We start from the raw sequence: 104655 nt of genomic DNA on the forward strand, positions 1-104655 counted from the left end.
ACCTCTCCAACATTTGTTGCTATTAGTTTTAGATATTTTTGTCATTCTAACGGGTGTAAGGTGATATCTTAGTGTAGTTTTGATTTGCATTTCCCTGATGATCAGCGATGATGAGCATCTTTTCATGTGCCTATTGGCCATCAGTATATCTTTTTTGGAGAAATGTCTGTTCATGTCTCCAGCCCATTTTTTGATTGGGTTGTTTGATGTTTTGTTGTTGAGTTGCGAGAGTTCTTTATATATTATGGATATTAAGCCTTTGTCAGATATATGACATGCAAATATTTTTTCCCAGTTAGTGGGTTGTTTTTTTGTTTCAATCCTGTTTTCATTTGCCTTGAAGAAGCTCTTTAATCTGATGAAGTCCCATTTGTTTATTCTTTCTATTGTTTCCCTTCTCTGAGAAGGCATGGTGTCTGAAAAGATCCTTTTAATACTGATGTCAAAGAGTGTACTGCCTACGTTTTCTTCCAGAGGCCTTATGGTTTCAGGTCTCACCTTTAGGTCTTTGATCCATTTTGAGTTTATTTTGGTGAATGGTGAAAAAGAATGGTCAATTTTCATTCTTTTACGTGTGGCTTTCCAGTTTTCCCAGCACCATTGGTTGAAAAGACTTTCTTTTCTCCATTGTATGCCCTCAGCTCCTTTGTCAAAGATAAGCTGCCCATGGATGTGTGGTTTTATTTCTGGGCTTTCAATTCTGTTCCATTGATCTGTGCACCTGTTTTTGTACCAGTACCATGCTGTTTTGATTACTGTAGCTTTGTAGTATGTTTTGAAGTCAGGGATTGTGATGCCTCCCGTTTTGTTCTTTTTTCTCAGGATTGCTTTAGAAATTCGGGGTCTTTTGTTGCCCCATATGAATTTTAGGATTCTTTGTTCTAATTCTGTAAAGAATGTCATTGGGATTCTGATTGGGATGGCGTTGAATCTGTAGATTGCTTTAGGTAGAACGGACATTTTAACTATGTTTATTCTTCCAATCCATGTCCACAGAATGTCTTTCCATCTCCTTATGTCGTCATCCAATTCTCTCAGAAAGGCCTTGTAATTTTCATTATATAGGTCCTTCACTTCCTTAGTTAAATTTACCCCAAGATATTTTATTCTTTTTGTTGCGATTGTGAATGGTATTGTGTTCTTGAGTTCTTTTTCTGTTGGTTCATTACTGGAGTATAGAAATGCTACTGATTTATGCAAATTGATTTTATACCCGGCAACTTTGCTGTAGTTGTTGATTACTTCTAACAGTTTCCCAATGGGTTCTTTGGGGTTTTCTATATATAAGATCATGTCGTCTGCAAGCAGCGAGAGTTTCACTGCTTCCCTCCCTATTTGGATTCCTTTTATTCCTTTTTCTTGCCTGATTGCTCTGGCCAGGACCTCCAGTACTATGTTAAATAAGAGTGGTGATAGAGGGCATCCTTGTCTCGTTCCTGTTTTCAGGGGGATGGCGTTCAGTTTTTGCCCATTGAGTATGATGTTGGCTATGGGTTTGTCATATATGGCCTTTATTATGTTGAGGTAGTTTCCTTCTATGCCCTTTTTGTTCAGAGTTTTTATCATAAATTGCTGTTGGATCTTGTCAAATGCCTTCTCTGCATCTATTGAGATGATCATGTGGTTTTTATTCCTCAGTTTGTTGATGTGGTGTATCACGTTGATTGATTTGCAGATGTTGAACCATCCATGTGTCCCTGGTATGAATCCCACCTGATCCTGATGTATGATTCTTTTGATGAATTGCTGAATTCTGGTTGCCAAAATTTTGTTTAGAATTTTTGCATCTATGTTCATCAGTGATATTGGCCTGTAGTTCTCTTTTTTCGTGGTGTCCTTGTCAGGTTTTGGGATCAGCGTGATGTTGGCCTCATAGAATGTGTTAGGAAGTGTTCCATCTTCCCTAATTTTTTGGAATAGCTTGAAAAGGATAGGTATTAAATCCTCTCTGAAAGTCTGGTAGAATTCCCCAGGAAAGCCATCTGGTCCTGGGGTTTTATTCTTTGGGATGTTTTTGATTGCTGTTTCAATCTCTTTCCTTGTGATTGGTCTGTTCAAATTGTCTGCCTCTTCTTGAGTGAGCTTTGGGAGATTGTAGGAGTCCAAGAATTTATCCATTTCCTCTAGGTTATCCATTCTGTTGGCATATAGTTTTTTGTAGTATTCTCTTATAATCTGTTGTATTTCTGCAGAGTCTGTTGTTATTTCTCCTCTTTCATTTCTGATTTTGTTTATTTGAGCTTTCTCCCTGTTTTTCTTTGTAAGTCTGGCTAGTGGTTTGTCAATTTTATTTATCTTCTCAAAAAACCAGCTCTTTATGAATTGGTATGGCATGCTACCATTTTCATTTGTTTCCAGGTATTTTTTTATTTCTTCTTTAATTTCTTCAATGATCCATTGCTTGTTCAGTAGTGTGTTGTTTAGTCTCCACATCTTTGTGCCTTTCTCAGCTTTTTTCTTGTAATTAATTTCTAGCCTTATAGCACTATGATCTGAGAATATGCTTGTTATTTCAATTTTTTTAAATTTGTAGAGGCTTGCCTTGTTTCCCAACATATGGTCTATCCTAGAGAATGTTCCATGTGCACTTGAGAAGAATGTGTATTCAGCTCTTTCAGGGTGAAGTGATCTATATATGTCTATTAAGTCCAATTGTTTTAGTTTTTCATTTAGTTCCACTATTTCCTTGTTGATTTTCTGTCTGGATGATCTGTCGATTGATGTGAGTGGGGTGTTGAGGTCCCCTACTATTATTGTGTTGTTTTTAACATCTTCCTTTAGGTCTGTTAATAGTTGCTTTATGAATCTTGGTGCTCCTGTGTTGGGTGCATAGATATTTATAAGCGTTATTTCTTCTTGATGAAGTGTCCCTTTGATCATTATATATTGTCCCTCTGTGTCTCTCTTTACCTGTCTTATTTTGAAATCCACTTGGTCTGATATGAGAATTACAACACCTGCCTTTTTTTCCTTGCTATTAGCTTGAAGTATTGTCCTCCACCCCTTCACCCTGAGTCTGTGTTTGTCCTTGGGGCTGAGGTGTGTTTCCTGGAGGCAACAAATTGTTGGATCTTGTTCTTTAATCCATTTTGCCACTCTGTGTCTTTTTATTGGAGAGTTCAATCCGTTCACCTTGAGAGTGATTATTGATGCATGTGGACTTAATGCTGTTAATCTGTCGCTCATTATCTTGTTTTTTTGCGTTTCTTTTCCTGTTTGCTTTAGACTACACATTTAAGACTGCAATTTCTTATGCTGGGTTTCTTAGATTTTTCCTTATTCATGATTTGTGACTCTGTTCTGTACTTTATTTTAGTGTCTACCTTGAAGTTTGTATTTAGGATCTCGTGTATAATATAGTCTATTCTCTGGTGTTCTCTTACTTACTTGACCAATACTGATTTAGACCCTTTGCTCTTCCCCTCCTAAATAATTATTTTCATTTTTTTCTTCCAACTCGTCTTATTAATTGGTAGTTAGAGTGCTAAGATCGTCCTTGTTTTGGTAGTTTCCTTACCTTTACCCTAACGCTATAATTGAATATTTGCTATCCTGTTCTGGTTCTATCCATCAGTCTTCCTAGTCTGTGGATTGTGTCCCCTTTCTCCCTTTTTTCTTTTTTCAGGTATGAGAGCCTTCTTGAGGATTTCTTGTAATGGAGGGCTTTTAGTTACAAATTCCCTTAACTTTTGTTTGTCTGGAAAAGATTTAACTTCTCCCTCATATCTGAAGGAAACTGTTGCTGGATAGAGTATTCTTGGCTGAAGATTTTTATCCTTTAAAGCTTTGAATATGTCACTCCATTCTCTCCTAGCTTGTAGGGTTTCTGTAGAGAAATCCACTGACAGTCTGATAGGGGCTCCTTTATAGGTTATTCTCTTTTTTTTTCTTACTTCCCTGAGTATTCTTTCCTTATCTTTCCTTTTTGCCAACTTTACTACTATGTGCCATGGGGTAGCTCTTTTTACATTGACAAATCTAGGAGATCTAAAACCCTCCTCTACACACATTTCTCCGTTGATCCCTAGATTTGGGAAGTTCTCTTCAATAATTTCGTTAAGCACACTTTCTGCTCCATTTTCCTTTTCCATATTCTTGGGAATTCCTATGATCCTTATGTTCTTACTCCTCACTGAATCCATTATCTCTCGGAGATTTTCCTCATTTTTTCAAATTCTTAGTTCTCTTTCTTCCTCTGTCTGGTGCCATTCAGCCTGTCTATCTTCGATTATGCTAATTTGCTCCTCTATGTTGTCTACATGGGCATTCAGGGAATCCGTATTCTGTTTTATCTGGTCCATTGTGTTTTTCATCTCAAGTAATTCTGTTTGATTTTTATCCTTTCAATCTCTTTTGTGAAGTAACTCCAGAACTTGGCTTGTTTCTCTTTCTCTCTACCTCATTGAGTTTTTTGATTATAGCTGCTCTGAACTCATTATCACTTAGCTTACCTAATTCCAAGTCCTCAGGACTTAATTCTGTGTTTTTATTGTTTTCCTTCTGGTCTGGGGCTTTTATAAATTGCTGGATGGTAGAGGAGCGGTTTTTTCTCATGGTGGTAGAATTCAGTTGCAGTTACAGCCTGTCGCCACTAGATGGGGGTCGAGAGCGGCGTGTTAGCTCTCCGCCTTGGGGCAAGATGGCTGCGCCCACTGGCTTTGTTAGGGGGGAGGGGCTGTTACTCACATGCACCGGTCTGGGTTCAGATCAGTTCTGTTCTCTGGTCTCCCAAGGCCCTTGATTTATAGGGTCCCCGCGGATGGAAGCTTCCCTCCCCCGCCCCCCCCCCCCCCCCCCCCCCCCCCCGTCAGCGGGTCTCCACTGAATCAGCGGCAGGAGTCCTGGATGATTCCCCGGTCACGCGGCCCCTCCCCTGCTCCTTCCCGACCCATGCTGCAGCGATCGCAGACTCTAGGGGAGGGAGCGATGTTCTCCTACCGTTCCAGCGCCTCCGAGGCTGTAAGTAGGATTTATGATCTCCGCCTTCTTGGTATTGTAGGTCTCTAACGAGCTGGCATTATGTTTATTCTCTGAAATTCAGTTCTTCCAATCTTTTGTTGTATTTTGGAGGGGAGAGAATCCCGGGTCAGCTCACCCCACCATTTTGCTCTGCCCCTCTCAGCTGGTTGTGTTTTTAACCTTAAAAGTTCTTCATACTATATACTCACAAGGGCAAAGTGCAGAGCCCTTGTTTCACGGGAAACTAGGCAGTCATTTCTTCTCCAGGAAACCACTCCCCTAAGTCAGAACTTCTATGCGCCCAGGCATAAATGATAATACAGGCTGCATTCTACCTTCCAGTGGTACCAGATATAGTACCACTATTATCTGTGTACCAGCCTGTCCACGGTCAAAGTCCCAGTCTTTGAGGGCACGCTCATCTTCAAATACTCAGTGCCTTGACCAGTGCAAGAGTAAGTGCTCGATCTCAAATTTCCACTACCCATAAAAGTTCTTCATGGGCATTGATACGTCATTATTACTGCACATCACCACCAGTTTTATAAGTCCAGTGTCATCAAGGTATTGTAAAGCTTGGGTTTGATGATGTGAAGGATGAGAATTTGGATTTTTGCATAGTGCTAACGAGGAACAGGCTGTAGAATTCATTCTCTTCTAAACCGGCATCTAAGAGAAGGTCACATACACTGAGGGCCTAATTGAAACCATATGGAAGTATCATTATACACTGTTACCAACACACACATAGAAAATAGAGGCTATCCCAACAGGCATCACTTTTTTCGATATGGACACCACACATTGCTTAAGCATACAGCTCCAGTCAAACCAAACTACAGGACAGTCTATCTTTTCACCGCACCTCTTTTATATCACTTAAAAGCAATGTGGTTTTCAAACTATTCTTAAAGCCACAGCTTACTCAGGAGTACCTTCAATTAGAGCAACGCTTTCATCAATTGGGAGACTGCAGGTAATATATTGCTTAAAAATTTTTCTTGCTAAAAATAATTTTTAAAAGTTTGAAAACAAATAACAAAATCCAGTCTCATCATTTTGCACTTAAGCCGCTTAAAACAAAATAAATAAATACCCGGGTACTGTATGAGTTATATGAAAGAATCTTTCTCGTCAATAATTTCCTTCCACTCAGTAAATTAGGCATCTCTTGGTGGTTTTAAAGTTTATTTTATTCATTATCCTTGATATTTAAGGAAAACTACAGTGTAAATTAGAAAATAAATATTTATCTCTGTGCTACAGTATCAGGAAGCATTTTAATCCAAGCCCCACTAAAAATCGTAACAAGAAGAGACATTGCATGATCTTCAGAAAATGAAAAAGTGGAAGTTAATAGAGAGAAACATATCAAATTATGAATGTCAAATTATCCCCAAATCATAGTGAGGCTGCAGTGGCACTGATTCTTGACTTACATATGGAACTTACAACATGATTGGTAATACTCAACACTCAAGGAAGTATCTGATAGAATTACTTCTATATTGTAGGCTTCCGTAGGGCAAGGACTATTACTCATCTTTGAATACTCAGATTCTAACACGGTACTTGGAATAACATTAGATGCTCAGTAAGTATTTGTTGTGTTGACATTTTCCTTTTATAATTAATGTAGTGACCTCTTGGTAATTTGTCTATTTTATAGTATCTTGCAGTTTGGTTATTGTTCAAGAGCATAGTAGAAATTATCTAATTTCTAATTAGATATCTGATATTAGAAAAGGCTAGTTTAAAAAACACAAGGAATGGTTCTTTTCAGTTTTACTTTCCTATTTCATACAAAAGGACAGTGAGGACACATTGTTAGAGTAACACCAAGATAATCTACTAGTGTAGCCAAATTATACAGAATTAATGCTTATCTCTTCAAATGTCCAGGTTTTTATCCTAGTTAATTCTGGTGGTAATCTTTCCAAGTGTATTAAATACTTTCCTACTTTCTTAAATGTTGGACCCTGAATATAATTATACCTTTTCTTTATGATTTAAGCTCATCATTATAAGCATCCATTATTATACTAAATCAGTATTGGTTTGACTATTTCCTCTCTACCTAGATTGTGTCTGCCCTTACAGACCATTTGGCTCCTATCTCTCTGACCAGGTTTGGGTCTACCTATTATATGCTTTCAGAGCACCTTGGACTTATTCACAGTACTTATTACACTTGCAATTATACATTTATTTGTGAGATTTGATTCCTGTGTTTCCCCTACTACATTATAAGGACCATGAGGGTTTGTACCTAGTCCAGGTGTGCTCCCCACTGTATCTGCAGTGCCTAATACAGTGCTTGCTGTATAGCAGGCTCCCAGCAATACTATCTGAATGACTAAATAAATAATCACCTACCCAGTGCATACCCCTCTCTGCTATTTGCTGAGGGCAAGTCTGGGAAGTTAGGGAATCAGTGTTTCTAAACACTATGCTGAGAAAAAAGTCAGCCCCTACATGAGAATGGAAGTTTATAGACCCCAGCTTTAGGGTGCTGTGCTAACTATTTTGGCTGCTGGGCCTTTTCCCCCTTCTAGTGCTTAGAAAAAGGAAAGGTGGTATGCATAAGTGCCCCTTAGCCATGAGGTCTTGGGCACGAAACCTCAATTTCCTCTTCTCTAAAATGATGATGATAATAGTCCCTACCTCAATGGGTTACTGTGAGAATTCAATAAAATAAGAAAGTACTCATCACACCCCCTAAAATATAAGAAGTGTTGACATCAGTTGTGACTATTAGTTGCAAATCACATTAGTAATAATATGCTATATCACACGTGAAGATATTGTTATTGACCCGTCACCAAAGCGGATGTTCTCGGAATCATTTCTTCAGGAGTGGCTAAAGCATTTGCTCAGAACAATCAGTCCATCCAACCTCTCCTTCTTAAGACCAGTGGCTTTTATGAAAGCCTTATGTTTTAGCTTTAAAGTAAACTGCTTGGCTTCTATTCATAATCTGTTTCCACTAAAAACACACATTTCTCTATGGCTCTACTAATATTACAGTGAGTTTATGAGATGTTGGAGATCTGATATACCTCAGGAAGAGGTTATAGAAAATTCCAGAAAGACAGTCCCACTGTAAATTAAACCACACTTTTTCTTCATATATTAAAAAATTTCACTTTCCCTTTTACAATTTTAAAGTACATGTAAAATTCTTTTCCTTTTTTGGTAGCTAATTAATTTGAAGAGGGAAAACGAAATGCGTTACCATTACTACCAACTGTATTTTAAAGAAGAAACATTACTACCTTAAACTGTGGCTCATTTGAATGTGCACCCAGCACAGATTTTATAAATCCATACTGGGCCTTCAGCTTACCATGTTTATTATAACAGTCAAAGGATAGTTTTCTTTTAAAAATATACCACTTTCAAAATATTCCCAAAGTGCTGACTGTGCTTTCAGTTGAGGATACATAATTTTAAGTGACGCATATTGCAGCTGACTGTCTCTCTCTGCTGCAGGTTTAAAGACCGGTATAGACATCTCAAGAACAGCAAAGCAAATTAGATTTTGTTCCTCCTCATCTAACTTCCTAAGGATTCAAATTACACAGCTCACCGAGAAACCATCCACCTTAACCCAGCAGTTTGTAAGGATAAATAATAAGACAGAGAAGCTCTCAACCCGATATATGCTGGCACAGTTAAACGCCCTTCCCTTCCAGGGGAGCCTCAACTCCAGAATCAAAGCTTTAACTGCTGCTGGAGGCCGTGGATTGACAACGCGCTGCTCCGCAGTTTCTCGGTCACTGTGTCCTCTTTCACTGCGGTTTTGATGACTTCAGATACCCCGCCGGCTCCGAGAACGCAAGGCAAACTTAAAAACACTTCACTATTTATATCATAATAGCCCTGAAATGAAAACATAGGGTTTATAATAGAGCTGAATCACTGCAAAAAAATTAATATTATAAATATGGATACTTTCTTGCTTTTCTAGTCCTAGTACAAAGTGATATAAGTTGAACTTTAAAAAAAAAATTTGTTCATTTATTTTCTAAACTCAAATTATTGTTTCAGAAAATTTTCATGAGATGGGAGGACCTTGGTCAAAGACACTCACTTTGTGGGGAGGTAAGCTGGCCCCCTGCAATATGGGTAGCAGGTGAGGGGCTAAGAAAAAAGACTGTCAGAATAGATTCCCTAGGGAGGGGCATGACATGAGCTCTGGGCTCAAAAGCAGAAACTTGTTTTAAGTTTTCTTTTCCATGTTTTATTTCCCTCCTGGTTTTCCTAAGTTTTCAAGAAAATGTGGTTAAGCATTTGTGCCTCCTCTTAGTAGGGACTTTATGCCTGGGATAAAGTGGAAAGGACAGACTGAACTGCAGAAGCAGACTGATGGCCTCCTAAGACCAGCTGGCACGGCAGTCTGGGGCGACCTGGCTGGCTGAGGTGATAAATGACAACCAGAAGACTTTTATGGACTATATAAACGTTTCTTGGGAGTTCCCCAAAATCACACAGCAGCAAGGGGCAACCTAGTAGAAGCCCAGACTTCCCACAGCCAAGCAGGAAAGGGCTAAGACCAAACTGTCTCCTCGCACGTGTTACTCTAAAGCCCGGTGATATCGCAGACACCTGGGTTGCAGCATGAACAACACTTTTTCTGGTTTTATATTAGTAATATAAAAGTTTAAAAATATGATGAGAGAATGAGAATAGCAATTACCTGTGCTAAAATTGATACAGAATGCACTTTCTTTTTATTGTTCACAATACTGTCAACCAGGTCAGCTACTGATAGTCCGACAGACCAAGATCTTTGACCTTTTACCTGTAACAGTTCCATAGCTCTAGATTACAAAAAATAAAAAAAGTCATCTCAGAAAATGCACAAAATATGCACATTTAGTTTTACACCATGTTTAAGGTATTAATTAGATATTTTTATGACACAGAAGTAAGAGTTATACAGCAACTGTTAGGAAAGCCTACAGACAATCTAATGAAGCTTTTCTTGAATATCAGATAGGCAGTTCACATAGACAAGATACAAATGGCCTAATAACATAAAAAGATGCTCACCACCACTAAATTTAACTAAATATGAGTTAAAACAATAAATACACCAGTTTTGCCTATCAAAATTGGCAAAGTTTAAAGAGACTGATTACTTTTGGAGAAGCTACAGAGAAACAGGTGTTCCCATAACTGCTGATGCGAGTGTGAAGTTATACAGTCTTTTAAGAGGAAGATTTGGCAACATCTGATCTAGAAATGTCTCTTCTAGAAGTTTATCCTCCAGCAATCTGCTCAAGTGGGCAAAGATATACATAATAAGCATGTTTGCCTCGTTTGAGACAGCAAAAATTTCAGAAACAACTCATCAAAAGAGAAGTGGTTACATAAATCACTACCCAAATGTAGTGTCACGTAGCTCTTGAGGAGAATAAGGTAGATTTATATGTACAATATCAGAAAATGTCCAAGATTTATTATTAAGGAAACAAAGCAAGTTGCAAGATAATATGAATAGCATAAACCTATCATTATAAAAATAATAATGATAATGTTTGCAGAAACGTTGAAAAAAACGTTCGGACATGTGGACACTAAGCTGTTGACAATGGTGACAGTGGAGAATGGGATTACCCCCAGCTTTTCACTTTATAGATATCCGCAGTATTTCAAGTTTTATAATAGTATACATTCTTTTTGTAAATAATTTAAAAAGATATAAATTAGACAAACACGTTTGAATTTTTTTCCTTTTACAACTATAAATGCAGGGTTATGTAGAGAATCAGATTAGAATGCATTATACAACACACTACGCTTCTCAATAAGAGAATATTCTCCCTAGTTATATTCTGAAAACCATAAACTGAAGGTTTAGAAAGCTAAAAATCTCCACCACTCAGAGTGCAGGAAAGTATGTTATGTGATGGTGAAAGAAGACTTTGCACGAAAATATATAGTGTGTAGAGTGCAACTTAAGGGCACAGACCCTGGAAGGCCTCTGAATAAAGGCAAAGGATACAAGGATCTGTGCATTACATTTTGGTTTTGCCTGGATAATACTTGGATAATATGACTTATCCATTCATATTAGACTAACTTCCAAATGTATTTATGTGTGATTAATAAATACATATTAATTTTTAGGTGGTATGAACAAATTCTTTTCTACAGTAAGAAAATTCTTAATATCCTCAGATGTTTAGAAAGGAGCAGTAAATCACAAATAAGGAACCTGTTCTGCCCTTTAAGTGTCAACTCTGTATCTGCAATAGAGTTTGCAAAGCACTGGGATCTACTTTGAGATAAGAAATCAAAGACTAGAAAAGTGGTCCCTTGTGCTTATGGATTTGTCCATACTTGCTTGTTTTCTTTGCAGAAGCCTGGTGAGTCCATGCTGTGTGAATAGCTGTTATGTTAGCTATGAAGTACATGATTTTTGGTTGGATAAATGCAAATCTACACTCAGTGTTACCTGTTGGACAGCTGCATCTGAGAATTATGACTCATTACATCCTCTTGGCCACCCCATGTGGGCACTAAAAATTAAATGAAAAATTAATTATATTTTGTCAGTAACTCTCTTCGGATTAGGATGTGATGAATGATCATTTGCAGGCAAGGATATCTGTATTAAACTTGACATAAACATTTTCCCACCTGCTGGCAACAGTTACATTTTTCCACCAATGGCACCGAATGTGCTCTACTGACTGCCTGGGGTGAGAAAGACGGAGCTGCAGTCAGCCGGAAAACACGATCCCCAAAGTCTATCTGCAGCCTCCTTACCTGTGCTCTCTCGACAACAGCTCTACCGAGGCCACCTTACTGTGCAAGGAGAAAGCTTTCTTTCCTCGAGAGGCTGTGTGTAATAGGCTCCCAAGAGCAGCAAGCACTTGCTATTTGTTCCACTGGGAAACACACTGAGGTTAATTCCTCTCACTGGGTGAGGAATAATTTGGTCACCTATTTTGGGCTAGATTTCCATCGCCGTTAGAGAGGCAGGTTCCTGTTTTCTAAGGGGATCTTTTGGGTTACCATTTCCTCTCACTACACATTTATAAAAACAATTCAAAAATTCAAAGCTATGCACATGACTGGGATATTTATACCACACTTTAATATTAAATAGAGATTGCAGGACGCATTTTGAAATCTTTCTAATGTTCATCTGTTTGCCATCTGTGTGAAGACATTCTTTGATACAAATCTGTATTTGGGTAGGCAAAACAAAAATACATTCAGATATATAAGACTGTTTAAGATATGTCTTCTAAACTGCATTGAAAATTAGGCCATTTAGTGATGTGTCAGCAACAAAGGACACTCTCTGTATCCAGATGCCTCCCTCCCTCACACTGATCATAAGCTTCCAGGGGTCAGGGATCATGTGTTTGTGTCCTCTCCATATATTCTTTACCATGGTGAAGAATACACAGGAGATAAGTGACCTCACACACAATCCGTAATTATGTTTGGTAACAAAGAGAAAAACACACTTGTAACAGTTAAGCTGAAAAACATGGAAAAGTTTTTATGTTAAGTAAAAAAAAAGCAAAGCCAATAATTGTTATATGAAAATTATAAATACATGTGGACAGATTAAGGGATTATTTTTTTTGAGGAAGATTAGCCCTGAGCTAACATCTGCTGCCAATCCTTCTCTTTTTTGCTGAGGAAGACTGGCCCTGAGCTAACATCCATGCCCATCTTCCTCTCTTTTATGTGGGACGCCTGCCACAGCATGGCTTGACAAGCAGTGCGTAGGTCCGCACCCAGGATTCAAACCAGTGAACCCCGGGCCACCGAAGTGGAATGTGTGAACTTATCCACTGTGCCACTGGGCCGGCCCCCAGAGTAATGGATTTTTAAAAGATGTTTTACTTGGATAGACAGGTTACATATGAATTATTTTCTAAAAAAATTTTTGTACATTATTAGCATATTCAAAATAAAGGGAAAATTGGGGGGAAATGTCTGCTAAATGAAATACAGCATTTATAGACCTTAGAAAGATGAATAAAAGGGGCAAGGTAGGGGGGCTGGCCCAGTGGCATAGTGGTTGGGTTCAGGCACTCCACTTCCGTGGCCCAGGGTTCGCAGGTTTGGATCCTGGGTGTGGACCTACACACCACTCATCAGCCATGCTGTGGCAACGTCCCACATACAAAATAGAGGAAGACTGGCACAGGTGTTAGCTCAGTGGAATCTTCCTCAAGCAAAAAGAGGATGATTGGCAACAGATGTTAGCTCAGGGCCAATCTTCCTCACCAAAAAAAAGGGGGCAATGTAGGTATAAAAGACAAAAAACATCTGAAAATTATTCATAAGTGTGTGTATATATATATATATACACACACACACACACACACACACACACACAGAGTCACATTCTTTACTTTTCCTCTCTGAGTCCTGACTTCCAAGAGAAATGAGAAAAGAATGCTTGGCGAGAGAGAGAAAGCTTCACTATGTTCAAATTTGTTGTGATATGTCACGAAAATTTTCAATTAAGTTTAGATGGACTTAATTGTTTCATTGTTTATTCATTCACTGCCCAGCCCTTCAACTTCCTAAAAGTATGTCTACCCTAGTTTAAGTAGCCCTTTCAAATACTGTATCTAATCTATCCTAATCTTTCTGGTTCTATTCCTCAAGAGCAGTAATCCTCTGGCCCCAAAAATTTTACTGAGAAATGACCAGAGGATGGCTTTTTTCCATTACACACAACACCTACTCCTTAGGTAAGACTGATGCCCAAAGCAGATGGTCTAACACCCTATTCTGAGGTCCAGGCCTTGGATTTCTAAAACATCATTTGAAGGAGTTACCTGCAGTTTACATATGATTCCAATCTCACAGATGAAAATAGCAGCTCCAAAGCATATGTTCTGCTGACTATCTAATTTGGTGGGGCATCATATGAATGACCTTTGGTCACAACAAGACGGCATCAGGATCATTCATTCAGTTAAAACACATTTACTGAGGCCATTCCAAGCTCAAGGAGCTTATAGTCTGGTGGGTGAAAAGACAGGTAAATATGCAGTTGTAACACAGTGTGATAATGGTTATAATAGTGGTGTGAACTTACTTAACATGGAGAATTAGGGAAGGCTTCTTGGGAGAGGTGGCACTCAAGCCCAGTCTTGAAGGGGAAGCAGGAGTTAGCCAAGTGAATGTATGTTCAGGGAAAGGAAGCGTCAGGTACAAAGGTGGGGAGGCATGGAGTACATGAAGCATTCAGGAAGCTGCAAGTTGACCATCTGACTAGCACAGAAGGGCTGGCAGAATGGCAGAAGATGAAGCTGGGGAGGGAAGCAGGAAACAGATCCGAAAGGGTTTCGTATGTCATGTGATTCCTCCCCCAGGCTATGGCTGTCATTTGTCTCTGAAATACTTGAAGAGAATAATTTTACTTACACACCTGCTATTCTTATAACTCTGTTTCCAAATACTCATGTTGCTTTATTTCAAAGCGTAGTTTTACGTGTCCTTTTGCCAATTTTCTATTCATCACCATCTTTCCGATCCCTGTAGTAACAGCTACCATTCACTGCATGTTTACTCTGTGCCAGACACTGAACTAAATGCTTTAGATCAAGTATCTAATTAAGTCACAGCAAGAAAAAGCACAGCTTTGGAGTCAGACCAGGATTCAGATCTCAGTTCGGCCCTTACTAGATGTGTAACCTCAGGCAAAGTATTTAACCTCATTGAGTCTTAAGCTTCCTGGGAAACCCCCATCTCCTTCACAGTGTGTTTGTAAAATTTAAATGAGGTATGCAAAGCATTTAATATACTAGTAGGCACTCAATAAAAAATAATTATAATTGCTATTACTATGGTGGTGTCACTTATGCAAAAATACAACCAGTTGCTTTCTACACATAAAACCAGCAGAGGGAGCCTCTAATCCATTTCTGGCTTCAGAGCCAAGGTAAGCATACCTATCTGTGGCTATAACTCTGAAACAAAGCAGAAGACAGGATAAAAGGTGATGTGATAGTGGTGCTAGATGGGAGACAGGGAGCTGGGCTGGGGAGTACATAGGGAGCCTCAGTGGAATCAGGTGATCTTAATTGAAATGTGGATTCTTGGGTGTTTGTTCTATTATTATGCTTTAAAACATACATATAGTCTATATGTATTCCTTTGTATATGTCAAATATTACATAATACTATATTTAAGTGACCCCAATTCACATGTACCTACACCCCTCTATTTCTAGTTCCCGTTTGAGAGCTCAAGACAGAATTAACATATCCCTTTCTTGTGCCCGTGGACCTCTCTCACAGCAAGTTAATACTGCCTTTTATTATAGTCATTCCCTGTATTAGCCTCTAAGCTTCCTAAAGACAGGAACAGGTTCCTACACATTTATAAACCTCCAACAGCAGTCAGCACAATGCCTTCAGCTTATTTATCACGTCATGCCATCTTTTATTTTTTTTACAATTTGAGATATTAATACAACCATATTGTGAAATATTCTTCATTCAAAAACTGTAACTTAGGAGGGGGACTAGTTAAATAAATTTTGGTATATCCAGTAGTTAAAAACAATGAAGGAGATCTATATATGTAATTATGTAATTATGCAATCATTTCCAAGACATATTGGTGAGTAAGGGGGCAAGGTGGATAATGATGTATGATGTATATTTCATATATGTGCCTGTCTAGGCACATATATTCTGGAAGGTTACACAAAAAACTGGTGACTGTAACTGCTTCCGGGGAGAGGACTGGGTGTCTGGCGTTAAGGGAAACTTCTTTTTCACTGCCTATCTTTTTGTACTATTTAATTTTTTTGCAATGTGAATGTACAACTTTTTCAACTAAAAGTACAGCTTAATAATTTACACTTTCAATAAGAAGGTGCACACACAGAATTAAAATTGGATCAGAATAAACAGCGGTTTAACAAAAGAATAAACGTCATGAGACAATATATGGTTAATGACTATAGAGCTAGCAATAGCTTTTAGCTCAAAGGAGTGAAGAAATCACTGTGGAATGATGTGACCAGGAAAAGCTTCATAGCATTAGTAAGGAGGGCTTGACCTAGACCTTGAAGGCTGAGATTTGAATATGCTGAGAGAGAGGGAGAAGGGATTACGGGGGAGGTAACTGCAGTGGGCAAAGGTTCCTGTGGCTGAAGAAAGCTGTGGGGAGTGGCTGGGAGGCACAAGACCTGGGTTTCAGTCCTTCATTGACTTTAAAAGCTCTTAGGCAGGTCACTTTTACCATCCCTTCCTCCACTGCTGCTCCTTAACACAAAATGTAATCAAGGATCCCTTGTGTCCCTTCCAGCTCTCTAATAACATTACTGCTGCCACAAATAGAACTGGGCAGGAAGAGTAGAGCTATCTTTTGGGACTCCTTGAATGCTAAGCAAAGGAATTTAATAGTTCGGTCAGAGGAACCCAGTGAAAGTTTTTGAAAAGAGAAATATGACTGCGGAAGATTGAATTAATATGTGAAAGCATATATGTAAACACTATGTAAGTTTTGGCTAATATTATTATTAATTTGGCATCATTATAGGGAAGACTAGAGGGGGAAGAGCAAACTAGCTGGGAGATAAGCAAGTGGTCACCATGGACCAGAACTCAATGGCAGCAGAGAGTAACGTTCGGGGTCTTGGGTTTGTTTGAATCCTAGACATTCATTACTCTCATACATCTGCTCCAAGTTCTCGTTTGCTACCCTTTCCCAGGGTCCTACTGCAAGTGTTTAGTGTCAGGGAGCATTTTGAGTCTGAAAAATATTTCTGCTCAAATCACAGCATCAGGTTTTGTGAAGGTTTTTGTATAGTCTGACTCTAGCATTGAACTTCCTAGGTAGCTAGTGAAGATTTATAAAGATTTAAAATACTGCTATATTTTATTAAAATAACGTGACTAACAAAAATGTACAACTGAAATCTCACAAGGTTGTAATCTATCATAACATTAATAAAAAAAAAATTATACAAATACTACATATCCATAGTGACAAAAGTAGAAAACACAGAAAAGTACAAATTTTTAAAAGCTATCTTTAACCCAGATGTGACCACTGTTAATGTTTTGTGTTAATGGCATCAAAGCATAGAGGAAGCTTTAGATTCTAAGAAAACAGTTTTGAGCAGGTGATTTGCTTCGTGGCACTATGGCTGACTCCTTAACTTTTAATGTGTGTGGTCTTTCTCCAGTGAAACAATCACTTCCTCATGGGCAGAGAAGTTCTTTTCCACATCGTGCTCTGCCCTTCAGTACCTAATGCTGAATAAAGTTACAGTAATGGATTTCAAAGGAAGAAGCGATGATTAATTTCCCCCAAATTACCTTTTCATCATAGCATTGTCATGCTCAAATACCTTTAAGGGTTCCCCCTGCCTGAGAATCACTTTCCAACTCTCTCTCTTTTTTTTTTTTTTTTTGAGGAAGATTAGCCATGAGCTAACATCTCCTGCCAATTCTCCTCTTTTTGCTGAGGAAGACTGGCCCTGAGCTAACATACGTGCCCATCCTCCTCTACTTTATATGTGGGACGCCTGCCACAGCATGGCTTGCCAAGTGGTGCTACCTCCACACCTGGGATCCAAACCAGGGAACCCTGGGCTGCCGAAGCTGAACATGCGAACTTAACCGCTGCACCACCAGGCCAGCCCCTACTTTCCAACTCTTTGATCAGATATTCAAGGATCTCCAAAATGTGATTCCAACCAGGCTTATCTGGTTGAAACTTTCTGCAACGACTGGTCTAGATTTTTTATCCCATGAATATGTCATACTTAACTATGTGCCTTTGCCTCGTCTGATTTCCTTTTCCTAGAACGTCTTTCTCATTCTTTGCTATCTATTCAAATCCTATTCATTCTTCCAAAGTCCAGTTCAATGATGGCCTGTATATAATTTTCTCCAGTCATTTCAACTCATGTTAAATGCTCACTCATAAGTGTCTCAGCACCGTTAGTCTATTAATACTCATTTTGGCACTTAATCAGATAGTATCCTATACTTTTAGTGTTAGCTAAATCTTGTAAATATATGGATCATATGTAAACCCTTGTATATATTCTTGTAAATATTTTCTTGTAAATACTTTGTTTGTTGCTCTAAAATAATTTTTAAGTATGATGAAGGAAGAGACTATGTTCTATGCTTCTGTTATATCACACTAACGTTTACCATTTGCACAACATGGATTGACCATGAAGGCACTGTGCTGAGTGAAACAAATAAGACAGAGGAAGACAAATACCATATGATCTCACTTATATGCGCAATATAAAAAAGAAATCAAACTCATAGAAAAAGAGAGAGACCTACGGTTACCCGAGGCAGAGGGTGGGGGAAGGAGACTTGGAGGAAGGTGGTGAAAGGCGCAAACTTCCAGTCACAAGTTAAACAAAGCCAGGGATGTAACGTACAACGTGAGGACGAGGGTCAACACTGCTGTGCGATACACATCACCAGCAGAAAATCTTTTCCCTTTTTTCTTTTTTTTCTTTTTATTGTATTTATATGAGAAGATGGATGTTAGCTGAACCACTGTAGTAATCATTTCACAATGTATGTAAATCAAACCATCATGCTGTATGCCTTAAATTTATACAGTGATATTTGTCAATTATTTCTCAATAAAACTGGGGAAAAAAATGAACAAAATGAGGATAAACAGGACTTCTACCACCTGACCAACGTGACTTCCCAGCGTGAGGGAAACAAGAAAGGAGTAAAGGAAGAGATTCTCAAGTCAAGTAGGGAAAGCGTTCCTTTGGGATAGGAAAAGGGCTTTCCAGTCTGGGGAATGGATGCTTTCTGTGGGAGGGACAGAGCAAGCGGCTGTAAGAAAGGCCATAAGGATAAACAAAGGGTGAAAATTCTGTTTAAAAAGGTGAGAAACAGGGAGGAGGTATGTACCTAGGGAGAAAGTCTGAACTTAGGAAAGGTAAGCAAGGTTGAAGGGTGGGGAAAGTACAGGAAAGAGTGATGTATATGCTTTAGGGTTTATTGAAATGTTGCTCTCTAGAAAATTAAACTTTCAAATTAATCCTGGTCTCTCAAATTCAATTAAAAAAAATAAAACCTAATGGGTCTTGCCTAATCTTAAACTTAGAGAAAAGTAAATACAATGAGAATGACACATGTGAAAGTCTCTTCACAATATGGGGCCTGGTCCACAAAAAGCACTCAAATGTGGAACGAGATCCAGCTAAGCTCCACAATCCTGGAGTCTCCAGACACACCCGGAGAGCGTGGCCACTGGTGATTTCGGTTATCAATATAACGAATAGAAATGTATTTCTTACCTTTGTCTTCTCCCTGTTCACCAATAACCCATACTTCTTTTCCTGAAGTTTGTGCTCTCAAAACATTTGTAATAATATATTGTAATCTCTGTGAATCCAGATTGCATCCAATTCCAATCACTCGATTTGCAGGAAATGCGCTCAGTTTCCATGTCACATAGGTCATGATTTCCACTGAATATCACATACAAGGTGAAAATGTAAAGATTTTTAAAAATATACTTCTAGCCTACTTCATAAACAAAATATTTGTTATTTAATAAGTATATTAGAGCTCCTATACACTCTTCTTAGGTCCTAAATGTACGGTGAGGCATAATATATTTTTAATTTATATTAAAAACACTAACCAGGTATCAGCATGATTTTACATCCCTTTGTTGTTAAATATAAATTGTTAAGAGTGAAAACAGATAATTTCCTAGAATAGTTAAGCAAGAAGGATGAAAACTGGGTACAGAAAACTAGAGAGTCCTAAGTTTTTTTTTCATTGATCAAGTTCTTTTTTATATCTCTTAAGCTACATTTCTATCTTTAAATTAAAATAATGATTCATGTACCACCACTAAGGAGTACAGCATTAAGAACAAAAACACACCTACTTTTTTCTGCCATGCCAAAAGGATGTCAGGTTTAAAGAGACCAATGTCCCTCAACCAATTCCTGTAGGAAAACAAGTGAAATGCATACTACACCCTATACTGGGAACATTAAAAAATGCTGTTCACCAACCTGATTCCAGTACCACCTAATTCTTTGAAAACATTTCTTTTTTAACCAAAACAGTGGTGAAACAATTTAAAAAATACAAAATGTTGGGGCCGGCTCTGTGGCAGAGTGGTTAAGTTTGCACGCTCCACTGCAGGCAGCCCAGTGTTTCGTTGGTTCGAATCCTGGGCGCGGACATGGCACTGCTCATCAAGCCATGCTGAGGTGGCGTCCCACATGCCACAACTAGAAGGACCCACAACGAAGAATATACAACTATGTACTGGGAGGCTTTGGGGAGAAAAAGGAAAAAAATAAAAATCTTTAAAAAAAAAATACAAAATGTTAAAAATGCACAGTGGCATGCTCACTAACATTTTATGCCACTTCAGAGTTAACAAAATGTCCGCTATATAAGCCACTGCATTTTTCTCTTGAGTGTTTTACCATCTTCTCACTGAGGAAGACATGGCTAACAACCTGGAACATAATAATGGTAATATTACATAAAAATTGTAAGTTGTAAACTTTCCAGTTAATGCCAGTCATAAGAAGTACCTGGTTGATAGGATATGGAAATACCTATATTGTTCATTATAAGAGCAATTTAACTGAATAGTCTGTCCCTTTATAATCTAGTTTTATGACTTTTATCAGTAATGGCAATTCTATCGATGCACTGAGCCATCAGATTAATTTAAAATAAAACTTTTTACCTGGTTGTGATGCAACAAGCAGGACACCATGTTGACTATAATGTCCCAGAGTGGGGACAAGGGCTCTGAACATATCAACGTTGCCCTGCACCACGTCAAGGTAGGACTGAGAACTACCCAAAGAGTTAACCGTGAAGATCACCACCTTGGAATGAGCAGAGGCAGACAAATCTAGTGAATAAAAAGAAACAGTCTGAGCTCAAGATACAGGTTTTAATCAAGTTCTTGTTCTTGTTTTTCTTTTCTACAAGTAGAGAGCTTTTAGGCACACTTGCCCTCAGATCACTCCCGTCTCCACAGGGAGTCAAGGGGGGAAAGTTAGCAATAAAGACAAAGAAAATAAATTACAGGATCCAGAACCAACAAACAAGGACTTAGTTTTTCATGTAATTCACAATTTTCTTAAGGAAAATAAGTAATATGCCATAGGCAAAATGAACCTATAATCAATCACATCACTGATTTTTGAAGGGTGAGTGTAGAGTCCTAGAGTTCCTTGAAAGTGACTCAGAGGCCATCTGGGAGGAGTGGGAATAAGTGGAAAGAAGGTTGGTAGGCACAGCTCCAAGCTGTTTACTTTGACCTCTGCTTGCATCTGTTTCATTTATTAAGGATTCTACTCCAAAGAGGAAAAAAATGGTCTGAAAATCTTTAAATCAAGATAAAATGTCTTGGGTCATTTTTTATCGACTTTTTCTTATACTGAAACGCAGTGTCCTTGGTTTTAGGTGTTTTCAGTGGGACCTACAGGTAAGCAACTGTTAGGACTTAGGAAAAGCCATTCCTAGCTCCACTCCTCTGATCCTGAAGCACACATGTGCTTTCACATTACTCTCTATTACACAATGTGTTTTATAGTAAGTGCATGCCAAAACAGTGGCCAGACATTATTAGCATCAGAAACAACAGAAAAATAATGAAGTAACTAGAATGGCATCAGTCCAGTCAACACTCCTAAATGAATATTAGCATTCCAGGGAGACAATGAGTAGATTCCAGGCTTTATATCTTAACTAAGCCTCTAAGGCCATCTTTCTAAAGTTTCAGAAGGAAACATTTGTGCAATGTGTCCATTGAGAAGTGCATTATCCAAGTTTAGTTCATATTCTGACACAGTCGTGGGGAGGGAAGATCCAAAAACAGAGTCCTGGAGTTTAATTATGGTTCTTAATGAGTCCTCAAGTAATTCCTGTGTTCTAGTGTTCACAGTAGATACCTGGTGATGAGTCAAAACCTCAAGAATTGGAAGACACTGGAACTGGAAAGTATATAGTTAACATTTCCATACCACTTCTATGTGCCAGGTATTGTTCTAAGAGCTTTCTATATATTTACTCAATCAATCTAATCTACAACACACTAGGGGGTAACATCATCCCCACTTTACAGATGAGGAATCTGAGGCACAGAGAAGTTAAGTAACTTGCTCAAAGTCACAGAGGTAGTAAGTAGAACTAGAATTCAAGCCCAGGCAGTCTGGCTTCAGAGTGCTATTAAGCACTATTCTATATTTAGAAACTTAGTCCTCCATCCTCATAAACATGAGTAAATTGATATCTGGAGAGAGTAGGTGGCTTGTCCATTACTATTAAATATCAGTAAACAGTTCAATTTACGACCGTACAATTTCGCCCTGACCTATCTTGCCAGGATCATTTTTCTTTTCCCCCTTTAGCTTCCTCTACTTTGAATAATAGAAATGCCCTCACCCTCAAGGTTGACCTATGAGTAAACAGAGTGGTAGCTGTCTAATATGCTTCCAAAAGAACAAGAAAGGCTTCCTACTCTGTAAGATTTCCCATCAAGCTCCCAAGCCTTTTACTCTCTTCTTTAGAGCCTGGAAGCTAGTATTTCTTATATCCCCCTAGGTAAACCTTGGGCTCAAGTTGAATTGGTCTATGTTCTTCCTCAGAAAATTTCTCTCACTTTCCTGATATTGGCTTTTGCTCAAATTCTTTCATCTGGAATGTTTCTCACTGCACTCACCATGTGTTTAATAACTGTCTGTTTAATTGTTTACTACATTAAACATATTCTAAGTCCTATGAGAGCAGCGATTGTTTATCTTACTCATCCTTCCATCTCCAAGATCCAGTCACTTAGCAACTGGTACATTTCCCACCATCTCTGCCAATCCACATCACCCCAGTCCTGGAAGACCCAGCACTTCTCAGTCCGACTTAGCTGAAAGTAATATCTCCCTCCAGTCAACTCCAGGAGTCTTCCCTGTCTTTCCAGTCTCTTGGCAACCAATCATAAATCACCTCATTACTCCCTTCTTGTCATGAATCACTGTTTACATCTTGCCTGTGTGTCTCTCCATCTAAACTTTAACCTGCTTCCGGCCAAGTAGAGAGCCTTCCATTTCTATCAATCCCCTGAAGCAGTTCTTAAATGCTAGGCTGGGTGCTTAAGAATAACTTGGGAAACATAATAAAGTTACAGATTATCCCATGTTCTGAAGATTTTATTTAAATAGGTAAGGGGAAATATTTCTCAGGAATGCAATTCCCCATGTAATTCTGATGCACAACTAGGTTTGGTAAATACTGCCCCACAGGCAACTAAATTCTTTTCACCTAGTAGGCACTCAGAAAATTTTTATTTGACTCTTCCTGCTCATGTCTTCCCTTAGAAGCTGGTGATTTAATGAGGGGGAAAAGATTATACAGTTATAAAGAGAATTAGGAAGAACCTTAAGCATGATTATGGAAAGCTATGCTATAAATTACAATAAGGATTATAATAGAAGTTTATTTAACAATAACACAGTAGGGTGCAAGGATTAGAACTGAGGGCTTCAGAATGAGACTGCCTGGTTCAAATCCTAACTTTACCACTTACGTATTTGCATAGCGAAAAGTTTCCTCCTGTGTCAGGGGTCAGTTAGCATCTGTACTTCCAGGACACAAGACTCTCACCTCTATCTCATCTCCATAGGTAGCCCAGAAAAACTATATCCTTCCTGATAAGCCACTGCTTCCTAACCATAGGCCCTAGACCAGTGGCTGGTCATAGCTATACTAAGGGATACCAATCCAATACCAAACATGTCAGAAGATCCACTAAATAATCTCATGCTCTGATATACTACTGTTCTCAGATTTCGAGGATGATGTTGTGATAAATGAAATACACATTCATTTTAAATCATTACTGAATTATTTTATTCAAAACCATGGAAAACAAGGCAATCAAAGAATGACATCTAAATGCTGTGGAGATCTCACTGAAGTATTCTAGCCAGTGCATCACTCTGAATAATGGAGACAGTACAAGTATTTCTGGTTCCCTGATATATTGCTAAACCCTTCTTCTTATAATAGAAAATTACTGAATATCGTCTTTTCAAGTTATTTTTCACTATGACTCAAAATTTTAGAAATGCGTTTGCTCTTCTGATGATGATGATAACCCTTAATTTAGAAATTGTGTTAAGATGAGAGCTATTAAAAATCTTCCTATGTTGGGAGAGGGTATCCCCAAAGAATGATTTCACAGTAGCTTTGGGCAATCTTGCAGTCAATGACTAGAAAGGGTATTTTTTCCTGGTGAAATGGATAGTTTATGTTAAACAAGAGTGCCCATATTAAAAAAGAAGGTAGGGAATTACTGCTCAGTTCAAGTTAGTGCCTTTAATGATTACTGCCACAGTGAGCTGGGTTTTGGAGTTGTATAAAGAATGCCGACACTTTCCAAGATTCATCATATGTGGCAAACTAAGGCCATGAATTCAGTAGTTATGCCATATCTCTACCTTTAGAGAGGATTGTCTGAAAAATAAAATGTATGTCTATTGATAAAATTTCCCAGTAGGAGGAAAAAATGATACAAAAATTCCAGACACCAATACTAAAAGCATGAAGAGTAATGAGTGATCAGCAAAAGGGTTGCTCTGGAAGGTCTCCTAAAGAGAAAGTGACAAGTTGTTTCATGTGAAGGCCATGTTGAGGCTAATGAGAGTCCTCACCTAGAGTAAGTGGAAAGGGAGAAAGCAGGTAATGAAAGGCTTAAATCAATGATTCTCAATTTCAATACAGTAAATTTCAAACTTTTTTGATTGCGACCCATGCTAGGAGAAATACATTTTATATCACAACCCAGAGACAATGTATGCATATATGTATACATATAAAACAAAAACATTACAGAAAATATCCTTACTATATGTGCTTTGATATTTTCTATTATTCTAGTTCATTTTTATAAAATGCTGGTCATCATCCACTATGGTGATTCCACAATCTGCAACTGTGTCACTACTCACAATGTGAAAAATATTGCTTTTAATGAGTCTAAGAAGTACCTGAGCTACTTATCTAAAATGTACATTCCCAGGCTCCACCCCTAGAAATTCACAGTCCATAGTCCTGGGGTGGATGCCAGGCAGCTGTAATTTTAAAAAGCACCTCAAGTGATTCTGATACAAATGATCAATCCATAAACCATATTTTAAGAACCACTGGCTATTGAGCAAGTTTTGCTTTACTCTATATGTGAACAACAACTTATTTTTTCATTTACAACTGTTGAACACCTTTTTCTCCATGTACATACATGCATATACCCATAGACACAAACATTTATGCTTGTATATGCACAGACTATTTCTGGAGTGAATCGTGAAATTGGTAACAAACTTACATTTGAAACCCTAGCTTAGCCTCTTACTAACTGCATATCCTAAGCCACAATCTCTCTGAGTCATCTATAAAATAAAGAGAAGTAACAGGGTATGAATATATGTAAAGTATCTAACACATATACTGATTCGTTAAAAAATGGCAACTATTGGGGCCGGCCCCAAGGCCGAGTGGTTAAGTTCGCACACTCTGCTGCAGGCAGCCCAGTGTTTCGTTGGTTCAAATCCTGGGCGCGGACATGGCACTGCTCATCAAACCATGCTGAGGCAGCGTCCCACATGCCACAACTAGAAGGATCCACAAGGAAGAATATACAACTATGTACTGGGGGGCTTTGGGGAGAAAAAGGAAAAAAATAAAATCTTTAAAAAAAAAGGCAACTATTACTATTATTAAGGGAAAACAGATTAACATAGTAGTGTCTTTAGTGAAGAAACGACATGATCAAAATAATATCATAGGACAATTATTGCATTAGTTATGTTTAATATAGAATAAAAGTAATCGAGAGAAAGGAAACAGGAACCCTCATATACTGTTGGTGACAGTATAAATTGATACTTCTTTGGGGACAATTTAATAATATAAATTCTAAAAACACATACCTTTTGCAACCTACACAGAATTCGAAATATATTATGATGTACATCCAAAAGCTATATAATGTTATAACCCAATGTTACTGCAATTAAAAATAAATAAACAAAAAAAAACACATACCTTTTGACCCAGTAATTCTACTTTATCCCACTAGTTAGAGAAGTACACAAAAATTTTCATATTACAATGTTCTCTGAACTATTATTTGTAATAAAAAAAACCAAAACAACTTAAATGTCTACCAACAGGAGACAGACATCCATCTGAGCTGTTCAAAGCAATAGATCTATATATGCTATTATATAGATCTTCAAAAGCACACTATTAATTCATCAATAATTTAAACACAGAATTGCCAAATGATCCAGCAATTACACCTGTGGGTATAAACCAAAAAGAATTGAAAACAGGTGTTCAAACAAAAACTTGTACATGAATATTCATAGCAGCACTATCTACAATAGGAAAAAGATGCAACTCAAACGTCCATCAACTGATAAATGAATGAATAAAATGTGTATATCATAACATGGAATAGTATTCAGCCATAAAAAGGAATGAGGTACTGATACATGCTACAATATAGATGAACTTTGAAAACATTATGCTAAGTGAAAGAAGCCAGACACAAAAGGCCACATATTGTATGATTCCATCTATATGAAATAGCCAGAAGGGGCAAATCCATGGAGCAGATTAGTGGTTGCCAGGGCTGGGGGAGAAGGGAAATGGGTACAAGGTTTTATTTTGGGGTGATGAGAATGTTCTGGAACTAGATACTGGTGACAGTTGCACAACATTGTGAATGCACTGTCACCAGCAGTGAATTTTGTCATATGTATTTTAGCACAATAAAAAAATAAAGGGATAAACATATTAAGTGCAAAAACAAGTGCAGAACCAGTTTCCCCAGTCTGACTCCTGAAGCAACTACTCTTAATTCCTTCGTATTTCTCCAGACTTAGTCTATGCATACACAAGCATAACTTTGTGTATGTATGTATATGTATTTGTATGCTCATCTGTAAATATGTACATTCCTCCCCAAACTGTTTTAATAGCTCTTTAAAAAAAAACCCAAATGGAGCAAAAGCACAACTTTAGGATGATCAGTCAATTGCAGTCATCAATGCCTGTCACTGATGACTTCCAAATTTATTTCCAAATTTCCAAAACTACTGAGCTTAATTTTGCAAAATTAATGCTTCTCCATATCATATATTTATGAGATGCTAGTTAACATTATATTTAAGATTCTTCATAAAACAGTAATTAAATTAAGTGCTATCAGGAATGTACAACCAAAGTTAACAAGGGGAAAAGGAAAGGTGCCCCAAGATGGTGTGGACTCATTCAACATTCCCTGCTCGGTGGCAAGCACCATGCACTATACATGTACTCCAAGGATTCTATTCTTTCAATTATCTGAAACAATAGTTACTGATGGTTAATGAGACACATAGGAAGAAATAATTTCTTCAGGTCCTACAAGGCCTCACAGCCTCTAGGGTCCATGTACTAAAGAATTTCCTAAAGTGTTCTGGAAGAGTTAAGAGGTCCCTTAAGAACTTTAGTGCCTGGAAATGACAGGCACAAGAGAACACCTAGCTCCCCAAGGGATCCTCTATACAAGGTCTACAAAAGGATCATTAAAGCAACTACTCGTCTCTCTCAGAGCAGGAAACTGAATTCATTGTATCCTGCAGGGATCCAGAGGCTTCCCAGAACTGTTACACCCAGTTTTCATAACCTATATGTATAATTTCAACTTTTCTCACCCACTGTTGTGCTTAGTACATTCAGGCTTGTGAAACCATGTCTTGATATTTTATTTGGAAAACATGGTCAAGGAATACAGGAGACCTCATGGAAAGGCAAAGGAAAGCCAAACAACTATAACATATTACAACCTGACTTGAGCTATAAGCTGGTTTTGGAAGATCATTAAATAAGAATAAACTCCAGCATTACTCTAGTTCAATGGTCTTCCAATTCTTTTTGATGACACATCTTTGGTAATAAAATATTTTTAAGCCCACATTCCAAAATATTGTATTTACCTATATATATGTGTCTGTACTAATATATTATGTACATTATAAAATATATGCAAAATTTTTAATCAAAAATATAAGGTAAGGGGCCAACCCTGGTGGCCTAGTGGTTAAGTTTGGCATGTTCCACTTCAGTGGCCTAGGTTTGGTTCTCAGGTGTGGACCTATGTCACTCATCTGTCAGTGGCCAAGCTGTGGTGGCGGCTCACATACAAAAAGAGGAAGAGTGGCAGCAGATGTTAGCTTAGGGCAAATCTTCCTCAGCAAAAAGAAAAAAAAAAAAGATAAGATGAGAATTACTTTTTTAATATTTTAAATTTTATTTATTAATGATATAAAAATTCTTTTTATTCTTTTATTTTTAAAGATTTCTTTTTCCTTTTTCTCCCCAAAGTCCCCCAGTACATAGTTGTATATTTTTAGTTGTGGGTCCTTCTAGTTGTGGCATGTGGGATGCTGCCTCAGCATGGCCTGACAAGTGGTGCCAAGTCTGTGCCCAGGATCCAAACCGGTGAAATCCTGGGCCAGCGAAGCGGAGCACATGAACCCAACCACTCAGCCACGGGGCTGGCCCAACCCTTTTTATTCTTATTAAAATTTATTTTAACAGTATATTTTTAGTGAAAGCAATGTGATTTTTTTTTTTAAATCTTGGTTTAGCACTTGCAATATATCAAGATGTAGGTTTTAGTGCCACTTTACAGGTGATAAAACTGAACTTTGAGAGATTATATAATCTGACAAGTGTCAGAGCTATAATGTGGCAGAGGTAGGATGCAAACCCCCATCTGTCAAACTCTAAAACCAGTGCTCTTAACCAACATATCATGAGAAAGGAAGCAATCAGAGAAAACAAATTTATACTAAAGTGCACATCAGAAACAGAGAATAAATCCTCTGACCAATCTGAATGGTATTTGCTTGCCTGACTCTTGTTAAGATAATCAGTTACAATCTCTCTATGACTTTGGGTAAGTCACTTATCTGATCTGAATCTTAGTCTGCCAACATGTAAAATGAGGGACTTGGACTAGGTAATCTTTGATGTGCTTTCATCATTAAAATTCCAGGACGCTAGGATTTTCAGGGCTGTGAAACTACTCCATAGGACACTATAAGGGTGGATGCACATCATTATAGATATGTCCTCACCCACAGAATGGACACCAACAAGAGCGAACCCTAATAGTGTAAACTATGGACTGTAGATGATAATGTTGTAGCAAGGTAGTTTTATCAATTGTACCACTCTGGAGGGGGATGTTGACAATGGAGGAGGCTAGGCATGTGTGGGGATGGGGGTATATGGGAAATCTCTGTACCTTCTGCTCAATATTGCTATGAACCTAAAAGTGCTCTAAAAAATAAAGTATATTTAAAAAATTCTAGGACTCAAATACAAGAGAAAATAAGGCAAACATCTTTTAAGCAAAATAATCAGACCTTTGCTGATCTCGACATTAGGCAGATTAAAGATGTCAAGGTCCATCGTCCCTCCTTTAGTCCCTTCTGAGAGGTCTAAGAGGACCAGTCTGTCTGCAATGCCCTGTACAGTACAACAAGAAAAAGAACAGCATTACACTGGACATGGCCACTTACTCAATTTAAATTCATTCAGAAAGGAGAATATGCAGGCTTCATGTGCTGTCTTATGAAGGAAAAGTAACACAATAGCAATAAAAGGAACACGCAAACAAGAAATTATTATGAACTTGAATAATGTGATTCCGTAGGCTTGACTGAAAACTGGAATCTAACAGGGCTTACCTCAGAAGTCACAGATTACAGGCTTCTTTTAATGGGGTAATGAATAATAAACATGACTTGGTGCACTCAATATGTTTGCTATTGTTCTAGAGTTTATGTTTTCATTTTGATATCATAATGTCCACTCTGAAAGAACTTAGAATGATCTTTTGACCATTTTAACACCTCATTTCTAGCATGAAAGTCAACACCAATGCCATGTTTCTCTTTAAAAAAAGGAAAGATAATAGTCATAAATCTAAAATAAAATCTTATTATCATGCAGTTCTCTCCCAAGAGATCTCACAGAAAATACTCCACATGCCCATAGATGGCTGCCTGGGCGCCTTGGTGAGCTGACTGTAAACGACAGCATGGAAACTCCTATGAGTCAGTTTACGTTTGGGGGACGTCTTTTTCCAAAGTAGTATGGGATGTGAGGATCTCTCCTAACTTAGAGCGCAGGGGCAAGAGGACCCAGGGATCTACCAGACTATCAGGCAGAAAGTGCAGAAGTTAAGAAAACAACCCAGCTCCGCTATGGACTAGCTCTGTAACATCAGAGAACAGTCCTCTCTCTATTGTGCCTATTAATTTTATTACTGTTAACCACATTCATAAGAGAAATACAAAGAAAATTATGAGTTACCATTGCCATTTATCAGACATGCAAAGATCCAAAAGTTTAACAAAAGTCGTGTGGAAAAACAGGTATTCTCATAATCTGTGGGTATGACAATACACTGGTACAATTGATATGGGGGATAATCTGACAATTTCTAACAAAATTTAAAAACATAATAACTCTTTTAATCCATCAATCTCATTTACAGAAATTATCCTACAAGTTTATTAGTACATGTGTAAAACATACAATATGTATAAGGATATTCAAAAGACTAGAAACGACCTGAATGTCCATCAATAACAATAATAATGATGAGGCGCCATAACATAGTGGTTTGGAGCAGAGCTTCTCAAGCTTTAAGAGATCACCCTTTAACAGATGGATCACCAGGGATTTTGTTAAAGTGCAGATTTGCTTCTCTAGGTCTGGAGTGGGCCTGAGATTATGCCTTTCTAATAAGAGCTCCGATGATGCCAATGCTGCTGGTCTGAAAGCCACACACTGAGTTGTACGGATCTCGAACACAGGCTCTGTAAATGGATTGCCTAGCTTCAAATCCTGTGTCCATTTACTAACAGTGTGACTTTGGGTAAGTTGCATAAACTCCCTGTGCCTTGGTTTCTTCATTTGTAAAATGGCAGTCATGACAATCCCGAAGCCTTAGGGTTGTTGTAAAACGAGCCAAGTGTTTGGACGAGTGCCTGGCACCCAGTAAGCGTTCAGTAAAGCTTAGTTACCGCTCCTACCTCCACTACCACTACTGCCACTATCGGGGCCACTATTGCACTATTTTAATATTGTACCCTGTATCAAAATACTAATGTTTACAAAGAAAAATGGAAAAAAGGTTCCATCTAGACAGTTCACAGACAAAGAAATACTGATAGTGAGATTCTTCTAACAGTTTAAGAAACATGACTTTAAGGGGCCTTCCTGTATTTGCCAAACACAAATAAAACTGATAAAACTCAAAACTGTTAGGGATGTCAAAAGTCAGATTGATGTACATGTTGTTATTAGCAGCATAAATTAGTTCTACTTTTCTGAAGAGCAATCTAGCAATATGTAATAAGTGCCATAAAAACCACTCATGCCCTCTGACTCACTAGTGCTAGTTTTGAGATTACGTCCACCTAAAAGAAAATTCAGACAAGAAAATAAGCATCTTGTAAAGCAATGTTTATAGAAGCATTCTATTTAGTAACAAAAGAACTGAAAACAATTCAAATTCCAATTAAGAGAGAAGAGTGTATTCAGATGAAGGGTGGAGAAAACGAAACTATTATAAGCCAAAGGTAGCACATATTGCTCTGAGCAGCCAGCTTTTAAAATGTTCCAGCTCCCTAGATACAATTTAATCATCTGCTGAAGTAGAACCTACCGCCAAGACACAGGTAAGTCTTAAATGCAAAGGGAAGAATTTAGATGGCCAAGCATCAAATTTTAATAGAAAAGAAAACCAAATGCCAGCTACCACAAAAACATACAGAGAGACAGCTTTCTATCCTGGGCTGCATCCCTCAAATGACAGACACGTCCTGTTACTACGATGCTGGACCTCGAGGGTCTCTTGAACCTTTCTGCAGGGGGTTTAAGCCTTTCTGAAAATAATTTACATAGAAAAGACCTAGTAAAAAGGACTGATGGAAAAATAAACAAATCTCAAACTACTGTAAAATATCAACTTGGAAACTAGAATCCTACAAGAAAATGGAGTAATTACACAAGAAATGCAATCTTCTTTTAAAATGCTAACTTTAGAAAGAGCTGAAATTAAGTATTGTATTAAATAAGAGTTTAATTAAAGCGGCATGACTCAGCAAACACAACAATCTGTGCCTGAGTCAGATGAATGTCGAGCTGAGGTTTCCCTTGGACTGAGCTGAAGAAACCATTGTTCAGACCACTGTTTGAAAGCCCATGCCATGACTACCTACTAATTAAGAGGCAACATACTGATGAGAGCTTTCAGCTATTTTTTTTGTCAACTCACTAAATATATTTTAAAGCAAAATTAGGTTTTCCCACATGACAAAATGAAGCCATTATTTCTCGTACATTAAACATACACTGCCTAAAAGTGTAGCGATATGATAAATGGATTTATAACCACTAAGCTGACATACCTTTGCTGAAATTGCTAATGTGCAGGCAATTCCCAGTTCTCCACCTCCAACCACGGTAATTTTGTTTATTGTTTTATTCTCCTGATTTGCCCAGTTCTTTGAATTTATGTCTGAGACACCTAGAAAGGAAAGTGGATTATCATGAGAATTTAAAAATATCAAAAATCTTTGTAGCATCTTAAAAAAAATACACCAACCTTTAGTAACTGGGACAGAAAACATGGTGCTAGTCCACAATAGGCACTTAAACTACTTGCTTAACGAGTGAAATGCAAGAAAGACAGGACTCTCATACTAAATATTCCACTAAATAAAGGTACCCTTTTAAAAAGAATGCATCTTTCCAAACATTTTAAAAATATTATATAAGACTAAAAAACCAGGATTCCCATAATTCTGAAAATAATCCTGATTCTTACTGCTCTGGTCCACAATGCAAAAAAATGCTTAACACCTTACTAAATTTTACAAGCATGGATATTTTGCTTTTCTCCTCAATGAGAAACATTAAGAATCATAGATTTTCTGGTCCAATATATTGAATGAGGCAAAAAGCCATATAAGCATATAACGAAAAAGGTTTGGGATTGTTAATATCTATCAAGTGGTTTTGAACAAAACACAAACTATTTTATCTGCCAGCATAAGAGTAATCTTTTGCATTTTAAGAAGCTACATCCACTGGAACTGTATGATAACATTTACCCTATGACAGATGTACAGGAATTTTTGATTCAACACAGATATGTACATATACACACACATATTTGTTAAAAAATCAACTAGCAGAGAGTAAAGGATACTAGTAAGAAATGGTAAATTCATAACTCTTTGATTAATAAAAATACAAACCTTCAGTGATTTTTGCAATATAGGCTAGCAAGTCCACCTGCCGCACTTCATCAGATGATGATAGAGAATACAGAGGAAGTTCCTCTTGAAATTTGGCAATCATTTCTTTAATTAATCCAACAATGACAGATTTAGGCTGCAGAATACACACAAAGGGAAAAGTTAGGTAAAAATTTTGCTAAAGAATATGACCTTGTTAACCTACACATTGTATCAAGTTAACCAAAAGAAAATATTGCATCATGCTGTCAGTTTTTCAAAACTATCATACAAATTATGTGATACTTTTAACTGTTTTAATATTTTTAACTGAACAACGACTTAATTCTTGGGCCAGCCCCAGTGGCTTAGTGGTTAAGTTCAGCGTGTTCCCCTTCAGCAGCCCAGGTTTGGTTCCTGGGCATGCACCTACACTGCTCTGTTAGTGACCATGCTGTGCTGGCAGCCCACATACTAAAAAATAGAGGAAGACTGGCATGGATGTTAGCCAAGGGTGAATCTTCCTCAGCAAAAAATAAATAAATAAATAAATAAATAAATCACTTAATTCTTTTAACTGAAAAGTAGGGAGAAATGCTAAAAAATGAGAAAATACCATGAAGGTGCTTACTAGCAGAGTATCTATATCTAGGAACAGTCTGTCTGTCTTTTTTTAAGTTTTTATTTTAAAATAATTGCAGACTTATACAAGAGAGTGACATCAGCATCATGGCAGAAGGAGCTCTCCTGGTGAACTCTCCTCTCCACAATACAATGAAAAAGACATTTATATTCCAAGAGAGAACATCCATGTGACACAAAAGATGTCTGAGAGACCCCCACAGCGATACGTTGGGAGGTAGAGGTGCCAGAGCCTCCCTTAGAGGAGGTGGAAGGGGGTAAGAGAAAGCATTCAAAGAAATAATAGCAAGAACTTCCCAAACCTGGGGAAGGAGATGGAAATCCACATGAAAGAATCTATCAGATCTTCTAAATACGTCAATGTAAAAAGACCTACTGCAAGGCATATAGTAGTGAAACTGGGAAAAGTGAATGACAAAAAATACTAAGGGCAACAAGGCAGAAGAAAATAAGCTACAAAGGAATCCCTATCAGGCTTTCAGCAGATTTCTCTGCAGAAACCTTACAGACCCTAGCCTAGGAGAGAATGGAATAACATATTCAAATCCTTGAAGGACAAAAATTTTCAGCCGAGAATACTCTCTCCAGTGAAAATATCCTTCAGAAATGACGGAGAAGTAAAACTTTCCCAGATAAACAAAAGCTAAGGGAGTTTGTAGCCACAAGACCACCACCCACCACCCCCTAACTCTCCCCCCCCCGTCCCACACACACAAGAAATCCTCAAGAAGGCCCTCATACCTGAAAAAAAAATGGAGAAAGGGGTTACAAAGCCTGGAGTGAGGAGATAAATAGGTAGACAAAATCAGAAAATTGTAGCTATACAACAGGTTAGCAAATACTCAAGTAAAACATTAAAGATAAAGGGAAGGAAAACACCAAAAACAAAGATAATCTTGTCATTTTAATCACAAACTCACAACACAAGATGGAATAAGATGGAAAAACAACATAAGAAGAGAAGAGACAGAGGATTGAATCAGTTTAGTTTAAGGAGATAAGAGGCCATCAGAAAATGGACTATCTTATCTATGAGGTTTGAATACAAACTTCATGGTAACCACTAAACAAAAAAGCAGAACAGAGACACAAATGACAAATAAGGAGAAAACAAAGAAACACAACATAAAAAACTACATAACTCAATTGATAGACTAAAACACACAGGACGAGAAACAAAGAAAATGCAGGAGAACTGGAAAACGAGTGATAAAATGGCAGCATTAAGCACTCATATATCGATATCACCCTAAATGTAAACGGACTGAATTCCCCAATAAAAAGACATAGAGTGGCAAGATGGATTAAAGAACAAGACCCAACAATATGCTACCTCCAGGAAACACATCTCAGCTCCAACGACAAACACAGGCTTAGAGTGAAGGGATGGAAGACGATACTCCAAGCTAATGGCAAACAAAAGAAAGCAGGTGTTGCTATACTTATAGCAGACAAAGTAGACTTCAAGATAAAACAGGTAAAGAGAGACAAAGAGGGGCAGAATATAATGATCAAAGGGACACTCCACCAAGCAGACATAACACAAATATCTATGCACCCAACATAGGAGCACCAAAGTACATAAAGCAATTGTTAACAAACTTAAAAGGAGGTATTAATAATAACACAATAATAGTAGAGGACCTCAACACTCCACTCACATCAATGGATAGATCATCCAAACAGAAAGTCAACAAGGAATCAGTGGAATTAAATGAAAAGCTAGACCAGTTGGACTTATTAGACATATATAGAACACTCCATCCAAAAACAGCAGATTACACATTCTTCTCAAGTGCACAGAGAACATTCTCAAGGATAGACCACACACTGGGAAACAAGGCAAGCCTCAATAAATTTAAGAAGATTGAAATAATAACAAGCATCTTTTCTTATCACAATGCTATGAAGCTAGAAATTAATTAAAAGAAAAAAGCTGCGAAAGGGACAAAGATGTGGAGACTAAACAACATGCTATTGAACAACCAATGGATCATTGAAGAAATTAAAGGAGAAATCAAAAAATATTTGGAAACAAATGAAAATGAAAACATACCATACGAATTCATATGGGATGCGGCAAAAATGGTACTAAGAGGGAAATTCATTGCAATACAGGCTTACTTTAACAAACAAGAAAAATCCCAAATGAGCAATCTCAAACTACACCTAACTAAATTAGAAAAAGAAGAACAAACAAAGCCCAAAGTCAGCAGGAGAGAAATAATAAAAATAAGAGCAGAAATAAATGCTATTGAAACAAAAAAGGTAGTAGAAAGGATCAATGAAACAAAGAGCTGGTTCTTTGAAAAGATAAAATTGACAAACCCACAGCCAGATTTACAAAGAAAAAAAGAGAGAAAGCTCAGATAAATAAAATTACAAATGAAAGAGGAGAAATTACAATGGATACCACAGAAATACAAAGGATTATAAGAGAATACTATGAAAAGCTATATGCCAACAAAATGGACAATCTAGAAGAAATGGATAAATTCTTAGACTCTTACAACCTCCCAAAGCTGAATCAATAAAAATAGATACTCTGAATAGACCAATCATAAGTAAATAGATTGAAACAATAACCAAAAACAGCCCAAACTGATTGAAACAATAATCAAAAATGGCCCAAAAAACAAAAGCCCAGGACCAGACGGCTTCCCTGGCGAATTCTACCAAACTTTCAGAGAGGATTTAATACCTATCCTTCTCAAGCTATTCCCCAAAATTAGGGAAGATGGAATGTGTCCTAACACATTCTACAAGGCCAATATCACTCTGATATCAAAGCCTGACAAGGACAACACAAAAAAGGAAAACTATAGGACAATACAGCTGATGACCATAGATGCAAAAATCCTGAAGAAAATATTGGCAACCTGAATACAGCAATACATCAACAGGAGCACACATCATGATCAAGTGGGATTCATACCAGGGACACAGGGATGGTTCAACATACACAAATCAATCAATGTGATAAACATTAACAAAATGAGGAATAAAAACCAGGAGATCATCTCAATAGACGCAGAGAAAGCATTTGACAGATCCAACAGCCATTTATGATAAAAACTCTTAACAAGAGGCTGGCACAGTGGTGCAGCAGTTAAGTGCACATGTTCCGCTGTGGCGGCCCAGGGTTTGCCGGTTCAGATCCCAGGTGCAGACATGGCACTGCTCAGCAAGCTATGCTGTGGTAGGCATCCCACATATAAAGTAGAGGAAGATGGGCATGGATGTTAGCTCAGGGCCAGTCTTCCTCAGCAAAAAGAGGAGGACTGGCAGTAGATGTTAGCCCAGGGCTAATCTTCCTCAAAAAAAAAAAAAAAAATTGGGGGAGATGGTTATTGTGGCACATTGGAAAGAGTACACAAATAGGCATTCAAATTCATATTAAGAACAAAAAAAAATCACTGTGCTGTTCAAACAAAATTCTGCAGGCCTAATGTAGCACAGTGAATCTCTAGGGAAAATATCTGCAGTCCTTGGCCTAGACAACCTCTAGATTACCACTAGCTCCAAAATTCTATATAATTATAGTACACAATCATAATTACAATTGCTTGTGGAACTTAAAGTTACCGTAGAACTTTTAAATAGGACAATTTAAATAATGTAATGTCTTCTTAAGACTAGTTTTAGCTTTTAATAAAAAGGTTCAGAATAGTAAAATGAAATCAAGACCGTCTGAACTGAAATCAAGCACAAACCTCAATGAGATTATAGAACTAACTCTGAGTATTTATTGAACAAACAAACAAAATTATGAAAAGAGATGCCAAAGAAAACCAGAAAGAGGAATCAGGAAATATGAATTCCTACAACAGGGCACAGATGTCAAAATATTGTTTGAGGATAATCAAAAAAAAAAGAAAAAGAAGAAGGGTAAAAATGAATGAAGGAGATAATTCAAAAAAGAAGAAACATATATGATCAATAAATATATGAAAAAGATTTAAATTCCTCAAATAACCAAAGAACTAAACATTAAGATCAAGACATCATTTTTGTCCTTCCAACTCACAATTTAAAAAAAATTTTTTTTTAATTTTTCCTTTTTCTCCCAAAGCCCCCCGGTACACAGTTGTGTATTTTCAGTTGTGGGTCCTTCTAGTTGTGGCATATGGGATGCTGCCTCAGCATGGCTTGATGAGCAGTGCCATGTCCGCACCCAGGATTCGAACCGGCGAAACACTGGGCCACCGAAGCAGAGTGTGCGAACTTAACCACTCGGCCATGGGGCCAGACCCAACCAACTGACAAATTTTTATCATGCCTAATTCATCACATTTAACTGGTAATCTTATTATTCAAGTCACCAAGTACTGCAAACAATGTACAAGTCCATAAAGTGAAAGGTCAATGTTTCCCACTTAAACTCCTCTACTGACAATTTGGTGTGCATCCTTTCTTTTTCTGTTTCTTATTTTTTTAAAGGTTTTCCATATATAAAAAATATAGAAAACTATAAAAACAAAGTAAAATGTGTCCACAATTGCACACCTTTTTATGGATGTACATAAAATAAGAAGTGATAATCCTAACACCATCCTTTACTCCAACCTCACACAACTCTGAAATATCCTGTCCTACAACTTTCTGGATACATATAAATATATTATAAATTATCCTTTCATAAAAATTTTAATTACTTACAAAAATGAGCGTATATCCTACATCCTTCTAAGTAAACATATACAGATGAGCAAAGGTTTGTTTTGTTTTCATGATAACACTTCTGTTGCAGCAAGGGTGCTATAAAGCAGGTAATCTCCTGTACTGATTTCTACTGACGGTAGAAATACAACATTTTGTCTACCTTTTGGAGGCCAATTTGGCAACATATGAGAATAGCCTTCAAAATATTTATAGCCTTTGATCCAATAATTCCATTCCTAGAAATTTATCATTATGAAATCATTGAAGATTTATAAGATATAGATAAACATTTATATTTACATATATTTAAAGATGCTCATTAAATTTCTAACAACAGAACAATCTGTAAATACATTATGCAATATCCTTATGCTAGATCATCAGGCAACCATTAAAACCACGTATTCTGAAAATATTGTTTAATAAGGAGAAATGCTCAACATAATGGTAGATAAAAAATTCAGAATATAAAATTGCATAATGTGAGGACTTGTAAAGCAAATAAACTACAGTTACATACATCAACATGGGTAAATTTTTAAAACTTAACACTCAGTTAAAACAAAGCATGCTATATACAGCATGAGTCAATCTGCATAAAGGTCAAAAAAGGGCAAAACTACAAATAAATACATAGATTAGATAAGACTCTTTAATAGAGAGGGACTAGAAAATTATGTCCTAATATCTTGCTAGTAGCTTTCCATGTGCTTTATCAAGCAGCAAATAGCTATCAAAAGGCTGAGAGTGAACGACAGTTGGCTCCCAGACCTGGAGATAGCAGCTTCACGCAGGCTGCTGTCATCAGCGTTCTAGGACCTGGGTGACCCCAGGGAGCTCAATTTCAAATTACTCTTAGAGACCGCGTGAAGAATATCATTGAAGAAAATTCAGTAACTTATTTGACTATTAGGATCAAAGACAAATATTCGGTAAAACAAAAACTTTTAAAAGAAAATCCAAATTGATCTTACGTGGCTCCAGTTTTGGAGATAGGGCAAGTATATTCTGCCTTGAGCATCCACATGTTTTCCAACTGAGATTCCCATATTTGCAGTTGGCTTTAAGAAGCAAATGGGGGGAGCAAAAGGGTGAGAATCCAAAATCCACAAACGAATTGGTATGTTATATGTATTACCTATTTGAGACAAAATAAACACATCTTCAAACAATAATGAAGCATACACATTATATTTATGGTACAGCTGGGTGGCATTTCAAGACATATAGTCAAGTTTACATATAAAGGATTTATGGAAATCAAGGCCTGTTTCCCCATTTTCATCCACATTCACATTGGAAACATGTTCCCATTAAAGTGCCACCAAAACATTTGAGGAAATTTAATTAAGACAATGGTCAGCTCATCCAATTCAATTCAATAAACATTTATAGGACCTACTGTGCCAGGAGTTTGGGATACAGCATCTTCTCTGTGTAACCTTTCTTGTTCTACCAGAACTATCTCATAGTTCTCATATCTCATAGCAGAGCTATCTCATCTTTCTTGAAAGATAGTGGACTATTTCTATTTTTATACTTATTCTGCATTGAAGTTATTTGCCTACATGTCTGTTTCTCTTTTTTACACTGTAAACTTCTAGAAAGGATAATGTATTATTCATTTCTACATCCCTACACCAAGTATAGTGCCTAACATACTTGCTGCTCAATAAAAGTGTCTTATATAAATAAGAATTAATGAATGAATAAACAAATGAAAAGATGAATGAATGAGCAAAGATGAATTTGATACTAGCTCTCAAGTTGCTCATTAATTGCAGACACTATAACATACAAGCTGCATTAAACATGTAGAACTTAGAGCTGAAAATGGTCCTAACAGTCACCTTGTCCAATGGTTCTTACATTTTAGTATACTGAGATAGGAATTTGAGTGTATGCTCTTCCAGTTGTAACCATGTATATCATGCCTTCCAAGAGCCAAAATCTCTGACTGCCTTGGTTGCCAGGAAGCCCAAAGCTAAACCTAATACAAGTGCAAAAACCTAACCTTAAACTAGAAATCTGATAAACTGCCTTAGCTGTTCTATTGTATCTCTTGATATTTATTCCCACTTTCATAGTCTTATTGCATATGTCTTTCACTGTACTTAAGAACAAGGCTGCTCAGGAGCAAGAACGCCTAGGTTCAAATCCTAGTTCAACATATTACTAGCTATATGATTTTAGGCAAGTTACTTACCTTCTCTGTCCCTTAATTTCTTCCTCTATAAAATGGGAATAATAATAGCAGAGGGTTGTTGTGAGAATGAAATGAACGGACGTAAAATGCTTAGAACAGTACATGACATAGTAAATACCATAAAAAAAATTGGCAATTTTTGCAATTACCTCAAATACATTTTGGAAATAGACCAGGTAAAAATAAAAATAGTTTTCTTTTCCACTGCAATCCTTTTCTTACTAAGGAAATTCTCCTTTCACTGAAAGCTACTTTTTTCATCTTGCTCCTCCTCCCCTAAAGTACAATGATACTCAGCCCTGCCTAAACATTAGAAAAACTTAAGGAACTCTGAAACATACTAATACCCAGGCCATGCCCCCAAAGTTTCTGATTCAGTGGGATGGGGTGTGGACAACACTTTTTTAAAAGCTTCCCATGTTATTCTAATGTGCAGCTAGAAGTGAAAATCAGTACCTTACAGAAATGTCTTAATACCTGAGGTCTACTATTTTATATCAGCAGTTCTCAGAACAATATTCCTTTTCTACTTTCATCTAAGTATTTTTTTTTTCCTTTTTCTCCCCAAAGTCCCCCAGTACATAGTTGTGTATTCTTCGTTGTGGGTCCTTCTAGTTGTGGCATGTGGGACGCTGCCTCAGCGTGGTTTGACGAGCAGTGCCATGTCTGCGCCCAGGATTCGAACCAATGAAACACTGGGCCGCCTGCAGCGGAGCGCACGAACTTAACCACTCAGTCACGGGGCCAACCCCTCATCTAAGTATTTTTTAAAACTTTTTTTATTGAGGTATAATTGACACATAACATAATATTAGTTTCAGGTATACAACACAATTAATTCAATATTTGTATATATTGCAAAATGATCACCACAATAAGTCTAGTTAACATCTGTTACCATACATAGTGTGTAAGTATTTACAATATGAGTATGGCATAGCTGTTGGGCCATAGATAATGCTATGATCATAGCACCACAGTGACCGACTGACCGGTACTGAAACACACCATCAAATTCCTCCAGAAGTTACTGTGTCTAATGTTATATACTCTAGACCAGTGTTTTTCAAACGTTAGTCACAACAAATGGGTCACGAAATTAATTTAGTGGGCTGCAAACAATAATATTTTAAAATGGAATTGAATAGAAAATAGAAGGTATTACAGGTAGTATGGTATTTAGTTATATAGATACCCACACAAACACACACACACATATATATATATGATAGCTATGTATGTATATAAAAGTATTTCTTATTCCAGGTCACAGTCACAAAGCCACTGTTCTAGGTCATGCAAATTTTTTTGTTTCATAATATAGCTGGAGTGGTGGTCCAAATCTTGATGGAGCCACTTTTTCTATTAATCACTACACATTAAAGAAAAGGAAAGAAATATCTATTGAAGGTACTATCAAGGATCTGCTGCCTCCATCACTGCCCCTCCCCAGCAGCGTTCATGCGTTTTAATAGCCCGTGCCTGACAAAGCACCTGGTGAGCCTGAATCCTGGTCTAACCGGTAAGATTTCAATACTGGTGTGCTCTATTCTCTTCTTCCTTCCTTCTTTCTCATTCTTTTCTGTCAGCAAATGCCCTCCCTCCTACCAGACCCATTTAGCTTTCAGTAATTCATTACCAAAGAGTCAGAACTCCCCAGATTTAAAGTAATTACATCATAAGAATATAACTTGTTAGCTGTACATAAAGTTTAGATAGGTATCATCTTATTAAGATGGTACACATCTCTAAAGAATGGGTGGATGATGGATGAAGAAAAAGTGTAATCACAACACTGACACAATTTTGGAGGGATGATAATCCAGAAAATTCTGCAGGTATACACAGGGAAATATCAACAAGAAGATTCATCTGGAGAATAGGACTGGCTGGAAGGTTAGATATAAGTGTAACCTCATCTCTTCTCAATTGTTTAAATTTTTTAGCATGAGTGTGTATTATTATTACACCAACAAACTAGTAACTAAAAGAAATATATGCAGACAAATAATAATGGCCAAGATTTCTTAAGCACTTACTATGTGCCAGGCACTAGGCCAAGAGCTTTACTTATAAGTAATTCATTTAATCCTCACAATTCTAGAGTTAGGCTCTATCATTGGCCCATTTTTCAGATAAGAAAGATAATACATTCTGACCTTCTGATCAGCAGGAAATAACTAGTGTGCAGCACACTGAGTTGATATAATTCTAGTCAAAAGTAAAGAAAAAAAGTGTACTGCAAAAAAAAAAAAAAAAGGTATACTACCATGGCAGACCCAGCATAAGAAGCAAGGACATAACTCCACAGATCTAAGAGAGGCAGAGTGCCAACAAAGGGCATCTTACTGGTGGTATTAACTTTTATGCCCTCCTGTTATCTCCCCACACTGTCTTAGAAACTGAAATGCTACTAAGCAATGATTCATTTAAATTCATAAGCTCCTCTGCTAATATGCAGCTACCCTTGAAATCACTGGAGTGGGTAAGTACTGTGAGTAAAATCAATCAATAATTCAAGGGAGTGGGTAACAATTCTCTCTCCCTTTCCAACATCTAACCATAATAAATGCAGAAAACAAGTAATGGGGACCAGGTCTGAGTAAAGTTCTCTAGGCAGCCAGAAAACAGTCTGAGAGTTTGGCAGTAGAGGAGCAAAGAAGGAAAATCAAACTCAACTCTGTGTGTGTTCTGCCTTCCTCACTGCAATTGCTGCAGAGCCCGATGCTGCCTACTTTCATCTGCAACCATATTCCTATGAGTAAAAACCAAACTGAATTCCTATGCATATCCTGTGCCAAAAGAGGTGACACAGTGAGACACAAACAGAGGCAGAACAAAACACAAGGGCACCTCTGGCAATAAGTCATCACAGGGAGGAAGAAATTAAGGAAGGTTTCTAACAGTCTAGGAACTACCATAAGGAAGCGCCTACTTTGAAAAAAGTCCCCCCAAATATAGCTTCTTGGTGTCTTTTGGGCAATGTATTCCCATCATACAGTGCTGAATCCTTTGTAAGAGACAGCAAACTCCACTGTTCTCCCCCACTTGGTTTCCAAATCCTCCTCAGTCCTTGTGCCGTGCACCCCCTCTTCCAAATGCCCAGTAAGTTCACTTATTCCTAAGCCCTCCAGTCAGTAATCAATAAACTAATCAATCAGTCAACAAAGATTTACCAAGCATCTTCTATAAACACAGCACTGTATATGAGTAGTTTGGGATGTTATCCCTCCTGGAATTACTTGTATTTTAAAAGAGAAATGAGTTTTTAACTGTGGAATTTCAGGTACCACTTCAGGGAAATCCATTGGAACCACTGGTGTTCTTCAAATCACATTATGTGAGTAGTCTCCTACGACAGCCATCTGAAAGGTTAGTCCCGTTGAGTGTTAGAGGCAGTAGGTCTGGATAAATAGGAAGATCTAAGTACAGGGAAGTTAGTGATTTTTTTCTTTTTGGGTAAACACAGCAATTTGAACCTGCCAGGCCACCTGAAAATATGCTGCTTACTTTGAGCTTTAATCACCCCTATGTTTTAAAATTTTCCTACTGGAGTTTGAAGTTCCAGCCTGATCCCAGCTGTGTGCCCCTAGGTAAATCACTTGACCAGGCTAAGATTCAGCTCACTTATAGAATGGGGATAATGCCACATCACTCAGAGGGAGAAGACACTGAGGTAATGGAGAAAAAGGTGGGATGCCCGCAGGATGCTGTGGAGAGCAGAGACAACTCGCCACCAGAGCAGGCCTGTCTGCCTGGCTCTCCTCTGCATCCCAGCCCCTGGCAGAGTAGTGGGCACACAGTTGACACTCAATAAATAAACATGCGTTGAACTGAACTGAATTTGCGATATTAACCTAGGCCTTCCTTGACCAGGACAGCATTCTGCTATATCCAATAAGGTTCTGTATAGATCACATACATGTGAAAACACTTTGAGAGTGCTATGGCACTAAACAAATGTAAGTTCTTATTAAACTGCTCTTTCAGAAAATTCCCACATCTTCTCAACTTCCATACTTACCATGATACATCACAGGAACAGTGCCAGTGAAATTCAGCAGGTCTTTCTGGGAACTATCTTTGAAAACTGGAAGAAAAAAAAAGGCCCCAAAATGTGCAATCAGAAGTAGGAAGAACTGTATTAAAGTGCATGCGTGTATACAAACACATACAGAAACACACATAACTTCTAAATACCAGCATCTAGGAATCAGTAAATGTGTTGATGAAGGGAAATGACCAGATGCTGTTTTCTTACAAACCAGAGAGGGTACCTGAAAGAACACAGAACTTTGATACTGAAACCCCAAGTTCTAGGCCTGCTTTCTCCACTTAGAGGCCTGTGACTTTTGGTTAATCTCTTTGACCTTCAGTTTCATCATCTATAAAACAAAGATGATAAGACTGCACCATAAAATTGTCATAAGGATCAAATGAGATAATGTGAAAGCACTTAGTAAAAAGTAAAGGATTATAAAATGTGGGCACATTGTTGAGTAATTGTCACATGTAACAAATCAGTCATAATCACTTTCAGAAATCAGATTATAACTTTTATAATCAGAAAAAATGTTAGCTTTATTTTTTAAAGTGACCTTTTAGAAAGATCAGTAATTATCTTCTTTGGTTCCTCTAACTCCATTATTGTCAGCCTTCTTTCAACCTTCACATCCCTGAAATTTCAACTTACCAGTCAATAAGTGGGACACACTGGTGGAGAATTAATGTCCTAATCTCTGAACTGAATACAGAAAACACTACCTCTGGTTTCAAACTATCCAGCTGCCTTGGAATGTAGTCCTTTCGGAACCTCAGTAACTATACTATTTAGGCAGTGGAAGAAAAAGTTCTAAATAGATTTGATGACCTATTAGAAAGGGAAAAGAGAAAATCAGGCTGACAGAAAACCCAAGGCCAAGAGTGTACAGAAGCACAACTGTTCATCTTGAACTATTTGAGTGAAAGGGGACAAAGGGTGAAGGGATCTCTGCAGCAAAAACTAAAATGGAACGAGGAGCGGAACAGGGATTGTTACTCCAGAACACAGAAAAACCTAGAAATGTGGCAGAGAAACTAGAGGTGTAAATATTCATTGTCCAATCAAATTATTCAAAAGCCAAAACAGAAGTGATTAGAATACGTGACTATCATTGTCTTCAATAACAAAACGTACATTGACAGTATTATTGTTGCAGGTTTAATGGCACTTTAGCTCACTTTCTCTAGATGAGGAAATGAGAATAAGAATTAACTGGTACAATAAAGCTTTAAATCTATATGATGAAGACAGATATTGTGAAAGAACAAGCCATATTCAAGCAGAGGGCAAGACGGACATGCGTACAAACCCCAACTCCATCCCTAACCAGCTATGTAATCGTGAGCAAGGTATTTACACTCTCTGAGCCTCAGCTTCTTTATCTGAAAAATGAAAATGATAATACCTACATCACAGTTTGGGTTGTAAAACATGTAAGATAACATAGATAAACATTTGGAAGCATATCTGGCATTCAATAAATAGTAGCTGCTATCTCCCCAATCCGGGCATTTACGTAGCACCAGTTAACTAGGTGCTAATCCACAGAGGCAGTCACTGATGGGCCAGAATCGAATCATTTCTTCCACATAAAAAATTAGCTATTCCTAAGAAATACTTCAATAATTTCTCAAAATTTCTAATATATAAATCTGCATTAGATAAGTTTTCTTAACCCAAATGAATTCAAATATAAAACATATCCATTAGAATAAAGAAGTTTTTCAAAACTGTATATTTTGACTAATTCATGGGTCCTGAAATCAATTTAGTGAATCTCAACTAGCATTTGTTTTTAAACGGAGTGGAATGGAACAGAAGTGAAAATGCCAGCGTGTACACAGCATTTTAGCTATGTGTACATGGGGTCATGATGTAAAATGTATTTCCAAGTGTGTGTTGTGTTCAGAAATTTTTGAAAAATCGTAAAGCAAAATCTCTCTTAGGTAATCAGACCCTCTATAGTATTAAGTGAACACAACTAAAACTTGGTTATCAATAATTTAGAATCAGTCATGTATGTGGTAGGCAGAACAATGGCCTCCAAAGATGTCCAATACTCTCATCCTTGGAATCTGTGTGTATGGTACCCCACTCAGCAAAGAGGCCTTTTAGATGCAATTAAGGTGAGGACCCTGAGATGGGGATTATCCTGTATTATTGGTGTGGGCCTAATCTAATCACATTGGTCCTTAAAGGAAGAGAATGTTTTCTCTGGAGATTTGACTTCAGAAGGATGGTCAGAGAGATGCAACAATGCCAGCTTTGAAGATGAAGGAGACCACCAGCCAAGAATGTGGGTAACCTTTAGAAATGGAGAAAGGAAAGGAAACAGATTCTCTCCCAGAACCTCCACAAAGGAGCTACGACCTGCCAACATCTCGATTTTAGCTCAGACTTCTCATCTGCAGAGGCCTGTGATGGACTTCCAGCCTACAGAACTGTAACAGTAAATCTCTGTTGGTTTAAAACACTAAGTTTCCACTAATCTGTTACAGCAGCAACGGAAAACTAATATAGTATAAATTGTATGAACTTAAACTTCCTCAGAAACTGCCGGTCACAAATGTAGCTCAAAATCAGGGGACAAAAGACAGAAATGAGAAACTAAAATTTTGTAACTCTCCAAGAACAAATAATTAATAGGTTAAATAATGTAGCAAAAACTAGAGGATACGATTCTTACCGTAGGTGTCCATGGAATATCTGAAATGTGGGAAAAACATATTTACATTCTTTAGTTCTTCCATAGTTAGATCCCTGAACTTGTACTGAAAAGAGAAAAAACAAGCATGGAATAAGAATGAAGCTATAAGCAACAGATCAATTACAATTAACATTTACTGAACACTCATTCAGTGCTAGGCCCTGGGCTCAGTTTACAAACATGAATAGTATTTGATCAATCCTTTTAATAATGGCCCTATGAAGTAGGGCTTAGATGAGATGGGGCTTCCCACTGCTCTGCTTTACAGAAGATGAAAATGAAAGCTAGAGAATCGAAATAACTTGCTGAGTTAGATAGCAAGTAATAAAGCCAGAGCTCAAACCCAGGACCTGGATCTTTACCACTAAATCACATGGTCTCCAAATACCTCCTTAAAAATTGGGCAGGATATACGAGCCCTGCCACCCCTGTCCCAGATCCAACTCTCATTCTTGAATACCTCACTCTCTTGAGGCAGCTTGCATAGCCCCTCCAACCCTCCTGGTACTGTATCCTGGGTTTCAAAGGGAGAACAGAGAGCAGGCAAGGTTTGCAGTCAGGCTGCAGGAACCGCCTCCTCATCCAGCCAGGTGCACTCCCAGGAATGCTGCTTTGGTTGCCCTGTGGGCAAAATCACTTCACTTCTTTGAACTTATTTTCTCATTTGCAAAGAGAAATAATACCCACCTCCTAGATGTGTGCTGAAGATCAAATGAAAGAAAACAAAAGCATGTTAAGAGTCTATTACCATTCTGTGAAGTGAAGTTAGAAAACAACTGCATTTATAGTAGCATCAAAGAGAATAAATTACTTAGGAATAAATTCAACGAGATGCTAAACTTAGACTCTAAAAACTACAAAACATTGTTGAAAGAAATTAAAGTAGACCTAAATAAACAGAAAGACATCCCTTTTTGATAGATTAGAAAACTTAATATTGTTAAGATGGCAGTACTCCCCAACAGATTTGACAATCCATAATCTTTATCCAAATCACAGCTAGCCTTTTTTGTTTGTTTGTAAAAATGTACAAACTGATCTTAAAATCCATATGGAAATCCAAAAGCCCCAGAATAGTCAAAATAATGCTGAAAAAGAACAAAAAAGTTGGAGGATTCATACTATAATCCAAAGACAGGCTATAATAAAGAAGACGGTAAGAAGTGTGGAAGAGGATGTGGAGAAATCAGAACCCTCATATACCTATACCACGGCTGGAGATCGAATGCTGCAGCTGCTTTGGAAAGAGTCTGGCAGTTCTTCAAAAGATTAAACACAGGTTGCCGTATGACCCAGCAATTCCACTCTGAGGTATGTACCCAAGAAAAATGAAAACACATCCACACAAACGCTTGTACGCCACTGTTCATAGCAGCATTACTATGAGAGCCAAAAAGTAAAAACAATCCAAATGTCCATCAAATGTTGAATGAATAAATGTGATATATCCATAAAATGGAATATTAAGCCATAAAAATGAATAAAGAACTGATACATACTAAAACATGAATGAACCCTGAAAACATTACGCTAAGTGAAAGAAGCCAGACACAAAAGGCCACATATTATATGATCTGTATATCAAACATCCAGAACAGGTGAATCCATAGAAACGGGAAGTAGATTAGTGGGTGCCTAGGACTGGGGGAGATTGGGAGAAAGCGGGGAATGACTGCTAACAGATCCTGTTTCCTCTCTCTGAGCCTTAAGTTTTTCATCTGCAAAGAGATGCAACTGTACTGCCTACCAACTTCAACAGGTGTGTATGAGGATCTCATGATTAACAGGTAAAGGTGAGATATTAAACAACAGTAAGCACAGGCAGGAAATGATGAACTGACACAAAGCACATCTAAGTTACAGAAAGGCCTCGGAGAAGAGCTGTCTACTATTCACCTTAAAGTCTAGAATGGCGCAGAAAATTAGAGGGAAAGGGGAAGGTCATTTTAAGATGGGAAAGAGTTTGGCAGAAGAAAAAGTCTACGATTATTAACAACTTGAGGGCAGGAATCATCTCTTCATCTTTGTGTCTCCCCACAGGTCTTCGCACAGAGTACGCCCTCAATAAATGCAGGCTGAGAGGATGGGAGTCAGCAAAGCGGCAGATCAAGATGAGTGGAGCGGGTATAGAAAGCAATTATGATCCAGAGGACTGAGCACCAAAACTAAGTTGTCCCCTGGAATATACACTTATTAGGAACAAACACAATTTTCGTTTTGTTTTCTACTTAATATTATAAGCCATCTTCTACATACCCAACATCCTGTGAGAATGGGATATTAATGGCTGCACCGGGACATAGACCAGAACTGATTTAACTGCAAAAGTGCTAGAGAAGTTTGTCAAAGAGGGCAAAAGCACTCTTCCTTAGGGCTTGAAAACCCAAATGTCACTGCCAGTCAAATATGTGGTTTGCCTTTCTGACATGTAAACAAAAAAGACCTATTTTATCTGTCCTGAAAAAAAATTCATGTCATTTTCACTATATATGAAAGACTCTTCGTAATGTAATATTAAGGCGTATAATCCATTACTGCTCCTATACCAACCAAGAAAAGTCTGCATAACATTCTCTAAGGAAACGGGCCTCAGACAATGCCACGTGCTTAAAGGGTGCAGCATGTCACTAAGAAGAAAATTGGCCCATGAGATTCGAAAACTAAAGCAATTACACCCTCATAAAGATTAGTTAAGACTGAAAATCTGGGAAGCTACTAAAATTTTAATTTTATCTGCTATACTACAGTATGTTTATTTAGTAGACCAGTATTTATGAACATCAAGAGTACTCTTTTAGGAGCCAGGCCTGGTGGCCTAGTGGTTAAGTTCAGTGTGCTCCACTTAGAGGCCTGGGCTCGGTTCCTAGGTGCAGACCTGCACTGCTCTGTTAGTGGCCATGCTGTGCTGCTGACCCACATACTAAAAAAAAAAATAAAGGAAGACTGGCACGGAAGTTAGTTCAGAACAAATCTTCCTCAGCAAAAAAAAAAAAAAGAGTACTCCTCTATGACATTGCTCAAATGTAGGACACATTGAGGAATACTCTGTGGTACAATTTCATTAAAAAAATTTTTAGGGGCCAGCCCCATGGCCTGGGGGTTAAGTGTGGTGTGCTCTGCTTCAGCAGCCCAAGTTCGCTTCCTGGCATGGACCTACACCACTTGTCAGCAGCCAGGCCGTGGTGGTGACCCACATACAAAATAGAGTTAGTTCAGGGTGAATCTTCCTCAAGCAAAAAGAGGAAGACTGGCAACAGATGTTAGCTCAGGATGAATCTCCCTCAGCAAAAAAAAATTTTAGCAGGAAGGCATGGCTACTCACGGATTGAGCACACAGTCATTTCACTGTTTCCTCTTTTGTTTTTTTAAAAATGATTATTCAGAGGCTGGCAATGAGACCGAGTGGTTAAGTTTGGGTGCGCCAATTTGGCGGCCCAGGGTTTGCTGGTTTGAATCCTGGACGTGGACCTCCAGACCACTCAAGCCATGCTGTGGCAGCATCACACATAGAAGAACTAGAATGACCTACGACTAGGATATACAATTATGTACTGGGACTTTGGGGAGAAAAAAAAAGAGGAAGATTGGCAACAGATGTTAGCTCAGGGCCAATCTTCCCCACCAAAAAAAAAAAAAAAAACCACATAGATTATTAAAAAGAAATTAAGTGGTGAGACAGAAAACAAAGGCCCCTGCGCTCTACAAGATGATGTGGACACAGAAAGGGAGGTGTACAGGAGCATGAAGAGGTCACCTCCCAATCTCCATGGGGACAGAACTGGAACACCTGGCCTCGGCATGACACATACTTTCAAATTAAAAATAAAATAAAATAAAATAAAAATGATTATTCACACCTTTTGTCCAATTTTCTATTGGTTTTAACACTGATTTGCAGGCATGCTAATTTATATATTCTGGATACCAATTCTTTGTCAGTTATGTTACAAAATTCTTCTCTCAGTTTGTATTTTGCCTCTTCTCTCTCTTCATGGTGTCTTTGGTACACAGAGGTTCCCAACTGGGATGTAGTCAAATTCAGTAGGCTCTTCTTTGAGTATTTTACATCAAGTTCAAAAACGTCTGCATACTCTGAGGCCATAAAGATTCTTCCCTACATTTATCTCTATATGTCTTCAAGTTTGTCTCCTACATCTAAATATTTAATCCACAGGGAATTTGTAAGTTTGGTAAGAGGCAGGGATCCAATTTCATTTTGTTCCCATGTGGATAATCCTTTGTCCCTGCATTCTCCTTTCTGTAGTTACCTGAACCGCCTCTTCCGTTTTATATCGAATTTCCAAACCCGTGATGAAGATTCTAAGCCGTCTGGTCTGTTCCGCTGGTTAATCTGTCCATCCTACACCAATCCCACACCAAACCTTAATTAGCAGTCTTGACATCGGGTAGAGCAAGACCCCACACCTACTCTTCTTCTGTAAGATTATTCTTGACCCTCTGCCCTTCCAAATGAATTTTAGAATCAGTTTGAAAAGATCCCAAAATAACCTGTTAGAATTGTAACTGAAACTGCTTTCATCAATTTGGAGAAGGCTGATATGTTCACACCCATGAAGTTGGGATATTTCTTTAGGTTGTAATATTTATTAAGTTTTATTTATTTTCAATAAGACTTTTCACTTTCTCCATACAGTTGCTTGATTTTAAGGTACTGTTCACTTCACAAATGTTTCAGCACTATTTCTAGACATTAAGTTGTTATATTATTTGCCTGGTGCAAGGGCTAAGGAACTTCAGAAATATTTGCTGGACTGACTTGTTTCTAACCGGTTTCCTTAATTTACACATCCAACAAATGTTTATTAAGCACCTATGTGCCAGACTCTCCTGATGATAAAAAAAAAATTCCTGGCCCACTCGGTGGCATAGTGGTTAAGTTCACCCATGCTTCACTGGCCCTGGGGTTCACTGGTTCGGACCCCAGGCGGACCTACCCACAGCTTATCAAGCCATGTTGCAGCAGGCATCCCACATATATCATAGAGAAAGATGGGCGAGGATGCTACCAATACCACACTAAATCTTAATTACTCAGCAAAAAGAGGCGAATTGGCCATGGATGTTAGCTCAGGGATAATCATCCTCAAAAAAAAAAAAATGTCCTCTACTATTTTACTCCCACCCTTGAGAAAACCATTGTCTCTCTTTTGTCTTTTTCCTTCACTCCAGCTCCACCAAAATGATGAAGGTTTTTTACCACTCTCTTTCTTTTCTCCTCTCCACTTTAACAATTCTTCCCACTAGACAAATACATCATGCTCCTCTCATTAAAAAACTGGATAGAGTGGTTCTTTTAATTTCATGTCCTCTGAAGAGGAGACGAAAGGTATAACTCTAAGCATGATGATACTCCTCTTCCTACAAGATCTACACCTGTCCCAGCAGATAAAATCTTTCAAATCAAATCTATAAACAACTTCAATCACGAGGCTTCAAAACCTCGCACAGGTTTGCCAACTGCCCCAACGAAGAAAGACACAGGCAAAACCAACCAACATGGCGTAACTGGATGGTTTTCGCATGGGGAACCCCCAAGAACCACTTAACTAGGAAACTGGTGAAAAACAGGGTTGCCTCGGTCTATACAGTGGTGGGGAAACAGAGCGCTGGGAATAACAGGTGCTCGTCATGCCCTAGACAGGTTAGGTCAGACTTCTGGGTCAGCCCTCCCACTCAACACTTCAACATTAAGCGATCTCTTCTGGGACTTCAAGACCTGCCTTCACCCCTAAACCTACTCGGGTCTTTCATGCACTGCACAGTTATTTAGCACCTCGGTTGTTGTCGGGCGCAGCGCTAAGGGAAGGAAAGACAACAGCACCGTCCCCGCCGTCAGAGTTCACCGCATGAGTAAGGTCTGTAAATCAATAATTACTCCACAGTGTGATAACCAATATTTCTGAAAGCAAGCCGAGAGACGGAGGGAGTGACATCTGAGTTGAGTCCTACAAAAGATGAGCGTTGCTAGTCAAGGAAACAAGGGGCAGGCCATTTCAGCAGCGACAAAGGCGTGGTTAAGGGGACAGGCGAGCCGTTTGAGACCAAGAGAAGCTGGTGGCGTGAGAAGGTCTCACCCGGGTGGAGGTCGGGGGGCCTCGGCGCTGCGGGCGCAGCCAGAACCCCGGCCTCGGTGGGGAGGGGCCCGCGGCCGCTCCCCGCGCCGGCTCCAGGCCAGCCCGCCTCGGCTCCGAGCCCCAGGACGAGCCGGGGACGCGCCTGGAGGAGCCCCCGGCCAGGGATGGAGACGCCCCGCAGACCCCGGGGCCCAGACCCGGCCCGGCGGGCGGCCCGCACCTTGCCAAGCAGCCGCCTCAGACCCTCGCAGTCGAACTCCATCTCCAGGTCCCCGCCAGGCGCGGCGCACCCAGTCCTCCGACCTTCTTCCGCGCCCGTCGCCGGACGGAGGCCGCCGAGGACCAAACCTTCCCGAGCGGCCCAAGGCCCCGCCCCTGCCCTGACTGGAACGTCAACCCGCGGTCAACGCCCCCGGCTCCGCGGCGGCTCCGCCTGGGCTGCGACCGCCCCTCCCGCGGGAGCGCCGAGCGCCGTCGGAAACGCGCCAGCGCCGAGGGACCCGTGACCCAGCTTGCGTGAAGGAAACTTGGGGACATCAGTGAAGACTAGGAAGGACCCGAGGAGAAGCGGTAAAGGAGGTGGAAGCAAGTCGCGCTGTTCTGGAAGAGAGTTTCTAGAAGGACGTGTTGAATTCAGCAGAGTATCGTGAAAGATCAAGACTGAAAATTGTAGCTGAATTTAGGAAGGAAGAGGTAATGCAACTTCAAAAGCAAAATTTCAGGGAGCCAGAAAGGGAAAGCGGAGTCAGGAGGAGCCTGGTCAGAGATCTGGAAGATAAGACAGCTCTGTGAAGGTGGTGCAGCATGCATGGGGCAGGGCTTGCCCCTTTTTTTTTTTTAAGGGGGGGAGGGGCGTCATAACCATGTTGGAGAAAAAAGCCAGAAAAAGAGTTTGAAAACAAGAGAGGAGGTGGGTTGGTGGATAAGGTCATCTTGAGAAGGAAAGTGAAGAGATGCAATTTGCTGACTTTGTTTGGTCTCCTTGACTTGTGACTTACCTGCATTGTATCTGGCTTGAGCCAGTGGGCCTAAAAAGCCGCAGGAGCTGGATATTGTAACCATCAAGAGGTTGGGGCAGAAGGGTGATTGTCTTTATAGGACAGGGCAGGCATGCATGACTCAATTTGGAGAAGAAAATGAAAGGCTAGAAGGAGCATTTATTCATTCAACAAACTTTTGTTGAGCATTGACTATTTGCTAATTTTCTAGGTCTGAGGATATAGCAGTGAACAAAATAGAAAAAAAATCAACTGTCCTAAGGCTATCATTCTTTTTTTTTCTTTTTAAAGATTGGCCCTGAGCTAACATCTGTTGCCAATCTTTTTTTCTCTTCTTCTCCCCAAAGCCCCCCAGTACACAGTTGTATATTCTAGTTGTAGGTCCTTCTGGTTGTGCTCTGTGGGACACTGCCTCCACATGGCTTGATGAGCCGTGCTAGGTCTGTGCTCAGGATCCAAACGGGCCAAACCCTGGACCGCTGAAGTGGAGCGCATGAACTTAACCACTCGGCCACGCGGCTGGCCCCGTGTCATTCTTTTATTAGTAGGAGGAGAGCAAAACAATAAATGTAATAAATAAGTAAATCAGACCGCATGTTAGAAGGTGATTAAATATTGTGGGGGATAAATTTTTAAAAGGCAGGATAAGAAGATCAGGGTAGGTCTCCTTGGAAGGTGAGAGAGTAAGTGTTCCATTTTGGAAGGCATTCAAAGCAAAGTCCTAAGCTAGGCGTGTGCTAGGGGAAGCTCGAAACAGCAAAGACGCCAGTGTGGCTGGAGTAGAATGCAGAGATGAAGAAGCAGAAGTAGGCTAAGTCAGAGAAGAAAGGCGGGACCGCGGATGCTTTGGGACAGTGGTTCCACCAGTGCAGGCCCCAGATTTACAGCCTCAGCATCACCGGACACTTGTTAGAAATACAGATTCTAAGACCCCACCCGAGACTTAAGAATCAGAAACTCTAGGGGTGGGGTTGAACAATCTGTTTAAACAAACCTGGGTGATTCTAATGTGTGATAAAGCGTGGGAACCACCGCAAGAGCTTTGTAGACACCCGGAGACCATCAGGAACACGCGCACGCTTTAACAAGTTCAGTTGATTACTCCTGCAGTGAGGGAGCAGATGCTGTGGAGAACCTCGGGACAGCTCAGTAAGTGTGTTAGAAAGGTCCTGCTAATAGGTTTAGGTTTCGAGCTTTGGGTGACTTGGAGGAGGGTTTAAGGAAGCGAAGCTTCTCTTTGGATTGAGTGCCATCAGAAATCAGGGACAATTCTATGATTGGTGTCAACCTACAAAAATAGGATCCAGTTTAAGAGGAAAAATGCTTAGTTGAGGTCAAAGAATTGCAATTCGGGGAGCACAGAGTGAGGTAGAAGCCCAAAGAGTGTCCCGCTAGGGAGTAAGTCAGGGGCTTTTAAAGGCAGAGAAGGGAGGTTGTGTCACAAAGGATTTTGATTGGAGTTGGAGGCAGAGAGCTAGGCTTGGCTAAACATTGATTGACTACTGATTCTATCTTCAGAAAGTCCACAATCCTCAGTCTTTGTGATCAGGGTGTCCTTTCTCCTGCTGACTTCTCGAACGGTTGCTTGTAAAACAATTGCCATTTTGCCCAGTCCGATGTTCAGGAGAGCAAGGCAGTTTCTCTAGAAAGGCGGCTCCGACTCCATTTTAAAATGGCTCCACTGTAGTTAGTTTTGACATTGGGTATCTCAATAAATATTACCAATAAGATGGACGAACTAGAATGAGGATAAAGCTGTCATTGATAAAGCAGCAGTCACTCATATTAATAGAAAGATGAGGATGTTTGGTATTTCGTGGGTTGCATAGTGACCTTCTTTTTGTCTCTGCTTGGACAAAACTATGATGTGGCCTTGTCTCATTTCGTCATGGTCTGAGTGAGGCTGTCTGATGTTGGTGTTCTGTAAGGTTGTTATATCCAACAGGAGAAGAACACAGCCTAGCCTTGAGTGCCCGGTCAGCTTCTAACAACACTGAGACTTTGGTGGGTCAGACCAGTTCCCTGATGTCAGGGGCTGCTTTTTTCTTTCTTAGGCTTTTACTCTGAAAGAGGCAGCCACTGGAAGGTTTTGAAGAGAGGAGTGATGTGATCTGACTGAGTTTTAAAAAACTAAGCCTGACTGCCGTGTTGTGAAGAGACTGTAATGTGGAGCAGGCGTGGAAGCCAGGAGACAAGGCAGGAGGTGAGAAGACTGAAGGAGAAGAGGCCTTTTGGGAGCACTTCAGCCAGATCTGACAAACCTGAGAAACAGCAGAACTTCCTGGGGCAAGAAGATCTAACATATCCTGTTAGAAATCCATTAGTCAAGGAAAAGATACCAAGTTAGAAGTGAGGCCTGAGCAAGCTTTTTCAGTCTTTTATGGAAGAGGCCTTCCGTCCAAACCACCAGGTCTCTCCTGGTTTAGTCACTATGAGTGAATTATAGGCACTGTGAGCACTTTATGCCTGCTCTGTGTGTGTGTGTGTGTGTGTGTGTGTGTGTGTGTGTGTGTGTAGCTTTCATTTCCTGTGTGGAGAGAAATGCATTGCTAAGAATTTTATGTGCTTTATCACGGTTAATCTTCACAAAACTCTGTGACCTAGATAGAATTAGTACCTCAATTCTACTGATGAGGAAACTGAGGTTTAGTGTGGTATTACCTGTTTCCTTGTTTCTGAGATCCTGTTGAATAAGTGATGCATTACAACATTTAGGGGGAGAAAAGATTACAAAATTAAATATACATACCAATGTTAACATTTATACCTATGTGAAAAGCACTTAAATGTGAAAAAGTGTGCGCCTTAAAATAGAGGATATATGGGATGATTGGCTCCATCTTACAGATAGGGAAACCAAGACTCAGACAGGTAAAATTATTGCAGAAGGTGATGTCAGAGGCCAGGTTCCTAATTTGTGCATTATGCCGCCTCTCACTGCGTGTGAAATTGTGATGAAATTTTGTGATGAATAGTCTCTAGGAAGCTGGAATTCTGTGCCTATTGGTACTTAGTCATAAGAGGCAGACTGTGTAGTACCAACATGGGCTGACGGCCGGTATGATCGCCCTCATCTCCTGAAACTGGCGCTATCCGATCCTGTCATCTAACCAGGCTGAAACATTCCCTCTTCGCCAGGCACACTGCGTCTTCCTGGCTTCATGCCTTAGTGCCTGCCTGGGATATTATATTGTACCGGGGTACCTGCCTACCTCCATCTCCACCCCTTTCTACCCCAAAGACTGTGAGGCCCTGGCAGATAGCGGTCAAGTCTCATTCATTTCTATATTCCCAGTGCCTAGCATGCTTGAATTTATGCACGACTCTGTTCTTCTAATATTTGGTAAACCAGATAGAAAGAGGCCTTCAATAGAAAGTTTGCTAAACGAATGCAAGCGTAAGGTGACCAAAGCCATAGTGGGAAGATGATATAGTGTACTAGTTCTCAGCCTTATTTGAGTTTCAGATTTTAAAAAAAAATCTGTTGAAAGATATTGACCTGTTCCAGAAAAATGTACATGCCAATATATACAGTCTATTTTGTGTCCGATTTCAGGAATGTTCATAGATCCACTGAAGCCCATCCCTGGACCATAGTTGAAAAAAGTGAAATGTAGTTGGTGGGAGCATAATTTGCTATAACCTTTGGCTAGAGTAATCTGACACACCTTTGAACTCCGTAACCCCACTTTTGGAAATTTGTCTTACAGACATAAAGTACCCAGGATATGTGTACAAAGGTGTTAATTACATTAAAAGGGAAAAAAAAGTCCCCAAACTAAGAAATGAGAAAGAGTATATTCTGACTCTTTGTTTGCAGCTTGAGAAAAGTCATGAGACTGGCTTGTTTAAGATTAGAATTTTTTTCTTGGTGCTCTGCTTTTGGTCTCTGTTTACACTCTTTGTTTTCGTAGTTATTGGTCTTATCAGACATATCGTTGGTATTCTAAATATCAGACAGATATATCCTTCTCATTTACTTCTTTTTTCCCCCATTTTTTTATTGTGGTGAAATACACATAGCATGCAATTTACCATCTTAGCCATTTTTCAGCAGTGTGCAGTTCGGTGGCATTAAATACATTCATATTGTTGGACAACCATCACTACCATCCATCTCCGTAACTCTTTTCATCTTGTAAAAGTGAAACTCTGTACCCATTAAACAAAAACTGCCTATTCTCCCCTCTCTCCTGCCCCTGGCAACCACTGTTCTACTTTCCGTCTCTATGATTTGACTACTCTCAGTACCTCATCAATGGACTAGAATAGAGAGCCCAGAAGTAAACCCTCAAATATATGATCAAATGATTTTTTTTTTTTAATTTCTGCCTTTTTTTTTTTTTTAAGATTTTATTTTATTTTTTCTCCCCAAAGCCCCCCAGTACACAGTTGTATATTCTTCGTTGTGGGTCCTTGTAGTTGTGGCATGTGGGACGCTGCCTCAGCGTGGTTTGATGAGCAGTGCCATGTCCGCGCCCAGGATTCGAACTGACGAAACACTGGGCCGCCTGCAGCGGAGCGCGTGAACCTAACCACTCGGCCACGGGGCCAGCCCCATGATCAAATGATTTTTGACAAGAGTGCCAAGACCATTCAATGGGGAAAGGATAGTCTTTTCAACAAATGGTGCTGGGAAAGCTGGATATTCACGTGCAAGAATGAAGTTGGACCCTTACCTAACACCATATACAAAATTTAACTCAAAATGGATCAAAGGCCTTAGTGTAAGATATAAAACTCTTAGAAGAAAGCATAGGAAAAAAGCTTCACAACATCGGATTTGGCAGTGATTTCTTGGACATGACATCAAAGGCATAGGCAGCAAAAGAAAAAATAGACAAATTGGACCTCATGAAAATTTTAAAATTTTATGCATCAAAAGACAGTATCATTTACTTCTTAGATGTATGGAGCTTGTGTTCTTGTTCACTGACAGCATATGCTGCATCTCAGACCATCCTTCCACAAACATCCTTTCTTTTTATGGCCATGTTTTTATGACCTTGTAAAATAAACTACCATCTTTTCTTCCTTAAACTAATTCTTTTTTATAAGGATTTCATATAGCCTCTCCATTTTTTTTTTAAAGATTTTATTTTTCCTTTCTCTCCCCAAAACCCCCCAGTACATAGTTGTATATTTTTAGTTGTGAGTCCTTCTAATTGTGGCATGTGGGATGCCACCTCAGCATGGCCTGATGAGCGATGCCATGTCCGCGCCCAGGATCCAAGCCTACGAAACCCTGGGCCACCGAAGCGGAGCGCGCAAACTTAACCTCTCGGCCACGGTGCTGGCCCCAGCCTCTCCATTTTTATCCACTGTCTTAACTGTCATACCCTTTTATCCTCTTGCTGCTTCTCTGGTTAACAAATTGGCAGTGCTCAAGAGAAATTTATCTAAGAAATTTTGTTTTCAACAATCACAGCATTATTTATCATGGGAAAAAAATGGGAAAAAATCTGAATGAACATTGTGCCAGTTATTAATGTAGTGCCTTTCAGCTCCAAATCCACCGTTCATTGCTTGCTCTGCTGTAATGGAGCTGGACTTTGTAAGCATTTCTCCCTTGCTGGTGGGCACAATATTAAGTTTTGTCAATAGAGGACCTTGAGGGGATACTGCAGAGAAGGGACTTCTCTTCCTAGTTCCAGTGTGCTTTTCTTCTTCTTGGTCCTGCTGTGCGGCTGACAGTGGCACATGTGGGGCTATCGAGTGGTGTGCACCCCTCTTGAGTTCCAGTGGCCCCTCTGTGGACTGCTTCCCGTTGAGTTTCAATCTCCACTCCTGCCACTGAAACAGGTTGCCAGTGAGTTCTACCAGCACACACAGGGTGGCTTCCCAGGATGTTCTCCTGGCTTACCCCCAGAGGGTGGGTTCTCAGTGAGGATCAGTAAACTTCACAGAACCCCCTTTGGAGACTTCCTGGCAAATTCCACCAGCGCCTCAGAGGGTGGTTCCCTCCTCATCAGGTCTGGCCTGCGGCAGCTCATTGGATTTCTCTACCATCCAGTTGGTCATGGCCACTACTTCTCTAGCAAGTTTTGGATCTCAGGCCCGAGGGAGGGGCCTCTTCCAAGTTTGTTCTTTCCTTGGGTGCTTTGCCTCAGCCCTAGAGTTGGTGCCTGCTCCCTATATGTGCTTTTCCTGTAATCTGTAGAGCTTTCTACCACTTGCGTAGTTAATCTCTTGTATCTAGTTAGTAATTCTCTTTATTAAACTGTCTCTGTTCAGATTACTGTGTGGTTTCTTTCTCCTGACTAGATCTTGACTGATATATCCTTCATTAGGAGAAAGATGAAATAAACCTAGAGTATTATGCAGGAATTAAAAAAGAATAAATTAGACTTCTGCTTCTGCCTATGAAGGATCATTTGCTACAGGAGTTGCCTTCTCTCCATAAACAAATAGAAAATTTTGCAAAATTTATGAAATAATTGTTTTCAGATCTTGTACAAGAGGCAGCACAAGATGGTGAAACTTTGAAAGGGAACAAAGGCGATGAGCCTTACAATTGCCCCAGCCTACTGCCTGGGGAAGTTTTCAGAGTGCAGCACAGAAGAGGGTTAATCAAATGACTACTAGTCTGGAGAACAGAGGAGGCCAGAGTGCCAGGAGTTTGCAGGATGGAGTCCTGAGAAGAGGGCGTTCCACAGAGCAAGAACTCGAGATCTCCCTGGGGGCCTTTGTACAGAGTCTCTGACTCAGTTCTGTCTGTGAAATTAAAACTCCATGAGCTGGGATAAGAACCGCCCAGAAACAGTGGGCCTGACACTTCTTGGAGCTCCCCAAATGGCTGGGAGTTGCGGAAAATTCCACAGATTGGAAAGACCTAATACAATAGGCCTCAGAGAGAGTGCTCAGAAGGATCCTGTCTCTGTCGTGGGAGTAATTGTCCCTCCAGTGAAGACTGCTCTTGGCCCACCCTAACAGAGCTTAAAGCAAGCCTCAGAGGAGTCTAACTGATCCCACGTAGTTTAACATAGTTTAGTTTTCCAGAAGAAAATCCTACAGCAAAATCTGGCACTCAACACTGTAAAACTCATCATGTCGAATATCCAGCCAGAAGTTACCAGGCATTCAAAGAAGCGGGAAGGTATCACCCACAACAGAAAATCAACCAAGGAAACAGCCCCATAAATGACAGAGATGATAGGGTTGCAGACAGTCCTTAAAGTGTTTATTATCAGTCTCATAAATATGCTCAAGGATGGGAAGGAAAGCTTGAACATGATGTGGAGAAAAATGAAAGATAAAATGAGAAAGACAGATATTGAACTTCCAGAGATGAAAAATACAACATCAAATGAAAAAGACACCGGGATTAACAGAAGGTTAGACACTATGGGGGAAGGATGAGTTAACTTGAAAAAGACAGCAGTGGAAACTACCCAAAATGAAACACAAGGAAAAACAAAGACTGAAAAAATGAACAGAACACTAGCAAGCTGTGGGACACGTCACTGGTCTAGTACATGTAATGGAGATGGGAGGAGGGGAAAGGAGCACAGAAAAAATATTTGAAGAAATAATAGCCAAACATTTTTCTAATTTAATGAAAGCCATGAACCAACAGATCCAAGAAGCTCATCGAACCCCAGGTAGAAGAAACACGCAGAAAATTACACAAAGCCACATCAAAGTAAAATTGCGGAAAACAAGTGAGAAAGAGAAAAATTTTTAAACAAGCACTTACCATATGATCCAGCAATCCCCATTCTGGGTGTTCACCCTAGAGAAATTCAAACTTGTGTTCACACAAAAAGCTGTACACAAATATTTATAACATCTCTTCATAATAGCCCCAAACTGGAAACACACCCAAGTGTTCTTTGACAGGTAAATTGGTAAACTGGTCTGTCCATACAATGGAATACTATTCAATAAAACAGAACAAACTTCTAGATGACATAGGTGAAGCTCAAACGCGTTATGCTAAGTGAAAGAAGCTTATGACTCCATTTATATGAAGTTCTAGAAAACGCAAAAGCAGATCAGTGGTTTTCAAGGGGAGGCGATTGATTGCAAAGGGACAGACACGGGGGACTTTTCTTTGAGATGATCAAAATTTTTTCTATCCTGATTGTGGTGGTAGTTACAAGATCAACTCATTTTTCAAAATTCATCAACTCTACACTAAAAATGAGTGAATTTTATCATATGTAATTTATACCTCAATAAAGCTTATTGTTAAAAACAGAAGAATGTGTTTAGATTTTTTATCAGTTGACCCAGTAGGATGTCCATGATGTATTGTTACAGGAGAAAAGCAGCTTGCATAGTAGCAGAGGTAGTATGATTGCCTGTAATAAAACAACACTGGGGAAAACCCTCTGTACCCCTCTGTGTGTGTACTGACGTTTGCAAGCTCATGGAGAGGTCTCTGGCAGAGGATACACACCAGCTTGGTAGCATTGGTTACATCGTGGGGATGGGAATTGAGGCGAGAAGGAGGAGGAGACTCTTAGGTTTTTCTGTGTACATCTTTGGATGGTTTCATGTTTTACAATGAGCATGTATTATTTTTATAATTTAAAAAATAAAGGGGATATCAAAATAATAAATAGGGAGATGTGTATTTAGAAAGAACTCTGGTGGAGGGAGGGGTCCACTGTCTTAGGGCAGGGAGGTCAAAGGGATTGAGATGAGGTCATTAAACTGGACAAAAAGGAGACCTCTGGTGACTTCTGAGAGCGTCTCAATAATGGGGTGGGGGCCAGAAGTCAGAATGTGATGCATGGAAGAAAGGTGTAGATTGGGAAGGAAGACTCTGAGTGTGGACCTCTTGTTTAGGAAGTTTGGTCATAAAAGGAAATGAAGAAACAGGACAGTTAGGAAGGGAGCCACAGCATCACTTGGAGGTTTTTGTGAGGAGAGGACAAGGATACTTGTGGCTTCTTGAAGGCCAAGAAAAGAGAAGCAGTGGAGAGGAGCTGACCAAAGGTGTTGAAGAATGGTATAAGATAGTGGTGAGAAAGCCCTTGAGATGGGAGGGGAGGGGTTGCAGGGACGCAAATAAGGAGATGTCTCCTTTCTCTAGGATTCAGTTGGTTTAATTCACAGCTATCATAGACCCAGCAACACACCTCTCGCAATCCCTGTCTCTAGTCTAACGGCTTCCTAACAGGCAGCTTGGCCCTGAGTCCTGGCCCTGACCCGCAGCATCAGCTGTGAGACCTAGTGCAGGTCACTTAGGCTCTCTAAGCCTCAGTTTCCTCGTTAGTAAAATGGGTTTGATAATCGTACCTACCTCATATTGTCACTGTGAGATAATGCATACAAAGAGCTTAGTTTGCTGCTCAGCTACTGGTCTCAGGGCAGTATCTCTGACATATCGTCATTCTGGGCCATGTGACCAGTGACGTCACAATGCCCCACTAGATTCCAACTGTTCCACTAGGGAGTTTCGGATCCTTTGGAGCGAAGGACTGGAAGTGACATGCGAGACCTACCAACGGAGGGTTTCATGAGTACTCCTTCGCCGAGATCTTGGTGAATAGTGTTTCACTGTGCAATTGTGTCTTAGAAATTGTTTTGCTTGTTGTCATGATTGTGCTTGGCTGGATGCTTTTTGTTGGACTTGCATGTTACATGGGCACATTTCCGGAGTTCTTGGTAAGTAATGACCCTGCCTGTAAGTCCCTGGTAGTCAGTCCTGGCTCTGACTAACCCTCCCACCTGGGGTTTCTGACCGAATGGGAAAAATAGTTGAGGTCTCACCATTAATTAGAGGTTAGGATGCGATGGGAACAAACTTAGTTTCCCAGGCTACTTCCCATCCCACTGGGACATCTTTAAGTCTCCTCTCTCCCTCTCTGCACCCTTGGGTACATAAAATCACTTGTTTCAAAGCATTTGAATTTATAAGGAGTCTGCTGGAGACAGTGCCTGACTTGTGGATTTCAGGCCAGGTGGTTTGGTGGTTGCTGGTAGGAAAGGGAATAGGGGCGTTGGTGGGACGTTTGAGCAGCCCACCCAGTCCCATACAGAGGCAGTTACCTATCAGGCCAATGAGTGGAGCCCCCTCTGCCTTTACATGTCTTTCTGACTCAGCCGCCAACTCTGAAGTGGAAAGAGAGGTGGCCTGTTCAGGAGAGCAAGGCACGACTGAGGAGCCGGGCTGTGGATGAAGATCTGCAACTGTGAGTGGGTGGTCAGGTCTGTTGGGCCTTCCTTTCCAGAGAATTTGGTAGCCCCCTGAAATCTCAGTGGAGAGCTTATATTCCTCTGGAAAATGTAATAAACTGTGGAAGGGGAAATGATTTAGGTTATATGGTGGGGAAAGAGAATTTGGGGAGCATTGCTGAGGACAACAGTTCAAAGATTTGTTAATAACCACACCTCATAGGTATCCTTTTTTTGACTATTGGCATCTATTAACTTATTTTCTCCTCGCAAACTGGAATAAATTTGACCAGCATTTTTAACGCCCCTTTGGCAGATCCTGAAATTGGAGTTAACATGAATCTGAGTTCAGGTCCTAACTTTGCAACTTACTAGCTATGTGACCTTGGGAAAGTTTCATCTCCCTGAACCCCAGTTTCTTCATCTGTATAATGGAGATGTCTCAATATCTTACTATTTTTGTGAGGGTTACATTTGAGAATTCATGTAAAGCATTTAATGCAAAGTTTGACAATTAGCATTTCGTGAACCTTAACTTGACAACTAAGCTAAAGGTATACCAACTCGTTTGTGAAGCCGGGAAGCAAGCATAGACCTCTGGACTTGTTAGGCTCTCACACTTGTCTCACTAGACCAGCCTGCCGATGGGAACCATTAATAGCGGTATCCTTTTAGCAAACCATCTCCTGGGTGTCTCACGTCCCACCCCATTTCATTCAGACGTGTTTCTTCAAAGATGTTCCCATTGTTAAAGAAACTTTACTCTGAGAGTTTTAGTCGTACACTGGTTACAGGAGCAGGTTTCCTGGAAACAACTTGAAGGCAGGGCTATCAAGACTCAGCCCCAGATATACTAAGAACAAGGCATGATGGCTGTTCTTTTTCTCCATCTGCTCCCCAATTTTAATGAGAGTATTGGCCTAACACAGTCAGACGTCTCTGTGGGAAGGTGGATGGATGGAGACGCTGGGGACTTGTTTAGCTGAGCCACTGCCACACTGATCCTGCCCAGACCACTGAAACTACTCTGTGCCTCAGTTTCTCCAGCAGTGAAATGAGCATAACTGCCCATCTTCCTTCTCTTTCCTTCCCAGGGAAGTTGTGAGGAAGCTTACCCTGCCCAATAAGGGTTTAGCTGTGCCATTTCACAAAATACAAGATTTTTCTTCTTTGCATATCCTAACAATAGTATGTAAAGTAATTGCTCATAGCATACCTAGCCAATTAATCCTCCCAATTAATCCAGGATGTTTTTTGTTTTGGTTTGGTTTGTTTTTTGCATATCAATGTTTTTTGCAACTGATTGCACAAAGCCAATGGTGAAAATTTTGGCAGATGTGAATTAATAAAGATATGGTGGCAACTAGATCCTAACCACATAGAGTCACAAGAGAACAGGGCCCTTCCGATAAGGGTTCTTTAGCCCCAGCACCCCTGGCATCCTGGTCACCTGTGCCGTAGCTCCTCACTCTGACTGGTCTCCAAGGTCACAGGAGCTGATGTCACAATTGCTGTCTGAGCTCTGCCCCCTAAAATTGCCATGGCAAGCCATTTCAGCTCAGACTGGACCACGAAGCCCCTCAGCCAGGAGCTGTCATGCTGGTCCCCCCACCATCTGGTCTTGAATGAAGACAGCCCAGTTCCCAGGACTTGGGGAATAGAACATCATACCTTTCCAAACCACCCATTTTCCCCTGTACCCAACACCAGCTGAGCAAGAAGCCCAACAATGATTGTTGTCTTATGGATGCTTCTCATTGCAGGAACAATGTGGAAGGGATTTAAGTATCCCCCAGGAGGGGTAAGTGTGCCTTTAACTTTGTTCTCTATTCCTACTGTGAAATGTATTCCTCCAGATAGATGAACTAAGCATCAAAATCCAACTCTAGTAACTCTAGAAACAAATATTCTTTTCTTTATTAAAAAAGTCATTGTAGTTTCCCTACTTCTATCATTATTCACTATCTACTTAGAGTTAGGAGAGTTCCCTCTGTCTTTCATGTGATCTTTTATCCATATTTTCCTAAGAGTCTTTGCTCTTTTTTAAGTTCTTCAGTTTCTTTCAGATAAACTGGAGGTATAGAGGTAAAGATATCTCAGGCCCAGAGTCAAAGCTGTCTGACATGGGTGACCTAGTCTTGTGCTCGTGGGACATTTTGTATGCTCAGCTTTCAATACTATTTCCTAAATCAGCCCGCACCACCAACCCTCACTGACTCTCCCTCATCAAGTAAACACTGGTCTGTGAAACGGGCCTGGTGGGAGATGTCTCTTTCCTTTCTGCTCCTGTTAGACTTTGGATATTTGTCCTTTCTCTGCCTCTTGTCAGCTCCCACACTGCTGAGCCCCTCTGGCAACTGGGATCGGAGGCATTAGGTGAGATGGAATTGGACACAGCTGCCCCTGCCTGCTCTTGGCAAGGAGGGCAGTTACCTCATCCCCACACCCTAGCGAACACCTGACATACTTTTTCCCCCCTAGACTCCAGTGGAAATAAGCAAAGATGATCCTGGGGAAGTGATGCAGCTCTGAAGCTCACCTGACCAGCTGTACAGTGCCTGTTATTGGCTTCACATAAAGTAATTGCACATTATTTTGTCACATTTTATGTAAAAAGTTACTGCACTTTTTAAGATGAATGAAGACATGGTATTCTCTTAGCTCAAGATAGGGAGCTGGTGGGTGGGGAGGTGGTCAGGGCGGGTGGGAGTGATCGGGTCCCCTGTTTTACTCTCTAAGACTGGCATCAAGACTAAGATACCTAGTTCAATTTGTCCCCTATCCTGTATTCTGAAGGATAGAAATTCTCTAGAGCTCTTTAGACTGATTTCCCAAGTAATGCCTTTCTCCTGGATCCAGGGGTGAAAAAATATTACAGAAAGGGATAGAGATCGCAGCAACTTTAAGCCTATTCTTTGGGGATATTTCTCTGTGGCCTTTTCTTAGCTATTATGAAAAACCCAAAGCTTGCACTGTGTGAAGAAAGGACTTCATTTTAATATTGGGTGCTAAATACTAAATTATACATTACTTTCATCCTTACAATAATCCTCTGAGCTGTGCGCTAGCCTCATTTTACAAAATGTCAAGAATGAAGTTGAGGAGCTTAAGAATCTTACCACCAGACACAGCTCTGGGTTGCAGAGTCAAGATTAAGATCCGGGTCTTCTCCTTGGCATGCTTTTACGTGCCAAGGAAAAGAGCCAAACGAGAGACTGGGATATCCAAGATCTTGGCTGCCTCTTGCCTCAAACGTCTCCCTCACCTGAATAGCTAAGAAGATGCCAGATGAGTCTTGTAGCAGTGACTGCTGCTGACACAGGCAGCATGTGGAGAACCAGAAGCTAACTGCTCAGCTTCAATGTGATGCAGTTCGAGTGTGTGAGACCAAGGATGCGAACCTAAGTATAAGACCCAAGCAATTAATCTGGCTGTGTGAGCCCTAGGATATTCCTAATAAACCCTCTAAAGGTGGTTTGGAACTTTCTGACCCGGGGTCGGGGTGGGGGGGATGGACCTAACAGGAGCCAAGACCTTTAAAATAAACAGTATGGAACTGTTCCCATTCTGTAGCTGCTTGGGGATGACTGATAATTCTGTTGTTCAGAAGTGCACCCTTCCAGCCAAGTAGCTCTTTTGGTTATGTAGACAGCATTTGTTGATGACTATTTGGTACATGTTTGCTAAGCTATTTGTAAGTGGCTCCATGCAGTAAATGGATTACCCTTATTTATTTTTTTTATTTTTATTTTTTTTTTAAAGATTTTATTTTTCCCTTTTTCTCCCCAAAGCCCCCAGGTACATAGTTGTATATTCTTCGTTATGGGTCCTTCTAGTTGTGGCATGTGGGATGCTGCCTCAGCATGGTTTGTTGAGCAGTGCCATGTCTGCGCCCAGGATTCGAACCAACGAAACACTGGGCCGCCTGCGGCGGAGCGCGCCAACTTAACCACTCGGCCACGGGGCCAGCCCCGGATTACCCTTTTTATTTTTTATGAAAAGAAAATTCAAAATCCACAAGCAAAACTTCGTAATTTCTGAATCTAGGATACTAGCATCTCTTAGAATACTACTTATATGACCTAGACTCAACACATTCCATTAAGTGCCTCCATTCTCTGGCTGCAGGGCTGTGCCCACTTGCCTCATAGCTTCTCAGCCATTTCAGGCTCTTTTTATGATAGGGGACCAGAACCTGCTCATTTTCTTGACAAGGGGAACTATATACCGAGTATACCTGCAAACAGTCTCCTAACTTGGGTGCCTGACAGCAGAACAGTTCTCTAAGCTGGTGGTAGGGGAGAGGAAAGGTTTGAGTGGTAGGGGCTGAGCAGACATGACTGTGTGAGGGAGAACGAACAGAGGGGTTTGTGTAAGGAGGCAAAGCCCGTCTCCAAAGTCTGCTGAGTCTCCTGGGGTTTCTAGCTGGAAAAATGTTCAGGATGATGAAGCAAGGAATATCTGAGTTTTGGTAAATAAATGCAAACCAGTGAAAATATCAATAAAATATTTTTAATGCCTACAATTTCTTTTATACATAAATTGCAAAACTTTCACCTGTGTATGCAAAAGTAGATTCTCTTGCAGGTCAAACAGCACCAGAAAACAAGCTAAACTATGGAAATTTTTTTAAACTTGATTTGTCCATTATGTAAAAGACATGATGGATTTAATAACTCCAAAGAAATCTATATCCCACTCTTAATCATACACTAAACACCTGAATATTTATTTCATCACATCCACTCACAAAATAAATAGTAGTCTAATATATTCAGCACAGTGAAAATAAACCAACCAGTCTCTCTTCATATATTTATTCTCTTTCCAAACATGTTTTGGTCTCCTGCTATATCTCAGAAATGTACTTATAGCTGCTTTTAAGTTACAAAATACAAAACAGTAATTTATTTCTTGGAGAAAATCTTGGGGATTACATTAAAAAAATGAAATTTTGAGTTCCCACAGACTTTCTTTTTTGTTAACAGTCTTTGAAACTTCTCATGGCACACATGTAAGGCTGCCTGTGACATGTGGTACCCTGGCCTCCAAATGGACATAATTGCATTTATAGTTTAGAGAAAATATAAAGTTCTGAAAGTAGCCTTGAAAGAAAGTGCCCTTTGCTTTGACATAGAAACATCAAAAGCAAGCAGGACTGTGCAATCAGAGCCGTATGAGTTTTATGAAAACTACTTTCCTTTCACATCACCTGTTGGAGAATGCCACACCCATTGATCATGTAACATTATTACAATCGTGAAATAACATCACTACATTCGTGAATTAACATTACCCAATAAAAGGCACATCTTATTAAATATTGAATTAATAAAATCTGAAAATCAAACAGTAGAGGATACATTAAAAATCAAGCAATTTGTAAACCTTGACAAAATAACAGCCTATTCCAGTTTCTTCAAGGATTTGTGAGCTTCTTGTAAGAGTGGTCAGGAATTGCAGAACAAAATGGAAGACACGATTTGGAAACAAGGCCAAGATTAACAGACTTACTCAGAACTTTTGTTTTTAATGAGCTACAGAAGTGCCCTTCTATAATGCTGATGAAGAATACTAAAATAAACACTTGTACTTTACAAGAAATGCACTCAGAAGTGACGGACAAATAGGGACTCTTCTACCAAGCTCTGCAACTTGTATCTAGCACACTGGTGCCTTTCTGTACAAATAACTGCACAACATCAGAGTAAAGTGCTAGTAAACTTTGAGCCACCAGAACTCTTTCAGCCATGACAAGCACTTGATTGTAATTACAGACTTCAAAGAGTCTGAATATTGAAAGAAATATATCCAAGAAAACAACTTTTGAAAAAAAAAAAAATAAGTGACAGCAAAGGAAATAACATTCCAAACCTGTTTTACTACATGGAACATCACACTCCCGTTAGTTTCACTGAGGGTATTTGAGCTGGGTGAGAGGCAGTCAATAGCGTTTTCTGCCACCAGTAACAGTTCTATGTGGAGCATTAGGAAGGGTGTTATTCCTAGTGATGAAGACACATTTCATAGGATTCAACTTCAAAATTAAATCCTTGCACTTTCAAAGTTTGAAATTCAATTCAAAATCAGTCCGAGTCTTAAGGGACTGGGTCATATGGTTGTCCCATTAAGGGAGGTGAACATTGGTAACCTGTAATACCCAAATCTGAAGAATAAAGGAAGCTTTATGGATAAAAAGGAATACACAAAACAACTTTTGGACCTGTTGAAGAGTAAGGATTCTCTGTAGGACAACCTCTCCAACTTCCTAATCCCCCCTGTCCAATGGCTTCAGATAGCCAATGCTCATTACAAGCTTATGTCCCACTGTCCCGAACCCTCCACATTTAGAATCAAAGACAAATGCTCTCTGGCATCATCATATCTCATTTTCTGTTGATTTTCCTTGAGACTTGGTTTCTCTCCAGCCAGAACACAGTTCAGCCTGATTGGAATTGCCTGGACTTGAGGCTTAAGAGCTATCAAGTCTATAGATATGACTTGAAGGTGAAAATGAAGAAAGTTCCACAGCCCAGTAGAACACCAGTAGTAGGGAACATCGTTTTCTACCTGGGAAAACATCTCTTCACAGTGCATAGTTTGAAATAAAAGTGCAACATGGGCAAAGAGAGAAGGTGGTGCTCTTGAGACACGTGAATTTAGTTTTTGGTTTTTGCCATTAATTGCTAAGGAATTGAAGATAAAAATGCAGCCGTTAACATCAAGAGGTACAAGGGCACCTTGGATTCCAAAATATCTTTTCCTGGGGGAGGGGCATGGAGAAGAGGGAGCCTCACATGTTACCTCCTCATCTTTTAAAGTATTCCTCTTCCAAGTCTAATGTTTGAATAAAATATTTTTTCTTCAATATAAAAATGAATTTTTAGATAAAAATCAGCACAGTGACCTTGTCTATTTTACATTACAGCCAACATAACAGTAAATCTAAAAGGAAAACTTGGAAAAGAATATTCTTATACTAAATGACATGTATTTTAACTTGGAAAGATTTTTGTTAATTGCCTAATCACCTAAATTAGTGAATAAGAATGCTCAGCATCCAATCCATGAAAAATGCAGAATACAATATAATTTATTCTACTTTTTACTTCAAAGTCACAGAGATGACATCCATATGATAATTATAAAGTCCACATTTTCAAGTTCTCAATCCAAACATAGATTAGGACAGGTCACTTTATTGCTGGCAACATTCATGGAAGGGCCAGGTTCCTCATAAAAAGACAAAGAAAGTTTGATTGGGAGCCGGGCAGAGCCCTACTCACACATCAGCAGAATTATGTAAGTCAAGAGGCAATCCTTTTTTTTTCCTTTTTAAAGTAGCAAAGGAATAATATAAGATCGGCTGACTGGTGAGCGGCCCCACATTAGAGTGCATAGCTCATCAGGATCAAGGCTGGCACCTGTGGACAGTTAACTTGATAAGAGCACTCACTGGGCATTATATCATCTGCATTACAGATTTCACCCTGGAAAGTATCCGAAAATACTTTATGCTCAAATGACAGCCTGCAAATGACAGTATACATTCCTTCTCCTTGAGTACCCAAGTATAAATCTAAAATGCTAAGGGGGCTTCTTCAGTCTGAAGGCAGCAAGTCCTTGCAGCAGAGTGTCTCCAGAATTTCACAAAAATAAATAAAAGCAGCAGCTAATGCCTCTTCAGCTTCTTGGCCTTACGACGTCTCATTTCTTCTTCTTCACGTCTCATTTCCTCCAAGTCTTCTTGCATACCTAGTCTTAAACTGTTAAAAAAAAAAAAAAGGGGGGGGAGAGGGTGTTTGTCAGTATAAGTGAAATTACCACCTTCTTTAAAAAGCAACAATGAAATTTCTACTGGGAGCTCACAAGGAGTGCTGATGCCCTCAAAATGCCTTAAGGCTTTACCATTGAAAACAGACTAACAGGAATATTTTTACCAGAAGCTACTGCCACTGACTAAAATTATAGTGGAAAAAAGACCTCACATACAACCTCAACACAAAACACCAATATTCCCATTAAAGTAATAAAATATAAATTGTTTGTCTCGACAGTGCTTAAAAATAAAGAACAAGAAACATTTATTCAAAAAATAAAGTAACATTCTATTTTTGTCCCTTCTCAACACTTCAGTTTGATATTTTAACTCATTACAGGAGGGAAGACCAGAGGGAGAAAGAGGTTTTAATGTTCTGGCTTGAGACTGAGGTGAATTATTTCCCCAAATTACTATTATAAACCAAGTAATCACTTGCTACCCCTACCCGAAAAACCATCATTAATTTGCTATCAGGTAGCCAAACAGGAGTCAGAGGGAATTTCACATCACAAATCAGGTCTCTGTGGCCAGCAGTGGACAGGTTAGCAGGACGAGACGTGTCTGATGTGTGAAGGGAATTAAGGATGGGGAAAGGGAAAACAAGCGCACGCTGCACATTTACTGTGTGCCTGCACGGGGGAGGCCCTGCGCCAGGCAACGTGTGCGCACCATCTGAATCCTCGCAGTACCCAGTGAGTAGAAACAGTATATTCTCATTTTACAGATAAGAAAACTGATTTAGGAAGGCTAAGGAATTTATCTAAAGCCCCCCAGCAAGTCATCACGGCTGGAATTCAGAACTGCATGGCCTGAAGCCCTGCTCCCAGTGGTGCAACGGAAGCAGCAAACAGAAAGGACTCTCAGGCCGCGTCCGCACGAACGTGCGAGGCTCTGCACTTACCTCTTTGCTTCTTCCTTCTGCTGCTCTTTCCAGCTACTCTCCATGTAACGTAAGGCATAATCACTTTCATCTTTGTATCTGATAAGAGGAAATCAAAGTTGTTAAAAAGAACAAAAATTCCATTTTCTAAAGGAACTGCATCCTCCTGTTTTTAAAATCAACATCTTTATACCTAAATCAAACATACACTTAGGATTACTCCTCTTTGCTTGGCAGGGAGTGAAGAGGGCAGAGATGGATAGAGGTGGGTTTCTGAAGTAAAGACAAAATAAATGAGCCCTTATTACTCCCAGAAGGTACCAGTGAAGATGAATGTTCCAATCCAACAGTGCTTACTCAGCTGACTCACTGCAAATTATACGAGTTTATACCAAAATCCTGAAAGCATAAGATACATGAAAAATACTTTGTATATATTAATCTCATTTGAGCTTCATGACCATCATGAGGTAGGGAAGGATTTTAGAACAGAGGAGACTGAAGCAGACAAGTCAATGGCTTGACCAAGAACATATCGCTAGCTAATGACACTAAGATTAGATTTTTAGATCTAATTTTTAATCCAGTTTTTTTTCTTCTACTTAATGTCTTTTAAAAAAAGGCCTTTTCTTCAGATTGCCTTCTAACTTCTCATAGCCATGGCTCGAAGGCGGTAGCCATGTTGACCGTCAGGCACTGTGCTAAGACCCTTCTGTTTCACATATATACTACCTCATGCAATCCTTGCAAATGCCAATCTAAAAATAATTTACTCACGGTTACCCAGTTAGTAAGTGGTGGGACTTCCATTCAGACTCTGATCTCTCCTCTATACCAGTGCTTCTCAAATTTTAATGTGCCTATGAATTGCCTGGGAACCTTATAAAGCCGATTTGGATCCAGTAGATCTGAGGTGAGGCCCAGGAGCCTGCATCTCTAACAAGCTCCCAGGTAACGTCATCCCATACTGCTGTCCAGGGACCACACTTGTGAGTAGCCAAGCTTTTTATACCAAAGAAAAGCAGCTGTCAGATCAGACCAGCTTTCAACATAGCTCTGTGGATGTCTTTCTGATTTCACAGCCAATCTATTTCTACTACACCAAGCTGCTTCACTCTCACTAAATATATATAAGGACAACAGATGAAAAAGGGACATTTTTGGGCCCTCATGCAAGTAACTACACAAATAATTCTGAATTAATTAAGTGCCAAAAGAGTAAATCTAAACAATCATCCAAAGATTCCTAGTTAGGAATTGTATTTGATGCCTCTACTATTAATGTTTATTTTTCCCCAGAGCATCAATTATTCAAAATAAAATGTGTAGGGGCCGGCCTGGTGGCGCAGGGTTAAGTTCGCACGTTCCACTTCGGCGGCCCAGAGTTCCCCAGTTCAGATCCCCCCCGTGCAGACATGGCACAGCTTGGCAAGCCATGCTGTGGCCGGCGTCCCACCTATAAAGTAGAGGAAGATGGGCATGGATGTTAGCTCAGGGCCAGTCTTCCTCAGCAAAAAGAGGAGGATTGGCGGCAGATGTTAGCTCAGAGCTAATCTTCCTCAAAAAATGAATGAATTAAATAAAAAATAAAAAGTGTATATATCCAAATCTTCTTCAGCCTTACTTTTTTCGGTCATAGCCAAAGATTTCTCTAATGTGCTTGGATATTTCTTCCTGAGGTTCTCCTTCATCTTCAATAAAATCTTCCATTTCAGAGTCATATTCATCATCATCTTCCTCCTCTTCATATTCTCGCTGCCTTTTGTAACCACTAGGGAAGGGAGGCCTTTGAGGACCTAAGAATAGAAACACCATTATTTATAAACAGGCATTAAAATTGAAAATATTCCCAGCCAAGTTCTATGTAAGCTGGGATTTGGAAAACTCATTGAGATGGTGACCTCCAAAACCAGAGGTGGCCAGCTGGCCCAGAGCATGCAGTCACTACTACATCATCCCTCCTGCTTCACATTATCCACAAAGAACAGAATTCCTCTTTATCGCAAGGCTTACTGGAAGTGTCTGCTAAATTTTCTAGCTTAGTAGTTCCCATTCTCCTGGATTTAAAAGACTCATAAGGGGCCGGCCCCATGGCTGAGTGGTTAAGTTTGCATGCTCTGCTTCAGCGGCCCGGGGTTTGCCAGTTCAGATGCTGGGCACAGACCTACACACCACTCATCAAGCCATGCTGTGGCGGTGTCCTACATAGAAAAGCTAGAATGACCTATAACTAGGATATACAACTACGTACTGGGGATTTGGGGAGGAAAAAAAAAAAGAGGAAGATTGGCAATGGATGTTAGTTTAGGGCCAATCTTCCTCACCAAAAAAAGCATACCTTAAAAAAAAAAAAGAAGACTGATAAAATTTCTTTAAAAAATCATTAATAGCTATAGGATCACTAACTTTTATTTTTGCCAAGAAAAGACACCAAAGGTGGCAGCCAACCATTTAGTATCACCATAATTTCATTAAATTTTTAAAAGCCCAACAAAGTATGAAAGATTCTCAGAATCATGGATAACTGTTTAAACTGAGTAAGTCTGACTTTAAGAAAAACTCATTACATTATCCTTACTTTTGTCATTTTGCCAAGACTGATTAAAAAATCTGCAAAAGACAGGCATTGATCAATAGGCCAGCATCTGGGAACAACTGCTTTCTAGTCCTTGATTACAGACACTCCTTTTGTTATTCTGTGTGGCTTGTCTCCTTAGCTCAGAGTTTCTCAACTTCAGCACTACTAACACTTTGGGCAGATAAGTCTTTGCGTGAGGAGGCTGTCTTGACAATGTAGAGTAATAGCAGCATCTCTGGGCTCTGTCTACTGGATGCCAGTAGCATCCTCTGTCCCCAGTTGTGTCAATCAAAAATGGAATCCTGTCTTTCGTTTCTTTTTATATTCTCCATGGTGCCTAACAAATGCTTTAACAAATGCTTATTACCATGAAAAACTATGACCTAGCAGCTAGTAGGTACCACCAATGATCCCATACTTTGGGACAGTAGCTTCCTAAAGGACTAGTAGCTAGGACCTTGATGTTGCCCACTATAAGGAGGAGAATCACAAGGGCAGGCTAAAACAGTTCCTGGCACATCGTGAGTACTGAAATATTTGACGAATAAATAATGCACGAAAAGGCTTGAAGCTGAGAAATACACTCCAATCCCTGAAGACACGTCTCTCTAGTCCTGAAAAGGTAAAGGTGAATTCATTCAATGAACCATACAGAGCATACACACTCACCCTGTCTTACAAATCGCATAGCTAGGTTTATTGTACTGGAAGGCACTACAGAGGTGAACACGGAGGGCCCGAGATAAGTCTCTTTCTAAAGCCTTTCCCAAGCTATGATCACTAAAGGAACTCTCAGGCACAGGAAAGACAAAACATCAGGATTCTGTCAACACAAGAGGACATTAGCACAGAGACGAGTTCACAGAGTCTCTGGTTGTGGGAAACAAAGTATTCTTTCCAATTTCCTGGTGACAAATACATACTCTTAGGGTGACAGGCAATTTTACCTTGGGCAGATCTGTAGCCAGCTAAGGAAGGCTTCATTCCATTCATCTGTCCATTGCTGGACCGGCTAATGATATTCTTGGAAGAAATTGTTTCTGAGACAACAGTGCACTTGGGCTTCAGGGGGGGACCTGAGCTACTAACTGTTCGCCCAGGTCCCAAGCTGCTCACTGGTCTTCCAGGCCCTGAACTACTGAAAGTCCGTCCAGCTGGAACCGAGCCACTTACTGATCGCCCAGGGCCACTCACTGACCGCCCAAGGGGGCCTGAGCCGCTCATTGGTCGTTGAAGGTCACGTGGACTGCTCACAGGCTGCCCAGGGCCACCAGAGCTGCCCACAGGTCTCCCAGAACCACCCGAGCCACTCATGGGTCGCCCAGGACCACTTGAGCTGCTTACAGGTCGTCCAGGGCCACGTGTACCACTGACTATCCGTCCAGAGGGATGCAAGTCACTGGCTGGCTTCTTGGTCCCACTGACTGATCGCTCAGGTCCTAAGCTGGAGCTGCCATTCTGGCGCCTGGGCAGGGGGCCAGAACTAAGTGTGGGCCGGGCAGTTCCTGCACTGGGCTGCCCAGGGGCTGAGCTGGAGCTGCTGCCTGGCTGCCTGACACCTGGACTCTTAGCCTTATTGTGTGGGGTGACCGTGGGCCCAGGCCTGGAATGGCTAGGATAGGGAGGAGATTTTTTGGCTTTGTGCTCAGTAGCAGATTTCTGAGTCCCTTTAGCAGGAGTCTTTGGGACATGTGGTGAAGAGGTGCTTGAGTGGGTCTTTCCAGCCCCATTGAAGACAGGTCTGTCATGGCCCTCACGAAGCGAGGGTTGGGAGCATTTGCCAGATCCTGCTTTGGTCCTCTCTCCTGGCATGGATTTGGATGAAGACAAACCTAAGTGTTTGTCATTCCCTATGCTGGGTCTGGATTTCTTCTCAGCATGAGGAAGGGGAGTACCCTTGGAAGAAGGATGCTTGTCCCCAGAAACCTTGCTAAGTTTTGTGCCCACACTGTCTTTCTGAGAGGGTGCCTTTTTGATTGGAGGTAGTCTCGCATCTGTCTCAGGCCTCTTTTTCCTATGCTTTCGTTCAAGAAATTCTCGCTCCCTAAGTTCCTCTGCAGTCATAGGCCGTTCTTCTGTTTTCTTCACTACCTTAATCTCCACTGGTTCATGCTGCTTTTTCTCAGCCAGCCTCAGCAGATCAGTGAAGTTCATGAGTGGTGGGGCACTTTTAACGGGGACCTTTGGTTTGCTTTCAACTTTGGGAGGTTCTTGCTCTTCCTCATACTCTGACTCTGCTTGATTATATTCTAAGTATTCATCCTCTTCTTCCATCTCGTACTCTTGGTCTGTTCCCTGGCTAGTGTGGCTTTCCACCACCTGCCTCTTCTTTGACTTTTCCTCAACAGGAATTCCATTGTAGCCATGGAAATTATCCTTTGTCCTCTTGGCCATAGCTCTTGCTTTCTTGTCATGTTTTAGCTCAATTCGCTTTTTCACTAGTTCTTCTTTTCTCTTTTTTTCTTCTAAGGCTAAAAGGGAGCAAACAGGAACATATTATTTCAGGTCTCAAGATAACAGTATGTTCATCTGAAGTTAGCACATGGCCCAAACACGAGCAACATTCAAGTTACAGTTTAAAGACATCTAGGAATCAAATGAGGAAGTCATTCGAGCAAGTATCAATTGAGTCATCTTTACATAATGAGTGGGCCACATATGGGTTTTTCTATATGACTAAGCAAGTGAGAGACTTGGCTTTTAGCTTTAAATATAGAAAATAGTTCATACCAAATAAATATACCAAGTTGAAGGGACCATTAGTACCCACTTAGCAACTGTTATTATGAATCAGTGAATACTTAAACTTATTGAATCAGTTTCCTTAACATCTGCATGAAGTAAAACTACTTCTTGAGTTTACTGGTTTTTCAAAATTGTCCCTATTTTAACCTTTTAGATAGCACTCTTAAAAATAATTTTTAGACAATTAAAATACAAAATAGGTAGAAGCAGATTCAGAATGGAGTTCTCATTGGGGACGTGCCATGGCCAATTAGAAGACATTGCCACTATCCCGAAAAAGCTTTTAAGAAAGAATAAAAGATAATATCCATGCAAATGATCACCATAAGAATATGTAAATGGTATAAATACAGTTGACTAAGACACATATACAACAAATCCATTAGCCTGTTATGTTATTACAAACATCCACTGGTTAAGTATGAGCTAGTTGTGAAGGTGGCAGACTTTAAAATTGAGAACAAGGCTACGGATACATACCTTTTCGTCTGACCTCCTCTTGTTTTCTTCTGAGAAAAGCCTGTACGGCTGCTGACTGGACACCCTTAACTTTTGGATCTTTTTTGGGAGGCCCCACGGCCAAACTATATCTTTTCTAAAAATAAAAACATAAAACTTATAAGCAATTCAACTTTAAAAATACATCGTCTATTAGGTGTAAGGCACTGTGCCAAGCAATAGAGAGATTTCAATGTTGACTGAAAACCTATTCTGAATAATTACGAGATCACATAACCCACATCAAAGCTTAGCCATAAAATTTCAGGCTAAATATGATTATGAAGGACTCTTTTTAGGTGGAGAGTTGCTTTGTAACATCCCAAATAATGCATAAATCAACAATTTAGAGAAATACTATTTGCAGACTATTTTCCCAAAAAGGTACCTGGATAGGGGGACTAAAAAAATCACCACTTAGAACAGATCGAGTGTTTTAAAATTCTGATTTAAAAAATTAGCCTTCTTCAAAATTTTCAAACAAGCAGAAAAAACTACTACTGACCAGTGATTTCTCTGATTACCCTACTCTAGATGATCTTCTAGTAGGGACTCATAGCTTCATAGGTTATTTTGCTTACAACACAAAACACTGAGATTTTACTTTGACGGTAAGCAAAGGCTGGTGGCAAATCAGAGTTAAAAAGTATTTCAAAGAAATCTAAGCAGCAAGAAGAGACGAATTCTCTGTAACCTTGAGCTGTAGCTCTTATGTTTATTAAATAGTAATTTGCCACACAAACTCTTTTAGACAGGTTTCCATATCACCCAAAGAGTGCTAACATTATTCTGGCACAGATGGTATTTCTCTGGGTTTCACTTTTTTGTGTAACTGAATTGGGAAATGACTAAAACTAGAATACTGTTAATTTGAACTATGAAAGGAAAAATATTTCCATTTTATAAGTATCTATTTTTATGGAAGTATGATAACAGAGCTAATAACTCAGACCAGGATGATTCATCTCTAGGACCATCCCACATTAAATTATGGGCTAGGAAATAGGGTTTTTAAAGTGCTCTCCCTCTTTCATCTTGTTAGGTGGATGACATTCTTATCCACTGAACCTGTTGCTGTACTAGTTAAAAAAGAAATACTCACTTCTGAGAACAAATTGAGCTATTCAGGAAGCAAAGAAATGACTCCCAAAATATGCACGAAATTCCTGGAGGAAAGCCAAAGGATCCATGCTTACTCTGAGGTTGCCAAATACACGGCATCTTGAAACAGGCTGGACGTTTCAGCTAAGTTAGGCTACCAGTGAGGCAGCTGGCCAAGGAAGCAGGCCCTAATCCAACCTGCGAATCCTGCGTGACAGCAATGCTGAGACCTGACACATCCCAGACAGAGAAATCCCAAGACAGAGCATCCAGGCTCCCTGCCCAGTCACCCTGGCTGGGTCACAATGAGAACCTTTAATAAGTCCACATCTCTGTAAATTTAGTTGTAGACAATTTCCATAGTGGATTGGGGCCCAACATTTAAAGGAGAAAAGGAGAGGGAAAGGGAGAGTGAGGAGAGAGACTTGCTTACCTAACCAGATGTATAAAATTGCCCTGGTTTACAAGAGCCTCAGACAAAGGCCTTATCCACAAGAAGCCCAGATTCTCATAAAGGAATAGCCACCAAGAATATGATTCAAGTTGCAAAGGACATATACAGACTCCTTAGCAGAGGCACACACTCCCTCCACCCCATCACGCACACTTCTAAGAGGAGGAGGCGTGGATTTTTTTTGTTGCCAAGATTTAAGATTTTCCTGCCAACTATATAGCCCATAGATCCACCTGCCAAATCAAAGCTTATACAGGATTTCCCCCAGAAAAATGCCAATATACACATTAGTGTTAATTATTTAAAATAGAATTGGTTTGTTAACTAGATATTACAGCAATGAGCACTTCTTAACTTGATTTCAGGACAGACATCTTTCTTCCTAACCTGGGATTTCAAGCCATAGGTAATGGGATGTGACTAGTAGAAAAACTACTGTCAACTGAATATGGACACCCAAAGGGAAAACAACAGTGTCAATGGGGCACAGTTTAACAGAGTGTTTACTAAGCTTCAGTCTTTCACATACCTACTTCATGATTTTTGCCCTTTTAGTAAATCACCGGTATTATTATTTACTAATTTTAAGAAAATACATAGACCTCACACCATGACTTATTACAGCTTTACCTCAAGGAATGATATCAATGAAATGACTGGCTTGAAAGGCTAGTTATATTTTTCCAAATCATATCAAAATATATAACTTTTTTTAAAATATATAACTATTAGAATAAAAATATTTGTGTATCACCTAAACTCTTGGTAGAGCCAGAGGTATATGTACCGCATTTTAGGAAACAGCAACTAAGGAACATAAACACAGGAAAGGCAGAACACGAGGAAGAAACAAGGGATGGGATTCTGAGATTCACTCAGAAGAGAACTGTAAAGATTACTTTTAGCTTTTTTCAAAGTATACGCCTATTTCCATCAATTTGCATGCCAATTTCAAATTCAGCTTTTTTTTAAAGATTTTATTTTTTTCCTTTTTTCTCCCCAAAGCCCCCCAAGACATAGTTGTATATTCTTCGTTATAGGTCCTTCTAGTTGTGGCATGTGGGACGCTGCCTCAGCGTGGTTTGATGAGCAGTGCCGTGTCCGCACCCAGGATTCGAACCAATGAAACACTGGGCCGCGTGCAGCGAGTGCGTGAACTTAACCACTCGGCCATAGGGCCAGCCCCATCAAATTCAGCTTTTTTTTTTTTTTTTTAACACTTCTAATCCTTAAGGATACTTATTAAGCTGGCCTCACATTTACCCCAACAATTTTGCAGTCCTTTTGTCCTGTCCCTATGATGCAGAAGCAATTCAATAAATCTATAAAATGCCTTATTTCATGGGTCTGCTAGGAAATATTTTAAGTAGAGCAAGGTCCTACTTGATGAAGCTTAATCTTATTTACTGAATGAGCTGAGTCATAATTAATGGTTTCTTACATCCTCTGTAGCTTGAAAATGCACTCAAAAGCAGCTATCAGGAGAATACTAAAATATTCTCTTAGACAAAGTTTAGGTCAAAACCTAGAAATCTGGGGCAAAAAAAAATAAGGTAAAATCTATAGACTATAGATAAATAACTATACAGTTAAGTGATTATGCAAAATACATAAGATTTCTCCATTTTGAAAACCCTTTTAATTTTTACTTGACTCTAATATTAAGTCTGGAAATAAGACACCTTCAAAGGCCAAGAGACTATCTTTTGCTGAATGTTCTGTAAGTTGGTTCCTAACATCCTTGAACTGAGAAATTATAACTATTTCTGTGGCTCAAATAAAATTAAGAAATTAGTTTCTATGACTATTAAATGTTTCAGAAAAGGTATCATTTTAATTATTTTAGAGTTAAAATAGAATATACCTAGAACTCTAAAAATGACAATTTATGTAAGTAAATTTACTTATAATTATGTAAGTAAATTTAAATAGTGGTAATATAATTTTATTCTATTGTCAGTATTGACTTTTCTAATAACTTGAAGTGTATTATTTTGGCTCAAATAAAAACTTTGAAAGAAAAAAACTGAATCATACAATATGTGGCTGTGATGGCCAGTTCTGTGTGTCAACTTGGCTAGGCTATAATATCCAGTTATTTAATCAAACACCAATCCAGGTGTTGTGCAGATGTGGTTAATATCTACAATCAGCTAACTTTAGGTAAAGCAGATGACCCTCTACGATGTGGGCAGGCATCATCAAGCGAAGGCCTAAGAGCAAAAAGAGGTTTCTTGGAGAAATAATTCTACCTCAAGACTACAGCATTAACCCAGCTGAGTTTCCAGACTGCTGGCCTGCCCCACAAATTTCAGATTTGCCAGCCCCCACAATTAAGTGACCCAATTCCGTAAAAGAAATGCTATTGGTTTTGTTTCTCTGGAGAACCCTGACTGATACAGTGGCCTTTTGTGTCTTGCCTCTTTCACTTAGCATCATGTTTTCAAGGTTTGTGTTGTAATGTGTATCAGTACTTCAATCCTTTTCATGGCTGAATAATATTTCATTGTATGGCTATATACCACATTTTGTTTATCTAGTCATCAGTTGCTGGATATTTGGATTGTTTCTACTTTTTGGCTATTATGAATAATCCTGCTCTGAACATTTGTGTACAAGTTTTTGTGTGAATATGTGTTTTCATTTCTCTCAGGTATCACTATAGATCTTCCTAACATCGAGCAGCGAGCAGGCTAGACCTTTGAAAAAGGAGTTGCAGTCAAGCCCGCACATCAAAAGATTTGTTGTAACAGAGTATTTTACTAGACACTCCCCAACCCCTAGTAGAGAACCATGTTTAAAAAAAAAAAAAAAGCCTCAGGCTGGGATTACATTATATTCTATATAATAAGGCAGAAGGATTATTTGGCACTTTCTCCTGCATCAGATGGTCACATTTAGCTCTGGCAGCAGCACATAAAGATGCACCCATCAAATCTGAATCTGATTCAAGGCACCAGGCTGCTTCATTGTTTCAGCTTTATGAAAAGCAGCTGGACAAGAGTTTCTTTTATCCTAAGTGTATCCATTTTATTATACTGCAAGCCAATTCAGTCACTCTGTGGGACCCCAATGAATGATCCACAATAGTGAAGCTTCTGCCATTTAAATACAGCATCAGAGATTTTGCCAAGATTTGTAATTCTGAAGCCCAAAGACCTAGAAAACATTAAGACACTTTGAACATATGTGTTCCTTGCATTGAAACTATACTGTCACGGTCTGATTAAGAAAATAAGGAGCTTTCAGTCTGGGAATATGTGTTCACCAAATATGTTATACTGGACTCAAGAGTCAATCCCTTCTTAAAAGCCGTTCTTCACTCAGGAGATAACATATTATTGTAATTGTAGAAAATATAAAATTTCCTGAGCGTTTTACATTAGAGATTTATGATTGGTGAGAATTAGAAGTTAAGAATATTCAAAGAAGGGGCCGGTTCCGTGGCCCAGTGGTTAAGTTCGCGCACTCTGCTTCGGCGGCCCAGGGTTTGTCTGGTTCGGATCCTGGGCGCGGACATGGCACCACTCATCCGGCCGTGTTGAGGCGACATCCCATGTACTACAACTAGAAGGACCCACAACTAAAATATACAACTATATACTGGGGGGATTGGGGAGAAAAAGCAGAATGAAAAAAAAAAAGATTGGCAACAGTTGTTAGCTCAGGTGCCAATCTTGAAAAAAAAACATTAGGGGTGAGCTTCCCCTTCTTAAAAAAAAAAAGAATATTCAAAGAATATATCCTTAACTTTAATAATCACCTCTCGATTTCTAAAATCTTCTCAAAGCATCATACTCAGGGAATGAATGCGGGCCTGGAAAACCAATGGTTTGCATTAGGCTTGCTCAGCTGGGTGGTTAAGTGAGTGAAAAATAAAACAACCAAAAAGCATGCTAGTCAGGATTGCTATGGGGTTAAATGTAAAACTGACTATCACTATGTTTATAAAATACAGCTGATTATAGAATTAACATCAGATAGGTACTTCAGATCCTCTAGTCCAACCCCTATGTTAGAAATGGCCCCAAAAGGACAACGGTGTATTTATTGGCTGTCACTCACACAGTTTATAGCAGACTCCGAATTAGAATCTAGGTTTCTTGACTTGGGTCCAAAAGTGCTCCCTCTACAACATGCCTCACTTCTAATTTAATCTCAACACCTTCATCTCTAGATCTAACCGCAATCTTAAATGCCATTCCCTAATTTCCACCTGCCTCTTCGACATCTGACTTTATTGTACACTGAGAAGTGTCATAGAAACACCAACAAGTTACTGCCCCAGGCTGTATTAGGCTGGGGTTGGGAGTAGGGAGCTGGATGGGTTCAGGCTATATACATGACAACATTCCTCACCACCCCATATCCAATACACACTCCTTATTCAACATAGGGTTGTGATTAAGAGCAAGAACTCTGGAGCCAGTCTGCCTGGATTAGATTCTCTGCTCTACCACTACTAGCCCTGTCACTTATTAGCTGTGTGACTTTGGGCAAGTTTCTTCGTCTCTCCAGGTCTCAGTTTCCTCATCTGTAAAACAACCTTCCTTATATGGTTATTATGGTGATTAAATTACTTAAAATATATAAACTGCTGAGAAAGTGCCTGGCACAGAGTGAGCACTATAAATGTTAACTGTTTTTGTTATTATCATTATTATTCAGAAAGGGATTCTCTAGGTACGGAGGGGGAAGAGAAATAACAGAAGCTCTGTGGGAGCAGTAGTTTCTAAAGGACCCTCTCCCTAAAGCACTGCTTGAGAAGTACTGCTCTAGGCTATAAATCCAAAGCTGCCCCAGGTACTGGAGAGCCATCCTCAGATCCCAGAGTGGGGAGCAATCCAGTTGTAATGCACCATAGATCAAGGGTTACAAAGGGACTGCCTGCAGAAACTTTTTTCTGTTCTTTAAAAGGAAATATAACTACTGTAACAAATGGTAGGCTTCTTTTGAATACATGGAGCTTGGCACCTATCATTTTATATCCAGACTACTTCAGGAACTTACTACCTGGCCCTTGAAGACATCTGAATTTGCCACCTCAATTAAAATCCCTGGGTTCCATTTTCAGTACCTATATTTTCTTATCCTCAAGGGGCTCTAGCCCTCCGAATCCTTATATATCTGGTACCACATGAAGGCTTCCCCTTTACTTTTTGATTTGAGGGTCACACCAGAGCTACAGTATCTTGTCTGGGATGATTTTCTCAGTCTGACTGTGAGAAAGACCATGTAACGTGTCTCATACACTATAAGCCATCAATTACAGCTACTTGAAATCTCCAAGAATCCATATTCTCAGCTCTATTATTCTATCAAAACAAGACAACCAATTTGTTTTTGCTAGAGGAACCCAGGGAGAAAAATCTTAAGTGCAAGCTTACCAAAAATATCTTTTCTCCTTTAAATATAAACAGAGCTAATGACGACTAGTTACACCACTTGATCAGCTGTTATTTTGTATTCAGTTTTCCAGCGGGAAATGATAGCGTGCTTAATATTTCTAGGCATGATGCAATCCTTCCTTTAACTAAAACATTATAAAGATAACTATCTCTCTTTAAAAGAAACAACAGAGAAGAAAAGAAAGATGTCTGACTAGGGAAATGTTCATTGCTTCTCAAGCCAGATACAATAGACACCTCTTAAAAATAAAGCCCTGCAAAGAGTTCAAAGTGGCTGTATGGGTGTTTTACATTTTAGCCTCCTTTGGATTTTAGTCTAATCAACGCTAGTCATTGTATTTCCTTTCTGTAGCAAAGGTCTGACATAGGAACTCTGAAGACTAAAATCTGAATGGTAGCTCTGATAAGATCCAAATAGAAGGTGGGGCAGAAGTTGGCTAAAAAGGAAAAAATGAACCAAGCACTAGAGAGGGATGGAGCTACAGCTGTCAATTCTGCAAAGCCCCTGTGGTTCTCACACGGTCAATCAATCAATAAAAGTCTATGTCAAGCAGGGTGTGTGTGTGTGTGTGTGTGTGGCTTGAAATGTTGATTCTTGACTTGAATGGTGGTTTATAAGGATTCTTGCTTTATAATAATCTATTATACTATATGTGTTATACTTCACATATTCCTATTTCCCAAAGGAAATAAGGGGCTGGGAGACACTTCAGCAGTATCAATTAGGCTTTATTTCTTCTAAAAAATATGAATATGGCAAAATGTTAATATGTATTAAATATGGGATGTGGACATATAGATATGTGTTAACGTTCTGTATGTTTTACAAATGTCCAAAATTTAAAAATATATATATTTTCTAAGAATGTGTCTCTTTCCCCTTTTTCCCCAAAAATATATATATTTTGTAAGAACGTGTCAACTTAAAAAGAAGAATCCTGGAGAAAGGCTCAGTTTTCCTGGGCCTTATATCCATTGTTTGCACTGATGGTGTGCTCTAAAAGGCTTTACTTTGAGCTGATAAAGAAAATTACTTAGAATAATTAGTTGAATCAAGTTAAAGCAAAATCATGGATTAAATTTAATTTAAATCGTACAGTCTTGCTCTATTCCTCAATAGTCTCTATCGTAACATACTTTCATCTGATGTAAACTAAGGATTATAAGGCTGCTAACCTACTCAAGCTTACTAACTTTTGCGGGGGTGGGCAGGGAAAAGCACGCTTTCATAAAATATACACCTATATTCACCTGTTAAATTTTAAATGACCTCACCTATTTACCGGTTTCCCTTTTTAGTTCCAATCTGATATTCCAATCATAGATAGATCGACAGATAATGTACATATTCTGAAATATAGACATACGCTGCTCTAGGAATATCTGTTTTTCTCCCAGCAGCTATTGGTTTTTAGAATAAGAAATGACTAACTTGGTTCTGATTCTTCCATAGAATATTCCAGGGCACCAAAGCTAGTATTATCTATCTTTGACCTCCACTGAAATTCAGGGAGATCGAGAATGAAAAATGGACCTAATTATGCAAAGAGGTATGGATACCAGATTCAATATTATTTTGTCTAGGAAATTTACAGATGCAGAAAGTAATTCTCTTGCTTAAGGTTTCGAAGGTTTAAGGCCATAACTTCAACCTGCAGCGCTTATGACTCATGGCCTGGGAGAATGATCATTCAGAGTACTTGAGATGGGAGATGAACAATAGATAAATAATAAACTGATGAATACCACTTATTTATCAGTTATTTTACTACGTTCAGATCAATATCTTCAAAAGGGTAAAAGAAGACAAGAAAACCACAGCAGAGGGAAAAAATAGCATTGCAATATACAAAAATCCAAGAAACGCAGAGCACATAGTGAGAGCTCAATAAATTCCAGCTGAATTGACTTTAACAGAGAGCTGTTTGAGTTCTACACCTCAGTGCTCAAACCGCAGGTATCACAATGCAATTTATCGGTTTACAGCTGTGCTGTGGGTACCAACTGAGGATCCAGAAATGATTAGTTTATGCAAAACAGCAACAACGCCGCAAACCAGGCACTCTCCCCCACTTCAGCACTTAAGATTTTAAAAGTCTTGCACCGCTCTGCGAATACTAGCGAACTGGCAAACATTACTGAGTAAATGGGACCTAGATTTTAAACAAAGACAAATCTGAAAAACCACAAGTAAACGGAAGCTGAAAACTAGCTCACCCATTCTGTTGGCCAAGCATTTCGTGGAATCCGCTCAATTTCTCCTCCCAGTACCAAAGGCGATACTCTCCCTTTGGTAGGCGATAATTTAATCAACTCGTTGGCTGAGTGGGTGGGGCCACAAATCAAGAGAACTTGTTCGGGAAACCACTAAATGTTTGACCGGAAAACCGGCGGGAAATCAGCCAAAAGGCTATCAGGGCAAGTCTCTAAAACCCCTTAACTCCCCAACATATGTGGTTTTCCCGCAACCTTTGGGCTGAAGTTTCTGCCGAAGCCAGAAACTACTAGCGCTAGATTCCACGATGTGCCAGGCACAGCTGGCCTCACCAGCTCTCGCGCAACTCTGAAACACCCAAACCGCCAAGTCCTCGTTGCAGGGGTGACTGAGCCGGCAAAACCCTGCCGCCTCGTGTCTCGAACCCCCCTTCACCCCGAGTTCCCAGTAGTACATGCCCAAGAAAAGGAAACAAGGCGTTCAGGTCTGTCCCCTCCCGAGCCGATAGGCGGATGCCTGGAAGTTCCGCGGGCCACACATTCGCAACTTAAAGATGAGGGTCTCCTACAGCGGCGCCCCAGCTGATACTCACCGGTACGTTGTTGACACCCTGTCCTTTGGAAGCTATCAGGAGAATTTCCCTGAAATCCATGCTGGCCGAGGGGAGAGACCAGGATCTCGCAGCGGAGCGACAGCGCCTTACCGAGGCGCCCAGCTACAGCCGAGTGAGCTGCCCGGCCCACCCCTCTCCCACCCCTCTCCCACCCCTCCTCAGCACCAACACTTCCGGCGCCTTCCAATGCCGTCGGACCGCCCCCTTTCCTCCCGCGGCCTATATCCTTTCAGGTCCGCCGCATCGCTCGCGAGTCCGTGCGTAACTTCCGCTTTTAGGCTCGAGACACGTAGAAACGTGGTACGTGGCTGCTGACGTAGTTTGAAGGGGCGGGACTAAGCTCTTCACCGACCAAGGAAACGCGGCCTAGTAAACTGCGGGGTGTGGCTAAGGGGGAGAACGGATTCCTTGGTGGTCCTGTCGCGCGGCCTGACGATCTGCGGGCTCCTAATGAGCTCTTGGTATGGAAGGCGAAGTGGTGGGGGGATTACCTACCAAGCCTGGGTTCGCTGGGTGTCGCGGGTGGACGCTCAGGTCCGAGACGGCGGCGTCCCAACAGCAGAACCGCCAGGTCTCGAGCGGGGTTTCGGTTACTCGTTTCTAGGCGCTCGCAAAGCTGCGCAGGCGCACACAACACTGGCTGGTCCTCTGGGATACACATTACTCATCACGTCCTGGCAAATGCTGTGTGTTCACCTCCTGTACTGATGCACGCGTGCCATTTATAGAGGCCACCGGTTACCGCTTTTGCCCCATTTAGATAATAAGCTCAAGTAGGGCAGCCGGTTATCTTTTGCTCAGTAGATGAATGAAGGAATTCTTCGCATACAGACCCAGCCTGGACATACTTGGCTCACCGATAACACATACATAGTATATGCCTCAGGTTCATGTTCACTGGGAGTCTGGTCCTGGATTATCTGGGGTCTGTAAGATCATCTCGACTCAGCAAAATACGCCAATTAGGCAGATCTGGGGCTAAGGGTGGGAATAGGCCAGTTTGACTGCAAAGGAAAAGTAGAGATCTTTATGGTGTGATGGAAATGCTCCAAGACTGGATTGTGGTGATGGTTGTACTGTAAATTTACTAAAAAATCATTGTACACTTAAAACAAGTGAATTTTACAGTGTGTAAATCATATCTCAATAAAGCTGTTAAAAAACGTTAGACAAAGTTGCTCAGCGTTACTCTTTCAACTGAAGTTTTAATGCTGAGTTGTGGCCCTGATTGCGTTTCTCCCTGTAAGGCAAATGGTATGTGTTTATTGGTGTGGCAAGCACTGTTTAGGCAGTCTTTGTGTATTAACTCCTTGAGTTTTCACAGCAGGCCTGTGAAGGAGGTGCTACCAGAGATGGGGAAACTGGCACAGAGTGGTTAAGGGACTTGCCCAAGTTCACCCAACCAATAAGTTGCTGAGCCAGCACTTTGCTCCAGGCTGTGCTCTACTACAGTGTACTGGCCTTATCCGTCAAAAGTCTAAAATGCAACTACTCTGACACAGAAATTCCCTTTCTAGGAATATGTCCCACCAGAATTTTCACACATGTGGGCAAAGACAATTGAACAAAGTTACTTCTTGTAGCGTGGTTTGAAAAAACAGAAGACTGAAAACAACCTGAATGTCCACCAGTAGGAGATGAATTAAACACATTTTGGTAAAGCCTCAGAGTTGGAAAACCATGCAGCCCTTACAAAGAATGAGGCAGATCTTTATGTACATATATGGAATGACCTCTGAGATATATTAAGTGAAAAAAGCAAGATGTAGAACAGTGTGTACTACTCCTGGAGTAAAAACAAAAGGGAATATGGATGTATCAACACACATATATGTTTGTATATATAATGATGATCCCTGGGGGCCAGCCCAGTGGCACAGTGGTTAAGTGCACATGTTCCACTTCCACAGCCCAGGGTTCACTGGTTCCCATCCTGGGTGTGATCCTGGGGATGGACCTACCCACCACTAGTCAAGCCATGTTGTGACAGGCGTCCCACATGTAAAGTAGAGGAAGACATTTCCTCTACCCTCTCTGGGTTCTTCTGGCCGGAGAACGAATTAAATTCACATGAGACAGAATAGCAGGAGAAAATTAAACAAAGCTTTATCTAAAATCTGAGGACCATGGCCCAGGGTCTTTCTTCCGGAAGTAAGAAAGGGCACCGAAGAAGTGGGGTGCACAGAGTGGTTATATACCCCCAGAAAGGATGTTTCACATAGGATTGAAATGTCCCTTTTACAATAGTCGCGAGACTGCTCTCTTGGCACAGCAATTCATGGAAACAGCAGATAGGTCTGCTGTCTTGGTGAACAGAGCAGGGTGGCAGGTCTCTTGTCTCCAGCCAGGTGGTCACAGGTGAACTGGGTGGTCAAAGGTGAGTACAGCAATCAGTTCCTAGCCTAAGGAAAGATGCTTATCCTTAAGGAAATGCCAATGTGGGCAGAAGTTGCACCTTTATCTTAAGGCTATTTGTTCTTGCCATAGTAAATGTTTTAAAGCAGATATACAGTGCGTGCTCAATGGCCACAGTCAGGCCCTTTTGGAAAAAAGCAAAGTCAGGCCGAATTAGGTGTACACCAAATGGCTTCCTCATGTACACCAATATATCCTATTGCTTGCCATTTCTATTTGTCAATGTATACATGGGAGAGGCTCAGGCAAGCTGAGCAACTAACCAAAATGGCTGAAACCACCACCTTAAATATCATATCCAGCTAAACACAAAGGAGGATGTTGAGGGTGGGGGGAGTCAGTTACAAGAGGTTACCAGACAAGCACAATAAACAAATGCAGATTTAAGTCCTTGCCTTCCCCACTGATTAAGAGTTTCTAGAGATTAGGTCATCTCCCCTTCTTCCTGGTACAGAGAGGGAGATATCTTTACAGATGGAGATTTGCTTTACGATGTAAATGTCTCTTACAAAGGGTAAGTAAATTTTACTTTTCAGTTGCTTTCCTGTCTGCAAAGTAACCAGCCCCAAATAATCATCATGCCAAAGAGACATATCTTGGGGTGGCCAATTCCAGGCCCCCACAATGGGCACGGATGTTAGCTCAGGGCCAGTCTTCCTCAGCAAAAAGAGGAGGATTGGCAGCAGATGTTAGCTCAGGGCTAATCTTCCTCAAAAAAAAAAAAAAAAAATCTCTGGAAAGATTGGTGCCAAGAAGATGATCTAGAAAATGTTTGCCTCTGTGGAGGAGAGAACTCAATTGCAGGGGGAGAGAGGGAGGCTTACTTTCCACCTCTTTCTCTTTGGTGCTGTTTGAATGTTTTTCCTTGTGCATGTACTGCCTTTTCAAAACAAACCAGTTTTTTAAAAAAAGAAATTGTGACAGCCAACGGTTTTGTAGCAGTCTCCATTTTATAATGTGCGTTTACGTGCATGAATTTCTTTGATCTCAGCCTTTGAGGAAAGCGTTATCTACCCCTTCCTGGAGAGTCATTTTACAGACATGAAATAACTCTCCGAGCTCTCAATCTGGAGTGGGCTCTGCAGAGGCTCAGAGCTGCTGCAGTGGCTCTTTTATTATCATCACCGAGGGGTCAGAGGCCCAGGCAGGGCAGGCCTGTGTGCTGAGCTGTCTTAGCCCTCAGAGTTCCTCCAGTAATGAAGTAACCCCAGCCTGACAGCAGGGTTTTTATAAGCAGTTTCAGCAAGGTGAGGTGAGGAGAATGGAGGGACTGGAGGCTAATGGGGCAGGGGGAAAGATGGGCAACTGTGGTATTAGAAGACATTTGGTGATGAAGAAAAGGTGAGAGACATTCAGCAATGAGGGGGGAGGTAAGGGCTCTTGAGAGAAAGGCAAACTCAGAGAGGTAGTGTGAACAGGGAATAACAGAAGGAGCTGGGTCTATGACAACACAGGTCTGGGCTTTAATCTTAGCTCTGCCCTGGAAGGGCTCTGTGCCCTTAGGCAAGTTACTTTTTTGTTACTTTTTAATGTATATGTTGCACAATATTTGAATAGGTAGGAGAGGAAGAACTATTCCTCTACCTCCTAGGTTCTTCTAGCTGATCTAAGAATTACATTGGCGTGAGACAGAATAACAGGAGAAAATCAAACTTAATGACGTACACATGGGAGAAATCCAGGAAAACTGAGTAACTCACCAAAATGGCTGAAACCACCACCTTAAATACCATCTTGAGCTAAAGACAAAGGAGGATGTTGGGGACAGTGGTTTGGGACTTCAAGTGGGAGGAAGGCAATTCACATGGAGATGAAAAAGCAAATGTTTGGTAAACAAATGTTCACTGGGCCTTGCTAGGTGCCTTCCTGTCCATCACACCTAGAGTTATCTATGGTGATAGCTCCTTCCTGGGACAGGCCTTCTGTCTTAAATTCTTTTAGCCAGTTAGGGGGAAGGTCAAATTTTCTCTCTGAGTCTTTTGTTCTTAAACATAATTAAGCCAAGGAGACACACTTTGGGGTGGCAGATATGATCTCCCACAAATACAATGCTTGACGTAAAAAATTTGCAAGCAATGTAGATAACACAAAAGCCCCCATCAGCTCCACTAAATTTTGCTCTCCTCTCCAGAGGAAAACTACCATATCAGGTTGCTGTGTGTTCTTCTGAGATGTTTTTATTTGCACAGTTATGCCTCATGTACACAACATATGTAATATACATATATAAGGATACAAGGTATATCTATGTAGAATATATATTATATTTACATATCAATGCAAATCTAAAATATTTATATTTGGAAACATAATGTGGTTTGTTTACAGAAATGAGATTGTTCCGTGTGTGTATATATATGTATATCTGTATATGTTTTTTTTCAGTCTAAAATATGTTTTGGGGCTCTTTTCATGTCGGTACATATTGATCTACTTTATTTTTATAGCTGCTGTACCATATTCCATAGTATGTATTTTAGCATAGTTTCTTTAACCACATTACTATCAATGAATTGTAAGGCTTCTTACAAATTTTTGCTGTCATGAACAATGCTGCAACAATATCCTTGCACACGCTTTTTTGTGCAAATAGTCCTCATGTTTTCCTATGTTAGGTATTCAGATACCCAGAAATGGGATTGCTGGGATGAAAGGTATGCACAATTAAAATTTTGATAGCTACTACCTTCTTGTCTTCTGAAAAGGGTGTACCAATTTAAATTCCCACCAACAATATACTGAAGCACCTTTTTCTCTATACACCGGCTCTGAATATTATCAAACTTAAATTTTTGCCAATTTGATGGGTGAAAAAATCTCTCATTCTTGTCTTATTTTTCCTGTCCTCGATCACTAGCCAGCATCTTTTCATATGCTAATTGATGATTTGTTGTGCTTTTTCTCCTGTAAATTGTTCACCTCTGAAATGGATATTTCCATTATTTTGCTGGCATCCATCCCACGCCCTCTCCCATGGTATAGCAGAAATTCCATCTTGGTGGGATAGACTCTACTCCCACCATAATCTGACCAGCGCCATCTCACCCTAGTCTTCCAAGTGATTAAATTAAAAAACCCTGTGAATCTGATCCTAAATCATTCAAGCAGAAACTTGTATTCCTCAGGCATAGGAGGCACAGTGCCTAGGGCCAGCAACCTTTATAAGGGCACATGAAAATGTCTTAATTTCTACTAAATCAAAAGGAAAAAAAATGAACTTTTAGGTTAAAGAAGATGCTTCAATATACATTATGGATTAAATTGTGTCCCTCCCAAATTCGTATGTGAAACCCAAATCCCCAATGTGACTGTATTTGGAGATAGGGCCTTTAGGGAGGTAATTAAAGTTAAGTGAGGTCATAAGAGTGGGACCCTAATCTCATAGGACCCGTGTCCTTGTAAGGAGAGGAAGAGACACCAAGAGTTCTCTCTCCAGGTCCACATGGAAGAAAGGCTGCGTGAGGACACAGAGAAGGTGGCCATCTGCACCCAGGAAGAGAGGTCTCACCATTTAAGCCCCCCCGCCTGTGGTATTCTGTTATGGCTGCCTGAACAGACTAACGTGATATATAATATTAATATATTCATCTTCAGGAAACCTGTGAACAGTTAGCTATTGATGACTAGGTAGCCAGTAACTAAAGTTTCTTTTGCAGTTACTGATTATAGCTTTTAGTTGTTCACCCACCCATTGTTAACTGTGCTGCTCCGGCAATATGCTACCTGACTCCCACTTCACTCCCATAGATAACATCTCTCTGGTGCCTGGGTCACCCCAGTAATGGGTGTTGGAGCCGTTTTATGGGAATTAGGACCCCCTTGTCCAGTTCAGGCTGGTTGAGACCACCAACCCATCCATGGGGCCTGCACAGATGTGCAATAAGTCACCTTTTGATGTCAAGAGGCTGAAAACTCCACCCTCAGCTCATGCTAACACCACCATTTTGTGAACATGGGTCCTATGAAGAGGCATGGAGTCTGACGATGCTTGCGCAGATCATCAATTACCTCACCTCTCCTCACCTCCCGTCATCTGTCTCGACCCTTCAGACCACCTTGCCCTCTACTTCATAAATATCCCTGAGCCCCCATTTTCCAGGAGGCAGATTTGAGACTCATTCTCCCGCTGCCTCACTTGGCTGCCTTGTGATTAAAACTCTCTCTCTGCTGCAATCTCATTGTCTCAGTGTTTGGTTTTCCTGGTGATGGGCAAAAGCAAACCAGCAAAAACAAATATAATTTATTTTTTATTTTATTTATTTATTTTTAATGGAGGATGGGGCCGATGAAGGCAAAAGTGTCTAGGGTCCATGAAAGTCACAATGTGGCCCTGCAGCCAGGTCTTGACAGTCTCTTGTTCCAGACCTTTAGAGCAATGGTAGGGAAAGAAGCCTGCTCTGGGTGGTTATATGTGCTAATGTGATGCCTGGAAGGGCTGTGGCTACTTTGTTATTACAAAGGAAGCTGACACATGGAAGAGAACAGAAGAAAGATCACAGAAAAATGCATCAGAGCTCTGAGCCGTCCTGCGTCTGTGCTTGAGTCATGAAACTTAAGAAAAAAATTTTTTAAGTGAGTAATGCATGCACGCATTCAAGTAATGTATGCATGCATTCGATTTTAAAAGTTAAACAGTAAACTCATTTTTAAAAAGACTAGTCTTTTATCCCACTCTCTCCCATTCCACCCCAGGGTGCCACCCCAATGGCAGCCACCCTCAACTCTTCTGGATGCCTCCCCAGTATTTATCTTCTGTATGTCTAAATAATGTCTTTATAATTGCTGTATATTTTTTACTCTAATAATAATAATAACAGGAACCGACAAGTATAAAGTGTTTAGTGGTCAATAAATGGTTGCTTTAATGTTAGAAATTATCAAAATGGGGGCCAGCCCAGTGGTGCAGCTGTTAAGTTCGAATGTTCCACTTTGGTGGCCCAGGATTCACCGGTTTGGCTCCTGGGGGCAGCCTTATACACCACTTGTCAAGCCATGCTATGGCAGGTGTCCCACATATAAAGTAGAGCAAGATGAGCACGGATGTTAGCGCAGGGCCAGTCTTCCTCAGCAAAAAAGAGGAGGATGGGCGGCAGATGTTAGCTCAGGGCTAATCTTCCTCAAAAAGAAGAAATTAAAATTAAAGAAATTATCAAAACAACCCAATGAGGAAAATACTGTATTATCCTTATTCTCCTAATGAGGAAACAGGCACCAGAGAGGTTGTTACTTTCACAAGATTTCACGCCTCCAAAGTGGTTGGAGCCAGGATTCAAACCAAGAGCCAAGGTCTTAACCACAAAGATTCATGGATCACCTGCAACTTCCATTTTGAAAACTGCTGGCGTGGAACGTGGTACAATAGAACTTGCTGAGAACAAAGGAGGTAAGGCATGGTGAGGTTGGTGACCCGGATTTAGCTGGAAGGTTTGCAATAGGGTTGGGGGATAAGTTACTGGACCCCCAGTTACATTTGGATTTCAGGTAAACCATGAGCAATTTTTTAGTATAAGTATGTACCGACTAAAAAGTTATTTGCCTTTTATCTGGAATTCATATTTAACTTGAAATCCTGCATTTTTATTTGCTAAACCAGGTGTCTAGGAACCCAGGGCATGATCTTAGCACAGAGTTTAGCCCCTGGGAGGAGCAGGCAATTAGAATGTCAGTGAGACCTGTGGTCAATCCCACCCCTGTCACTAGGTGGCAGTAGAGGACTGAGCAGGACGGAGGGCGGGGCTGGGAGAGGGAGTCATGGCGAGCCTCAAATCAAATCACGAAAGAAGCAACAGGTGGCTGGCAGGAAAAAAACAGTTTATACATGACTAATGAACATGAAAAGAAGCACAATCCTATTCATAATTACAGGAGTAAACTTAAAATAAAGTAAGATGTTTTCTACCCATCAGATTGGCAAAAAATAAAAATTGGCAAAAACACCCAAAAGATTAATGATACTCAGTGTTGTGAAAGTGTGAGGAAATACTGTGTCAATGGAGACTGGCCCATGATCTTTGGCTTAATGCCAAAATTAAAAATATCACATGCCACAACTAGAAGGATCCACAACTAAAATATACAATTATGTACTGGGGGGTTTTGGGGAGAAAAAGCAGAAAAAATAATGCATGTAACCTTTAACCAATTATTTTACTCTTCGGGATTTATCAGATTTTCTCTCACGTGTATGTGGAGACATGTGACTATGTTCACTGTTGCACAAGCCAAAACAAAATAAACAGGTTAAACATTCACCCAAAAGGGACCGATCAGATACATGATAACATATCCAGATAATGGAATGCTCTGCAGCCATTTAAAGAATCCTGTAGTTGTACAGATGTTGATGAGGAAAGAATTTCAGGATGTTTTGCCAAGTGCAGACAGCAAGTTGCAGACCTGTGCGTAGAGTTTTGTCCAATTCATGTGTAACAGAGAGAGAGTAGGGATGAGACATATTTATAAAGTCATTGAACATTTCTGAAAGGATGTCCAAGAAACCATCCACAGTGGTTCTCTTTGTAGAGGGAGACAGCGGGCCCAGGATGGGAAGGAAATTTACTGTGCACTATATTGGTTTTACCCATTAGTTTTTTAAACACATGCGGGTATTACCTTTAGAAATTTAAAATAGAAAAGAAGTTTGAAAAAACAAAGAATGACAAAGCCAGACTAAGAGGTAGAAGGAAATGTATCCAAAAATGAGATGGAAAAAGTAGAAATGGGTCTAGCCCCTGGGCAATGCAGTGAGTCATCAGGCAGCAGCAAGCTTGTCTGACCAGAACACGTGAAAAAAACTTTGGTTCCCAGGACGCCTGGCCTGGCCTCCCTTGGTGTGGGCTGGAGAAGTGCCCACAATCTCCCAACTCAAGAAGCTGCTGTGGATGGACTCTACCCACTCACCCTTTCTTCTGCAGCCTGAGGATAAGATTACATTCATACTCTCTGTGGATGAGAGGCCAGCACAGAAGACTAACAGGAGCAAGGAGAGAAAGGCAGAGGGATCAGAAGCAGGGGCAGGTGCTAACGGGGAGACAGAAGGAAGGTTAGTCCAGGAGATAGAATTTAGACGGAGAACAGTGGTTCTCAAAGTGTGTGCTCCAGACTGGGCCCTGAACACTGGAAACCACTGACCCCACCTCCTCCCTACCACATGTGTAATTAAACAATGAAAAGGCGCGGAAGTCCAGCAAAGTTCTGAACTTTCCCATTGTGACTACTTTGATCTTTCAAAAATGCCAAACATAAAATTCTTTCCTAATCTTTTGGCTTCTCTTATTTGCTGACATTCTGAACATCTCTCTGTTGGATAATTCACTGATGTCTGCAGACCACCAGTATCAAAATTACCTGGCTTTTTGATGGCCCCTTCAGTACTACTAAATGGGAAGCTCTAGAAGTGGGAACTGAATTTTAACCAGATGAAGAAATAATAATAAATACCATAGTAGCTAGCCTCCAAGATGGCCCCCTGGGTTCCTGCCTCCCGACGTTCACACCCTTGTGGGTTTCCTTCCACGTTACACTTAGATTAACATATGGCAGGAGTAAAGCAATGCCACTTCTGCGATTAGGTTATAAATGACTTTGGCTTCCATCCTGGGTGCCCACTTTCCCTCTCTTTCTTGAATCTGTCACTCTGGGGAAGCAAGCTTCTATGTTGTGAGCAGCCCTATGCAGAGGCCCACATGGTGGGAAACAGAAGCCTCTGTCCAGTGAAGAATTGAAGCTTGAAGGTGGATTTTTCAGCCCTGTTTGAGCCCAGAGATGCCCGCAGCCCCAGGCCACTGGCTGACAACTTGACCACAACTTCATAAAGAGATGCTGAGAGAGACTGGTGTCTGCTAAGCCACTTCTCTTTTCCTGAGCCTTAGAAACTGCAAGATTATAAATGTCTGTTGTTTTCAGCTGCTAAATTTAGGGGTAATGTGTTCTGCAGAGATACATAACTAATACAAGCACCATTTGTTGAAAGCTTACTATGTATCACATTCTCTTCCAAGCATTCAGCACAAGTTATTCCAACGTGAATTGCTCACCATATTTGTGAGGTAAGAATGATTGTCCCCATTTTACAGGGGAAGAAACTAAAGTCCAATGAAAGGGCTGCAGTGCCACCATTCTGCATATAAAGCTTATAAAAGAATATCCAAAATGTTAAGTGAAAATATGACAAACGTGTTACTTTAGCCATAAAATAAAAATTTTTACTAGAACTGCACTTTGGTGTCATTATCAGAAAAAATCATTTTATATCTCTTCCCAAAAATGTACTCCCAAATGTACTCAGAGTAGATGAATTAGTTGGCCATTCAGCATAATATTTTCGCTTAAATTTTGGAGAATTCCTGCCAAATGCTACATTTAAAAATTTAAGTATGATTAATGCCAAGGTAGCCTTTCTGACAATTAAGTGGTACTAAAGCAGGTTCCCTTTTTTGTGAGTTTACGTAAGTAAAATCATTCCATCAGCACAAATGAAAAAAAAAAGAGGAAAAAGAAAGGTTAAGAGAGTTTAAGCAATCTACATGTGTTCTCCCAGTGGCTAGTTGACTTGCTGAGCTAGGATTAGAGCCTGGGGCTCTGGACTCCTGGACTGGGGCCATTCCTATAGCATGAGGCTCTCTCTCTTTACTTTGTGAAATTCAGTACAGTTCCCATACATTCCATCCGTAGATGCAAGATGGAGCTGGGTCTCAAGTCCTGAAGGTAATTTGATGTCAAGGTTGACTTTACCAGCTGTGACGTGTGATGACACGGTGGGAAAGAGGGGAAGCTCTGGCTTCAGAGCTGAATGGAATCTAACCCCTTTCTCCCAACTTCTTCCAACTGTGCTCATCTCTGCTGCTCTGGGAAGCAGCAGGAGAGAAAGCATGGATTTCTAGAACCATCTAGACCTGATGTCAAATCCTAGCTCTGCCACCTACTTGCAGTGTGACTTTGGCCTAGCAACGTCATCTTTCTACCTGATTCCTTATTTTCGTTCATTCATTCACCCATTTATTCAAAGATATTTGTTGAGAACTTACTAGGCACTAGAATTCTGTGGTGAATAAGACGAAGTCCCTTATCTCCAACAGCTTTCTTTCTAGCAGGTGTGGAGGGTTGTTGGGAAGACTGTCAATTAACAGGAAAACTGGTAAATAATTTCATATGGGGATGGTAGTAGGCGCTCTAAAGACAATAAAATAAAGTGATGGAGTGACAAGGGTACTGCTTATCTGTAAAAGGAGATGGTAATCCCTGCTTCACAGGGCTGATACAAAGATTACATATGATGCACTTAGCACTGTGCCTGGGACAGTACTAATAATGAGAACAATTTCTGAGTCCTAGTTGTGTGCTAGACCCTGTTCCAAGTACTATAGATGTATTAACTCATGCGATCACCTCATTTTATAGATGATCTAACCAAGGCACAGGTCAGTTGAATTACTTGCCTAAGGTCAGGTAGTTAACAGATGGTAGAATTGGGACTTGAACCCTAACATTCTGGCCTCAGAGCCTGTTTTTAATTGATTTGCTAAATGTTAATGGCTCTCTCTGCCTTCCCTATCTTGATTTATGGAGGATGGAGGACCCCAGAGGAAGGCATATTCAATTTTGTTGGAGGTTGGGGAGAAAGAGGCCAGGTGTGACCTAGGGCAGCTTGTGGAGGTGAGGGCTTCTGGAAGGTAACTGTGCAACCTGGTGATTTGACTAGATGACAAGAAGGGGAGAGGTGAGGATAATGGAGTCATGAGACAATGGGATAGAGAGGGGGTGTCTTAATCAGCTCTGGCTGCTATAACAGAATACCATAGACAGGGGGGCTTAAACAATAGACATTTATTTTCTCACAGTTCTGGAGACGGGAAGTCTGAGATCAGGGTGCCAGCATGACGGGTTCTGGAGAACGCTCTCTTCCCGGCTTCCAGACTGCTGTCTTCTAGATGTGTCCTCAACATGGCATAGAGAGAGAGAGAGAGAGAGAGAGAGAGAGAGAGAGAGAGAGCAAACTCTCTGGTGTCTCTTCTTATAAGGGCACTAACGCCATCATGAGATCCCTAATTATCTCCCAAAGACCCTATCTCCAATTGCCGTCACATTGAGGTTTAGAACTTCAATATAAGAATTTGAGGAGGACACAATTCAGTCCATAGCAGAGGGGATGGATGGCACCTATGGACCTTATTGCCACAATCTGGATCCACAAAGCTTTCATGGACAGGAATCTAACAGAAATTAAACATAACAGGAAAAATGCCAAGTCCGGAATATAGATCCAAAAAAATTATAAAGTCAAAAGGTGGAAGAAAATATTTGGGATTTAATTAACTACAAGTTCAGCCCAAGCTGGCGGGACAATGTGATTACCAAAAGGGCTGACACTTCTCTTCTGGTCAGATGTAGACATTCTTGGGACAACATTATATTTGGGCACCCCTGCCTCCGCAACACAGTTCTGAGGTACCTTAGGAAGCTTTAGTGTGGGGTCTCCCAACTCCTGCCACCTCAAAACAAATCCTGCCACCTGCAGCCCTCTTCCCCAGGTATTTTCTTTCTTTCTTTCTTTTGAGGAAAATTGGCCTTGAGCTAACATCCGCCACCAAACCTCCTCTTTTTGCTGAGGAAGATTGACCCTAAGCTAACATCTGTGCCCATCTTCCTCTATTTTGTATGTGGGACACTGCCACAGCATGGCTTGATGAGGGGTGTAGGTCCACACCCAGGATCGGAACCCATGAACCCCCGGCCACCAAAGCAGAGCATGCGAACTTAACCGCTATGCCACCAGGCTGGCCCCTTCCCCAGGTATTTTCAAACAGGCTGTCACCTTGTTATTTGTGGACTTTATGAAGTATTGGTAGATTAATTTTTACTGACTATATGTTATATAACATGCCACAATACACTAGGTCTTACTGTAGATAACGGACAGCAATTTTCAGAAGGTTAAGAAAAATACATAAAATAAAAATTTAAGATTGAGAAAATTAAAATTGAGAACAACCCTGAAATTTTTTAATTTAGTGGTACAAGGCCACTTTAAGGTCAGCTCACAGACCATTGAGGGACCATTGAAATCCGTCAGGAACACGGTTTGAGAACCATTGTTTTACTGTACAATCATCTCCATTCTGGTCAACCCCTTAACTGCCTCATTACCAGTTGACTTTTTTCCTCTGGGCACAATATCCTGTCCTTCCACTTCCCCCTCTTCCTCATTTCTAGCTCTCCTCCCTCAACGTGACCCCCACAGGCTATATGGCATGTGTAATCAGACATTCATTCATTTATTCAGCAAATAAAAAAAACATGACCTGCCAGGCTGTGTGTTAAACACTGGTGATACAGTGATGACCAGAAACAGGCATGTTCTCATGTCTTATGGAGCTTCTAATCTAGTCGGGGAGAAGATCATCAAAGAATCTAATTAGGGGCCGGCCAGGTGGTGCAGCAGTTAAGTGCACACGTTCCGCTTCGCTGGCCCAGGGTTCGCTGGTTCTCACCTGTTAGCCTCTTCCATCTCTGACTCCCCTGATTTTGCCACAGGATACTTTCTCCTTGCTTGGTTTTCCCCACTTGGCGTTGTAATCAAACGCTAAACTGTTTACCTTATTTCTGACCCACTGCTGGATCTCAGCTAATTTCTTTTTTTTTTTTTCCCCTGCTTTTGCTCCCCGAATCCCCACCAGTACATAGCTGCATCTTTTTTTTAGTTGTGGGTCCTTCTAGTTGTGGCATGTGGGACACCGCCTCAACGTGGCCTATCTGACACATCCAGAACACTCACGGCGAAGGAGACACACCCAGAGAAGTATATGCTCACACATGTGATCTATGCTGTGTGCGATTTGGTTCCCTTCTCTAGATCAGGTGGCAGATAGTGGTTCTACTTCTGCATGTTGACACAAATAACCCTAATCAACATATAAATCTGAATTGGGGTGAGTGTATCATGAACCAGAGTGAGGATTATAACCCAGGAAGGACTTAGAAGGCATTCCGGAGAAACATGGGTTTCAGTACAGTCTTATATCTTTTTAGAACAAAGAACATACATTAAACACACCCAGGATACACTTTCATCAAAATTTCCAAGAGATGTTCAGTTGCAAATTAGCAGGTCAACATGACCTTGATGTCGAGAATGAGACGAATCTGGGAGTTGCCCATGTGGTGTAGGAGGGGAAGCAGGCATTCTTATCTTAAGAGAGTACCTTCTTTACTTTAAGAGGTGAGAAGTTGCTCCACAGGAGGAAGCCGGGCAAGCCCAGAATGATGGTTGGTCACCATTTCTATGCATCGTCCATGTACCTGGTGAGTGAGAACTGGGAACAATCAGAGAAGCTAAGGAACAGAAGACAATTGGCTTACTCTCATCTACTACGTCAAGTCCAAACTCCTTGACAGAACATTCAGATCCTTTCTGATCTGGCTTATGTTTACTTCTCCAGTTCACCTTTTTCACGCCCCAGCTCACCCCAGGCATTTCCCTGAGTTCGCTGTGTTTCTTGTGCTTCTATGTACACACGCAATTCCCTCTGCCTGGCACATCATTTTCACTGGCGTCTACTCAGTGAAGACCAGCTCATCCTTGTACAGTTAGCCCTAGCTTCCTCAACTCGTCCAGGCACAATGAATGATTCTGATGCTGTTCTGATGTCACCTGAGATGTATCTTCTTACCTCAAATTATTTTAATTGCCACATTACATAGTAATTGTTTCCTTGGCTGTCTGAACTGACCTGTGCACTCTATGAGGACAGAGCCTATAACTTACTGAAGTTTTTAAACCCCGGCACCTAATGTAGTGGCTAGCACATACTTGGTGCACAATAAACATCTGCTGGTTGAATGAATGAATGGATGAGTGGGATCACGTTCTTATAGAGGAGACAAGCAAGTAAAGAGAAAATAACAAAGCTGGGTGAAAGGGGCCACGCTAACAGGTCATTTTGGAGAGGAAGGAATGCCTAATTTCAGGCAGCTTTATCCTACTTTCTGCCCCCTGCAATATGCGATCTAACAAAAACACTAAACAGTAAAATATTTTATTTTTGAAACAGACAATAAATCTTACCCACAGGAATGAAATTAGGTAAGCTCCTTCTTCTTGTGAAGGGGGCAGTACCTCTGCTTTGTTGGTGATTGTATCAGTCAAGGT

General features: G+C 40.2%; 3 protein-coding genes across 16 annotated transcripts; 1 reads left to right on the plus strand and 2 right to left on the minus strand.

Moving 5' to 3' along the window:
* Positions 1 to 6130: 6130 nt before the first annotated feature.
* On the minus strand, positions 6131 to 54051 carry UEVLD (UEV and lactate/malate dehyrogenase domains). 7 transcript variants are annotated; one of them, XR_006516751.2, is made up of 12 exons: positions 53877 to 54033; positions 47541 to 47625; positions 44837 to 44902; positions 39581 to 39744; positions 33324 to 33459; positions 32472 to 32590; positions 29415 to 29517; positions 20675 to 20819; positions 19251 to 19424; positions 11423 to 11486; positions 9659 to 9782; positions 6131 to 8841 (listed from the first exon to the last, which is right to left on the minus strand). XR_006516751.2 is itself a non-coding variant. In XM_044753108.2 (12 exons), the coding sequence occupies exons 1-12, from the start codon at positions 53916 to 53918 to the stop codon at positions 8674 to 8676; spliced, it is 1416 nt and encodes a 471-aa protein (XP_044609043.1). In that variant the 5' UTR covers positions 53919 to 54051; the 3' UTR covers positions 6131 to 8673. The 7 variants fall into 7 exon arrangements, 4 of the variants coding, with proteins under 4 accessions (XP_044609043.1, XP_070347425.1, XP_070347426.1 ...); XR_011495936.1 differs by having other exon boundaries at positions 9659 to 9763; positions 20675 to 20845; XR_011495935.1 differs by having other exon boundaries at positions 9659 to 9763; positions 20675 to 20845; positions 39581 to 39768.
* A 71-nt stretch (positions 54052 to 54122) lies between these two features.
* Positions 54123 to 68252, plus strand: MISFA (mitochondrial sheath formation associated). Of its 7 annotated transcripts, XR_011495940.1 has the most exons (5): positions 54210 to 54349; positions 64055 to 64146; positions 64708 to 64796; positions 66543 to 66580; positions 67261 to 67270. XR_011495940.1 is itself a non-coding variant. In XM_044753118.2 (4 exons), exons 1-3 carry the CDS (start codon positions 64201 to 64203, stop codon positions 66562 to 66564), a joined length of 180 nt encoding a protein of 59 aa, XP_044609053.1. In that variant the 3' UTR covers positions 66565 to 66580; positions 67261 to 68252. The 7 variants fall into 7 exon arrangements, 1 of the variants encoding a protein (XP_044609053.1); XR_011495938.1 differs by lacking the exon at positions 64708 to 64796 and having other exon boundaries at positions 67261 to 67362; XR_011495941.1 differs by lacking the exon at positions 67261 to 67270 and having other exon boundaries at positions 64708 to 64812; positions 66543 to 66561.
* A 1023-nt stretch (positions 68253 to 69275) lies between these two features.
* SPTY2D1 (SPT2 chromatin protein domain containing 1) lies at positions 69276 to 89731 on the minus strand. Of its 2 annotated transcripts, none has more exons than XM_014863267.3 (6): positions 89589 to 89731; positions 79285 to 79399; positions 77007 to 78530; positions 75106 to 75277; positions 73503 to 73580; positions 69276 to 72545 (listed from the first exon to the last, which is right to left on the minus strand). In XM_014863267.3, the coding sequence occupies exons 3-6, from the start codon at positions 78451 to 78453 to the stop codon at positions 72452 to 72454; spliced, it is 1791 nt and encodes a 596-aa protein (XP_014718753.3). In that variant the 5' UTR covers positions 78454 to 78530; positions 79285 to 79399; positions 89589 to 89731; the 3' UTR covers positions 69276 to 72451. The 2 variants fall into 2 exon arrangements, with proteins under 2 accessions (XP_014718753.3, XP_014718752.3); XM_014863266.3 differs by lacking the exon at positions 89589 to 89731 and adding an exon at positions 89073 to 89375.
* Between the last annotated feature and the right edge of the window lie 14924 nt (positions 89732 to 104655).

This window comes from Equus asinus, chromosome 20, assembly GCF_041296235.1.
Source record: "Equus asinus isolate D_3611 breed Donkey chromosome 20, EquAss-T2T_v2, whole genome shotgun sequence".
Lineage (NCBI taxonomy): Eukaryota > Metazoa > Chordata > Mammalia > Perissodactyla > Equidae > Equus > Equus asinus.

Bases quoted from the DNA above. Each gene is read 5' to 3' on its own strand.
- UEVLD (XM_070491324.1), bottom strand. From the start codon at position 53,918: ATGGAGTTCGACTGCGAGGGTCTGAGGCGGCTGCTTGGCAAG. The intron at 33,460-39,580 runs GTAAGATCAATT...TGTATTCTGCAG, and splicing joins ATCTCCAAAACTGGAGCCAC to CCTAAATCTGTCATTGTTGG. The intron at 9,783-11,422 runs GTAACACTGAGT...TTTGTAATCTAG, and splicing joins CAGATGCAGCTGTCCAACAG to AGCTATGGAACTGTTACAGG.
- MISFA (XM_044753118.2), top strand. From the start codon at position 64,201: ATGATTGTGCTTGGCTGGATGCTTTTTGTTGGACTTGCATGTTACATG. The intron at 64,270-64,707 runs GTAAGTAATGAC...TTTCTGACTCAG, and splicing joins GCACATTTCCGGAGTTCTTG to CCGCCAACTCTGAAGTGGAA. The intron at 64,797-66,542 runs GTGAGTGGGTGG...TTCTCATTGCAG, and splicing joins GTGGATGAAGATCTGCAACT to GAACAATGTGGAAGGGATTT.
- SPTY2D1 (XM_014863266.3), bottom strand. From the start codon at position 89,132: ATGGATTTCAGGGAAATTCTCCTGATAGCTTCCAAAGGACAGGGTGTC. The intron at 79,400-89,072 runs GTGAGTATCAGC...TTTTATTTTTAG, and splicing joins AGGGTGTCAACAACGTACCG to AAAAGATATAGTTTGGCCGT. The intron at 72,546-73,502 runs GTAAGTGCAGAG...TTTTTTTAACAG, and splicing joins CAGAAGGAAGAAGCAAAGAG to TTTAAGACTAGGTATGCAAG.